This window comes from Zea mays, chromosome 4 (assembly GCF_902167145.1).
Source record: "Zea mays cultivar B73 chromosome 4, Zm-B73-REFERENCE-NAM-5.0, whole genome shotgun sequence".
Classification (NCBI taxonomy): Eukaryota; Viridiplantae; Streptophyta; class Magnoliopsida; order Poales; family Poaceae; genus Zea; species Zea mays.
The window spans coordinates 47019404-47163582 of NC_050099.1; the positions used below are offsets into that span (position 1 = coordinate 47019404).

Sequence of the window (144179 nt, forward strand, 5' to 3'; positions counted from 1 at the left end):
CTCCACAGCGACTCGCGAGCAGGAGCCTAGCTGGGGCGGCTTGCCGGAGGACCAGGGTCGGTGGGGGCACGGCTGGGGAGGCATCCGGCGGAGCGACGCAAGAGCAGGCAGTGGGGGCTGGGCTCAGCCGCGCGAGGGAGCAGGGCCCCGACGCCTGGGCACACGGGCGAGCCGCCGCGCGGCTGCCTGGCTGTCTACCGCGCCCTGCGCAGGAGCCCAGCTACGCCGCAGGGAGGGGCGTATAGGTGGTAGGGGACGAGGGCGCCGTCGGGCCGGCATGGCGTACGCGCGCAGGGAGGAGTGCAGGGGACGGGAGAGACGGAAAGTACTCACCTGAAACCGCCGAGATGAGATGCCTGCTCCCGCGCGATTTGGATCTGGGGATGGAGACGAGGGGTTATGCGACGGCGGGGTGGATATATAGAAAAGAACATGGGAGGTGGTTGCCAAATTCGTCGCAGATCGTGTTCTAGCCGAGCGAGAGAGACTGTTGCGCGATGAATTGTGCGAGACAGTATAAACCAGAGACGAAGTTAGATGCGTGGTAGAAGGATAGATAAAATTAGACGAAAATAGTCGGAGCTGGCCCGTGGGCCCAAGATGACGAGGTGGACGCCGAAGGGGTAGACGGAGATAGATGAGGATCGCCGACGCGAGCAGCATGCCGTTCACGAGAAGACACGGTTCAATGATCTCGCGAACAAAGCATGAGATCTAGAACATGTTTGATGAGAGGAAGAAATATATATATATATATATATATATATATTATCGAGTTTCCAAGATATTGTAGTTTTTGCAAATACTGAATTTTAGGTATTTAATTAATATTAGAAAAACTAAAATTTATATTTTAGTACTCGAAGAAACGTTTCGAAGGTTATCGAAAGCTTCCGGAAACAAGATCAAGATAATTTGATATAGTTTGAAAAAACCTCTACACTCATAAACACTATGCAACGACATGAATGCAATAATCAAAGCTTCTCCCGGATTTTATTTTTACTATGCCCAAAACTCATATATATACATATATATAATAAAGTTAATGTCCATTACTTAGAAACAAAAAAAAGAGAAGAAAAGCAAGTGAAGAAGAGGGTAACACCTGAATTTGGTGGATATTAGAAAAGAAATTTTATACCCCTAAATTCAGGGTGTTACAAATCTAACCCCCTTAACAGAATCTCGCCCTCGAGATTCAAGAAGAGGCTAGCAAGAAAATGAGATTGGTTTATTGGTTCTTTTTCGTAGTTTCTTCTGACTCAACTTTGACTCTGGCAACTTTAACTTGCGGACTGGTTGCTTTGACCTTCAGATGCTTGAGACCGATTGATGCAATTCTTGAGGATCTCTTTGACGTGTGGGTTAGGACCCACACACGCTTTCGCTACACCACTTTGATCTTGTTGGTTGATGTTGGTCGCATTGTCTTCATTGAGGTTAGCGGCTAACCCCCTTAACAGGAGCATTGATATGCACTTGATGAAGACATTGCCAACTCGGATCTTGACTGATTAAGAGAGGTTGGAGGTTGCCAACTGGACAGGTGCAAGAGGAAAGGCTACAGATAGAAAAGGTAAGCATAAATGAATTAAAGAGAGAAAAGGGAGAGCACCCAACTACCTAACTCTATGGCACCCAGCTAGCGAAAAATGCTATTGCGAACCAAGGGCCACAACACATCAACACTCATTCCAAAGTAGCAAATCAGTCACAGCAGAAGGACAAACATCATGAGCACACAACAACAAACATCTCGTTGCTATAGGTTAATGTTAACTAGATGGCGGTCTTTCCTTACAAAGGGGAGACTACTCTAAGGCCATTGAAAGACAAGGGGAGCGATAAAACATGCAGGATAGGGGCATGAGCATAGTAAAGGATGGAGCTAAAGCAAGGATTGGAATCGGCAGGGAGAGAATGCAACCAAGGTCAAGATAGGTAAAACACCATTCTCAAATTGAGATGGAAAAGATGATATTTCAAAAGGTCGGCCTAAGATAACATCATGGAAAGATCTAGAGATTACAAAGGTAAGGGAGGTGAAAGGCAAAAGCACACCAAAAGATAGAGTTAGGACAAGACTTGCAACGCAACAGAGGAAAACGGGAACGAACAAGAGCGGAATGGGTAAGACATCACTATTGAAATGAAATGGGAGAGGAGGCTTTAAAATGCAGGTACAAGATAAGCATCGTGGTAAAGATCGAGGGATGACAAGGGTTAAGGTGATAACGGGCAAACACACAACAAGGAATGTATTTGAGGCAAGACCTACAAGATGTCAAAAAAGGGGAGCAGTCAATTATGAAATAGATGAGGCATTATCCTCGAACAGGGATGGAAAAGAGGAGGCTTTAAAGGGTAAGTTCGAAGTAAGCATGAAGGTAAGGGTATAGATATTACAAGGGTTTTTTAAAGGTATTAACGAACAAGGATGTATGAGAGGAGGTAAATAGGCATAATACGAACGATATAAGTACCCTAAAGGATGGAGTTAAGACAGAACCTACAAATAGAAAAGGAGAGGGTACGTCCAAGAGCCAGATGGGTAAATTGCCACTCTCAAATTGAGGTAGAAGATAGGGAATTTTTGAAGAGTAGGAATAAAGATGAGTATCAAGGCAAGATCGATGGATGACAAGGTGAGGGTGATAGCAAATAAAAACACAGCAAGAGATGGAATTAACACAGATCTTTTAAGGCGACAAGAAGTGAAAAGAAATCAAGAGAGATAGGTAACTCACAACTCTCAAACTAGGTTAAAAGAAAGGAAAGACTTTTAAAGGGTAAGTTCAAAGTAAACATTTAGTTAGAAGGCCTTAATATCGCAAGGGTCAAAGGCGACAACAGACAAGGGTATGAGAGAAAAGATGAAGGCATTGGAGAGCCAGTGGTATGAGTACAACAAAGAATGGAGTTGCGCATAAGATTACATGCGGTAAAGAAGAGAATATAACTGAGGGTGAGGTAAGTAAAACACTGCTCCCAAACTGGGATGGAAGATTGGAGATTGTAGATAACAGACATAATGTAATCGCCAAGGTAAGTTTAAGGGATGAGAAAGGCAAAGGCAATAACAAACAAAAACACGACAAAGGATGGATTTAAAAACTCGAAAGTGACAAAGAAGATGATACGTCCAAGAGAAAATTAGGTATAACATACAACTCTCAGATTGAGATAGGAGAGAGAAGATTTTAAAGGGCAGGTATAAGATAAACATCAAGGTAAGATATAGTGGTGATAAGGATAAAGGTACTAATGATGAAAAACATAATCCATGGACAGAGTTAAGGCAAGACTCGCAAAGTGACGAAGTGGAGAAAACAATCAAGGATAGATAAGTGAGGTTCCGACAGAAGAGTTGAAGTAAGAATTCATTATTGAAGGAAGTTACAAGGAATTAACGAGATCATCAAGGATGTGCAAAATAAAATGACCGCTCCTAGATCATTAAGAAACAAGGGTGGTCAGGGACATGTTAACTTAAATGTCTTAAACAGACTCTGTGATATAAAGGTAAGCATATATAAAAATAAGAATATGCCAGATTCCAATGGTACGAGTGTACCAAGACCAAGAGAATAAAAAGGCCAAAAGATAGCAGCTTCACAACGGAATAGGGAGGGGTCTCCGAAGACAAGGAGTTCATGGACATATAAACTGAAATGTCTAAGTAGGCAGTAGAAATTCAGATGTAAGTATTTAAAACAAGAGTATTAAAGAATTGAGGGATATGAGTATGTCAATAACAAAGGAATAAGGATTGCCAAATGGTAGAAATTTAATGATGGAAGAGGAATAAATCCCAAAAGGCAAGAAGGTTATGGTCAGGGGCATCTACAAGGATGTCGCAAGCACAAGAGCGAGATCAGATCTAGTAGATTGAAAAAAGTATAGACCGTACTGGAATAAAATACTTTTGGCAAGGGGGCATATAGGAGCACAACATATAATTAGTCAAGGTGGGTGACTAATATTTTGAAACATCATCAAGGATGGGGTGAAGTAAAAGTCAATAAGTCCTTAAAACGACCAATGTTACTCTAGGTCAGCGGTCCTACAGTCAGCACGACTTTGATACCACTTATGTCACACCCGGTTTTGGAAGGCAAACCGAATGCGAACTATGTACGTGCCAGGATCAGAATTCACGTACACAGCGATTACATAAATGAACATCATCGCATAGTGCTCGAATAATAACATAAAAGAGTATTAACTTATTACATCACGATGTCATAGACATCCACATAGTCATCAACTCAACGGGTAAATCAAAGTGCTAAGCGAAACGCAGTAAAGATAGGGCCTTCACAGGCAGCTGACTGGGGGTTTGCCGCCAACCCACACCTAGAACTCGTCGTAGTCTTGGAACTCCTGGAAGTCTCCTTCCACGGCTTCATCTTCTCCTGAGCAGTGGTTGCAATGTGGACAACCTGGTGTTTTGTGGTAAAGCAAGGATGAGTACACATCAACGTACTCAGCAAATGCCTCGTTTGGCTGAAGTGGACTAGCTTTTATGTGGGGTTAGGCTCAAGCAGTTGCTTTTAGTTGGTCAGGTATTTATTGTTAATAAAAGCCAGATTTTATCATAAAACCCAAGTTATAATCCCAAAAAGTACCTCCTCAGAGAGGAAATACTAGAATACATAATTAAAGTCACCATCATTAACCATCATCATTAAAGTCATCATCTGAGGTGTATCCGGAGTATCTCTAATCAAAGAGGATCCCAAGGCTGCTCTTAACCGTGAGCACGACTGATATATCAGTTTCATTACACTCTGCAGAGGTCGCACACTTTACCCATGAGTCGTGATTCCCGTTTTGCCCGGGGATCATGACTCCCCATTGATTACTTCCTAGGTGGTCCGGCAGGGTATCACTACGTAGCTTTTACAAAGATTCCCTAGAGGTCATAGCCGCCCGTTAGGTTTCTCCAGTTTGATAAACACAGTACCTCTCCCCGCAGGAGGGTGACTAACAAAAGCAAAACGAAAGAACCTCGGCACCCAGCCTCGGCAGAGCAAGCACTGTGCCTGGACCCCATTGACGGCATGACGACGAAGCAACTACACCTCTAGTTCCTCTAATTAATTAGCTAAGGGCTTTCCATTTCACCCTCATGGTTGCACAGTTATCCGGGTGGTCTCTCAACGAACAGGTCCTTACGGAGAGGCACTTGAGAAACCGCTCGAGCCCCCTTAAAGGCCACAAGTATATCATCATATCCAGAATAAAACCATAGTATCATCATTGTATCTCATCATGTTCATTGATTAAAGTAAAGCGCTAGAATGAAGCTAACCATAGTAACCCAAAAGGTAAATCAAGGACAAGGTAAATAGAAAGCTATTAAATCCTTAGTCGCCGAAGCTTGACCGTCGATTCCTCGAAGCTCGGATATTGGATCGCAGTCTATTCGCGACGCGCAGCGAATACGAACAGGCACAAGAAAACAAACATATACATGCATAAGAACATTACACCATACCAAGAAAAACAATATAAAACACGCAACACGGAATAAAGCTCGCTTCTACAGTCACGCCAGGAAAAAGAAATGTCGAACTCGAAGCTACGGTCGAGAAGATATCGTGTTTACGCCAAACAGGATAATCTATAACATTTAATTCGACACTATCAAATATAAATTATATCTACTATTTAGTTTTGACTAACTTACTATTTTAATAGTAGAGGATTAAAAGAATATTTAATTAAATGACATGAGTGATTATAAGCGGTCGGTTTAATATCGCGCGTGGACAGCACCCGATACACAAAAAAGGCAATGCGTGCGAATGACGCGTGACGACGCGTGACAATACGCGAAATAAGGCGCGGCCAAACATGCGAAACAACGCGCGCGACAACGCGTGCTAACGACGGCGCGCACAAATAGCGCGCACGTGAACGACGCGCACGAATAGCGCGCACGCGAACGGCGCGCCAGGATCACTAACCAATATCGTCTTTATAATAAACAATTATTAATTAAAAAATATTCGAGTAGGCATAATCATATTAACATGTATTTATAAAGTGCAACTAAAATTGTAAATTGGTTCAAGTAGATTGCTACTTTACTAACTATCTGATAAATAAATAAATAATCCATTAATTAACTAAAACATGTATCACAATGAAATAATGTTACTAATACGTAAACAACGAGGTTACGAAATTAACACGACTAAAACAAGTCGAAACGGATTTGAGACTTAAAATATTTTGAATATTTTATATCTTGCAGATTTAATAGATTGTGGCGTAATCTGATTGGTCAAAAGATGGCCACACAGAGGACCATATGAGCATGGACGCCGAGGATCCATGGGATGGTAAAATCGTGCCGCATGCAACAGCTTTGGTCCTATCATGCAGTGCATGCGGTGGGGGCCTAGTTGGTCTTTTTTCCCAAACGAACGGCAAGGAGAAAACGTGGGGCAGTGGAAATCGCATGCAAGGTGCGCCCCAAGGGCTGTTTTCTTTTCCCTGGTTGCACGAACGAACAACTGCATCAGTGCTTTTCTTCTTCCTTGAGAAAAAGCAGAGAACGACATGGGGGGAGAAAGAGAGGGGATCGGCCATGGGGGAGAAGGAGAGGCAGCTAGCCACGCCCAGGCTGCAGGGGATTTTGTTGAGGCATGGGAGGTGAGCGGCTCACGCAGGGAGAACGGAGGACACCTAGGAGCTGCTGCTGGCCGCGGCTCCTCCACAGCGACTCGCGAGCAGGAGCCTAGCTGGGGCGGCTTGCCGGAGGACCAGGGTCGGTGGGGGCAGGGCTGGGGAGGCATCCGGCCGAGCGACGCAGGAGCAGGCGGTGGGGGCTGGGCTCAGCCACGCGAGGGAGCAGGGGCCCCGACGCCTGGGCACACGAGCGAGCCGCCGCACGACTGCCTGGCTGTCTACCGCGCCCTGCGCAGGGGCCCAGCTACGCCGCAGGGAGGGGCGTATAGGTGGTAGGGGACGAGGGCGCCGTCGGGGCCGGCATGGCGTACGCGCGCAGGGAGGAGTGCAGGGGACGGGAGAGACGGAGAGTACTCACCTAAAACCGTCGAGATGAGATGCCTGCTCCCGCGCGATTTGGATCTGGGGAAGGAGACGAGGGGTTATGCGACAGCGGGGTGGATATATAGAAAAGAACATGGGAGGTGGTTGCCAAATTCGCCGCAGATCGTGTTCTAGCCGAGCGAGAGAGAGACTGTTGCACGATGAATTATGCGAGACAGTATAAACCAGAGACGAAGTTAGACACGTGGTAGAAGGTTAGATAAAATTATACGAAAATAGTCGGAGCTGGCCCGTGGGCCCAAGATGACGAGGTGGACGCCGAAGGGGTAGACGGAGATAGATGAGGATCGCCGACGCGAGCAGCATGCCGTTCACGAGAAGACGCGGTTCAATGATCTCGCGAACAAAGGCATGAGATCTAGAACATGTTTGATGAGAGGAAGAAATATATATATATTATCGAGTTTCCAAGATATTGTAGTTTTTGCAAATACTGAATTTTAGGTATTTAATTAATATTAGAAAAAATAAAATTTATATTTTAGTACTCGAAGAAATGTTTTGAAGGTTATCGAAAGCTTCCGGAAACAAGGTCAAGATAATTTGATATAGTTTGAAAAAACCTCTACACTCATAAACACTATGCAACGACATGAATGCAATAATCAAAGCTTCTCCCAGATTTTATTTTTACTATGCCCAAAACTCATATATATACATATATATAATAAAGTTAATGTCCATTACTTAGAAACAAAAAAAAGAGAAGAAAAGCAAGTGAAGAAGAGGGTAACACCTGAATTTGGTGGATATTAGAAAATAAATTTTATACCCCTAAATTCAGGGTGTTACAATAGAGGACACAAAAGAGTAATGTTCACAGAAATGAGCAACTCGAGATCTAGTAGTTACCCCCTTATGAATGTCACCAAGTATGGAGTTGACGGGGTGATCTCGTTGAATTGCTTGGTGGACTCTTGGGTGTGGCGGTCTTTGACCCTGTATTTCTTGATCATCTTCCTTGTCTTTATCATTATCATCTCCCCCTTGATCATTGTCCTCCTCTTGAGGTGACTCATCCTCTTGATCTTCATGCCCATCATCTTGAGCCTATTCCTTATCTTGGGTAGGTGGAGATTCTTGGTTCGAAAATGACGGTTGATCTTGTGCTTGTGGAGGCTCTTCGGATTCCTTAGGACACACATCCCTAATAGACATGTTCCTTAGTGCGACGCATGGAGCCTCTTCATCATCTAGTTCATCAAGATCAACTTGCTCCACTTGGGAGCCCTTAGTCTCATCAAACACAATGTCACAAGAGACCTCAACTAATCTAGTGGATTTGTTGAAGACTCTATATGCCCTTGTGTTTGAGTCATATCCTAGTAAATAACCTTCTACAACCTTAGGAGCAAATTTAGATTTTCTACCTCTTTTAACAAGAATAAACCATTTGCTTTCAAAGACTCTAAAATATGAAACATTAGGCTTTTTACCAGTGAGGAGTTCATATGATGTCTTCTTGAGGATTCGGTGATGGTAGAGCCGGTTGATGGAGTAGTAGGCGGTGTTAATTGCCTCGGCCCAAAACCGGTCCGGTGTCTTGTACTCATCAAGCATGGTCCTAGCCATGTCCAGTAGAGTTCTATTTTTCATCTCCACTACACCATTTTGTTGAGGTGTGTAGGGAGAAGAGAACTCATGCTTGATGCCCTCTTCCTCAAGAAAGCCTTCAATTTGTGAATTCTTGAACTCCGTCCCATTGTCGCTTCGTATCTTTTTGATCCTTAATCCGAACTTGTTTTGAGCGCGTCTTAAGAATCCCTTTAATGTATCTTGGGTTTGTGATTTTTCCTGCAAAAAGAATACCCAAGTGAAGCGAGAATAATCATCCATAATAACTAGATAGTACTTACTGCCGCCGATGCTTATGTAAGCGATCGGGCCGAATAAATCCATGTCGAGTAGCTCGAGCGGCCTGTCAGTTGTCATGATGTTCTTGTGTGGATGTTGGGCACCAACTTGCTTTCCTGCTTGGCATGCGCTACAAACCCTGTCTTTCTCAAAATGAACATTTGTTAGTCCCAAAATGTGCTCTCCGTTTAGAAGTTTGTGAAGATTCTTCATTCCAACATGGGCAAGTCGGCGATGCCAGAACCAACCCATGTTAGTCTTAGCAATTAAGCAAGTGTCTAGTTCAGCTTGATTGAAATCAACTAAGTATAGCTGACCCTCTAGCACTCCCTTAAAAGCTATTGAATCATCACTTCTTCTAAAGAGAACACCTACATCTGTAAATAAACAGTTGTAGCCCATTTTGCATAATTGAGAAATAGAAAGCAAATTGTAATCTAAAGAGTCTACAAGAAAAACATTGGAAATAAAATGGTCAGGAGATATAGCAATTTTACCCAAACCTTTGACCAAACCTTGATTTCCATCCCCGAATGTGATAGCTCGTTGGGGATCTTCATTTTTCTCATAGGAGGAGAACATTCTTTTCTCCCCTGTCATGTGGTTTTTGCACCCGCTATCGATTATCCAACTTGAACCACCGTATGCATAAACCTACAAAACAATTTTAGGCCTTGTTCTTAGGTACCCAAACAGTCTTGGGTCCTTTGACGTTAGAAACAAGCACCTTGGGTACCAAAACACAAGTCTTGGAGCTCTTGTGTTTGCCCCCAACATATTTGGCAACTACTTTGCCTGATTTGTTAGTAAGCACATATGAAGCATCAAAAGTTTTAAATGAAATGCTATACCCTTTCCCTCTCTCAAACGGTCACTTAGACCGAGTGAGCCTTTCCCTTAATCAATCGGGTCACTAAGATCCCACAAGGACCACCACACTCTTAGATATCTCTTGCTTTGATTACAAGTCACTTGAGAACAAGAATGAGAAATAATAAAGGCAATCCAAGAGGCAAGAGCTCAAAAGAACACAAAATCTCTCTCTCACAAGTCACTAAGTGTTTGAGATGAATTTGGGACTTGGAGAGGCTTTGATCTTTTGAATTATGTCTAGGAGTGAATGCTAGAGCTCTTGTGTTGAATGTGATGTTTAGAAATATTGGATGCTTGGAGTTGTGGTGGTTAGGGGGTATTTATAGCCCTCAACCACCAAAGTAGTCGTTGGGGAGGCTGCTGGCGATGGGCGCACCGGACAGTTCGATGCGCCACCGAACAGGTACTGTTTACTGTCCGGTGCGCCGCCATGTCACCCAACCGTTAGGGTTCTGGAGCAGTTGACCATTGGCGCCTTTGTCTGCTTGTGGCACCGGACAGTCTGGTGGTGCACCGGACATTCCGGTGTCCCTCTGACTTGCTGATCTGACTTCTGTCGCGGTACTGCGCTGCACTGTTCACCCGTCAGAGTCGACCGTTGGCGCGAGTTAGCCGTTGCTCCGCTGGCACACCGGACAGTCCGGTGGCACACCGGACAGTCCGATGAATTATAGCGGAGCGCGCCTGCGTTTTCCCGAGAGTGACTGGTTCAACCCTGTATGGGCCTGGTGCACCGGACACTGTCCGGTGGCACACTGGACACTCCGGTGCGCCATCCCATAGCACACTCAAGTCCTTTTTGCTCCTTTTGAATTGGGTCACTAACTTGTATATTTTCTTGGTTTGTGTTGAACCTTTATGCACCTGTAATACATGAATACTTGGCAAACTAGTTAGTCCATGTGTTTGCGTTGGTAATTCAACCACCAAAAATAATTGTGGGAAAAGGTTAACCCTATTTCCCTTTCATAAGCTATCGAGCCGAATAAATCCATGTGGAGTAGCTCGAGTGGCCTATCAGTCGTCGTTATATTCTTGTGTGGATGATGAGCGCCAACTTGCTTTCCTGCTTGACATGCACTACAAATCCTATCTTTCTCAAAATGAACATTTGTTAGTCCTAAAATGTGCTCTCCCTTTAGAAGCTTGTGAAGATTCTTCATCCCAACATGGGCAAGTCGGCGATGCCAGAGCCAACCCATATTAGTCTTAGCAATTAAGCAAGTGTCTAGTTCAGCTTGATTGAAATCAACTAAGTATAGCTGACCCTCTAGCACCCCCTTAAAAGCTATTGAATCATCACTTCTAAATACAGTAACACCTATATCCGTAAAAAGACAGTTGTAGCCCATTTTACATAATTGTAAAACAGAAAGCAAATTGTAGTCTAAAGAATCTATGAGAAAAACATTAGAAATAGAATGGTCAGGGGATATAACAATTTTACCCAAACCTTTGACCAAACCTTGATTTCCATCCCCGAATATGATAGCTCGTTGGGGATCCTCATTTTTCTCATAGGAGGAGAACATAATTTTCTCCCCTGTCATGTGGTTTGTGCACCCGCTATCGATTATCCAACTTGAACCACCGGATGCATAAACCTACAAAACAATTTTAGGCCTTGTTCTTAGGTACCCAAACAGTCTTGGGTCCTTTGACGTTAGAAACAAGCACCTTGGGTACCCAAACACAAGTCTTTGAACTCTTGTGTTTGCCCCCAACATATTTGACAACTATTTTGCCTGATTTGTTAGTAAGAACATATGATGCATCAAAAGTCTTAAATGAAATGTTATGTTCATTTGATGCAGCAGGAGTTTTCTTTTTAGGCAATTTAACATGAGTTGATTGTCTAGAGCTAGAAGCCTCATTTTTATACATAAATGCATGATGAGAAACAGTGAGGTTTTCTAGCATGAATTCTCCTAATTTTGTGCTCAGGATAGTTAGCAGGATATAAAATGTAACCCTCACTATCCTAAACCATGTGAGCTTTACCCTTAATAAAATTAGACAATCTTTTAGGGGCATTAAGCTTGGCATTGCTCCCCTATTGGAAACCAATGCTATCCTTAATGCCAGGGCGTCTCCCATTATAGAGCATGCTTCTAGCAAATTTAAACTTTTCATTTTCAAGTTTATGCTCATTAATTTTAGCAGTCAGTTTAGCTATGTGATCATTTTGTTGTTTAATCATGGAAATGTGATCATCAATAGCTTCCACATTAATATCTCTACATCTAGTGCAAATGGAAACATGCTCAACAGTAGATGTAGATGGTTTGCAATTGTTTAGTTCTTCTATCTTAGCATTTAAAATAACATTCTCATCTCTGAGATAGGAAATAGAATCATTGCAAACATTTAATTCTTTAACCTTGGAAATTAAGCTAGCATTTTTGTTTCTAAGGCTAGAAATTAAATCATGGCAAATGCTAAGCTCCTTAGATAAATTTTCATATTTTTCTACTTCCTGAGCATAAGCATTTTTGAATTGAACATGTTTTTTTGTTTTCTTTAATAAGGAAGTCCTCTTGGCTATCCAAGAGTTCATCCTTCTCATGAATAGCTTCTATTAATTCATTTAAATTTTTTTCTTTTGCTCCATGCTAAGGTTGGTAAAAAGAGTAAGTAAATCATCTTCATTTTCACTAGAGCTACCCTCATCACTAGATGTTGTATATTTGGGGGTGGCTCTAGATTGTACCTTCTTTTTCTTGCCTTCCTTAGCCATGAAACATTTGTGGCCAACATTGGTGTCACACCCGGATTTTAGGGGTCCAAAGCCCGGGCGCGAACATAATCACCAGGTGTGCTAGGACCAAGTCTCACACATATGATGAATCATGGCACAGGATCGAATGTCACATCTTTACTACATAACAGGAGTTCTATACAAAAATAAATAAATAATTACATTATAAGGAGACAACGGTCCAGCAACCCAAAGTTGACTGGGAGACGACGGCCTAGACCTCTCACGAACTCATCACAGCATCCTCCAAGCGCCTCATCCTGTGGTACCTGTTCTTGACCTGTGGGGGGGGGGGGTGTGAGACAGCAAGAGTGAGCTCACATACGTTCATCGCTCAACAAGTTGTGGGGAATAATGTGAATGAACTCGCCAAAGGTGGGAGCTCATGTGAAGTGTAAGGCTTACCAAAGAGGATGGTTGAAGCTGAGCATTGCTTTTAAAGTTGGTCAAAATTTTATTAGCAATTACTAAGTATAAGTAAATACCAACCCAATTGAATAGTAGAACAAAAGTAACAACCTCACCTGCGATGCAATGCATATGACAAATTGAGTTTAAGTTCCATAATTTAATCATGTGAGGGTCCGAGCTGCTCATGACCGTGAGCACGGCTAGTATACCAGTTTTACACTCTGCAGAGGTGGCGCATCTTTACCCACAAGTCATGTTACCCATCTGCCAAGGGATCGCGACTTCCCATACACCTCTACCGAGGAGGCGAGGCAGGGTAACACTACGAGGCCTTTACAAAGTTCCACTAGCTTCAGAAAACCCGCTACAGTTTATAGGAAGCTCCAATGCAGGAATTGCCTTGCAGGACCGCCATCGCAGCAAAATCCTCCCGAGGGTCTCCCTACACTGACCACTCCCCTACTGCCCTTGCCCCTTTCGGGTAAGGTAGTCCTCCACTAGCTTTCCTAATTAATCAGCCAAGGGCGTCCCATTATACCCTTGTGGTAGCACTGTTTTCCCGGGTGGTCGCTCCATGTTCCAATTAACATAATGATCTTATCATGAACGGTGATAATAAACAGATAATAAAAGTATAATCATGAGTAATGTATCTTCATACCCAAAACCACATAAAGCACTAGCAAGTACTACCCAAAAAGTTCAGTGGTAACAAGGTATAAAGATAATCAAACTAGGGTAACCTATTGGGTCCCATCAAAATTAACCTATGCAGATCATTATGATTAATCAGAACATGGCTGGGTAAAAAGAAGTGATCAAGGGCACAACTTGCCTAGGACTTTAGATTCCAGGTACCAGGATGATCTTCAGGTGACACGTGACCTCACGCTAGTCGTAGCAATACAAACAAGCAGTGTATAGGCAAAATTAACATCACACCAAACATGTAAACAAAATACATAATAATAATCTACTCATTAAAATAAGATTCTAGGAACAGAAATCATTAATTTTGGAGTTACGGATTCTAAGTTATGAATTTCTGAAGTTAATAAGCATCTAGAATAGATTAATCCAAACGAATAATTTTAATTTAAGTTTTATGGTTAAACAATGTTACTAGTTGATAGACAATGTTAATACAAAATTATTGCAACTGGAATTACTCAATTTGGAGTTAAAATGAATTAACTATGAATTTCACAAGTTTCTGGCATTTATTTTCACATTAAAAATCATTTTCTATTTATTTTTACTGGGTTTCCTAATTCTCTGGACTGGGCACACAAAACCAGAGGAGCACAGGGTTTAATTTATAAGATTTCCTAGACTCAGAATTCACCCGCGCGGACGGCGGGTTATTTATAATAAAGGGTAGGGGTTCTTTTGCAATTGTCCCTGGCCAAAGGGGTATCACCCAGTATCAGCCGTAGGATATGATATATGTGGCTCGGATTAGATCGTTACCTCATTGAACCGGTATGCAATATTAGGCATCGGATCAATAATCGACGATCGAGGATCCCCCATGCGCGTAGGACATACTAGTCCTTAGATCAAGGATCAACGGTCATGAACGAAGCGTTTCATATGTTCCGATCCTGGCCCTTCATTCCGATCCGACGCCCCCAGGCCATCTTCCCCAACACGCACTGAGCAGAGGCGGCGCGGGGCGGCTTCACGGCGCTGAGGAGGGGCGGCGAGGAATCTGGACGACCCCGCGACACCGCACAGAGCCCCAGCTCCAAATTGAGGCCACGCAGTTCGTATCCCGTGAATCCAGGGTGGCGGCCGTGGCTTACTTCATTCTCTCTCTCTCGATCTCTCTGCAATCCGTCGAACACACGGCGAACCCTCTCCAGCTTCTCTCTCTCTGCATTAGCCATGGCACGGTTCTAGCTCTCCGTTCTAGGGGATGAGGAGGAGCACGCAACGATCCTAGCTTTATACATGAGCGGACGAAGCTTCGGGCGACGAATCCGGGCGTTTAGCGGAGTTCGTTGAGTCGGTTGCGCGAATCGCGCAAGCCCGTTGCAAGGCGCCGGGATGGGAGGTACCAGCGCACAGGGGCGGCGGATGTAGCCTGGAAGCTCGGCGTGGTTTTCGGATCGAGTGGAACCGCCAGGGAGCTCCAGCGGCGCGACCCGATGGGAGCGGAGAAAGAAGAAACTCCTGACAGACGGGGCCCACATTGCAGCCACTAGGGACGCGCGCGTGAATGATCAGGGGTGCCGACGAGAAGGGCCCACCCGCCAGCGACAATCCGAGGGACGCAGACGCGGAAGGTGAGTGGATGACGACGTGGGTCCCCCATGGCGGAGACCACATGCTAGTGCATGGGCCGTGCGGTCCAAGTGGGCCAAATTCAAGGTAGCAGACCCAGCTAGGTTTTTATCTTTTTTTTTCCTTTTATCATTTCTATCTTCTAATTTCATATTCCTACTCAATTCATAATTTGAATTCAAATTTGTTTATAGTTTTCACACAAGGATCAAGTGCTCAAATAAAAGTATTAGCTTTAAAATGGTATATTTATTCCTTATATATATGTATATTTTCTTAGTGTATATTGTTTCCCTTTCTTTCCTCCTTCCATTTTCAAATACTAATTTTCAAACTTAAATTTGTCTCACAAATTTGAATACAAATGCAAAAATACAAGAACTCCAGCATGAAATGCATATTTTCAATGGCATATATTCTTTTATTAATTATTTGCTTTTGAATATGGTGTTCACATGATGACAAATAGGTGCAATTCACATACATAGATAAAGGAAGACACTTTTCTCCTTTTATATGATCTCTTACAATTTAGGTGTTACAAATCCTACCCCCCTTAACAGAAATCTCGTCCTCGAGATTTGTAAGAAAGAGGATACAACAAGTTTAGCTTGTAGTCTAGATTTCAGTTTCTAATTAGTTCTAGTACCAAAGATTTTTTTTCCAGACTATATCAAATTATCAGGTGATTAGGAAGGCATATGTATGGCCACCCCATTATGTAGGATAAAAGATGTCCTAGAGGTGTGAATAGTTGTGGGTAAGAAAGAGTAGGGTAAAGAAAGACTTCATCCCAGATTGCGGATCTTGATTCATCTGATGATTTAGCTTGATCTTTGAAGGCTTGGGTTGATGCTTATCCTTCTTTGACGTGGTTGGTCTTCTTTGGTCTTTCTTCTTGGAGGTGCCATCCGAGTTAAGGACATATAGTTAGGATAGTCGGGGTACACGAGGTAGGTAGGTTTGAACAGAGTTGTATTTTGCTTTTGGAACAAATGGACTAGGCAGCCTGTGATGTAGGTTATATTGTTGTTTACAGACAAGTTGGTCTATGACATTAATTTAGGTTAGGTTATGTTTGTTGAAGCAGCGTCTAACCCATATCACCAGATTAACTAACATGTTAGTAACTCACTTTTGATTGGATCATATTGGATAAGATGGTGATCTAGATTAGATTGGATATAACTAGATTAGACTAGTTAAGATCTACTTAATTTATTTTGGACTAGATCATGGTTGTTACACTAGGATGGGATAAGCAAAAGTGGTTAGGATGAGATAAGATGAATCTATTGAGATAATAGAGAATTCTTTAAGATAAGATGGATCTATAGATATACTTTATTGGAGGATAATCTAGATTATTTAGAATTATATTTAAGCCTATATGTATATGTAGATGTAATTGTGGACATTACTCCAAAACTCATCACACTCAATCAAAGATCCAAATCAAACAAGTATCATAAGAACAAACATTCAAGTTCATAGATATCTATAAAAATAGTTTTTTTTTGTTCCTAAGATTAGGTCTCCTATTCTTAAAAGTCACTTTAGGCACCGGATTTCAAAGTGTGAAATCCACATTTGTCTTTAGAAAGAAAAGGTAAGAATAATCAGAGTAAAGCGGAAATAGATGAGAAGAGATTAAGAAAAGTTTAGAAAAGAATCAGAGTAGCAGAGGTAAGTAAGTATTGGTTGTCCAGTTCTATCTAGGTTTCGTCCTACAGTCAACATTCCTCTGATACCACTTCTGTCACACCCGGATTTTAGGGGTCCAAAGCCCGGGCGCGAACATAATCACCAGGTGTGCTAGGACCAAGTCTCACACATATGATGAATCATGGCACAGGATCGAATGTCACATCTTTACTACATAACAGGAGTTCTATACAAAAATAAATAAATAATTACATTATAAGGAGACAACGGTCCAGCAACCCAAAGTTGACTGGGAGACGACGGCCTAGACCTCTCACGAACTCATCACAGCATCCTCCAAGCGCCTCATCCTGTGGTACCTGTTCTTGACCTGTGGGGGGGGGTGTGAGACAGCAAGAGTGAGCTCACATACGTTCATCGCTCAACAAGTTGTGGGGAATAATGTGAATGAACTCGCCAAAGGTGGGAGCTCATGTGAAGTGTAAGGCTTACCAAAGAGGATGGTTGAAGCTGAGCATTGCTTTTAAAGTTGGTCAAAATTTTATTAGCAATTACTAAGTATAAGTAAATACCAACCCAATTGAATAGTAGAACAAAAGTAACAACCTCACCTGCGATGCAATGCATATGACAAATTGAGTTTAAGTTCCATAATTTAATCATGTGAGGGTCCGAGCTGCTCATGACCGTGAGCACGGCTAGTATACCAGTTTTACACTCTGCAGAGGTGGCGCATCTTTACCCACAAGTCATGTTACCCATCTGCCAAGGGATCGCGACTTCCCATACACCTCTACCGAGGAGGCGAGGCAGGGTAACACTACGAGGCCTTTACAAAGTTCCACTAGCTTCAGAAAACCCGCTACAGTTTATAGGAAGCTCCAATGCAGGAATTGCCTTGCAGGACCGCCATCGCAGCAAAATCCTCCCGAGGGTCTCCCTACACTGACCACTCCCCTACTGCCCTTGCCCCTTTCGGGTAAGGTAGTCCTCCACTAGCTTTCCTAATTAATCAGCCAAGGGCGTCCCATTATACCCTTGTGGTAGCACTGTTTTCCCGGGTGGTCGCTCCATGTTCCAATTAACATAATGATCTTATCATGAACGGTGATAATAAACAGATAATAAAAGTATAATCATGAGTAATGTATCTTCATACCCAAAACCACATAAAGCACTAGCAAGTACTACCCAAAAAGTTCAGTGGTAACAAGGTATAAAGATAATCAAACTAGGGTAACCTATTGGGTCCCATCAAAATTAACCTATGCAGATCATTATGATTAATCAGAACATGGCTGGGTAAAAAGAAGTGATCAAGGGCACAACTTGCCTAGGACTTTAGATTCCAGGTACCAGGATGATCTTCAGGTGACACGTGACCTCACGCTAGTCGTAGCAATACAAACAAGCAGTGTATAGGCAAAATTAACATCACACCAAACATGTAAACAAAATACATAATAATAATCTACTCATTAAAATAAGATTCTAGGAACAGAAATCATTAATTTTGGAGTTACAGATTCTAAGTTATGAATTTCTGAAGTTAATAAGCATCTAGAATAGATTAATCCAAACGAATAATTTTAATTTAAGTTTTATGGTTAAACAATGTTACTAGTTGATAGACAATGTTAATACAAAATTATTGCAACTGGAATTACTCAATTTGGAGTTAAAATGAATTAACTATGAATTTCACAAGTTTCTGGCATTTATTTTCACATTAAAAATCATTTTCTATTTATTTTTACTGGGTTTCCTAATTCTCTGGACTGGGCACACAAAACCAGAGGAGCACAGGGTTTAATTTATAAGATTTCCTAGACTCAGAATTCACCCGCGCGGACGGCGGGTTATTTATAATAAAGGGTAGGGGTTCTTTTGCAATTGTCCCTGGCCAAAGGGGTATCACCCAGTATCAGCCGTAGGATATGATATATGTGGCTCGGATTAGATCGTTACCTCATTGAACCGGTATGCAATATTAGGCATCGGATCAATAATCGACGATCGAGGATCCCCCATGCGCGTAGGACATACTAGTCCTTAGATCAAGGATCAACGGTCATGAACGAAGCGTTTCATATGTTCCGATCCTGGCCCTTCATTCCGATCCGACGCCCCCAGGCCATCTTCCCCAACACGCACTGAGCAGAGGCGGCGCGGGGCGGCTTCACGGCGCTGAGGAGGGGCGGCGAGGAATCTGGACGACCCCGCGACACCGCACAGAGCCCCAGCTCCAAATTGAGGCCACGCAGTTCGTATCCCGTGAATCCAGGGTGGCGGCCGTGGCTTACTTCATTCTCTCTCTCTCGATCTCTCTGCAATCCGTCGAACACACGGCGAACCCTCTCCAGCTTCTCTCTCTCTGCATTAGCCATGGCACGGTTCTAGCTCTCCGTTCTAGGGGATGAGGAGGAGCACGCAACGATCCTAGCTTTATACATGAGCGGACGAAGCTTCGGGCGACGAATCCGGGCGTTTAGCGGAGTTCGTTGAGTCGGTTGCGCGAATCGCGCAAGCCCGTTGCAAGGCGCCGGGATGGGAGGTACCAGCGCACAGGGGCGGCGGATGTAGCCTGGAAGCTCGGCGTGGTTTTCGGATCGAGTGGAACCGCCAGGGAGCTCCAGCGGCGCGACCCGATGGGAGCGGAGAAAGAAGAAACTCCTGACAGACGGGGCCCACATTGCAGCCACTAGGGACGCGCGCGTGAATGATCAGGGGTGCCGACGAGAAGGGCCCACCCGCCAGCGACAATCCGAGGGACGCAGACGCGGAAGGTGAGTGGATGACGACGTGGGTCCCCCATGGCGGAGACCACATGCTGGTGCATGGGCCGTGCGGTCCAAGTGGGCCAAATTCAAGGTAGCAGACCCAGCTAGGTTTTTATCTTTTTTTTTTCCTTTTATCATTTCTATCTTCTAATGTCATATTCCTACTCAATTCATAATTTGAATTCAAATTTGTTTATAGTTTTCACACAAGGATCAAGTGCTCAAATAAAAGTATTAGCTTTAAAATGGTATATTTATTCCTTATATATATGTATATTTTCTTAGTGTATATTGTTTCCCTTTCTTTCCTCCTTCCATTTTCAAATACTAATTTTCAAACTTAAATTTGTCTCACAAATTTGAATACAAATGCAAAAATACAAGAACTCCAGCATGAAATGCATATTTTCAATGGCATATATTCTTTTATTAATTATTTGCTTTTGAATATGGTGTTCACATGATGACAAATAGGTGCAATTCACATACATAGATAAAGGAAGACACTTTTCTCCTTTTATATGATCTCTTACAATTTAGGTGTTACAATTGGGGAAGAGGAGGCCTTTGTTGACGGCGATGTTGGCGGCATCCTCGTCGGAGGAGGAGTCAGTGGAGCTCTCGTTGGAGTCCCATTCCCTACACACGTGGGCATCGCCGCTGTTGTGGGCCTTTGTCTTCCGAAGGTCCTCAAAAACATGACTAACATATTTTCCAGTATAATATATACCGTCACAGGTGGCTTCGGCTTTGAGATGAAGGTGAACATAGTATGAAAGGCACAATCTGGTAGAAGGATGAACTAGTTCTGAAGCTGTGGCTGGAGAAGCTTCGACTCAATGCAAGAACGATGATGAAGGATGAAACCGACTTAAAAGGAAAAGACTGTTCAGTCCTCGATAGATTACCTTTTAGCTAATAGTAAATGTTAGGGATATGAATGTAATTTTACCCAGGCTGCGTCCTGTGCCTATAAATAGATGAACAATAACAACGTACTGTTCACGCTGACTGGTAATCGTTCGCACGTCACTCTCGGAATTTTACCTTCTGTCAAGCCGAAGGTGCAAATGTAATTTAATGTCATTAATGTTTATTCATGATTATATAATGACAATATGAATAGTCTAATGATTTAATATGACTATTCATGCTCTTTCTATGTTTCATATGTCCCTGTTTTTATTCTTTCATATTGAGATGATGAAGGTATGTCCTTCATAACCTTCGTCTGATGATCATTATCCCAAGGGAGATAATGCTTTGAAGGACGAAGGTCTTTAATCATTAACATTTGTGTTCCTTGTTCTTAATCCATAGCATTTGAGAACAAGTGACCAACATTGGCGCCCACCTCCGGTGAACTCACTCGACCACCTTCAGCAACCATCGTCCTTCGTCATGCCACCGAATAAGTCATCAGGGCCAGGGACTGCACTGCAGCTGCTGGATGTTAATCAAGAAACGCTACGCGAAGCTAGGAGCTAGAAAAGGAAGGCTACCAGTCCGACACCCCAGGAGGAGGAGTTGGACCAAGAAATCAGGGACCTTGAAGCCATTCATCAAGAAGTCCAGAAGAAGAAAGAAAAGATGCTTCGTCTCGCTGATCTTCAGAGGAAGATTGATGAGGCCGCTGAGGAAATGCGTTATCTCACCCAAGATGACCAAGACCGAAGGCCTCAATACAGAGAGCTTTGTCAAGACAATTCGTGCAACAATGATGAATGGTATGATGATTTCCATCATGGTAATTTTGCTTTTGACGATGCTTCTCCTCTAGCAGCAGAGTTGCAGGCTACCCCATGGCCCCCATCATACAAGCCACCTCAGCTTCCTATGTATGATGGGCACTCAGACCCGAAGCAGTTCCTAATGAGCTACGAGGCAACCATATCTTCATATGGGGGGTAATACTCAGTCATGGCGAAATCCTTCGTCATGGCAGTCAAAAGTGTAGCTCAAACTTGGTATTCGTCTCTCAGGCTAGGGACAATCACATCATGACAGAAGCTCAAGGATATGCTAATCACTAGCTTCCAAGGCTTTCAGACGAAACCAGTCACTGCTCAGGCTTTGTTTCAGTGCACGCAAGACCATGATGAGTACCTTCAGGCGTATGTCCGAAGGTTCCTGCGTCTAAGAGCACAAGCGCCTACAGTGCCAAATGAAATTGTCATTGAGGCCATGATCAAGGGGCTTTGGCTAGGATCTACGACTTAGTATTTCACTAGGAAACCCCTACAAACCCTGGAGAAGCTTCTTTAGAAGATGGATGAGTATATCTGGGCTGATAATGATTTCCGCCATAGAAGGGAAGAAGCATACAAGTTTTCTGAGATGACCAGGGGCTTCGGAGGAAGAATCCACCCCAGGCACATCAAATCGATCCATAATTCCAACCTAAGTGATGATAGAGGAAGCCAGCCTCAAAGGCCACAACACAACTCTTAATCTTCAGGGCAACAACAAAGCTCTTTCAGGCCACCAGTCCCAAGGGGCAGAGGTGGCAGGAGCTTCGGAGGAAGATATGGGGATCGACGTAGAAGGCTATATTGCTTATTCTGTGGTGAAGATAAGGGCCACACCACAAGAACATGCCAAGTCACAATTCAGAAGCAAAAGGAGATTGCCGAAGCCGAGGCGTGGCATAATCAGCCGAAGCAGGTCTTACATACTGCTTCATGCTACTCTCCCTATGTACTAGAGTACGTAGGCAATCAGCAACCTATGGCTTCTGTCACTTTGGCAAGTCACTCTCAAGCTTCCTGGGCCCAGCTCCCATTACCACCGCCATTACCACCTACTCAGACCCGAAGCCAGCAGCCAGAAGGGCACCAACACGCACAGCAGCAGCGTGATTTTTGGGAGGAATTCGAAGCTTGCACAGTCAACAGCACTGTGCCTGAATCCAAGCACATCTACTAAAAAGAATATCCTACCGTTGATGTATAACTCCGCCTATGTTGATTGGAAAACTTCCTTAAGTCGTTTCAACATAGCCGGTCCCAAGCCCGGTAAAAGAGGAGGGTTGTGTTAGGTCTGGCAAACCAACGTAAAAACCAGCCAAATCTTATGGAGATGAAACCACAAAGAAAATCGTTGGGGCGTAACCCTCTTAGCGACGCGCCATATCGGAACCCGGGTATGGTGTTAAATGAGCAAGGGCCGGACCGTCACCCCTTAAGTGACGTGTCGTCTCTTGATCTGGAGCCGGTGATAAATGAGCAAGGATCGGGTCGTCGCATCCTTAGTGGCGCGCTACATCGGCGCCCGGGTGTAGTGGAAAATGAGCAAGGGTCTTTGCATCTTCCTCGGTGGGTGCGAAGGGTAAGGAAGTTAGTCGAGCCAACTAGGGTCTGTGTAGGTAGTTGGAACGTAGGTTCCTTAACAGGTAAGTTACGAGAAATAGTTGACGTTGCGGTGAGGAGATGAGTAAATATTTTATGCGTTCAAGAGACCAAGTGGAAAGGACAGAAGGCGAAGGAAGTGGAAGGTACAGGCTTCAAGTTGTGGTACACGGGGACTGCAACAAACAAGAATGGAGTAGGCGTCTTGATCGATAAGAGTCTTAAGGATGGAGTAGTAGATGTTAAGAGGGTAGGAGATAGAATCATCCTAGTCAAGCTGGTCATTGGGGACTTAGTTCTCAATGTTATCAGCGCGTATGCTCCTCAAGTAGGCCTTAATGAGAACTCAAAGAGGGAGTTCTGGGAAGGCCTGGAGGACATGGTTAGTAGTGTGCCAGTTGGCGAGAAGCTCTTCATAGGAGGAGATCTCAATGGCCATGTGGGTACATCTAGCACCAGTTTCGAGGGTGTGCATGGAGGCTGTAAACCCTGGAGTCTAGCTTCTAAAACCCTAGTCCTCAAAAAAAATGAGGAACTTATGTTAATTATGTATCCTATTAAAGAGGCATATTTCTTTTAAATAAATGTTTTCTTTCATAGGAGGGTATATAAAAGATCCTTATGTGAGTAAGATATTTATAAACACTTCCTTGAAATATCTAAGTTAACATATGATATATATTAGAAATTACTCTAAAAAAATGATAAATACAATCCGAAATATACAAGTGACATATTCAAAAGCATTTTTATAAATAAAATAATAAATAGATTAATAAAAGTATATTCATGTGTTCGTATTGAAGTTTTGACTGAACGTGTATTTGAGATTTGAAACTTGAATTTTGATTGAATTTAGAATTTAAAATGGAAAACAGAAAAAATATATATAGAAAAGAAAGCAGGAAAACGTCACTTGGGCTGAAATAATTGTCTCTGGCCCAATTCCTTTCACCGCGCTAGCCCTGCCCGTCTGCTTCCCTTCCGTTTCTCCCTTTAAGTGAATGACATGTGGGGACACCAACTCAGCATCTTCTTCTGTCTCTCTTCGTTCACAGCCGCCACTGCCCTGGTTGTTGGGATCGGCCGAGGTCCTCGCTAGTTGTTGTCGATGCTACCACAGATCTCGCCCCTAGCTCAAGCCAAACAAACTCCTCCGCTCGGTGCATCCCCTCCGCTCGGGCAGCTCATTCCCCTACACAGAAATGCGATTCCTTCTCCACGACGCCGCACTTCCGCGCGCGATTATGGCGGGCGGATCTTAACAGACGCCGCGCGTGCAGGAGCCCCTGGCTGCGCGGGAGCACGTCTGCGCTCGGGCGAAATTCGCGGGCCGCGTAACCACCACTCCCTCTGCGCATATAAGCGAGCACCGTCCTTTCCTCCTCCTCCATTTTTTTCCAAGCCGTGCGGACGATTTACACCAGCGAACCCATTAGTTGTAGCTGTGACCCTCTGCTAGATTCGTGCTACAACCAGGATTGGCTGTCGCTCGCATCGTCGGCGCGACAATCCTTAAGCACGCCGACGTCCTGGCGCCCTTACGTACCATCTCCACGGATCCGTGTACCACCTGGAGCTACGTCGCGGCGTCTGGAATTACTGGTGAGCCACCTTCTTGAACCTTCTTCTTGGTCCTCGCGGCATATAGAACGGTTCAGGTTAGAGGAAGGGGGGAATTGGAGAGCCCAGCGCCCCACCATCGCCTCGTCTTGTGGTGCCATCGTAGTTCTGCAAGTGCGCCGTCGCTTGGGCCTTGGTGGATATCCAGGAAGGTTCGCCGTCGTTTGTGGCATCGATGCATCGTTCCAGTGTGTGCTGGCGTCTAGGGTCAGGGGATTACGCACCTGGTTCTCGGTGCCGCCGCACGGCATGGTCTGCACCTAATCGTAGAAATCCCGGGTAAGACATCATGAACTAACTCGCGTTAATCTGTGTCGTGTTGCTGGGGTGCCTTGCGCCGCCACTGTCGTGGGGAGGAAGAAGCTGACCAACCGTTGGATCCGGTACGATTAGATCTGCGGTTGATAGTGTTTCGATCGCCAGATGTAGCTTGTGCGGTTAAGATTAGAACCCCTTACACCTTCGCCTTGATTGAACTTAGACCGTTGGATTAGATCGGATGGGTGAGACCAGTTCAAACCTCATAAAATCGGGGTCGTCTATTTTGATCTGACGGCTCAGATCAAGTGGTTCCCTCGGCCGCGCCCATTTTACTTAGGGACCCTCGTTGTTACACCAAATCAACCCGCAGTACGTCCTATTGTTGCCTGAGTCTTAGTGCAAATTGCGCCAGAGCCCCTGGACTTTTCAGTATTTAGCGCGCAGTCCAGAGAACAATGAAAATGGATAATTAATTACAGAAATTGATTTTTAGTATTAAGATAAATCCAGAAAACTTATTTAATCCTTAGAAAATCCATATTTAGTCCAAATTGACCCATTTCAGTTCCTATAATTTTGTAATATTATTGTTTATCAATTAGTACCACTGTTTTGACAGGAAAGCCACATTAAAATCTAATATCCTAATTAATCTTTTATCCAACATTTAAAACATTATAAATTCATAACTCCTCTGTTTTAACTCTGATTTGATCCATTCCAGTTGCGTTAGCTTCGTATGAATATTTACAATGCAGTAGCAACATTAATTATACATGTCTTATACTTTTATATTAGATATTTATTTATCCTATGATAATTGGATTAATCTATGTCTATTGGATTAACCTCTGATCTTATGATCATAATTTGACTAGATGACCTTTAATCAAATAATGACTTAGATTAAAGTTGAATAACCTCTCATATGAATTGTATTAACCAATTTATAATATAGTTTAACATTTTAATCACATAAATCCTCCATGAAATCATAACTCGGTAACCGTAACTCCGATTTTAGCAGTTCTCGATTCCACGATCTCGTAGCAACGCGTAGATCATTATTTTGCAGTTTGTACTTGTGTTTGGTGTGATGTTAATTTTGTCTATACCATGTTTGTTTGTATTGCTACGACTAGCAGCGAGGTTTCGAGTCACCGGAAGATCACCCTGGTAACTGGAATCTCAAGTGCCAGGCAAGTTGTGCCCTTGATCACTTCTTTTTACCCACTCATGTTCTAATTAATCATAATGATCTGCATAGGTTAATTTTGATGGGACCCAATAGGTTACCCTAGTTTGTTTATCCTGTTTACCTTGTTTACCCTTGAATCAATTGGGTAGTTATGCTATTGCTTTATATGGTTTTCGGGTTAATATTTCATTACATCCATGTTCCAATTATTCTGTTATGTTATTTATGTTCATGATAAGATCATTATGTTAATTGGAACATGGAGCGACCACCCGGGAAAACAGTGCTACCACAAGGGTTTAATGGGACGCCCTTGGCTGATTAACTAGGAAAGCTAGTGGAGGTCTTCCTTACCCGAAAGGGGCAAGGGCAGTAGGGGAGTGGTCAGTGTAGGGAGGCCCTCGGGAGGATTTTGCTGCGATGGCGGTCCTGCAAGGGATTCCTGCATTGGAGCTTCCTATAAACTGTAGCGGGATTTCTGAAGCTAGTGGAACTTTGTAAAGGCCTCGTAGTGTTACCCTGCCTCGCCTCCTCGGTAGAGGTGTATGGGACTCATGACCCCTTGGCAGATGGGTAACACGGCTTGTGGGTAAAGATGCGCAACCTCTGCAGAGTGTAAAACTAGTATACTAGCCGTGCTCACGGTCATGAGCGGCTCGGACCCTCACATGATTAATTTATGGAACCTAAACTCAATTTGTCATATGCATTTGCATGGGATTATTTATTAATTTTGTTCTATTATTATTATGGTTGGTATTTACTTACATCTAGTAATTGCTAATAAAATTTTGACCAACTTTAAAAGCAATGCTCAGCTTTAACCATTCCCTTTGGTAAGCCTTACACTTCATGAGCTCCCACCTTTGGTGAGTTCATGTCACATTATTCCCCACAACTTGTTGAGCGATGAACGTATGTGAGCTCACTCTTGCTGTCTCACACCCCCCCACAGGAGAAGAACAGGTGGTTCAAGTGGAGCCGCTTAATGAGGAGTTCGATTCGATCTAGGTGGCGTCTCCCAGTTGACTTTCTGGCGCCAAGGATATTTTAGATCCTGCTATATTTATCTTTTATTTTGTAAGACTTCCGCTATGTAATAAGTACTCTGATTATTGTGACATTTATCTCTATACACTCTGTGATTATATATGTTGTCTTCTTTGGCGCATGTATGAGATGCACCCGGCTTTGTTCCTTAAAACCGGGTGTTACAGAAGTGGTATCAGAGGAATGTTGACTGTAGGACGAAACCTAGATAGAACTGGACAACCCTTATCTACTTACCTTACTCTAATTCTTTCCATACTTTCCTTGATCTTGTCTCACCTTCTACTGTTCTACTCTGATTAACCTTACCTTTGCTACACTGATTCTTTTGTAAACTTATCTTAATCTTTTCCCATCCATTTCCGCTTTACTCTGATTATTCTTATCTTTTCCTTCTAAAGTCAAATGGGGATTTCACACTTTGAAATCCTGTGCCTAAAGTGACCTTTAGGAATAGGAGACCTACTCTTAGGAACAAAAACAAAACTATTTTTAATAGGTATCTATACGCTTGAGTGTTTGTTCTTATGATACTTGTTTGATTTGGATCTTTGATTGAGTGTGATTAGTTGTGGAGTAATGTCCACAATTACATCTGCATATACGTATAGGCATAAATAGAATTCATAAGATAACTAAACAAATCCTCAACTAAAAGGTATCTATTTCATAGAAGTCCCTCTTATCTTAAAAGACACTCTCTTATCTTAATAGATCCATCTTATCTTACAAGATTCTCTCTTATCTTAACAGATTCATCTTATCTTAAAAGATACTCTCTTGCCTTAATAAATTCATCTTATCTTGAAAAGATTTTGTCGTCCTAATAGATCTAATTTACCTCAAAAGATTCTACCTTATCCATATGGATTCATCTTGCCCGAATTAGTATATTTATTCCACTCTAGAATAACAACTATGAGCTGATCCAAAATTTATTTAGATCTTATCTAGTTTAAGATAGTCATATCAATATATACTAGATCTTATCTAGATTAATCTGGTCATACCTAGACCCCCTTTCGACCTAATCTGATCCAAAATTAATTAGGTCTTATTTAGTCAAATCTAGTTATGCTAAACTAATCTAGTTTCCATCTAATTTGAACTAACCCAATGTGACCCACTCAAACAGGTTAGTTAATACATGTAACATGGATTAGACCCTATCCACCTGTTCTAATGTGATTCACTCGGCACTAAATTAAGAGTAACCGACCAACTAGGCCTTATGCAACTACCTTAACCATCCGAGGGTTACATAACTCCTCTATTTTAATTTAAACGGAAAATTCTGATCTACCTCAAGTATTAACTAAACCATCTTCATACGGATGGATTCTAAACCTAAACTGGTGTCTTAAGACAACTCGTCCGAGAAACCACGACCTCACTTATGTTATAGGTTGCCCAACCCATTTATCTTACAAGCAAAGTAAAACTCTGTTCAATCTACCTACCACATGTACCCACACCTATCTCAACTATGTCCCTAGTTGGTAACACCAATACCCCTTTATCCTTGATGATAACACCAAACTTGACCGATATAACATGTTACATAACTTATCCAACCAATCTAGAAGCAAAACAACAAGACAGACTCTGCTTAAACTTATTTAACTCATAACTACCTATTAATCTATTTTGGTTACCTAAGAATCTTCCTTCACTACATGTCCCAAATTCGGATAACAACTTCAAGAACGAAGATTGAAGATGATCGACCTCATCAAATCAAGGAAGGATAAGATTCAAGCCAGATCTTCAAAGGAATCAAGATCCACAATCTTGGATGGAGTATTTCCTTACCCTATCCTTTCTTGCCCAAACCTATCTATGCTTTAAAGGCATCTTCTATCCTACATAATGAAGTGGACATACATATATACACCCATGCTTTCCTAACCACCAGCTTTACCAAGCTACATAAACATAAATATATATCTACTACTAATTGTAAAGACCTAAATGTTACTTTAGTTACTGGTTGGAATGATACTATTTTAGGAGGAATAATAAGGTCTAATTGACCCCATGTGTTGCTAATAAATTATGCATCATGCTGAGATTTTTGTGTGTGCATATGTGTTGAGACAATATGAGTATGCACCCTTTTCTTACAAATCTCGAGGACGAGATTTCTGTTAAGGGGGGTAGGATTTGTAAACCCTGGAGTCTAGCTTCTAAAACCCTAGTCCTCAAAAAAAATGAGGAACTTATGTTAATTATGTATCCTATTAAAGAGGCATATTTCTTTTAAATAAATGTTTTCTTTCATAGGAGGGTATATAAAAGATCCTTATGTGAGTAAGATATTTATAAACACTTCCTTGAAATATCTAAGTTAACATATGATATATATTAGAAATTACTCTAAAAAAATGATAAATACAATCCGAAATATACAAGTGACATATTCAAAAGCATTTTTATAAATAAAATAATAAATAGATTAATAAAAGTATATTCATGTGTTCGTATTGAAGTTTTGACTGAACGTGTATTTGAGATTTGAAACTTGAATTCTGATTGAATTTAGAATTTAAAATGGAAAACAGAAAAAAATATATATAGAAAAGAAAGCAGGAAAACGTCACTTGGGCTGAAATAATTGTCTCTGGCCCAATTCCTTTCACCGCGCTAGCCCTGCCCGTCTGCTTCCCTTCCGTTTCTCCCTTTAAGTGAATGACATGTGGGGACACCAACTCAGCATCTTCTTCTGTCTCTCTTCGTTCACAGCCGCCACTGCCCTGGTTGTTGGGATCGGCCGAGGTCCTCGCTAGTTGTTGCCGATGCTACCGCAGATCTCGCCCCTAGCTCAAGCCAAACAAACTCCTCCGCTCGGTGCATCCCCTCCGCTCGGGCAGCTCATTCCCCTACACAGAAATGCGATTCCTTCTCCACGACGCCGCACTTCCGCGCGCGATTATGGCGGGCGGATCTTAACAGACGCCGCGCGTGCAGGAGCCCCTGGCTGCGCGGGAGCACGTCTGCGCTCGGGCGAAATTCGCGGGCCGCGTAACCACCACTTCCTCTGCGCATATAAGCGAGCACCGTCCTTTCCTCCTCCTCCATTTTTTTCCAAGCCGTGCGGACGATTTACACCAGCGAACCCATTAGTTGTAGCTGTGACCCTCTGCTAGATTCGTGCTACAACCAGGATTGGTTGTCGCTCGCATCGTCGGCGCGACAATCCTTAAGCACGCCGACGTCCTGGCGCCCTTACGTACCATCTCCACGGATCCGTGTACCACCTGGAGCTACGTCGCGGCGTCTGGAATTACTGGTGAGCCACCTTCTTGAACCTTCTTCTTGGTCCTCGCGGCATATAGAACGGTTCAGGTTAGAGGAAGGGGGGAATTGGAGAGCCCAGCGCCCCACCATCGCCTCGTCTTGTGGTGCCATCGTAGTTCTGCAAGTGCGCCGTCGCTTGGGCCTTGGTGGATATCCAGGAAGGTTCGCCGTCGTTTGTGGCATCGATGCATCGTTCCAGTGTGTGCTGGCGTCTGGGGTCAGGGGATTACGCACCTGGTTCTCGGTGCCGCCGCACGGCATGGTCTGCACCTAATCGTAGAAATCCCGGGTAAGACATCATGAACTAACTCGCGTCAATCTGTGTCGTGTTGCTGGGGTGCCTTGCGCCGCCACTGTCGTGGGGAGGAAGAAGCTGACCAGCCGTTGGATCCGGTACGATTAGATCTGCGGTTGATAGTGTTTCGATCGCCAGATGTAGCTTGTGCGGTTAAGATTAGAACCCCTTACACCTTCGCCTTGATTGAACTTAGACCGTTGGATTAGATCGGATGGGTGAGACCAGTTCAAACCTCATAAAATCGGGGTCGTCTATTTTGATCTGACGGCTCAGATCAAGTGGTTCCCTCGGCCGCGCCCATTTTACTTAGGGACCCTCGTTGTTACACCAAATCAACCCGCAGTACGTCCTATTGTTGCCTGAGTCTTAGTGCAAATTGCGCCAGAGCCCCTGGACTTTTCAGTATTTAGCGCGCAGTCCAGAGAACAATGAAAATGGATAATTAATTACAGAAATTGATTTTTAGTATTAAGATAAATCCAGAAAACTTATTTAATCCTTAGAAAATCCATATTTAGTCCAAATTGACCCATTTTAGTTCCTATAATTTTGTAATATTATTGTTTATCAATTAGTACCACTGTTTTGACAGGAAAGCCACATTAAAAATTAATATCCTAATTAATCTTTTATCCAACATTTAAAACATTATAAATTCATAACTCCTCTGTTTTAACTCTGATTTGATCCATTCCAGTTGCGTTAGCTTCGTATGAATATTTACAATGCAGTAGCAACATTAATTATACATGTCTTATACTTTTATATTAGATATTTATTTATCCTATGATAATTGGATTAATCTATGTCTATTGGATTAACCTCTGATCTTATGATCATAATTTGACTAGATGACCTTTAATCAAATAATGACTTAGATTAAAGTTGAATAACCTCTCATATGAATTGTATTAACCAATTTATAATATAGTTTAACATTTTAATCACATAAATCCTCCATGAAATCATAACTCGGTAACCGTAACTCCGATTTTAGCAGTTCTCGATTCCACGATCTCGTAGCAACGCGTAGATCATTATTTTGCAGTTTGTACTTGTGTTTGGTGTGATGTTAATTTTGTCTATACCATGTTTGTTTGTATTGCTACGACTAGCAGCGAGGTTTCGAGTCACCGGAAGATCACCCTGGTAACTGGAATCTCAAGTGCCAGGCAAGTTGTGCCCTTGATCACTTCTTTTTACCCACTCATGTTCTAATTAATCATAATGATCTGCATAGGTTAATTTTGATGGGACCCAATAGGTTACCCTAGTTTGTTTATCCTGTTTACCTTGTTTACCCCTGAATCAATTGGGTAGTTATGCTATTGCTTTATATGGTTTTCGGGTTAATATTTCATTACATCCATGTTCCAATTATTCTGTTATGTTATTTATGTTCATGATAAGATCATTATGTTAATTGGAACATGGAGCGACCACCCGGGAAAACAGTGCTACCACAAGGGTTTAATGGGACGCCCTTGGCTGATTAACTAGGAAAGCTAGTGGAGGTCTTCCTTACCCGAAAGGGGCAAGGGCAGTAGGGGAGTGGTCAGTGTAGGGAGGCCCTCGGGAGGATTTTGCTGCGATGGCGGTCCTGCAAGGGATTCCTGCATTGGAGCTTCCTATAAACTGTAGCGGGATTTCTGAAGCTAGTGGAACTTTGTAAAGGCCTCGTAGTGTTACCCTGCCTCGCCTCCTCGGTAGAGGTGTATGGGACTCATGACCCCTTGGCAGATGGGTAACACGGCTTGTGGGTAAAGATGCGCAACCTCTGCAGAGTGTAAAACTAGTATACTAGCCGTGCTCACGGTCATGAGCGGCTCGGACCCTCACATGATTAATTTATGGAACCTAAACTCAATTTGTCATATGCATTTGCATGGGATTATTTATTAATTTTGTTCTATTATTATTATGGTTGGTATTTACTTACATCTAGTAATTGCTAATAAAATTTTGACCAACTTTAAAAGCAATGCTCAGCTTTAACCATTCCCTTTGGTAAGCCTTACACTTCATGAGCTCCCACCTTTGGTGAGTTCATGTCACATTATTCCCCACAACTTGTTGAGCGATGAACGTATGTGAGCTCACTCTTGCTGTCTCACACCCCCCACAGGAGAAGAACAGGTGGTTCAAGTGGAGCCGCTTAATGAGGAGTTCGATTCGATCTAGGTGGCGTCTCCCAGTTGACTTTCTGGCGCCAAGGATATTTTAGATCCTGCTATATTTATCTTTTATTTTGTAAGACTTCCGCTATGTAATAAGTACTCTGATTATTGTGACATTTATCTCTATACACTCTGTGATTATATATGTTGTCTTCTTTGGCGCATGTATGAGATGCACCCGGCTTTGTTCCTTAAAACCGGGTGTTACAGAGGCTTCGACTTTGGGACTAGGAATCAAGAAGGAGAGGAAATCCTGAACTTTGCCCTAGCCTATGACATGTTTATAGCAAACACTTTCTTTAGGAAGAGGACATCCCACCTGGTGACCTTCAGTAGTGGCCAACACACTAGCCAGATTGATTTCGTCCTCTTGAGAAAAGAGGACAGACATGCCTGCTTAGATTGCAAGGTTATACCTGGAGAGTGTGTGGTAACCCAACATAAGCTTGTCGCAGCTGACTTCCGTTTTAAGATTCGTTTACAACGGAATAGGCATAACAAGGTCACTAGAACAAAGTGGTGGAAGCTTAAAGATAATGTGGCCCAAACTTTCAAGGAGAGAGTTATCGAGGAGGGCCCTTGGGCAGAAGAGGGAGACTCAAATATCATGTGGAGGAAGATGGCGAGGTGCATCCGAAAGATAGCTTCAGAAGAGTTTGGGTTGAGTCAAGGAAACAGAAGGGAAGTTAAAGACACTTGGTGGTGGAACGAAGATGTCCAAAAGGCTATCAAGGAGAAGAAAGATTGCTACAAACGCTTACATCATGACAAGTGTGCAGAAAACATAGAGAAGTATAGGATAGCGAAGAAGTCTACAAAGCGAGCGGTTAGTAGAGCCCGGGATCAAGCCTTTGACAACCTTTATCAACGGTTGGACACAAAGCAGAGAGAAAAGGATATCTATAGGATGGCCAAGATTCGTGAAAGGAAGACAAGGGATGTCAACCAAGTCAAATGCATCAAGGATGAAGCAAACCAACTATTAGTGAAGAATGAAGAGATCAAGAATAGATGGAAGGAGTACTTCAACAAATTGTTCAATGGAGGGAATGAGAGTTCTACAATAGAATTGGACGAACCATTCAATGACAACAACAGGGGTTTTGTGCGAAGGATACAAGAATATGAAGTTAAGGAGGCGCTAAAAAGGATGAAGGTAGGAAAGGCGATGGGCCCTGATGGTATCCCTATCGAGGTATGGAGATGCCTTGGAGACATAGCAATAGTATGGCTGACTAAGCTTTTCAACACCATCTTTCGGACAAACAGAATGCCCGACGAGTGGCGGCGGAGTACATTAGTACCAATCTTCAAGAACAAAGGAGATGTTCAAAGTTGTACTAATTACCGTGGAATTAAGCTCATGAGCCATACAATGAAGCTATGGGAGAGAGTCATTGAACACCGCCTGCGAAAGCTGACGAGCGTGACCCAAAATCAGTTTGGTTTCATGCCCGGGAGATCAACTATGGAGGCCATTTTCTTACTAAGACAACTTATGGAGAGATTCAGAGAACAAAAGAAAGACATGCATATGGTCTTCATAGACTTGGAGAAGGCTTATGACAAAGTACCCAGGAGTGTAATGTGGTGGGCCTTGGAAAAACACAAAGTAGCAACAAAGTACATTAATCTTATTAAAGATATGTACACTAATGTTGTGACAAGTGTCCGAACAAGTGATGGGGACACCGATGACTTTCCAATTAACATAGGACTACGTCAAGGGTCGGCTTTGAGCCCTTATCTTTTCGCTTTGGTGACAGATGAGGTCACAAGGGACATACAAGGAGATATACCGTGGTGTATGCTTTTTGCCGATGATGTGGTACTTATTGAGGAGAGTAGGAGTGGTGTTTCGCAAAAGTTGGAATTGTGGAGGCAGACACTGGAAGCAAAAGGTTTTAGGCTTAGTAGGTTTAAAACGGAGTATATGAAGTGTGATTTCAGTGCCATGGGGTATGAAGATGGCGATGTTAGTCTTGATGGGCAAGTGGTACCCAAGAAAGACACTTTTCGTTACTTAGGATCAATGCTTTAGAAGGATGGAGACATCGATGAGGATGTCAGTCATAGAATTAAAGCTGGATGGTTGAAGTGGCGGCAAGCGGCGGGTGTCTTATGCGACCCCCGGGTGCCACACAAACTAAAAGGCAAATTCTACAGGACAGCAATCCGGCCGGCTATGTTGTATGGAGCAGAATGTTGGCCCACTAAAAGACGACATGTCCAACAACTATGTGTGGCAGAGATGCGTATGTTGCGCTGGATATGTGGCCACACAAGGAGAGACCGAGTCCGGAATGATGACATACGAGAGAGAGTAGGAGTGGCGCCAATTGAGGAGAAGCTTATGCAGCATCGTTTGAGATGGTTTGGACATATCCAACGAAGACCTGAAGAGGCACCAGTGCATATCGGAATAATTAGGCGTCCCGAGAATGTGAAGAGAGGTAGAGGTCGACCAACCTTGACGTGGACAGAGGCAGCGAAGAGGGACCTGAAGGAGTGGAATATTGATAAAGAGCTCGCCGTGGATAGGAAGGGGTGGAAGTGTGCAATTCACGTGCCAGAACCTTGATTTATAGTTTCGCTTTTCCTCCTTAATCGTTTGACCTTTTCTTGTGCCCATTTAGACCTTGTTGGTTCTTGTGGGTTTTATCTCTTTTATGTGTTCCCCCGTTTCGTCATTTTCGGTTCTCCTTTGCCTTTGTTTCCCCTTTTTTCTTTGGGGGTTGAGCTCTGAGGTTTTCATACGGGGTTTCATCTCTAGCCTACCCCAACGTGCTTGGGACAAAAGGCTTTGTTGTTGTTGTACCGTTGATGTATCTTTTTCTTTTCTGTCATCTTATTTTTCTTGTACGAAAAACAAGTCGCGAAGGACTAAATTTTGACCTCATGTAATAATTGTGCCCGTATCATTAAGTAAAATGATTCTTCATAATAGACTTCCGAAGCTACAAAAGTCATTACTAAGGGAGCGCAGAGTAAGTTCCGAAGCTCAAAAGTCGTTCCTAAGGGAGAGCAGAGTAAGTTTTGAAGCTACAAAAGTCGTTCCTAAGGGAGCGCAGAGTAAGTTCCGAAGCTCAAAAGTTGTTCCTAAGGGAATGAAGAGCCAAAATACCACTGAAGTTGTTGGGGACTTGTTCTCAACCGCTTCGTAATTAAGAACAAGGCAACACGAATGTTAATGATTAAAGACCTTCGTCCTTCGTAGCATTATTTCCCTCAGGATATAATGATTTTCAAACGAAGGTCATGAAGGACGTACCTTCATCGAAGTTATTAAAACCGACTCCTTTTGGACGCCTCTCCGTGATTCATGGGCCATTTGCTATCGCGAGCCGACGCGCGTCAGAGTCCTTGCCCCAGCCTCGCACGTCATCAACCGCGCGCCGCATCTGACTCGCTGCTCTGCCTCACGTGGTGGGACCCAACGACATGGGTGAACCGCTCATGGCTTCTCGTTTTTTGCACTCTTTCTCACGCGGCCACTGTCATCTCCATTCTCCTCCTTCCGCACCCCCAGCCCCCTTTCTAAAAAATCTCAAACCATAAACAACAGTGATTCCTCCACCCCCGCGGTGGCGACTTGGGCCGAAGGTGCCGTCCGGTTCTTGTGGACGCCCTGGCATCGTCTCGCACCCGACGGATGGCGCGGGCGACAGGATCACAGCACCACCGCGACCTCCTACATAGGCACCTTTTACACCAACTTCGTCGAGGATGTCGGCGCGTGCATCATCCTGCTTATCTACGATGAGCCCCAAGACCGCCTCCTCGAGGTGCACGTCCTTCGCACGCTCACATCCACTGGTTTCTATCTTCTCCTCTTTTCCCGGGTCACATCTTGGACTCCTGGATAGGCAATGCGTCATCGAGTTCTTGCAGGAGGGACATTAGCTTCTTCAATGTGTTCGCAGGTACGACGTACATATTCATACGTATTTCATGCTTCCATATGCATTCACGATTTTGTGAATTGGGTTCTGGGCAGACAGCTCTTGTCCACCATAGTGTTGGTCCATTCTCACTGTTATCGCAGCCCTGATGGTGCTCTTGGCCCACAATATAGGATCTGGGAAAGTTTGTTTTCATTCCTGAGAAGCTCATTATTATGTAATCTTTTCACGGTGGGCACAACTATAACAGGTAGATAGAAATATAGAGTGCTATCTTTTCAGATAAAAGGCAATTGTATTCATCATGTAAACTGTTAGTTGAGCTTTTGGTTTATGTTTTAACTGAACCAATTCTATTTTTAGGAATGGACTGAAGATTTACTGCCCATCGGGGTTGCCTCCCTTTTCTGGAGACCAGGATGAACAGATAGAGACATTCAGTAATTTCAGAAATTGAAGTGCAGAGTGGCAACGACTAAAGGTGATGCAAGCAAAGCAAGCAACAAGTCCAGGCAACATGAAGATAAGACAAACCCCCACGTAGATGTGTTGTGAGAGAGCGTTAGGTGGAGGTAATTGGATGTACATGTGCCCCTGTTGCAAGATTCATTCTATTCATAGGTATACACTGTTTTTTGGAACCATACTGATACTTTTTTGTTGTCCTATGGGAAATGGTCAGAAGAAGCTATAGTTCATGAACTATATTTTTATAGACCATTAGGAAAATGCTACATTTTTTATTTTGTGTTTTCAGTAGGAAGGTGAATGAAAAAATAGGGTTTGATTCTGTTAGATATCAGATGAGAATAACATGGTCTAGCAAATCCTAAAACCAGATTACAAAGGAGGCCACATTTGGCATCCCGGTTTGACACCCTGGTTCTCCACACTACTACATCTATGCTGACATGTGGTAGCTAGCAGGAGATAACTAAGACCAATTAACACAAGATTCAACAGACAATATTTATAGAAAACCTCGGTAGAAGCAAAAGCTACAACACTGCTTGAACCCACAAATATACAACCTACAGGTGTCACTACAAACTATGCTTCTATTAGTTTAGATAAAGCCAAGAAAATAGAGTATTTTACATTAACTCCAGCTGCAAGAATGCGACTAGGGCTAGGTCAGTGGCACTCTCATCCAATTTAGCCTGATTTGTTTTGTAGATTTTGTTAATGGTACTCTATACTTCCATTAGTTCAGTGCCTAAAATGGGTGGGCATTATGTAGAGATGCGCCAATACATAAAATAAAATTTTAAGCTCAAACATCCCATTTGATTGATGTGCCAATGCTGATTCAATAGTGTTATTGTGCCAGATGGATACATGAGGATTAGGATGCTAATCTAAAGCAAGTGCACCCCATGATTCAGCTCCTAGGTCCAGATTTGTATATTACATGTCGACAAATCTTGACATCCAGGTTTCAACTCCTCCCGCTGCTCGCTGATGTAATAACTGATATAGCTTTTAGGCCCAACAACATCTACCACTGCTTATCATGCCATTAAATTGTTTTATGAAATGCTAATATAATATAGTAATGTGTCATATATCAGTTTAGTTTGAGTTGTAGCAATAACTTGAGATTTGAAAACATATATTTTGTTTATAATAAGTGATGCTTTTTTGTTGTTGTTCTTCCCTTCTGCAAAAATTCAGATCTGCTACCTTTGTGATTCTAAACAGAAGATTTAAGTCCAATTTGCCATAGTGGATCTGTTTTCACTGTTGCTATTGCATTTGTTTTTTTTTCTAGCAAAAAAACTTAACAAATGCTTATAGGAATAATGAGTTATCTTGGAAGGTGATTACTTAGATAGGTGCATGTTTGTTTCAGAGCTTATTTCATCCATTTAACAGTGTGTCCAACTATGTAGAGAGAATACCGTTGAAAGGAACTTGAAACTCTGCAAGCGAAAGGATCTCTAAAAACGACTAACTGAATTCTCCTAGGTAACAACAAGCTTCCAAGTTCCTCACTAGTTTCGTATTTTTTACCCATTCTGCCTCATGCAAATATTTATATCTTTGATTGCTGATATTTTTAGAAAAAAAAACTATATAGATTTATGTTTTTAGATCCCAAAATACTTTAATAATATATAGTTTATATGTTGTGGAACTAAGGATTCTTAAAATGGTTGGTCAAATATAGTAATGTTTGACTTAGGATAAAGCTAATGTGATATGTAAAAAAGAATAGAGGGGACAGTATTAGAGTTTTTTTGTTATAGTTCAAAGGCTATACTTGGTATTGCACTCTGTACCTAGCAAAATGTACATATGTTCTCTTTTTGTGGAGCTGTGTTTGCTACATTATAAAACATCATTTGAAAAAAAAGAAAGGAATAACATCGTTGAAAGTCAGCTAAGTTGAGTTGTAGCTCAGCCAAACTCACAGAAGGTTCGAGCTTTACACATGGTATCTGAAATGTTTACTGGACAGTAGCAAATAGGACTCATAAACTTGCATACAGATGAGAAGATACTGATCGTATTCAGCTTTTTAGAACTTTGCTCGATTATATACACATAGGATTCCATTTTCTTGTCTACGGGGCTGAACCAGCTAAAACGGGGTCCCCTTGCTCAGGTTTTGTGCCTCCATGTGCTCAAGTCAACTCTGATGGTACATGCGCATAAACAGCTTCTATTACAGAAGGTACCTACGGTATTACAATAGATGTGGTCATGTCCTTAGAGTATGGGGGCACATGAATGTAATTGGATTTGGAGTCCCATGAATAGAGTGACATTTCTGGGACAATTAATTAGTTCCACATTGGGTTGCCTTTTGTGATAGCCTCATAAGTGCCCTTGAACATGTCAAGCATCACACTAGATTGGACGACCTGCTGGGTATTAACAATTATAGCTACAAGATAGTCGAGACATGAACACCTGCAATATGAGTGAATGGTAAAATGGCAACTAAAAGACAACAAAGTTTCAGTTTCTTGTTTTCCCCTTTTTCTGTTTTAGCATTGCAGTATCTTTGCAAGAACTTTTCATGTCCTCTCATATTTGCCAGTACCATAACCATACATGCTCTGATGCATAGCTTGATGAAAATCATTCAAGGGTATCTCTCATTCATTATCCATCACTTAAAGGTACATTTAGCTTTGGATTTGTGCCTATTGTTTATTCCTATCCAAGTCTATATGACAAATGGTTAATTAAATTTCTCTAGAACACCAAGTGTTTCTCTATATGTGCAGTTGAATCCCTATATTTCTATGTGCTATGAACCCTTGAAACTGTTGTCTTTCAATGACCATGAGAGCAAGTGGCCGCTAGCATCCCCACTCAGAAGCTGCTTCCAGTCTGGTGGTATACAAAGGGCAGTGAGAGGGTGTTTATGTTTATGTGACTTGAGCACCTTCTGTAGAAGTAGCTTATATTCTGGTGCTTGGTCGTTCAGGCTAAGCCCACCAGAAGATACCTCATGCGATTTGCTCTTGCTACTTACTGCTTCATTAGACGAGCAGTGCAACGTCTTCTATACCTTAATCGTGTCGCTTTAGCATTTTACCACATTGTCTAAATTCCCCGTGCGCTAAATGAGATTGTTTTCTTAGTAGCGTATTTTCTTATCTGAATAATATATAGCCATTAGCTTCATTCTAAATTCATTTCCAGTCAGAGGGATGGTTTGTTTCACATACTTTATTTAGTTTTGTCGTGCAGGTTTGATTTCCTCTTCTTTTGTCATAATACAACATACTATATTGTAGAAATGTTCCTCTCATGTTATCTTATATCCCCTTTTAGCTAGGCTTAGAATACTATGTTGTTAGTGTGTAACAAATGATTTATAGAAGGATCATCTTTGTATTTCATAAAGTTTAGCAACCTAAAGTTGTCATGCTTCTCAGTCTTAGACTAGCTTAGTTACCTTGTTAAGTTCTTGTTTTATATGTCTATTTAACCACTCGGCATAATAATATGAACATCAAGCTAACTAGGTAAGCCATATTTTGTTATCTTTTAACCTTTTATTTTATATGTTAACAAACAGAATTTGCACCTTGAATTTGGTTGTGGTAACAATGACGATTTCTTACATTATCTCGGAATTGGTGAAATATTTGAGCTTGTTGATGAAGAGATGAAGATTAATTTGTCTTGAAGATTTTGATTCATGTTGTTGGGCTATTCATTAGGTAAGAAGAAATGGAAAAAGAAATAGCAATCAACTCACTATTCACTAGGTTTCTGGATCCAGTGTCTTTCTTTGTCTTACTAGAAGTCTTCAGAGCTTACCTATGCTCTTAGAATATAGTACTGCTCTCGAAATAATAAAATCTAAGTCAGTACAAAACCTTGCTATTTACTCAATCTTGGGTCACCCTAGAAGCATATTGGGAGAAGATCGTTGGACGAACATATGTTTTTAAAATGACATTAGATGACTTCCAGGTTATAAGATTCATTCGTCTAGCATCATGTTTGTTCTAGGCTATTGTAGTATTGCAGTAGTGCGATATTTATTGCATTTCATGCGCAACAGATCTTGATGACATGTTTGTGGAAAACACACTACGATGATGCAATATTACTGTCATCTATCATGATTCTATTATTTTCCATATATGTGAATGGTTGTAGAGCGCCCGATAGGGCACTGTTTTTTCTAGTCATCTCAATATACGATGGAAAGCAGGATCATATGACACATAATAATCATATGATATCATTCAGACATTTTTATTATATAATAATGAATAAATATGGATAATATTGAATTACATTTGTACCTTCAGTTTGACAGAAGGTGAGAATCCGAGCGTGACGTGCGAGTAAATAGCAGCCAGCGTGAACAGTACCGGGGTACTGTTCATCTATTTATAGGCATGGGACGCAGCCCGGACAAAATTACATTTGTGTCCTTGATAACTAATCATAACCAAAACACAAACTATCAAGGATTAAATGGTCTTTTACTCTTTAAGTCGGTGCTGCCCTTCGTCTCAAGGCGTTGTCATGCCGAAGCTCCCCGGAGTATAGCTTTGGCTTGTACCTTCGTGTTATGTCAGTTCGCATATCACACTGCCGAAGGTGTTTTTGCTTGGAGGACCTTCGGCGAAGAAGAAGGCCCCCAACAATAGCCCCTTCGCGGTGCTAGATCGTTTTTCGTAACGAGCTTGATCCGTAAAAAAATCTCAAAGGCTTCAGAATGCCGAAGGTCCGAAAAACACCTTCCCTGAGCTCGTTGCCAGGAAACGATTAAAATATTCTAAGCGTCGGGTCGTCCACCGCTCAACGGATACGAGCGATCTGGCAATTCACCTTCCAGGCGCCGAGTGGTCCACCGTTCAGCGGGTGCGGGCGATTTGGCAGTTCACCTTCCTACCTGCAGCACTATATAAACAGACTGGTTGGTGTGGAGTTACCACAACATTCATTGCCATTGCATTGTTGTGCTATTAAAAAAATTAACCATAGTCGATTTTTTTTCACTACGCTCTCAAGCGAACACCATCATTTAGAGTTAACTTCGTCAAAAAAGAGAGCTTCGTCAAAACTGCAAAAAAAGAAAAATCAACTTCGTAAAATCCACAAAAAAATCCATCAGATGGCCAGAGTACGTTCGATTGCAAGAGTGACTCGTGAAGGAGAGGAGACCGAGGTCACCGAGACAACTCCAATTTCCAAAGTCATGAGACAATGGGTTTAGTTGTGACAGAGGGAACTACTGACGAAGGTGCCCCTATTGCTAAAGCTGAACAGGCCATTGGTGAAGAAGAAGATGTTGAAGAGGACGAAGAAGATTACAATATTTTGTCCCCATCAAAGCTGAGCCATCTAGATTTTGAAAAGTCTACTGTGTCTGAAGCTGACATGCCGATGATGATGAAACTTGGCTACTTTGGCGAAGCTGAAAGGGAACTTGTTCGATTTGCCAGAGAAGAAACCACCCCAGTGCCGAAGGATGATGAAGTGGTAGTCTTCAAGAGTTTTTTTAGAGCAGGACTTCGACTTCCTCTTAATGAGATGATAGGGGAAGTATTGAAAAATGCAAAATATATGTCCATCAGCTAACCCCTAACACCATTGTTAGGCTTAGTGTCTTCATCTGGACCCTCCAAAGTCAAGGGATGAGCCTGGATGCCAAAGCATTTTGCCGAGTGCACGAGTTGCACTACCAGACCAAGGCTAGGGCAGACGCTCTGCATGAAAATTTTGGCTGCTACAATTTTGCGTATCGCAAGGATACGAAGGCTCTGGTTCTCAACTACCGCACCAAATGGCCAACCGGCTGGAAGGGTGAATGGTTTTATATCAAGGTCGATGAGAAGAAGAGGGGGAACTGATGACGATGGTCATGAGCCTACTGACTTTAGGCTTCGGAATGACTAGACCCTGTGCAACATGCAGATAGGGTCAGCATGTGTCACACCCGGTTTTGAAGGTAAACCGAATGCGAACCATGTACGTGCCAGGATCAGTAATTCACGTACACAACGATTACATAAATGACTCATCATAGCACAATGCTTCGAATTACAATAAAGAGTAAGTAATAATATTACAGACTAGAGTCATTTACATAATATAAATCGAAGTACACATAATATAAATCAACGTAAACAACCCACCACAGGCAGCTGACTGGGGGAGGTCACTAGCCTAATCCTCGAACTCGTCGACGTCCTGGAACTCCTGGAGATTCGCCTCGACGCCTTCTTTACCTGAGCATAGATTGCACCAAAGGCAACCTGGTGTTTTGTGAAAGCAAGGGTGAGTACACATCAACGTACTCAGCAAATGTCCCGTTTGGCTATAGTGGACTAGCTTTATGTGGGGGTAAGTCAAGCAGTCGCTTTTAGTTGGTCAGATTATTATTACTAGTAGAGAAAGCCAAGTTTTAGAATTAACCCACGTTATTAACCCAAACGTACTCCTTTCCAAACGGAAAGAGTACCACTTACCATTACCAGAATCAATACCCAGAACCATCAATCTCATTGCCACCTGCAAATCCGAACATCTCTGATCAAGTAACACTAATCACTGGAGCTCCCTTGGCCGCTCATAACCGCGAGCACGGCTGATATATCAGTTTTCATACACTCTGCAGAGGTTGCGCACTTTACCCACAAGTCGTGATTCCCTCTTGCCTCGGGCCAATCAAACCCTTAAACACTACCAAGGTGAATAGGCAGGGTTTCACTACGTAGCCTTTACAAAGATTCCCCGAGGCTGTAGCCGCCCGTTAGGTTTCCTAAATGCACCGTACTCCTCCCCAAGGGGCGAACCAAACTTGGCAGAGTGAGTCGCATACACCGAGCCCCATTAACGGCACGACGGCTAAGCGAACTACACCCCGGTTCCTCTAATTATTCAGCTAAGGGCATCCTATTCCACCCTCATGGTTGCACTGTTTTCCCGGGCGGTCATCCAACGAACAGGTCCTTACGGAGAGGCACTCGAGAAACCGCTCGAGCCCCCTTGAATGACACAAGTATAACATCATAATAAAGAAGGGAAACCGCGTATCATTGATAAATCTCATCATGTTCATTGATTAGAGTTAAGCAATAGCATAAAGCTAAACAATAATAACCCAAAAGGTAATCAAGGACAAGGTAAATACAAAGCTAGTAAATCCTTAGGTTGATCATGGTATGCGGGTTGATGAATTATAAAATAAATGGGACATAATAGGTCAGAGGACACTTGCCTTCACCAAACAGATGCTCAGAATCTTCAGCCTTGTAGAACTTGAAGAGCTGGGTCATTTGGTCGCCGAAGCTTGACCGTCGATTCCTCGAAGCTCAGAAACAAACTGCGATCTAATCGCAACGCGACGCGAAGACGAACAGGCACAAGAAAACAAACATATACATATGCATAAGAACATTACACCATACAAGATAAAATGTTATAAAAGCGAGCAATATAAAATAGAGAGCGCATCTGCGGTTACGCGAGGAAAAGAACCACGATAGTCGAAGCTACGGTCGAGGGGTTAACGCGTTTACGTTAAACAAGTACTAATCAGAACATCCAATTCAACATAATTATATTAATTGATATTAATCAAATGTAAATTAATACTACTACTTAGTTTTGACTAACTTACTATTTTAATAGTTGACAGTTAAGCAAGTAACTTAATGAATATGAGCGATTCTAAGCGAGACAAATTAACGACGCACGACGTGCAAACACGATGTGCGCAACACGGGGACACAAACGACTTAACGCGCGATACGCGCGAACGGCACGCGGCAAGGCGCGCGACACACGCGAACGGCACACGACAATGCTTGCGAACAACACACGCGACACGCGACGACGTGCGCGAAACAGCACCGCGGCACGCGCGGCCCGACATGCGAAACTAATAAATAAACAACGTGATTAAACTAAATAATTATTAATAAATAACATTTCAGTTAAGGTTAATCATATTGGTGACTAATTATAAATGTGGAAATCGAATTCCTAAAATAGGTTTTTAAATTGAAACGTCGTTCTAGTAGCCACTGGTTAAACAAATGTTTAACTAAATTAAATAAAATGTGCAAAAATTGGGATAAATATTTCTAAATTAAGATAATTTTAATACAAATCTAACACAACTTGAATGGATCGAATCGGGTTTAAAACGTAAAAGTTATGAATGTTTTAAACCATCCTGTAATTCGCACGGACTAAATTTACGAGACTGTCATCGTTTTCTTCCTTTCATCTTCTTCCTCCCATCCATGGAAGAGAGAGGAGGGGAAGAGGAGGTGGCTGCGCAGGGGAGGACGAGACCGGGCCGGCCGGGGGCGGGCGCGGCCACACCTGGCACGCGGGGCACGGCCGCATCGGGCGCGCGGGGCACGACCACAGCCGCCGGGGAGGGGCGCGCGGGCGCGGGAGCAGGGGAACGCGGGCACCACCGCCGGCCGCCGCCGCCGCCGGGGAGGGGGAAAGGGGCACCGCCGGGGAGGGGAAACGGAGGGGGGAGGGGTGCCGCCACCGGGGAAGGTGAGAGGAGAGTGAGGGAGACCCTGCGCGGACGGGAAAACGAAGAACACGAAGAAACCCTAGGTACAACAATGGAGGTTCTCACCGAGGAAGAAGACCCTCGCCGGAGCCGAGGAGAAATCCGTCGATTGCCGGAGATTCGGGGATCCAATCGATGAACCGAACACGCTGCGACGAAGTCCTCGACGAGACGAACGCAGCGGTACCCTCGGATTCGGCAGACGATGCACAGATTGAGAGTAATTGCTCGCTGGAGTTGGAACCGCCCCGAACTTCGCGAGCAATACCAGGAGCTAGGGATTGGATTTGGAAAAAACGTTTCGTGTTCTGGAACGGGCTCGACGAGATGATGCCGGACATGTATATATATCTATGGTTTGGATGAGATGAAAATTCGGTTAAAATTCGGATTTTACAATTTTTGAAATTCGAAAAAGCCTAGAAATCCATATTTTGTGCTCAAAATATTATATATGCTTTCAAAAATTCAAGAAAAATTTCTATAAATGTTTTGGCACCTAATGAACTCAAAAAACATAGTTAGAATTTCTAAAAACATTTTTAAGTTCCTCAAATAAATATATTTTGGTTTTCGGAAAATAGAAAAATATTCTGAAAAATATGAAAAATTACCAAGCGCTTCTATAAGATATGTTAACATGTTTCAAACATATTTTGCACTTAGAAACACCATGCAACGGCATGAATGCAACAACCAATGTGCCTTTAGGGCTCATTCCACTAGGTTTACGCTATTATAAAATAAAATAATTCTCCATTTTTAGGAAAAAGAGAAAGGAAAGTGAAGAACTGAGAGAGTAACACCTGAATTTGGTGGATATTAGAAAATAAATTTTATACCCCCAAATTCAGGGTGTTACAAATCTAACCCGCTTAACAGAATCTCGTCCTCGAGATTGGTTCATTAGTCTTTCATAGCTTCTTCTGACCCAACTCTGACTCTGGCAACTTTGACCTGCGGACTAGTTGCTTCGACCTTCAGATGCTTGAGAGCGATTGATGCAATTCTTGAGGATCCCTTGGACTTGTGGGTTAGGACCCACACACGCTTTCGCTGCGCCACTCTGATCTTGTTGGTTGATGTTGACCGCATTGTCTTCATCGGGGTTAGCGGCTAACCCCCTTAACAGGAGCGTTGATATGCACTTGGTGAAGATGCTGCCGACTCTGATCTTGACTTATTTGGAGGAGTTGGAGGTTGCCAAATGGACAGGTGTAAGAGGAAAGAATAGCGAGAAAAGGTAAGTATAGACGGATTAGAGTGAGCAGGGGGAGAACCCAACTACTTAACTCTATGGCACACACCTAGTAAACAAATTCCATTGCGGACCAAGGGTCACAACACATCAACACTCATTCCAAAGAAGCAAATCAGTCATAGCAGAAGGACAAACATCATGAGCACACAACAACAAACATCTCGTTGCTATACGTTCCTTTTAATTAAATGGTGGTCTTTCCTAAAAAAGGGAAACTACTCCAAGGTCAACAAAAGGCAAGGGGAATAATAAGACATGGAGGGTAGGGCATGAGCATAATAAAGGATGGAGCTAAAGTTATGATTGTAACCGACAAGGGAGAGAATGCAACCAAGGTCAGGATAGGTAAAACACCATTCTCAAATCGAGATGGAAAAGATGATATTTCAAAAGGTAGGCATAAGATAACATCATGGAAAGATCTAGAGATTACAAAGGTAAGGGAGGTGAAAGGCAAAAACACACCAAAAGATAGAGTTAGGACAAGACTTGCAACGCGACAGAGGAAAAAGGGAATGAACAAGAGCGGGATAGGCAAGACATCACTCTTGAAATGAAATGGGAGAGGAGGCTTTAAAATGCAGGTGCAAGATAAGCATCATGGTAAAGATCAAGGGATGACAAGGGTTAAGTTGATAACAGACAAACATAACCAAGGATGTATTTTAGACAAAACTTGTGAGGCATCAAAGAAGGAGAAGCAATCAATGGTGAAGTAGGTGAGGCATTATCCTCAAACAGCGATGAAAAAGAGCAGGCTTTAAAGGGTAGGTTCAAGATAAGCATGTGGGAAAGGGCATAGGTATCACGAGGGTTTAAAGGTAATAATGGACAAGGATGTAGAAGAGGAGGTAAATGGGTATAAGAACCAAGGATATAAATACCACAGAGGGTGTAGTTAAGACAGGACGTGCAAGTGAAAAAAGAGGGTACGTCCAAGGGCCAGATAGGTAAACTACCACTCTCAATTTGAGGTGGAAGAGCGGAGATTTTTTTTGAGTATGAATAAAGATGAGTATCAAGGCAAGATCGATGGATGACAAGGTGATGGTGATAGAAAATCAAAACACAGCAAAGGATGGAGTTAAGACAACACTTGTAAGGCGAAAAGAAGTGAAGAGAAATCAAGGGAGAGGTAGGTAACTCACAACTCTTAAAATGGGTTGAAAGAAAGGGGAGGATTTAAAGGATAAGTTTAAGGTAAGCATTTAGGTAGAAGACATAAATATCGCAAGGGCCAAAGGCGATAACGGACAAGGGTGTAAGAGAAAAGATAAAGGCATAGAAGAGCAAGTGGTACAAATACAATAACGAATGGAGTTAAGTCTAGGCCTACACGCGGTAAAGAAGAGGATATAGTCAAGGGTGAGATAAGTAAAACATATCTCTCGAATTGAGATAGAAAAGAGGGGATTTCAACAAGCAGACCTAAGATAAGTATCAAGGCAAGATCTACATATTACAAAGGTAAGGATGATATCAAACAAAAGCTCAACAAAGGATGAAATTAAGGTAAGACAAGACTTGCAAAGCGACAAATGGAAAGGAAACGAACAAGAGCAGGATAGGGAAAATAACACTCTCGGATTGAAATGGAATAAGTGAGGCTAAGAAATAGGTAAATGTCATGGTAAATATGGAGAGAGGTCAAGGGTCAAAGGTGATAATAGGCAAGGATATAAAGGAAGAGGTAAATGTGCATAAAAACCAGGAATCTAGGTACAATCAAGAATAGAAATAAGATAAGTCTTGCAAGAGGTAAGGTATAGGATATAACCACGGGTGAGATAAGTAAGAGACCACGCTTGAACTAAGGTGGGAGATTGGAGGTTTTAGATAACGAACATAGCGTAATCACCAAGGTAAGATTGAGAGATGAGAAGGGTAAAGGCAATAAGAAGCAAAAGCACAACAAAGGATGAGGTTACAAACTCGCGAGCCAAAGAAGAGGATACGACCAAGAGAAAGAAGGTATGAGACGGAAGAGGGGCGATTTTAAAGGGCAGGTATGAGACAAACATCAATGTAGGATATAGAGGTGTCAAGGGTGCATATGATAATAATTAAAAAGCATAACAAAGGATATAGTTAAGACAAGACTCGCGAAACGACAAAGTGGAGAAAACAATCAAGGGTCAGATAGGTAAGGTTCCAACAGAAGGGTTGAAGTAAAGATTCATTACCAAGTGGAGTTACAAGGAAACAACGAGATTACTACAGGTGTGCAAAATAAAATGATCACTCATGGATCATTAGGAAACAAGGGTGGTGTTGGGACCATGCTTCGTCGCCGAAGGTCCTGCAGAAAGAGACAGCTTCGGCTGAAGCTGCTCGTACGTGACGCCGAAGGTACCATTCATGAAGCTTCGGTATTACAACATATCCAAAGATGAAGGGTCGAACCGACTTAAAGATAGAATGACCTTTTAGTCCATAAAGGTCTGAGTCAATGTTGTAAACTTTTATGAGGGGCATGATTGTAATTCCTCACAGGCTGTGTCCTGTGCCTATAAATAGTGAACAATATTCCTTTACTGTTCACGCATTCCTGTAATTGCAATTGCATCACTCGGAAATTATTCTTTGCCAAGGCAAAGGTATAAATGTATCTAATATTTGAATATATTAAGTTTATTTAATACGTAACTGATGTTCTTTGCTTATAATTTACTTGTCTTTAAGGCTTTATATCTCACATTATTTTATATAATCTCTGAGAGTTCAATTACGAAGATTCGACCTTCGTAATTGTATCATTTTAACCTTCGTCCGAAGTTCACTAAACTCTTGAGGGAATAGTGCTTCAACGGGCGAAGGGCATTAACATTTAACATTTTATGTTGCCTTGTTCTTAATTCATAGCATTTGAGAACAAGTCCCCAACATTGGCGCCCACATCCGGTGAACTCACTTCCACTTTTCTGAGCTAATGGCTTCGTTCAACATCCAAGACGGAGCTGCTTCGGCTCCGAAGCTGGTACTCTCGATAACAGGCGGTTCATGTTCAGAGCCAGCCAACAAGAAGCAGAAGAAGGAGGCACAGAGAAGGGTACAACATGTCGGGGTGCAAGGACCCTTCATCAAGTCAAGATGGTCTCATATTCCTATTACCTTCTCCCAAGAGGATCTTCAACTCAAGGATTACCCACACAATGATGCTATGGTTATCTCTTGTGTTATCAAAGGATTTCTGGTCCACAATGTTTTGGTTGATACAGGCAGTGCAGTTGATATCATATTTGCTAAAGCCTTCAGACAGATGCAAGAGCCCGAAGATAAAATTCTTGATGCCACACATCCCCTTTGCGGCTTCGGAGGAAGGCAGATTGTAGCACTCGGCAAAATCTCAATGTCAGTGGCCTTCGGATTTATCAACAACACAAGGACTGAACAAGTTGTGTTTGATATTGTTGACATGGAATACCCTTACAATGCAATCATTGGTCGTGGTACTCTCAATGCCTTCGAAGCAATTCTGCATCCAGCTTATCTTTGCATGAAGATACCTTCGGACCAAGGGCCCATTGCTATTCATGGAAGTCAAGAAGCTGCCAGAAGGGCCGAAGGAAATTGGACAGACTCAAAAGCAATCCATAATATAGATGGAACTGAAGCTTGTGAGCAATACAAGTTCAGAAGGGAAAAAGCTGCTTCGGCTGACCAGCCGAAACCCATGCTCTTATGTGAGGATATAGCAGAGCAGAAGGTGCTATTGGGATCTCAATTGTCCGAAGAGCAGGAGAAAACCTTGATAAGGTTTTTGTTCAACAATAAAGATGTTTTTGCTTGGTCAGCTAATGATCTTTGTGGAGTTAACAGGGATGTTATTGAGCACTCGCTCAATGTTGATCCATCCTTCAGACCCAGGAAGCAGAGGCTTCGGAAGATGTCTGATGACAAGGCCGAAGGTGCTCGGAATGAAGTGAAAAGACTCCTCAGTGCCGGAGTTATTAGAGAGGTAAAATACCCAGAATGGTTGGCTAACACTGTTATGGTGAAGAAGGCCAATGGTAAATGGAGAATGTGTATCGATTTTACTGACCTCAATAAGGCTTGTCCGAAGGACGAGTTTCCATTACCAAGGATAGATTCTTTAGTCGATGCAGCAGCTTCATCAGAGCTTATGAGTTTGCTGGATTGCTATTCAGGCTATCATCAAATCTGGATGAAGAAGGAGGATGAACCGAAAACCAGCTTCATAACCCCTAGTGGGACATATTGCTACCTTCGGATGCCCGAGGGGCTTAAAAATGCTGGAGGAAGCTTTAGCAGAATGACAGCAAAGGTTCTCCATTCTCAGATAGGCAGGAATGTACTAACTTATGTTGATGATATCATTGTAAAAAGCACGAAGCAAGATAACCACATTGCTGATTTACAGGAGACCTTCGCTAATTTTAGACAGGCTGGTCTAAAGCTGAATCCAGAAAAATGTGTCTTCGGAGTAAAGATGGGGAAATTTCTTGGTTGCCTAGTTTCAACAAAGGGAATTGAGGCCAACCCAAGTAAAATCGAAGCTATACTTCGAATGGAACCACCAAGTACAAAAAAGGGGGCTCAAAGATTGACAGGAAGGCTGGCATCTCTCAATAGATTCATTTCCAGATCGGCAGAGAGAAACTTACCATTCTTCGAAGTGCTGAAGTCAGCCGAAGTCTTTCAATGGGGACCAATCCAGCAGAAAGCCTTCGAAGAGCTGAAGCAATATTTGATAGATCTAACAACATTAAGTCCACCAACGCCAGGGGCTCCTTTGTTATTATATGTGGCAGCTTCGCACTCAGCGGTAAGTGCAGCACTTGTCCAGGAGAAGCTTGAAGGCCAAGTCAAGAAACAGGCTCCAATATATTTCGTATCCGAAGTTCTTAGTTTATCAAAGAAAAATTATACAGAATTGGAGAAAGTACTGCATGCTGTTTTGATGGCCTCCAGGAAGCTTCGGCATTATTTTCAAGCTTACAACATAATTGTTCCTTCTTCACAATCTCTGAAGGATATTATGAGAAACCGAGAAGCTACTGGAAGGATTGGAAAATGGGCTGCAGAGCTCAATGAATTTTGCATTGATTATGTTCATAGATCTTCGATTCAGTCCCAGGCGTTAGCAGACTTCATTGCTGACTGGACGCCAGGGGCTCAGGAGGAAGAAACAAATAAAGATGTCGAAGCATGGACAGTGTTTTGCGATGGGTCTTGGGGAACCTTCGGAGCAGGAGTGACTGCTGTGTTGGTTTCACCTTCCAAAGTTAAAACTTGTTATGCGGCAAGACTTGATTTTAGTTGCACAAATAACATCGCTGAGTATGAAGCTCTGCTCTTGGGTCTTTGGAAATTAAAGGCAATGGGAATCAGAAGGGCCATTCTTAAAACTGATTCTCAAGTTATCTCTGGTCATATTGACAAGAGCTACAAAGCAAGAGACCCGAAGCTTGAAAAGTATCTAGATACAGTCCGAAGGATTGAGGCTTCCTTCGAAGGTTTCTCTGTCAAAAATATTCCTCGTGGAGAAAATGAATACGCTGATCTATTGGCTAAGTCAGCAGCCCAGGGGCTGCCTATACCTTCGGAAGTATTTTTTGAAACAATAAAGGCACCTTCGGTCGAGCTTCTTGAAAGAGCAATCCTTAACATATCCCCTGTTTATAGTGAAGATTGGAGAACTGAGATCATCTCTTTCCTTCAGGGTAATTTTCTTTCAGACGACGAAGCTTATAACAGGAGAATAGAAGCAAGAGCTCGACCATATGTCATAATAGAAGGGGAGTTATACAAGCGTGGGGTCTGCTCCCCATTGCTCAAGTGTTTATCCAGATCCGAAGGTATAGAATTAATGAAGGACATACATGCAGGTCTGTGTGGATCTCACATTGGATCTAGGCCCTTGCTTGGGAAAGTTTTTCGCCAAGGATTTTATTGGCCAAAGGCAACTTCGGATGCAGCGGATTTAGTTCAAAAGTGCGAAGGTTGTCAGAAATGTGCAAGAGATCAAAAACAACCTTCGTCTTTAACTCAATTAATACAACCCACTTGGTCGTTGCAAAGGTGGGGTCTTGATTTGCTAGGTCCATTACCACCATTACAGGGGAACTTAAGATATGTGGTGGTGGCAGTGGAATATTTTTCCAAATGGATTGAGGCAAAGCTCTTAGCCACAATAACTTCATTTACTATTCAAAAGTTTTTCTGGCAAAACATTGTTTGTCGCTTCGGAGTGCCGAAGGCTATTACTGTGGATAATGAGACACAGTTTGATTCTGAAGCCTTCAGAGAATTTTGTGATCAAATCAGCACGAAGATCCATTTTGCATCAGTCCGACACCCAGAGTCAAATGGACTTGTCGAAAGAGCCAATGGGATCATAATGACAGGAATAATGAAGTCAATCTTCAATCAGCCCAGGGGAAAGTGGCCAGACGAGTTAATCAAAGTGGTGTGGAGTCATAACACAACCATGTCAAGATCAACAGGCTTTACACCCTTTAAACTATTGTTCGGTGACGAAGCAATAACCCCAGAAGAGGCCAAAACAGGATCAATAAGGACAGTAGCTTCGGCAGAAGGCGAAAACGAAGTTGATTGCTCTGTAGAAAAAGATGCTATTGAAGGGATCAGACTTCAAGCTGTGGAAAACATCAATAAATATCAAGCTGAAACAATAAAATGGCGTGACAGAAAGGTCAAGCTGAAGAACATTGAACCAGGACACTTGGTACTTCGAAGAGTAGCCAATCCTCAGACAGTAGGCAAACTACAGCTGAAGTGGGAAGGCCCCTTTTTAGTAGTATCTTCGTCAAGACCCGGTTCCTACAAATTGAAGGATATGGACGGCAACGACATTCCTAAATCGTGGAATGCGGATGAGCTTCGGCGATATTATGTTTAGTTTGATGTAATTTTTTATATTCTTTTTTGTGGTACCCTTTTCCTTTCCAAAGGGGGAGAAAGGTTTTTAATGGGGCCACAACATGTAATTTTCCTTATTTAAATTCTATGAGAATGACATCCCCCAAAAATGTAAATGTAAACGCAAAGGAAAAAAGAAAAGGAAACAGGGAGAAGCTCAAAAGTCGTTCCTAAGGGAATGCAGAGCCTACAGCGAAAAATAAACGCTGATTCCGCTGAAAGTAAAAGGCGAAGAAGCTCCTAAGGGAGGCTTACAGTGAAAAATAAACGTTGATTCCGCTGAAAGTAAAAGGCGAAGAAGCTCCCAAGGGAGGCTTACAGCGAAAAGTCAACGCTGATACACCGAAAAGTAAACGGTGAAGCCGAAAAGTAAACGGCAAAAAGATTTGTATCATTCTTGAGGGGATGAAGGGTTGTGCTTATGGTTTTTGAACGTGTCCCAATATTCATTTGCACAGTACATTTCATCATGTCATTTGCATTCATAAACATTCATTTAGACATATATAGAATCATCATCATGCTACACAAAGAAGACAGGTGCTTCAGAAATGAGGAAAAACTTCAAAGGAATTTTTTTTATGCTTCGTTGTGTACGGAAAGAAGGGAAGTTGTTTTTCGCCTTCGGCTCAAAAGAGAAGTTTCGTCCACAGCAAAGCAGACTGTATGCGAATAAGGGAGACAAAATATATTACAAGGTATGTACAAATTTACATAAGTTGTTCCATAGCTATATCACAAGAGTTTCTCTAGAATTTTTGCAGGAAAGCATATTGTAAGCAACTTTAAGCTTCAGCCTAGGTTTCATCTTCAGCTTCGTCAAACTTCAGCTTCATCATTCTTCAGCTTCGTCATCCTGTGTATACCAAACAGCAGAATAAGAAAGGTGCAAATTTCAAACGAGAAGGTAAAAGTAACAAACATAAGTTTCTCACCGGCTTAAGATGGCTTCGAGCTTCGTCACCTGCCATTTTTCGCCCGCCACTTACCCAGATCTGGGTCATGAATCTATTTCCAATGCTTCGGGCTAGGCTTGGGATATCTATCAGATCTGATGCTGACAAGCTAAAGTTTGGTCTGTTCACAATGTTTCCATGCGTGCAGCCAGCCTTCAAAAAAGCAGTAGCTGTGCCCCGAGAAGCTACCAGGGCGCAGAAGTCAGCGTGCCCACCAATAACTTCGTCAAGGGCATCAGCTTCGCCTTCAATATATTCTAATGTTCTAGGCAGATTTTCAGCTGAAGGTGTAAATTTCGCAGAGCTGGCTCCAACAGAGTGAAACACATCCTTCAGCCGCTGCACGCATCGGCTGCCGAAGCTTAAGCATTTCTCTTGAAGTTCTTTAAAGGATTTCTGCAAATTTGAATTTTTATCCACTTTAGTTTTCAGGCTTGCTTCAAGATATTTCTTTTCTTGCTCGAATTTTTCTGACTATCGGAGCAATTCATTCTTTAACTTGTTATTCTCAGTTTGGACTTCAGCCAAAGAACCCTCCATGGTCTGAATAACAAAATCTTTCTTTTCTAATGCACCTTCGTGCTCTTTAACCATGATTTCAAGGTCCTGGATTGTGAAGTCTTTCTTTTTCAGATTAGCTTCGTAATTTTCAACTTTTTCAGCCAAATCTTGAATGACGGCTTTGTTTTTTTCTTCTTCCAGATCTTGTTGCATTTTTAGAACCTTGCTTAATAATATGCTCTGTCGAAACGATCTTCGTTAGAACACGACCTAAAAGATAATAATAATAGTAATAAAATAACAAAAATATTTGTTACCTTGAAGTTAGCATAAAGCAAGCTTCCGGCGATATGGTGTCGTTGATAACGGCAGAGGTCCGCTTCTAGCTTCGGCAAGCCAATGTTTTTGCAGAGAGTTCTAACAATTTTAGCTTCGCTGTGGTTTCGAAGGCACCTCAATTTTCCTTCGTTAACACCGCCGAACAGTGTAGCCTCTGGCTTATATCCGCAGGCTATAGCATATTTTTTAAGCTCTGCTTTTTCAGCGTCTGTCAGTCCTTGCCCAAGTAAATCTTGAAATTCAAAATCTTCTTCCTCCAAAATGTCCTCAGCTTGTTCTTTCCCCTTTTCAGTAGCTGTGCTTGCCGCAGCCACAACAGATTCTTCCTCAGTCATTTTTAGGAGTATGTTATCGATACTTCAAGTGTCTCTTCTAGGTTCGGATCTTCTGTGGCCCCGATTTCAGCCTCGGCAGCTTCGGCTGCGCCAGTATCAGCTTCGAAAATTTCCGCTCTGGTGGCTTCGGCTGCGGCGCCTTTAGTTTCGGCAGTTTGATCAATGGCAATTTTTGATGCCGGTGTTGGTGACGGTGTCCCATGAATTACATCTGCTATTTGAATAATCCTTCGTTTTTTCGGCAGTGCAGGGCCTTCGTCTGTCGAAGCTGCCTTGTCCTTCTGAAAAAACTTCGTCAGTTCCAGTGCCAGCGGACTTAGCCTGATAGGCAAGGGTTCAGTCATTACCTTCATAATCTCTTCTACTTCAACAGCAGAAGGAGTAGCAGGAGTATCTTCTTCTCGAACAAGCGTTTCCGGCTCTGGAGATGCACTTTTTCTCTTTCTTGTAGTGGCCACCTTCGGCTCAGGGTTTAACTTTTCAGGGCTAAGTTTTTCAGAATCTTTCTTTTTCTTTTTGGCTACCTTGGCGACCTCTTCGTCAGTAGCGCTGGCAATTCTTTTTCGCTTCGGGCCTCCAGCATCCCCGCCCAGTCGACCATAATCAGCATATTCAAATCCTATAGCGTCAAGCACCCTGTTCAGCCTTCGCTTCGGCCGAGTGCCGAAGACTGCTGTCATCAGCTGGTCCTCTTTTTTGGAGTAATTTCCAAGATTTTCATTACTCATTATTTCAATTGTATCGAGCCATTCTTGGCAAGGTGCTTTAAAATATTTCTTAAACTTATAATAATAGGGTAGTCGGACAAGTTCCCCCTCTTTCTTTTCCCCTTTAAGCTTCGACATAGTCCACTCTTTCATAGTTGGAAATACCCTGAAGGCCAGAAATTCCTGTACTAAATCTCTAGTGCCAATATGTTCTGCAATAATTTTGAATTCAGCCAGTGCAGTCCAAGTTGGACCTTCTACTACCATTTTGCATCGGGGTCTTGTTTCTCCGAAGATCAGTTCAAGAGGGCTCTGTACCAGCTTCTCTTTGTCTTCGTCAACTTTGACATAAAACCATTCTGACTTCCAGCCTGCCGGCCATTTGCTTCGGTAGCTGATCACAGGAAACTTTGTGGTTTTCCGATAGGCAAAATTATAGCAACCAAAATTTTCATGCAATCCATCTTTTCTGGCCTTAGTCTGGTAATGCAGCTCATGAACTCGACAGAAGCTGTCGGCAAACGGCTCCACCGCCTGGCTTCAGAGAGCCCAGATATAAACGCTAAGCCTAACAATGGCGTTAGGAGTCAGCTGATGAAAATAGATCCCAAACCTTTGCAGCACATCAGAAATCATTCTATTCAAAGGAAATCTCAACCCAGCTTTCAGAAAACTCTTGAAAATAACTATTTCATCCTTTTCTGGCTTCGGGGTAGTTTCCTCCCCCCCGAAGCGGAGCAGCTTCTTCTCATTTTCACTGAAATAGCCCGATTTCACCATTTTGGAGAAATCAGCCTTGGAGACAGTCGACTTTCCGAAGTCCAAATGGTTGGGCTTGCTCGGTACGGCGATATGGTAATCATCATCGGAATTAGCTTCCTCAATATCTCCTTCCTCCGCTTCGGCAGCAACTTGTTCTGTATCGGCAACAGTCTGTTCTGTCTCGGCAGTGGGGATTCCTTCCGAGGTCACCAATCCGGATCGTCGCATTGCTTCGGAGATAGGAACAGTCTCCGCTCCTTCGGCTTCGCCTCCCTCACGCTCAACTCTAGCGGTAGAGCGCACTCTGGCCATTTAATTCTGAATTTCTTGAAAGATTTTTTGGGAACTAAATAACTTCCACTCCTGAAGCTTTTCTTCTGACGAAGTAGACACTAAACTGGAGCTTCGTCTGATTGCGAGAGTCAAGCTTCGGCTATGGTTAAAAATTTTGGCAGCAAAACAGTGCAATAGCAATGAATGCTGTGGTAACTTCACACCTACCCGTCTGTTTATATAGTACTGCAGGTAAGAAGGTGAATCGTCAGGATTTTTACACCAGGCAAACAGCTGCTCACACCCGCTGCGCGGTGGGCCGCAGAGACCAAATAGTAAACCTGTAGGGTGGGACCGCTACGCGCTCGGAAACTGTATCGTTTCTCGACAACGAGCTCAGGGAAGGTGTTTTTCGGAACTTCGGCTTCCTGAAGCCTAAGAGACTTTTTTCACGGATCAAGCTCGTTACGAAAAACGATCTAGCACCGCAAAGGGGCTACTGTTGGGACCATGCTTCGTCGCCAAAGGTCCTGCAGAAAGAGACAGCTTCGGCTGAAGCTGCTCGTACGTGACGCCGAAGGTACCATTCATGAAGCTTCGGTATTACAACATATCCGAAGATGAAGGGTCGAACCGACTTAAAGATAGAATGACCTTTTAGTCCATAAAGGTCTGAGTCAATGTTGTAAACTTTTATGAGGGGCATGATTGTAATTCCTCACAGGCTGTGTCCTGTGCCTATAAATAGTGAACAGTATTCCTTTACTGTTCACGCATTCCTGTAATTGCAATTGCATCACTCGGAAATTATTCTTTGCCAAGGCAAAGGTATAAATGTATCTAATATTTGAATACATTAAGTTTATTTAATACGTAACTGATGTTCTTTGCTTATAATTTACTTGTCTTTAAGGCTTTATATCTCGCATTATTTTATATAATCTCTGAGAGTTCAATTACGAAGATTCGACCTTCATAATTGTATCATTTTAACCTTCGTCCGAAGTTCACTAAACTCTTGAGGGAATAGTGCTTCAACGGGCGAAGGGCATTAACATTTAACATTTTATGTTGCCTTGTTCTTAATTCATAGCATTTGAGAACAAGTCCCCAACAGGTGGTCAAGGGCATGTTAACTGAAATATTTCAAACAGATATTGGGACATAAAGGTAAGCATATATAAAAATAAGAGTATGCAAGATTCCAATGGTACGAGCATACCAAGACCAAGAAAGTACAAATTGCCAAAAAGATAGCGACTTATCAATAGAATAGGAAAGGGTCTCAAAAGACAGTAAGATCATGGACATATAAACTGAAATGTTTAAATAGGTAGTAGAGGTACAAGGGTAAGTGCTTTAGATTAAGGGATAAGGGTATTAAAAATGCAAGGATACGAGCATGTCAATAACAAAATGGAATAAAGACGGTCAAATAGTAGCAATTTAATAATGGATGAGGAAAGAGTCCCAAAAGACTAAAGGCTATGGTCAGGGGGCATCTACAAAGATGTCGCAAGCACAAGATAAGATCAGATCTAATAGATTGAGAGAAGTATAGACCATACTAGAATAAAATACTTTTTGGCAAGGGGGCATATAGGAGCACAACATAGAATTAGTCGAGGTGACTAATATTTTGAAGCAGAATCAAGGATGAGATGAAGTAATAATCAATAAGTCCTTAAAACGGCCAATGCTACTCTAGGTCAGCGGTCCTACAGTCAACCTGGCTTTGATACCACTTATGTCACACTCGATTTTGAAGGTAAACCGAATGCGAACCATGTACGTGCCAGGATCAGTAATTCACGTACACAGCGATTACATAAATGACTCATCATAGCACAATGCTTCGAATTACAATAAAGAGTAAGTAATAATATTATAGACTAGAGCCATTTACATAATATAAATCAAAGTACACAGAATCGAAACGTAGCCAACGTAAACAACCCACCACACGCAGCTGACTGGGGGAGGTCGCTAGCCTAATCCTCGAACTCGTCGACGTCCTGGAACTCCTGGAGATCCGCCTCGACGCCTTCTTTACCTGAGCATAGATTGCACCAAAGGCAACCTGGTGTTTTGTGAAAGCAAGGGTGAGTACACATCAACGTACTCAGCAAATGTCTCGTTTGGCTGTAGTGGACTAGCTTTATGTGGGGGTAAGTCAAGCAGTCGCTTTTAGTTGGTCAGATTATTATTACTAGTAGAGAAAGCCAAGTTTTAGAATTAACCCACGTTATTAACCCAAACGTACTCCTTTCCAAACGGAAAGAGTACCACTTACCATTACCAGAATCAATACCCAGAACCATCAATCTCATTGCCACCTGCAAATCCGAACATCTCTGATCAAGTAACACTAATCACTGGAGCTCCCTTGGCCGCTCATAACCGCGAGCACGGCTGATATATCAGTTTTCATACACTCTGCAGAGGTTGCGCACTTTACCCACAAGTCGTGATTCCCTCTTGCCTCGGGCCAATCAAACCCTTAAACACTACCAAGGTGAATAGGCAGGGTTTCACTACGTAGCCTTTACAAAGATTCCCCGAGGTTGTAGCCGCCCGTTAGGTTTCCTAAATGCACCGCACTCCTCCCCAAGGGGCGAACCAAACTTGGCAGAGCGAGCCGCATACACCGAGCCCCATTAACGGCACGACGGCTAAGCGAACTACACCCCGGTTCCTCTAATTATTCAGCTAAGGGCATCCTATTCCACCCTCACGGTTGCATTGTTTTCCCGGGCGGTCATCCAACGAACAGGTCCTTACGGAGAGGCACTCGAGAAACCGCTCGAGCCCCCTTGAATGACACAAGTATAACATCATAATAAAGAAGGGAAACTGCGTATCATTGATAAATCTCATCATGTTCATTGATTAGAGTTAAGCAATAGCATAAAGCTAAACAATAATAACCCAAAAGGTAATCAAGGACAAGGTAAATACAAAGCTAGTAAATCCTTAGGTTGATCATGGTATGCGGGTTGATGAATTATAAAATAAATGGGACATAATAGGTCAGAGAACACTTGCCTTCACCAAACAGATGCTCAGAATCTTCAGCCTTGTAGAACTCGAAGAGCTGGGTCATTTGGTCGCCGAAGCTTGACCGTCGATTCCTCGAAGCTCAGAAACGAACCGCGATCTAATCACAACGCGACGCGAATACGAACAGGCACAAGAAAACAAACATATACATATGCATAAGAACATTACACCATACAAGATAAAATGTTATAAAAGCGAGCAATATAAAATAGAGAGTGCATCTACGGTTACGCGAGGAAAAGAACCACGATAGTCGAAGCTACGGTCGAGGGGTTAACGCGTTTACGTTAAACAAGTACTAATCAGAACATCCAATTCAACATAATTATATTAATTGATATTAATCACATACAAATTAATACTACTAATTAGTTTTGACTAACTTACTATTTTAATAGTTGACAGTTAAGCAAGTAGCTTAATGAATATGAGCGATTCTAAGCGAGACGAATTAACGACGCACGACGTGCAAACACGATGTGCGCAACACGGGGACACAAACGACTTAACGCACGGACAACGCGCGATATGCGCGAACGGCACGCGGCAAGGCGCACGACACACGCGAACGACACACGACAACGCGTGTGAACAACACGCGCGACACTCGCGAACGACACGCGACGACGTGCGCGAAACAGCACCGAGGCACGCACAGACCGACATGCGAAACTAATAAATAAACAACATGATTAAACTAAATAATTATTAATAAATAACATTTCAGTTAAGGTTAATCATATTGGTGACTAATTATAAATGCGGAAATCGAATTCCTAAATTAGGTTTTTAAATTGAAACGTCGTTATAGTAGTCACTGGTTAAACAAACGTTTAACTAAATTAAATAAAATGTGCAAAAATTGGGATAAATATTTATAAATTAATATAATTTTAATACAAATCTAACGCAACTTGAATAGATCGAATCGGGTTTAAAACGTAAAAGTTATGAATGTTTTAAACCATACTGTAATTTGCGCTGACTAAATTTACGAGACTGCCATCGTCTTCTTCCTTTCATCTTCTTCCTCCCATCCATGGAAGAGAGAGGAGAGGAAGAGGAGGAGGCTGCGCAGGGGAGGACGAGACCGGGCCGGCCGGGGGCGGGCGCACCGGGCGCGCGGGGCACGGCCACAGCCGCCAGGGAGGGGCGCGCGGGCGCGGGAGCACGGGAACGCGGGCACCACCGCCGGCCACCGCCGCCGCCGCCGGGGAGGGGGAAAGGGGCACCACCGGGAGGGGAAACGGAAGGAGAGGGGTGCCGCCGCCGGGGAAGGTGAGGGGAGAGAGAGGGAGGCCCTGCGCAGACGGGAAAACGAAGAACACGAAGAAACCCTAGGTACAACAATGGAGGTTGTCACCGAGGAAGAAGACCCTCGCCGGAGCCGAGGAGAAATCCGTCGATTGCCGGAGATTCGGGGATCCAATCGACGAACCGAACACGCTGCGACGAAGTCCTCGACGAGACAAACGCAGCGGTACCCTCGGATTCGGCAGACGATGCACGGATTGGGAGTAATTGCTCGCTGGAGTTGTCGCTGGAGTTGGAACCGCACCGAACTTCGGCGAGCAATACCGGGAGTTAGGGATTGGATTTGGAGAAAACGTTTCGTGTTCTGGAACGGACTCGACGAGATGATGCCGGACATGTATATATATCTAGGGATTGGATGAGATGAAAATTCGGTTAAAATTCGGATTTTACCATTTTTGAAATTCGGAAAAGCCTAGAAATCCATATTTTGTGCTCAAAATATTATATATGCTTTCAAAAATTCAAGAAAAATTTCTATAAATGTTTTGGCACCTAATGAACTCAAAAAACATAGTTAGAATTTCTAAAAACATTTTTAAGTTCCTCAAATAAATAAATTTTGGTTTCCGGAAAATAGAAAAATATTCCGAAAAATATGAAAATTTACCGAGCGCTTCTATAAGATATGTTAACATGTTTCAAACATATTTTGCACTTAGAAACACCATGCAACGGCATGAATGCAACAACCAATGTGCCTTTAGGGCTCATTCCACTAGGTTTACGCTATTATAAAACAAAATAATTCTCCATTTTTAGGAAAAAGAGAAAGGAAAGTGAAGAACTGAGAGAGTAACACCTGAATTTGGTGGATATTAGAAAAGAAATTTTATACCCCCAAATTCAGGGTGTTAGAGCATGCCAGTTGGCCAAGGTAGAATTTAGGGTAGTGGCTGAACAAATCAGCACTAGGGACTTGGTACAGGAATACCTGGCCAATCGAACATACCCAACGTCCAGTGATTGGGTGATGCCGAAGATGAAGGGAACAAAGAAAAAATTTGAACTTGTTCAACTGCCTTATAAGTTCAAATTTGAAAAATAGTTCAAACAACTTTGCCAAGAATGGCTGGAAATGATTGAAACTATGTGTAATGAGATTTTGGGGAACTACACCAAAAAAGAAGACCAATTAATGACAGCAGCCTTCGGCACCCGGCCAAAATGAAGGTTAAATCGGGTAATGGACGCTCTAAAATTTGAATATCCTGATTACGAGCAACTCAACAATGGTGCCGAAGGGACGAAAAGGAAAAGGATTGTTAGTGTTCTGGGCAGACAAGCTGCCAGAATGGTGAAGGAAGATGAAAAAAATTTAAAGAAGAGAAAATCCAGTCATGAGCCGAAGGTGGCGGCTTTGAAGAAAAGAAAAGCTGCAACTCCAGAGCCGAAGGTGACTGAGATGGAAGAGGAAACTCCTTCAACACCTCCTGCTGCCGAAGTAGAAGAGATTTTAAAGGTAATGACTGAATCTTTACCTATCAAGCTGCTAAGTCCTCTGGGACCGGAACTGACGAAGCTTTTACAGAAAAAGGTGGATGGGCAAAAAAACGAAGGATTGGCATCGTAATGGAAGCCATTGAATGGACACCGCCATCGAACCCGGCCACTGCCGAAGCAAACATTTCTGCCGTAGCTGCCGAAGCTGCAGCTGCCACCGAAGTTACCAACTTGGAGGCCACCCAATCTGGAATTGATAAATTGATATTAGGTATGCCTACAGAAGAAACAGCTGCGGCTGCAGAACAGGTCATGGCCCTAGTGCCTGATAAAGGAAAGAAAATTGACGATGCTGCTTCGGAAGAAAAGGATTTCGAGCTTCGGAACCTGATCGGATAATAACTGACTGAGGCCGAAAACAAAGAGTTACAAGAATATGGTATTTCCTATGGCTACCAGCCAGGAGCCATGCTCTTTGGCGGAGTCGATGAAGAGGCCTTGGGATGCGTTCGCGATCGTACCAGGGCGAAGGTGATCGGCACTCTATCGAACAGTATCAGCTTTCCAAAGCTTGAAGCCGATATTAGTAGCTACCGACGACAACATATCATCGGTAGTTTGTTTTATTCCAACTTTAAGGTAAAATTCTTGTGATGAAGCAAAATTTTACTTATTTTTGCAACGAAGCAAGTTTGCTGATAAAGGTCTATTTGTACAGAGTATGCTGCTGAGCAAAGCACTGCAAATGCAACAAGACCTCGAGGATAAAAAGAACGAAATTATAATCGAGGGTCTAGAGAACAAGATTAAAGAATACGAAGCTTCTCTTGAAAAGAAAGATTTCCTACTCCAAGCAATGGAAGGTTCCCTGACAGAAGCGCAAACTGGAAATGCTAGATTAAACAGGGAGCTTCTCCAAAAATCAGAGAGATTCGAACAAGAAATAAAAAATCTGCAGACAAAATACGAAGCTGACGCTGTCGAAAATACGAAGCTGAAACAATCTTTGAAAGATCTTCAGAACGTGTGTCTGGATTTTGGCAGTCGCTGCGTACAGCGACTAAAGAAGGTTTTCAACTCAGTTGGAGCCAGTGCTGAAAAGTTTACTCCTTCGGCCGAAAACATATCGAGCACCTTCGAACACATTGAAGGTAAAGTGGAGGCGCTTGACGAAGTAATAGCCGGACACGGTGATTTCTGTGCCCTACTAGCTTCTCGTGGCATAGTTGCAATATTATAAAGGTTGGTTGTACGCACGCAAAAATTGTAAATAGGCCAAACTTCAGCCTATCTCCATCAGATTTGGTTGACATCCCCAGTAAAGCCTAGAGCATAGGGAGCAGATTTATAACACAGATTTGGGCGAAGGGTGGTCGAGAATTGGCTAGTGACGAGGCCCAAAGCTTGCTAAATCTGGTACGATACTTATACATGTTGCTTGCTCTCTTGTAATTACTTTTTACCTTATACTGCTTTATTGTGTACAGGATGACGATGCCGAAGGTCAATAGTCCGAAGCATATTTCAAAGATTGTTGAAGCTGCTGCATAAAGCTTAGAAACCTTTGAATTATCTTTGTAAAAGACATTGTAATTGGGGATCGAAAATTACTTTGTATATTTGTCCATACCTTGTAATATATTTTTACCTTTTCATCCATGTATGAATTGCTTTGCTGTGGACGAAACTTGTATCTTTTGAGTCGAAGGCGAAAAACACCTTCCCTTCTTTTCGTACACAACGAAGTGTATCCTTGCTTCTTCATGCTCATCGAAGCATTGTTATCAAAGCTGAAGTATTTTTGTTTGTGCTTAATGTTATGATGATGATGAACCTATGAATGTCTACATGAATGTTTATGAATGCAATGAATGATGTAATGTAACGTGCAAATGAATGTCCCGAACACACACACACGAAGCCACACCCAGACTCTACATCCCCTTAGGAACGACTTTTGAGTCTTTTAAGCTCTGCGTCCCCTTAGGAACGAGTTTTGAGCTTCTTTACCTTCTATTTTGGTGGCATATAGTTCGGCATCCCCTTAGGAACGACTCTTGAACTTCTTCACCTTATATTTCGGTGGTATTTGGCTCCGCATTCCCTTTGGAACGACTTTTGAGCAGAAAACTTACGTTGCGCTCCCTTGGGAACGACTTTTTTGCAGCTTCATCATGCTTTTGGCTCTGCATTCCCTTATGAACGACTTTTGAGCAGAAAACTTATGTTGCGCTCCCTTAGGAACGACTTTTTGCAGCTTCGTCATGCTCTGCATCCCCTTGGGGATGTCTTTTGAGCTTCTCCCTGTTTTTCCTTTTTTGCACTCGATGGTTCATGCTCAGATTTTACATATTACATCTTTGGGGGATTTGGCCCTCATAGGGCTAAATAAGAATGAAAAATTACAAGTTATGGCCCCATTAAAAACCTTTCTCCCCTCTTGAAAGGAAAAGGGTGCCATAGGAAAAAATGAAGAAGGATTACATCGAATTACACGTAGTAACGCCAAAGCTCATCCGCATTCGAAGATCTGGGTATGTCGTTGCCGTCCATATCCTTCAGTCTATAAGAACTGGGTCTTGATGAAGATGCTACCAGAAAAGGACCTTCCCACTTCAGTTGCAACTTGTCCATTGTGTCCGGGTTGGCCACTCTCCGAAGCACCAGATGCCCTGGCTTGATGTTTTTCAATCAAACTTTTCTATCACGCCACTTTATTGTTTCAGCCTGATATTTATTTATGTGCTCTATAGCCTGAAGTCTGGTCCCTTCTATAGTATATTTTGTTACTTAATAATCAGCTTCGTCTTCTGCCGAAGCTATTGTTCTTATTGACCCTGCCTTTGCCTCTTCTGGAGTTATTGCTTCGTCACCAAATAAGAGTTTGAAGGGTGTAAATCCTGTTGACCTTGACGCAGTTGTGTTGTGGCTCCACACCACTTTAATCAGCTCGTCTGGCCACTTTCCTTTGGGCTGGTTGAGATTAGCTTCATTATTCCTGTCATTATAATACCATTTGCTCCTTCTACCAGCCCATTTGATTCTAGATGTCTAACTGATGCAAAATGAATTTTTGTACCAATTCAGTCACAAAAATCTTTGAATTCTTCGGAATCAAATTGTGTACTGTTGTCCACAGTTATTGCCTTCGGCACACCGAAGCGACAAACAATATTTTGCCGGAATAATTTTTGGACCGTGACCGAAGTTATTATAGCTAAGGGCTTCGCCTCAATCCACTTGGAAAAATATTCTACTGCCACTACAACATACTTCAAGTTGCCTTGTGCTGGTGGGAGTGGACCCAACAAATCCAGGCCCCATCTTTGCAATGGCCAGGTTGGTTGTATTAACTGAGTTAAAGATGGAGGTTGTTTCTGGTCTCTTGCACATTTTTGACAATTTTCGCACTTTTGAACTAGATCTGCTGCATCCGAAGCTGCCTTCGGCCAATAAAATCCTTGTCTAAAAACCTTTCCCAGCAAGGGTCTAGATCCAATGTGAGATCCACACAAACCTGCATGTATTTCTTTCATTAGCTCTATACCTTCGGTTCTGGATAGACATTTGAGAAGTGGAGAGCAGACTCCATGTTTGTATAACTCTCCTTCTATTATGGCATATGGTCTTGTCCTTGCTTCCATTCTTTTATTATAAACTTCGTCATCCGAGAGGCAGTTACCCTGGAGGAAAGATATGATTTCAGTCCTCCAATCTTCACTATGCACAGATGAAATTGCCAGCACTACTCTTTCAAGAAGTTTGACCGAAGGTGCTTTTATTGTCTCAAAGAATACTTCCAAAGGTAGAGGGAGCCCCTGTGCTGCTGATAGCAAATTTGCATGCTCATTTTCCCCTCTTGGAATATTTTTTACAGAAAAACCTTCGAAAGAAACCTCCAACCTCCAGACTGTGTCCAAATATTTTTCAAGCTTCGGATCCCTTGCCTTGCTGCTTTTGTCTACATGGTTAGAGATGACTTGGGAGTCAGTTTTAAGGATCGCCCTTCTTATTCCCATTGCTTTTAGCTTCCGAAGCCCCAATAGAAGGGCTTCGTATTCAGCAATGTTATTTGTATAACTAAAATCTAGCCTTGCTGCATAGCATGTTCTGACTTTGGAAGGCGCTACTAGAATAGCAGCCGCTCCTGCGCCGAAGGTTCCCCAAGAACCATCACAAAAGATTGTCCAGGCTTCGGCGTCTTTTGTTGCTTCTTCTTTCTGAGCCCCTGGCGTCCAATCAGCAATGAAGTCTGCTAAGGCCTGAGACTGAATTGAGGATCTGTGAACATAATCAATAGAGAATTCATTGAGCTCAGCAGCCCATTTTCCGATCCTTCCAGTAGCTTCTCTATTCCTCATTATGTCCTTCAGAGGTTGTGATGAAGGGACAATTATATGATATGCTTGAAAATAATGCCGAAGCTTTCTAGAGGCCATCAACACAGCGGAGACGAAATATACTGGTGCTTGTTTTTTAACTTGGCCATCTTGCTTCTCTTGTACAAGTGCTACACAGACTGCAGAGTGAGAGGCTGCTACATATAAGAGTAATGGAGCCCCTGGCGAAGGTGGAGTTAGAGTTGTCAAGTCTATCAAGTACTGCTTTAACGCTTCGAAAGCCTTTTACTGAGCCGGACCCCATTGAAAAACTTTGGCTGACTTCAGTATTTCAAAGAATGGCATATTTCTTTCTGCTGATCTGGATATAAATCTATTTAATGATGCCAGCCTTCCTGCCAACCGTTGGGTCCCCTTCTTTGTATTTGGCGGCTCCATCTGAAGGATAGCTTCGATTCCCTTTGTTGATACTAGACAGCCAAGGAACTTGCCCTTCTTTACTCCAAAAACACACTTTTCTGGATTTAATTTAAGACCAGCTTGCCTGAAATTGGCAAATATTTCTTGCAAGTTAGCAATGTGATTCTCTGGCTTCGTGCTTTTTACTATAATGTCATCAACATAAGTTAGCACATTCCTGCTTATTTGAGAATGAAGGACCTTGGCTGTCATCCTGCTGAAGCTTCCTCCAGCATTTTTAAGCCCCTCAGGCATCCAAAGGTAACAATAAGTACCACTGGGAGTTATGAAACTAGTCTTTGGCTCATCTTCCTTCTTCATCCAAATTTGATGGTAGCCTGAGTAGCAGTCCAATAAACTCATGAGCTCCGAAGAAGTTGTTGTATCTACAAGAGAGTCTATTCTTGGTAATGAGAACTCGTCCTTTGGACATGCTTTGTTGAGGTCTATGAAGTCAATACACATTCTCCATTTGCCATTAGCCTTCTTCACCATAACAGTGTTGGCTAGCCATTCTGGATATGTTACTTCTCTGATAACACCAACACTGAGAAGTCTCTTTACTTCGTTCCGAGCACCTTCAGCTTTATCATCAGACATCTTTCGAAGTCTTTGCTTCCTTGGCCTGAAAGATGGATCCACATTAAGTGAATGTTCGATGACATCTCTGTTGACACCACAAAGATCGTTGGATGTCCAAGCGAAGACATCTTTGTTGTTGAACAAAAACCTTATCAGAGTTTTTTTCCTGTTCATCAGATAGCTGAGACCCCAGCAGTACCCTTTGATCTGCTATATCTTCACATAGAAGCATAGGCTTCGGCTGATCTGCCGAAGCAGCCTTCTCTCTTTTGTGTTTATATTGTTGACAAGCTTCGGCTCCATCTATGTTGTGTATTGCTTTTGAATCTGTCCAACTTCCTTTAGCCCTTCTAGTAGCTTCTTGACTTCCATGGACAGCAATGGGCCCTTGTTCTGAAGGTATCTTCATGCATAAGTATGTTGGATGAAGTATTGCTTCGAAGGCATTGAGTGTCCCTCGACCAATAATTGTGTTGTACGGGTACTCCATGTCGATAATATCAAAAACAACTTGCTCAGTTCTTGTGTTGTGGACATAACCGAAGGTAACTGACATTGTGATTTTGCCAAGGGCCACAATATGTCTTCCTCCAAAGCCACAAAGAGGGTGTGTAGCATCATGAATCTTGTCCTCTGGTTTTTTTCATCTGTCTAAAAGCTTTTGCAAATATGATGTCGGCTGCGCTGCCTGTGTCAACGAGAACATTGTGAACCAGAAATCCCTTGACGACACAAGATATAACCATAGCATCGTTGTGGGGATAGTCTTTGAGCTGAAGATCCTCCTGGGAGAAGGTGATTGGGATGTGGGACCACTTGGACCTGACGAAGGGTCCTTGTACACCAACATGATGCACTCTTCTCTGTGCTTCCTTCTTCTGCTTCTTATTGGCTGGCTATGCACTTGAACCGCCCGTGATTGGGAGCACTAGTTACGTGACCGAAGGTGCTACAGCTTGGTTGTTGAACGAAGCCATCATCTCAACAGTGGAAGTGACTTCACCGGAGGTGGGCGCCAATGTTGGGGACTTGTTCTCAACTGCTTTGTAATTAAGAACAAGGCAACACGAATGTTAATGATTAAAGACCTTCGTCCTTCGTAGCATTATTTCCCTCAGGATATAATGATTTTCAGACGAAGGCCATGAAGGGCATACCTTCATCATCTCAATATACGATGGAAAGCAGGATCATATGACACATAAGAAACATGAATAATCATATGATATCATTCAGACATTTTTATTATATAATCATGAATAAACATGGATAATATTGAATTACATTTATACCTTCAGTTTGACAGAAGGTGAGAATCCGAGCGTGACGTGCGAGTAAATACCAGCCAGCGTGAACAGTACCGGGGTACTGTTCATCTATTTATAGGTACGGGACACAGCCCGGACAAAATTACATTTGTGTCCTTGATAACTAATCATAACCAAAACACAAACTATCAAGGATTAAATGGTCTTTTACTCTTTAAGTCAGTGCTGCCCTTCGTCTCAAGGCGTTGTCATGCCGAAGCTCCCCGGAGTATAGCTTCGGCTTATACCTTCGTGTTATGTCAGTTCACATATCACACTACCGAAGGTGTTTTTGCTTGGAGGACCTTCGATGAAGAAGTCCCCCAACAGAAATATAAGGTGAAGAAGCTCCAAAGTCGTTCATAAGGGGATGCAGAGCTTAAATACCACCGAAATATAAGGTGAAGAAGCTCCAAAGTCGTTCCTAAGGGGATGCAGAGCTTAAATACCACCGAAATATAAGGTGAAGAAGCTACAAAGTTGTTCCTAAGGGAGCGTAGAGTAAGTTTTGAAGCTACAAAAGTCATTCCTAAGGGAGCACAAAGTAAATTCCGAAGCTCAAAAGTCATTCCTAAGGGAATGCAGAGCCAAAATACCACCAAAATATAAGGTGAAGAAGCTCCAAAGTCATTCTTAAGGGGATGCAGAACTTAAATACCACCGAAATAGAAGGTGAAGAAGCTCTAAAGTCATTCCTAAGGGGATGCAGAGCTTAAATACCACCGAAATATAAGGTGAAGAAGCTCCAAAGTCGTTCCTAAGGGGATGTAGAGCTTAAAGACTCCAAAGATGTCCCTAAGGGGATGTAGAGTCTTATGTGTTCCAGTGTGGGCGCATGTGTGTGTGTTTGGCATCACCATCATATTGCATCATATCATCGCATCATTCCGCATAATATTACATCATACATCATATCGCATCAACAACAAAAAGGTTGGGTACGAAGCAGATCTTCGGCGAAAATTTGTTGAATAAAAACGTGCCGAAGCATGAAACAAACCTTCGGCCAATGCAATTTTATCACAACAGATTCGCCATTAAAAATGCTTCTTTCTTTACGAAGCATGAAAAGAAGGGAAGGTGTTTTTTCGCCGAAGGCTCAAAAACGGTATGTGCGTAAATTTCATGCATCGCAAAGAAATATATTACAATAATTTACATGTCTAATTAATTGTTCCATACACCAAATGTTACATCGTATCATTACAATAAAATTCTAATCTTCCTTAAGGATTTTCTCGGTGGCTTCGTTTAGCAGCCTATCGACGACTTGATCGACGGTGGAGTTGGCAACGCTCATTACATCCAGCGCCTCTTTCATTACGAGATCGGCTAGGGGGTTGTACGGCTTGGGCAGCGGTGAGAGTTCAGCTGTAATAGACAAACTGTTAGTTCGAAGCCAGAAAATAAACACTGAAGCTAAAATTCAAAAACAATACCTATGCGCCTTACGCGCTCGACAGCCTCTTCGGCTCGCCTAGCTTCTTCTCGGGCATCATGGGTTTCTTTTTCATTTTTATTTATGATTTTGTTGGCCAATTCTCGGCCACCGTTCACCCAGACACCAGAATAAAACTTTCCACCCACCAAAGTAGCTTCGGTCGAAGGGTCTCTCGTGTCGTCTGTGGAGAAGGCGGCTTCAGCCTGGGCCATAGCTTTAACGTGGTCGCAACAAGCATTCTCCAGATTTGCCGCAATCACTCGAGCACCAGTGAAAGCACAGATGTCCCCGCGATCGGTCAGGATCTCTTCAAAAGCTTCGGCTTCCCCGCTTATCCAATCAATAACACCTTTGGGGTCACCTCGAATGAAGTTCTCTTCAGAGGAATAAGCACCCACCCTGGCAAAGCTGGTCTTCAATTTTCTTACGCAATCCAAGGATTTCTCGAAGCACCTCTCCTTGGATTCATGAAGCTCCTAAACATTTTTCTCCATCCTAGTGTTCGACCATTCACTTATTTCTCGACTAGCTTTTGCAACTTCAAAATTTTCATTTGCTTCGGCAAGCTTTTTCCAAAGGTCTTCAACTTCGGCTTTATGAGCTTCGGATTGAGCGTTAAATTTCGCTTCACCTTCCTTCACTTTATCCACCAATGAAAGTAGAATTTTATCCTTCTCCAAGACTTCATTTCTCAGCTTGATAACTTCTGATTGAAGGTTTCCGAGGGCTATCACGCAGCTTTCATCTTCAGCATTCTTCTGCGCCCTTAAAGCGTTGCTAAGAATTAAGCCCTGCAGAAAGATAGGATCAGCACGAGAATACAAGACAAGATAATCTATTTTTAAATTCATCACTTCCGTACCTTCAGACTGTTGTATGCAAGGCTGTTTGCAAGGTCATTCTTTGACATGGCAGAGAGGCCAGCTTCAAGCTTAGGAAATCCCATATTCTTAGCCATCTCCCAGCAGACGGATACTTCCTTATTGTCTGGGAGACAATATAGGAAGTCATCTTCATCTGTGCCATTGTACACTAAGGCCCCCTTCAGGTATTTTAGTTCCTGGGTGTAGTGTCTAGCTTCTGCAATTTCTTCTTTAGATAGTCTTTTCTCGAAGTATGTCGAATAATAAAGTCAAAATCTTCGGACGGTGCTTCGGGAATAAGAGTTTTAGCCTTTTTGGGCGCATCCTTCTCCAAAGCCATACCAGTATTTGGAGATCCTTGCTCAACTCATTGCTCAATTGCGGCAGGCTCTGCCTCCACAGGCACTGAGGGCCTAGCTTCGGTTTTAGCACAAACTTTAACAGTTTCAGCAACCTTCTTCACAGCGGTAGGAGTTAATGCCTTCGTTGACTTCATGACAGCGTCTAGCACGCTAGCCATTCTCCTCCTCTTGGGAGTTGTTGCGTGAGCCTTTGCAATCTTCGGCGATTCTGCTTCTACCGGTGGGCTCAAGATTTCTGGCAGCACTATTGTTTTTTCTAGCTCTGGCTTTTTGGCTGCCTCTTCTTTGGCTTCGGCTGGCTCGGCCATTGGCATCTTCGACAATTCAATATGTCTTGCCTTGGCAGTGGAAGACGTCCCTTCACCAAGCTTCGGCACTGTGGCCGTCTCAATGTATCTTGGCTGATGGGTTAGGACCTTAATCTTTTTGCCCTTCGGCACAACAGAGATGGCTGAGGCATCATCTTTCCTTTCTTCCCTTGCTTTCGTGAGGGGTAAATGTAGTCTGGATATACGAAGTCGATAACGTCAAAAACTCTGTTCAACCTTTTCTTGCCTTGCCCTCCAAAGGCTAAGGTCAAGGCATCATCTTCGGCTCTTGTGTATGCTCCAAGTAACTCATCGCTAGTCGCCTCAACACATTTCAACCAGTCTTCATTTGGTTCGTCAAATCGGTCTCTGTATCTGAAGGTGTATTTCAAGTAAACCAATCCACCTTGATCGGACCCAGCAGCAGTCTCCTTCGGCATCTCCCAATTATCCACAAGTGGCCATACCTTGTAGGCTATGTGCTCTTGAACCAGGTCTCTCGCGCCAATGAAGGCACAAACATTGTTGAAAGCCTTCTGTCAAGCTTCGGTATCATTTTCAAGTGCAATAGTCGGCCTTTGAAGGCTGAAGCGAGACCAGATGGGGCATTGAATAATCCCCTTTATGTCTTCCCTTTCAATCAGATTATTCTTAACATAAAACCATTCCTCCATCCAGGCTCCGGGCCACCTTTTTCGAAAGGTTGGAACGGGATAACTCACATCGGAGCGAGGAATGAAGCCATAACAACCAAAGTTGTTATGATATTGCTCTTTACCAGTGGACTTCGTCTCGTACAGTAGTTCGTGCATATTACAGAAGCACTTCGCGCCATAGTTATTAAAGCGATAAAACGTTATGAACCAACTTTTTAACATTTAAACGTTTAAATGAACGTTGAAACGTCTTTTCAGACTTGACATAGAAGTTCAAATATAAAATAAGTTCATACATAAGTTGAGTACTTGAGTTCACAAACCAAATTGAAATTCACTGTGAGCAATATGGTTACACAATCAGTAGTTCAGTACTCACCAATATGGTTGAGCAAATAGAGATTGATTGATTCACTATGAGCAAAATCAGTACTCACCAAATGATCAAATGGAGAGCAGTGGAGGTGGAGGATGGTTGGCTGCTAGTGCTGGTCTTGGGCGCTGGTAGAGTGGAGCCGCAGAGGATGGCTGGCTGGCTGCTGGTTTTAGGTGCAGATCTGCTGTGGGGTAGGCAGCCAGTGGTGGCGCAGGTCTGCTGTGCCTCCATGGCCGGCGGTCGGTTGTGCCTCCACGGCTGAGGAGAGGACATAGGAGAGACGCGCTGGTTGTGCCTCCACGGTCGGCGGTCGGCTTTGCCTCCGCGACTGAGGAGAGGAGAGACGCATCGGAGATGTTGGAGGATAGGAGGGAGGAGGACGATGGCGCTGGCTGAGCCGTTGGAGGAGAGGAGAGACCGAGAGAGGAGGGTGGCGGCCGGCTGAGCCGTTGGAGGAGAGGAGAGAGGAGGGTGGCGTGCGTCCAACACATACGCAGAAAACCCTAAAGGCCCAGGAAAGGCCCATAATGGGTAGAACGTCCCCAACACGCATAAAACGTCCTAAAACACGATTAGGACGCTTAAGCGACGCTTAAACGCTCGAAACAGACGTTCTACGCGGCTTACCTAAAACGGTCGGACGTTCCAACTGCTAATCACGTTGTAACGCTTAAATGACGCTTAAACGACGTTTAAGCAACATTTTAATAACAATGCTTCGCGCTCGGCTCCAGCCCTTGGCTCCTTACGACCCAAACAAAAATACCCATTCTGATTATAGCTTCGGGGGTGATTTGATGAAGGAAGATTTCAAATGTCTTCAAAACTTCAAACAAAAATCTGCTCAAGGGGAATCGAAGACCTGCCTTCATAAAGCTTCTGTAAACGATAACTTCATCTTCTTCGGGTGCGGGGGCGCCGCTGTCTCCCCCAACCCTCACAATAGACATGTCACGAAAGTATCTCCCCTTCATGGCATCAATCTGACTCTGTTTAATGGTCGACTTTCCAAAGATGGTATGACTTGGCCTCCAGGGTCGGTCTTCGACATCTTCATCCCCACTTTCCACGTCAAAGTCATCACTAACGTCTGAATCTTCAGATAAATCAGCTAGTATTTCGTTTGTAATATTCTCTGTGTTTGTTTTTTCTATGGCCTCGTAAAAACCAGCCAGGGTAGGATCAACAATCTTCTTCTCGTCATCTATTTGGTGGAAAATCGAACAAATGCCGAAGCTCGCAAAACAAGTGAAATCTGACAGCAAGAAATTTAAAACTTGAGAAAACAGCACAAACAATTGAAATGGCGCAACAGATGTTGTCGATGTGGGTTTATATTTATATGCCTAGTGCATTGCAACTTGGCGGGCCCCGTTTGTCATTGACTTTCGCTATTCTAGCGAAGGGAAGATGTTTTTTTGGACCTTCGGCTAAAGGCCTTCGTTCACGTCGTAGTCTGAATTTGTTAGATATAAGAACAAATTAATACTACGAGGGGCTACTGTTGGGGGCCTTCGTCTTCCGAAGGTCCTCAAAAACACGACTAACATATTTTCCAGTATAATATACCGTCACAGGTGGCTTCGGCTTTGAGATGAAGGTGAACATAGTATGAAAGGCACAATCTAGAAGAAGGATGAACTAGTTCCGAAGCTGTGGCTGGAGAAGCTTCGGCTCAATGCAAGAACGATGATGAAGGATGAAACCGACTTAAAAGAAAAAGACTGTCCAGTCCTCGACAGATTACCTTTTAGCTAATAGTAAATGTCACGAACATGAATGTAATTTTACCCAGGCTGCGTCCTGTGCCTATAAATAGATGAACAATAACACTGTACTGTTCATGCTGACTGGTAATCGCTCGCACGTCACTCTCAGAATTTTACCTTCTATCAAGCCGAAGGTGCAAATGTAATTTAATGTCATTAATGTTTATTCATGATTATATAATGACAATATGAATAGTCTAATGATTTAATATGACTATTCATGCTCTTTCTATGTTTCATATGTCCCTGTTTTTATTATTTCATATTGAGATGATGAAGGTATGTCCTTCATAACCTTCGTCTGAAGATCATTATCCCAAGGGAGATAATGCTTCGAAGGACGAAGGTCTTTAATCATTAACATTTGTGTTGCCTTGTTCTTAACCCATAGCATTTGAGAACAAGTGACCAACAGCCGCCCTTCTTTTTGTAGTACCTCTTTTTCTCCTTCTTCTTCCTCTTCTTGTCGTCGTCCCTGTCACTTTCACATGACATTGGACATTTTACAATAAAATGACCAGGCTTACAAAATTTGTAGCACACCCTTTTGGAGCGGGGTTTATAGTCCTTCCCCCTCCTTTGCTTGAGGATTTGGCGGAAACTCTTGATGATGAGCGCCATCTCCTCGTTGTCGAGCTTGGAGGCGTCGATTGGAAGCCTACTTGGTGTAGACTCCCTCTTTTATTCTTTCGTCGCTTTTAATGCGACGGGTTGAACCTCGGGTGTGGAGGTGGCGCCTTACTCAAAGTTGACAATGTGTTTGTAGTCTTTGATCATAAGTTCAAAGCTCACAAACTTGCCTATCACTTCCTTGGGAGACATTAATTTGTATCTAGGATCCCCATGAATTAATTGCGCTTGAGTAGGATTGCGAAAAACAAGGGATAACCTTGACCATCTCATGGTCATCCCACTTCGTGCTCTCGAGGTTGCGCACTTGGTTCACCATGGTTTTTAGCCGGTTGTACATTGCTTGCAGCTCTTCTCCTTTGTTGAGGACAAAACGACCGAGCTCCCCCTTGATCGTCTCCCGCTTGGTGATCTTGGTCACCTCATCCCCTTCGTGCGCCATTTTGAGGACGTCCCAAATTTCCTTAGCGGTCTTTAATCCTTGCACCTTATTATACTCCTCCTGACATAAAGAGGCGAGGAGTATAGAAGTTGCTTGGGAGTTAAAGTGTCGTATTTGGGCGGCCTCGTCCGAGTCATAGTCCTTGTTCCCCACTTGTGGCACCTGCGCTCCAAATTCAACTATGTCCCATATGCTTTCGTGGAGTGAGGTTAGGTGATGCCTCATTTTATCACTCCACATACAATAATCTTCACCATCAAAATATGGTGGTTTGCCTAAGAGAACAGCGCACTTAGAAATATGGGGATAGCGTAGGGGCATCTTAATATACTTCTTGCGCTCATGGCGATTAGAAGCGACGGACGAGTCGGAGCTTGATGACGTGGAGGGTGACGAAGAGTCGGTCTCGTAGTAGACCACCTTCTTCATCTTCTTCTTCTTGTCACCCTTCTGATGCGTCTTGTTGGAGGAAGAGGATTCCTCCTTATGCTTGTGGCCGGACTCCCTTGAAAGGATTCTCCCCGAGCTTGCGGGCTTGTCGCTGGTCACGATCTCCCTCTTGGCGTGATCTCCCGACATCACTTCGAGTTGTTAGACTCTAATGAAGCACCGAGCTCTGATACCAATTGAAAGTCGCATAGAGGGGGGTGAATAGGCGTAATCTGAAATTTACAACTTAAAACACACACTACAAGACGGGGTTAGCGTTAGAACTAAAATCAAGTCCAGGAGAGAGGGGGAAACAAATCAAATGAAAATCAAGCGAATGAACACGGTGATTTGTTTTACCGAGGTTCGGTTCCAAAGAACCTAGTCCCCGTTGAGGAGGTCACAAAGACCGGGTCTATTCCAACCCTTTCCCTTTCTTAAATGGTCACTTATACCGAGTGAGCCTTTCCCTTAATCAATCGGGTCACCAAGACCCCGCAAGGACCACCACACTCTTAGGTGTCTCTTGCTTTGATTACCATTCACTTGAGAACAAGAATGAGAAAGAAGAAAGGCAATCCAAGAGACAAGAGCTCAAAAGAACACGAAATCACTCTCTCGCAAGTCACTAAGTATTTGAGATGAATTTGGGACTTGGAGAGTGTAACGCCCCGAATTTTGCAGTTGAATTTTTTCTTTTCTTTACTCGCCAAAATTCGGGCGTTACCTTTCCCTTTTCTTTTTCCCCTCGCTAAACCTTGACCTTTTTCAAAGTTTAACGGGATTCGGTTTGGAATTCCCGTATGTATAAAAAACCCTAAATACTTTATGTTGTTTGATGCACCATGCCGCCCTTGCATTTTTGGTTGTTTGAAAGCGCAATTGCATTCATGTAGAAAGATCGGATTTCAAAAATGTGGAGAAGATCTTTTCTTTCTTTTTTCTCCCTCTCTTTCTCTCTCCTCTTTTTCTCTCTCTCCCGCGCCGTGGGCCGACCCCGGCCGGCCCAGCCGCCCCTGGCGCCCCCCCTTGGGCCCAATAGGCCCATGCCGCCCCCACCTCCCCTTTTTCCCCAAACCCTCTCCCTCTCCCTCTCATTTTTTCCCTCTCTCATTCTCTCCCTAGCCGCCGCCCCTACCCGCCCCCTGCCCTAGCGCCGCCCCTACCCTAGGCCGCCGCGCCGCCCCCTGCCGCCGGCCGCCCCTCGCCGTCGATCCCCGCCGGTGAGCCCCCTCCCCCTCCTCCCTCTCCTCCCTCCCCTCTTCTCTCCCCACCCCCGCGCGCCCCCTGGCCGCGCCGGCAGCCGCCCCAGCCCCGCCGTGGCCCCTGGCCGCCGCTGGCCGGCCCTCGGCCGCGCCCAGCCGCGCCCCGCCCGGCCGCCGCTGGCCCGCCCCGGCCGCTCCCCTGGCCGCCCTGGCCCGGCCGCTGGCCGCCCCCAGCCGCGCCCCGCCCGGCCGCCAGCCGCCCCTAGCCCGCGCCCCGGCCGCCTGGCCCCCTGGCCGCGCCCCCCTGTCCCGGGCCGGTTCAGCCGGCCTCGGCCCCGGCTCAACCGCCCCGGCCCTAGCTCGGCCGCCCCCCGCGCTCGGCCGCCCCAGCTCGGCCGCCTGCCCCCGGGCCGGTTCAACCGCCCCTAGGGCCGGTTCAACCGCCCCCCCCCTCTGTTTTTTTTTTATTTTTTTTTATTTTATTTACTTTCTGTGATCATAATTACTGTATTTTAAGTAGGCTAATCACTGTTCATGCTATGGGAAAATAGGAAGTTTAATTTAAAATTCCGTTATGTTATTGATTCACGTAGTTAATTGTTTACCCTGTGCAATGTTGATCAACTAAAAGTGATTAGGTTTCCATTAGTATATATAAATATATATAACAGAATTATTTTGTTAAAAACCAATTGTGTCATTAGTGCATAAGATTTAACCCCCTGCGAGACCTTTCCCGTTTCTTTCTAACCATAACAAATGCGTTATCGAATGTCATACTTGGTGCATATTCACTTTATTTGTTATCTTGTATGGTGTACTGTTCTTTTGTATTAAAAATGTGGATGGATGTATGTATGTTTGCGCTCGCATAGAGAACGATCCGGTCGAAGAGCCCGAGGAATTCGCAGGAGAAGCCCCTGAGCAGCAGTCGGTTGGTGGAGGCAAGTGTCCTTTGACCTATCTCTGTCCTATTCATTCTTTAATTCACCTCCCGCATTACACATTTATACCTAAGGATTGACTAGCTTTTGTTATCCATGTCCTTGTTTACCTATTTGGGTCGGATTATTACTACTTAGTCTGATGCTATTGCTCAACTCTAATCAATGAACATGATGTGATTATCTATGATATGCTGTTTTCCCGTTCTTCTTTATGATTATACTTGTGGTTTTCAAGGGGACTCGAGCGGTTTCTCGAGTGCCTCTCCGTAAGGACCTGTTCTATGGATGACCGCCCGGGAAAACAGTGCAACCATGAGGGTGGAATGGGGTGCCCTTAGCTGAATAATTAGAGGATCCGAGATGTAGTTCACTTAGCCGTCGTGCCGTCAATGGGGCTCGGTGTATGCGGCTCGCTCTGCCAAGTTTGGGTTCGCCCCTTGGGGAGGAGTGCGGTGCATTTAGGAAACCTAACGGGTGGCTACAGCCCCGGGGAATCTTTGTAAAGGCTACGTAGTGAAACCCTGCCTATTCACCTTGGTAGTGTTTAAGGGTTTGATCGGCCCGAGGCAAGAGGGAATCACGGCTTGTGGGTAAAGTGCACAACCTCTGCAGAGTGTTATGAAACTGATATATCAGCCGTGCTCACGGTTATGAGCGGCCAAGGGAGCTCCAGAGATTAGTGATACTTGATCAGAGATATTTTGGTACAGGTGGCAATGAGATTGATGGTTCTGGTTATGATTATGGTATTGGTAAGTGGTATTCTTTCCGTTTGGAAAGGATACATTGGGTTAATAACTTGGGTTAATGTTAAAACCTGGCTTTCTACTAGTAAGTAATAACCTGACCAACTAAAAGCAACTGCTTGACTGATCCCCACATAAAGCTAGTCCACTACAGCCAAACAGGATACTTGCTGAGTATGTTGATGTGTACTCACCCTTGCTCTACACACCAAACCCCCCCCCCCCCAGGTTGTCAGCATTGCAACCACTGCTCAGGAGAAGATGAAGCTGTGGAAGGAGACTTCCAGGAGTTCCAAGACTACGACGAGTTCTAGGTGTGGGTTAGCGGCAACCCCCAGTCGGCTGCCTGTGAAGGCCGTGTTATCTACGTTTCGTTTTCGCACTTTGATTTATTGTAAGAACTATATGGACGTCTCAGACGTATGATGTAATCAACTATTATTCCCTTTTAATACTATTTTGAGCACTGTGTGATGATGTCCATATTATGTAACTGCTGTGTACGTGAATAACTGATCCTGGCACGTACATGGTTCGCATTCGGTTTACCTTCTAAAAACCGGGTGTGACATAAGTGGTATCAAAGCCGTGCTGACTGTAGGACCGCTAACCTAGAGTAGAATGGTCGTTCTAAGGATTATAGACCTCTGTCCCTGCCTTGACTTTGGTATCCCTTCAAAAGTTGGTCATACCGACCAAACCTATGTTCTACTATATATAATACCTTGCTGAAAATCATGTTTTATTCTAATCCTTCATTTACTTGTGGTTCATTACTTGCTGGTCATATTAATTCTGTTCTCACCCTTTTGCTTGCGATGTCTTTTGTAGATGGCTCGACTTAGACACACTGCACGAAAGTCCGTCATCCCCTTCTTACCCTCCCGCCTTGCTGAGCGTCCGCTTCGCCGTCCTGTGGCCGGACAGTCCAGCCACTTGGAGAGACTACACCACCGCCTGCGTGAGGAGCAGGAACGTCGACGACAGGAGCAGTAGAGCTCTTCCTTCTCGCTCCACCAGGAGATAGAGTCTGTGAGGAGCTGCTCTCCTGTGCTTCCCCTGGAGGCGCCCCCTGCACCACCACTGGGCGTCCCAGCTTCTGGAGTAGCTGCTGGAGGAGACCCAGACGACGGAGATGGCGACGACAGCTCGAGCCACGACACCGACTTCTCTGCTAACCTTGAGCCGGAAGGATGGGTTGCTCGACCCATCACTCGCGACGCCGCTCGCGGGTGTCACTTCCACGATGCGCTCGACACCCTGCTACGTCGGGCATTTGACCGGCATACTTGGTCCGTCGAGTATCGCTGTGTGGTCTACCAGCACAGTCGTGGGGTCTACCCGGATCGCTGGGAGGCAACTTGCTTGGTGCGCTGCCCGGAGAACAGTCTCCAGGGAGCGGAGGCTTGCTCAGAGCACTATTCTATCTCTGAGCGGGACTCAGCTGAGGCAGCCATGCAAGATGCTGCACGGCGTGCGCTTTCGCACTACTGCTCGGTTTTCGGTGGGGCAGCTGACGGCCTTGACCTGAAGTATTACCCCCGCCGTTCATCTGGCAGCACAGGAGGCGTGATTGTCTCACCTGTCGGTGAGGGCAATCCTAGGTTGAGCAGCACAGTCAACCTAGCCGCCGTGCTAAACACGGAGCTGGACCATGCATTAGACGAGCTGAGTAGGGCTCGTGCTGAGATCGCCCTGCTGCGGGCTGAGCGCGCGGAACGTCGTCACCTGGACGGTGGTTCCCCCGCTCCCGTTGGGACTCAGCACCCGTACCGCTCACCTCAGCGTGGACACCAGTCTTATGGCAATCCCGCCTGCAAGACCAAGATCAACCTAGAACCATAGATCGTTAGAGTTGGATCTTGTAATTAATACGAAATAAATATATACATGGAAGCTTCAGTCTTAGCGTTAGTCTCGGTCTTAGTTAGTTTTAGTTAGACAGGGTAGTTTGCTATATCCTGTGCATTTATGTTTGTCATGATGAACTATGTTTGGTTTGGATCTTTGTAATGATTGTCACCAGAGTGTGGGTATCCCCTGCATTTTGGTTTACATATTATGTCAATAAAGTTAGTTATATAGTTGGGAAACCTTTTATTCCACTTTCCTCTTTATCTGAGAAGCTGTGTGGTCTATGTTGGAGATCAGTGAAGATGCTCATCTGTTCAGTGCTGTTGGAGAATTCTATACTCTTTTCTTATGCTGCAAGATTTGCCAGATCAGTTCTGATGTGTGGTTGCGTTCTGCAGATGTCAGAGAACAGGCGCAGAGGAGGAAGGCGTGCTCAGCAGGAGCAAGCCGGTCAGCAAGATGAGGCGCCCCAGCAGCAGCAGCTGCCGCCCCCGCCCCCGATGTCGATTGAGCAGATGTTTCTGATGCAGACTCAGGCAGTTCAAGCCATCGGTCAGACTCTGGCCGCCATTCAGCAGCAGCAGCAGCAGGCTCCACCCCAGCCTCAGATGCCTCAGATGCCTAGAGATAAGCGTGCTGAATTCATGAGAGGTCATCCACCAACGTTCGCTCACTCTTCTGACCCCATGGATGCTGAAGATTGGCTGCGCACTGTGGAGCGAGAGTTGCATACCGCTCAATGTGATGACAGGGAGAAAGTTCTGTATGGTCCCCGTCTGTTGAGAGGAGCAGCCCAATCGTGGTGGGAGTCTTACCTCGCCACCCATGCCAACCCCGACACCATCACCTGGGAAGAGTTCAGAGGTAGCTTTCGTCAGTACCATGTGCCTGCAGGTCTGATGACAGTGAAGAAGGAGGAGTTCCTGGCCCTTAAGCAAGGGTCATCGTCTGTCAGTGAGTATCGGGACAGGTTTCCGCAGTTGTCTCGCTACGCTCCCGAAGATGTCAACACCGACGCCAAGCGACAATACCGTTTTCTGAGAGGCTTGGTTGACCCTCTGCAGTATCAGCTGATGAATCACACCTTCCCGACATTCCAGCACCTGATTGACAGAGCAATCATGACAGAAAGGAAGCGTAAGGAGATGGAAGATCGTAAGCGCAAGATCAGTGGACCCCAGCCTGGAAGCAGCAGCCGCCCTCGTTTCTCAGGCAATCAACCCCAGCAGTTCAGGCAGAACCAGCGTCCACCTCAGCAGCATCAGCAGTTCCAAAGGCAGTATCCTCAGCATCAGTACCAGAATCGTCAGAGCAATCAGTCAGGAGGAGGTCAGTTTCAGAGGCAGAATCAGCAGACACCTCGTCTTCCTGCCCCAGCAAATCAGCAGAACAGTCAGGCAGCACCAGTTCAGGTTGGAAACAGAGCATGTTTCCACTGTGGAGAGCAAGGCCACTGGGTGATGCAATGTCCGAAGAAGGCAGCCCAGCAGCAGTCAGGCCCCAATGCCCCAGCAAAGCAGAATGTGTCTCAGCCTGGAGCAGGCAATCGCCCTCAGCCGCGCTATAATCATGGAAGGCTGAACCACTTGGAGGCTGAAGCAGTTCAGGAGACCCCCGGCATGATAGTAGGTATGTTCCCAGTCGACTCCCATATTGCAGAAGTGTTATTTGATACTGGAGCAACACATTCTTTCATTACTGCATCATGGGTAGAAGCACATAATCTTCCAATTACTACCATGTCAACCCCTATTCAAATTGACTCAGCCGGTGGTAGAATTCGAGCTGATAGCATTTGTTTAAATGTAAGTGTGGAAATAAGGGGGATAGCGTTTCCCGCCAACCTTATAGTAATGGGTACTCAGGGAATAGATGTCATCCTAGGGATGAATTGGTTAGATAAGTATCAGGCAGTTATCAGTTGTGATAAAAGGACCATCAAGTTGGTGTCCCCACTAGGAGAGGAAGTGGTGACCGAGTTAGTCCCGCCTGAGCCAAAGAAAGGAAGTTGTTATCAGATGGCTGTCGATAGCAGTGAAGCAGACCCAATTGAGAGTATCAAGGTTGTGTCTGAATTCCCAGATGTGTTTCCAAAGGATTTACCGGGTATGCCACCAGAGCGGAAAGTTGAATTTGCTATAGAGCTTCTTCCTGGAACCGCCCCCATCTCTAAGAGAGCTTACAGAATATCTGGACCAGAGTTGGTTGAGCTTAAGAAGCAGATTGATGAGCTGTCAGAGAAAGGTTACATCCGGCCAAGCACCTCGCCTTGGGCCGCCCCTGTCCTGTTTGTGGAGAAGAAAGATGGCACCAAGAGGATGTGTATCGATTATCGAGCTTTGAATGAAGTCACGATCAAGAACAAGTATCCTTTGCCCAGAATAGAAGATCTGTTCGACCAGTTGAGAGGAGCCAGTGTGTTCTCCAAGATCGATCTGAGGTCAGGTTATCATCAGCTCAGGATCCGACCTTCGGACATTCCGAAAACGGCATTCATTACCAAGTATGGTTTATATGAGTTCACAGTGATGTCTTTTGGTTTGACCAATGCGCCAGCGTTCTTTATGAACTTGATGAACAGTGTATTCATGGATTATCTTGATAAGTTTGTGGTGGTATTCATTGATGACATTCTGGTTTATTCTCAAAGTGAAGAAGAGCATGCAGATCATTTGAGGATGGTATTGCAGAGATTGCGAGAGCACCAGTTGTATGCAAAGTTGAGCAAATGTGAGTTCTGGATCAGTGAAGTCCTGTTCTTGGGTCACATAATCAACAAAGAAGGATTGGCTGTGGATCCGAAGAAAGTGGCAGACATTTTGAACTGGAAAGCGCCAACGGATGCTCGAGGAATCAAGAGCTTCATTGGAATGGCCGGATATTATCGGCGATTCATTGAAGGGTTTTCGAAGATTGCGAAACTAATGACAGCGTTGCTAGGCAACAAGGTTGAGTTCAAGTGGACCCAGAAATGCCAAGAGGCCTTTGAAGCGCTGAAAGAGAAGTTGACAACAGCGCCTGTCCTAGTCTTGCCTGATGTGCACAAGCCCTTCTCGGTGTATTGCGATGCTTGTTACACAGGTTTGGGATGTGTGTTGATGCAAGAGGGAAGAGTTGTGGCTTACTCGTCCCGACAGCTGAAGGTTCATGAGAAGAACTACCCAATCCATGATCTAGAGTTGGCAGCAGTGGTTCACGCACTGAAGACATGGAGGCACTATCTGTATGGACAGAAATGCGATGTTTACACAGACCACAAGAGTCTGAAGTACATATTCACTCAGTCAGAATTGAACATGAGGCAACGAAGATGGTTAGAATTGATCAAAGACTATGAGTTGGAGATTCATTACCATCCAGGAAAAGCGAACGTAGTGGCAGATGCTTTGAGCAGAAAGAGTCAAGTCAATCTGATGGTCGCTCGTCCGATGCCTTATGAGTTGGCCAAAGAGTTTGACAGGTTGAGTCTCGGGTTTCTGAACAATTCGCGAGGAGTCACAGTTGAATTGGAACCTACCTTGGAGCGCGAAATCAAAGAAGCGCAGAAAAATGATGAGAAGATCAGTGAGATTCGGCGATTGATTCTAGATGGCAGAGGCAAAGACTTTCGAGAAGATGCAGAAGGTGTGGTATGGTTCAAAGACCGCTTGTGTGTTCCCAATGTCCAGTCTATTCGGGAGTTGATTCTCAAGGAAGCTCATGAGACAGCTTATTCGATTCACCCTGGCAGTGAGAAGATGTATCAGGATCTGAAGAAGAAATTCTGGTGGTACGGAATGAAAAGAGAAATCGCAGAGCATGTGGCTATGTGCGATAGTTGTCGAAGAATTAAGGCAGAACACCAGAGACCAGCTGGATTGTTGCAACCGTTGCAGATCCCTCAGTGGAAATGGGATGAAATTGGTATGGATTTCATAGTCGGATTGCCTCGCACTCGAGCCGGCTACGATTCCATTTGGGTAGTAGTGGACCGTTTGACCAAGTCAGCCCACTTCATACCTGTCAAGACCAACTACAACAGTGCAGTATTGGCAGAATTGTATATGTCTCGGATCGTTTGTCTTCATGGTGTGCCAAAGAAGATAGTGTCAGACAGAGGAACGCAGTTCACCTCTCATTTCTGGCAGCAGTTGCATGAAGCCTTGGGCACGCATCTGAATTTCAGTTCAGCTTATCACCCGCAGACAGATGGCCAGACCGAAAGAACCAATCAAATTCTTGAAGATATGTTGAGAGCCTGTGCGTTGCAAGATCAGTCCGGATGGGACAAGCGATTGCCTTATGCGGAGTTTTCCTATAACAACAGTTACCAGGCCAGTTTGAAGATGTCACCGTTTCAAGCGCTGTATGGAAGGAGTTGCAGAACTCCGTTGCAATGGGATCAGCCTGGAGAGAAGCAGGTGTTTGGGCCAGATATTTTGCTTGAAGCCGAAGAGAACATCAAGATGGTCCGAGAGAATCTGAAGATAGCGCAATCAGGGCAGCGAAGCTATGCAGACACAAGAAGAAGAGAGCTGAGTTTCGAAGTCGGAGACTTTGTCTATCTGAAAGTGTCACCGATCAGAGGAGTCAGAAGATTCGGAGTCAAAGGCAAGCTAGCACCCCGCTACATTGGTCCGTATCAAATTCTCTCAAAGCGTGGAGAAGTGGCTTATCAGCTCAGCCTGCCAGAGAATTTGTCTGCTGTGCATGATGTCTTTCATGTGTCTCAATTGAAGAAGTGTTTGCGTGTGCCAGAAGAGCAGTTGCCAGTGGAAGGTCTTGAAGTCCAGGAGGACTTGACCTATATTGAGAAGCCAGCTCAGATCCTTGAGGTTGCAAATAGAGTCACCCGAAGGAAGACCGTCAGAATGTGCAAAGTCAGATGGAGTCACCACTCTGAGGAAGAAGCAACCTGGGAGCGTGAAGATGATCTGATGGCCAAGTACCCGGAGCTCTTTGCTAGCCAGCCCTGAATCTCGAGGGCGAGATTCTTTTAAGGGGGATAGGTTTGTAACGCCCCGAATTTTGCAGTTGAATTTTTTCTTTTCTTTACTCGCCAAAATTCGGGCGTTACCTTTCCCTTTTCTTTTTCCCCTCGCTAAACCTTGACCTTTTTCAAAGTTTAACGGGATTCGGTTTGGAATTCCCGTATGTATAAAAAACCCTAAATACTTTATGTTGTTTGATGCACCATGCCGCCCTTGCATTTTTGGTTGTTTGAAAGCGCAATTGCATTCATGTAGAAAGATCGGATTTCGAAAATGTGGAGAAGATCTTTTCTTTCTTTTTTCTCCCTCTCTTTTTCTCTCCTCTTTTTCTCTCTCTCCCGCGCCGTGGGCCGACCCCGGCCGGCCCAGCCGCCCCTGGCGCCCCCCCTTGGGCCCAATAGGCCCATGCCGCCCCCACCTCCCCTTTTTCCCCAAACCCTCTCCCTCTCCCTCTCATTTTTTCCCTCTCTCATTCTCTCCCTAGCCGCCGCCCCTACCCGCCCCCTGCCCTAGCGCCGCCCCTACCCTAGGCCGCCGCGCCGCCCCCTGCCGCCGGCCGCCCCTCGCCGTCGATCCCCGCCGGTGAGCCCCCTCCCCCTCCTCCCTCTCCTCCCTCCCCTCTTCTCTCCCCACCCCCGCGCGCCCCCTGGCCGCGCCGGCAGCCGCCCCAGCCCCGCCGTGGCCCCTGGCCGTCGCTGGCCGGCCCTCGGCCGCGCCCAGCCGCGCCCCGCCCGGCCGGCCCTCGGCCGCGCCCAGCCGCGCCCCGCCCGGCCGCCGCTGGCCCGCCCCGGCCGCTCCCCTGGCCGCCCTGGCCCGGCCGCTGGCCGCCCCCAGCCGCGCCCCGCCCGGCCGCCAGCCGCCCCTAGCCCGCGCCCCGGCCGCCTGGCCCCCTGGCCGCGCCCCCCTGTCCCGGGCCGGTTCAGCCGGCCTCGGCCCCGGCTCAACCGCCCCCGGCCCCAGCTCGGCCGCCCCCCGCGCTCGGCCGCCCCAGCTCGGCCGCCTGCCCCCGGGCCGGTTCAACCGCCCCTAGGGCCGGTTCAACCGCCCCCCCCCCTCTGTTTTTTTTTTATTTTTTTTATTTTATTTTATTTACTTTCTGTGATCATAATTACTGTATTTTAAGTAGGCTAATCACTGTTCATGCTATGGGAAAATAGGAAGTTTAATTTAAAATTCCGTTATGTTATTGATTCACGTAGTTAATTGTTTACCCTGTGCAATGTTGATCAACTAAAAGTGATTAGGTTTCCATTAGTATATATAAATATATATAACAGAATTATTTTGTTAAAAACCAATTGTGTCATTAGTGCATAAGATTTAACCCCCTGCGAGACCTTTCCCGTTTCTTTCTAACCATAACAAATGCGTTATCGAATGTCATACTTGGTGCATATTCACTTTATTTGTTATCTTGTATGGTGTACTGTTCTTTTGTATTAAAAATGTGGATGGATGTATGTATGTTTGCGCTCGCATAGAGAACGATCCGGTCGAAGAGCCCGAGGAATTCGCAGGAGAAGCCCCTGAGCAGCAGTCGGTTGGTGGAGGCAAGTGTCCTTTGACCTATCTCTGTCCTATTCATTCTTTAATTCACCTCCCGCATTACACATTTATACCTAAGGATTGACTAGCTTTTGTTATCCATGTCCTTGTTTACCTATTTGGGTCGGATTATTACTACTTAGTCTGATGCTATCGCTCAACTCTAATCAATGAACATGATGTGATTATCTATGATATGCTGTTTTCCCGTTCTTCTTTATGATTATACTTGTGGTTTTCAAGGGGACTCGAGCGGTTTCTCGAGTGCCTCTCCGTAAGGACCTGTTCTATGGATGACCGCCCGGGAAAACAGTGCAACCATGAGGGTGGAATGGGGTGCCCTTAGCTGAATAATTAGAGGATCCGGGATGTAGTTCACTTAGCCGTCGTGCCGTCAATGGGGCTCGGTGTATGCGGCTCGCTCTGCCAAGTTTGGGTTCGCCCCTTGGGGAGGAGTGCGGTGCATTTAGGAAACCTAACGGGTGGCTACAGCCCCGGGGAATCTTTGTAAAGGCTACGTAGTGAAACCCTGCCTATTCACCTTGGTAGTGTTTAAGGGTTTGATCGGCCCGAGGCAAGAGGGAATCACGGCTTGTGGGTAAAGTGCACAACCTCTGCAGAGTGTTATGAAACTGATATATCAGCCGTGCTCACGGTTATGAGCGGCCAAGGGAGCTCCAGAGATTAGTGATACTTGATCAGAGATATTTTGGTACAGGTGGCAATGAGATTGATGGTTCTGGTTATGATTATGGTATTGGTAAGTGGTATTCTTTCCGTTTGGAAAGGATACATTGGGTTAATAACTTGGGTTAATGTTAAAACCTGGCTTTCTACTAGTAAGTAATAACCTGACCAACTAAAAGCAACTGCTTGACTGATCCCCACATAAAGCTAGTCCACTACAGCCAAACAGGATACTTGCTGAGTATGTTGATGTGTACTCACCCTTGCTCTACACACCAAACCCCCCCAGGTTGTCAGCATTGCAACCACTGCTCAGGAGAAGATGAAGCTGTGGAAGGAGACTTCCAGGAGTTCCAAGACTACGACGAGTTCTAGGTGTGGGTTAGCGGCAACCCCCAGTCGGCTGCCTGTGAAGGCCGTGTTATCTACGTTTCGTTTTCGCACTTTGATTTATTGTAAGAACTATATGGACGTCTCAGACGTATGATGTAATCAACTATTATTCCCTTTTAATACTATTTTGAGCACTGTGTGATGATGTCCATATTATGTAACTGCTGTGTACGTGAATAACTGATCCTGGCACGTACATGGTTCGCATTCGGTTTACCTTCTAAAAACCGGGTGTGACAGAGAGGCTTTCATCTTTTGAATTGTATCTAGGAGTGAATGCTAGAGCTCTTGTAATGAATGTGATACTCAGAAATCTTGGATGCTTGGAGTTGTGGTGGTTGGGGGGTATTTATAGCCCTCAACCACCAAAGTAGCCGTTGGAGAGGCTGCTGGCGATGGGCGCACCGGACAGTGCGGTGCGCCACTGGACAAGCACTGTAGACTGTCCGGTGCGCCGCCACGGTACCGGACACTGTCCGGTGCGCCTCTGACTCTGCGGCTCTGACTCTGCGCGCACTGTTCTTCATTGTTCCTCTGTCAGCGGCTTTTGCAGTCGACCGTTGGAGTGAGTAGCCGTTGCTCTACTGGCACACCGGACAGTCCGATGAATTATAGCGGAGCGCGGCTCAGTTTTCCCGAGAGTGATTGGTTCATCTTCGTACGTACATGGTGCACCGGACACACACTCAAGTCTTTGCTCCGGTTCATTTTAGTCTCTAACTTGAATCTTTTATTGGTTTGTATTGAACCTTATGCACCTGTAATACACGAGTTCTAGAGCAGACTAGTTAGTCCATGTGTTTGTGTTGGACATTCAACCACCAGAATTAATTGTAGGAAAATGTTAACCCTATTTCCCTTTTAATAGGACAACCATTAATCTTGCTAACTTGGAGTAGCCCATTATTAAGGAAGAAGTATGATCCACCATCAAGGCCATGCCTTCTGATAAAGTGTTGGGTCCTGATGGTTCTATGGGCGGATTTTATAAGGTCGCTTGGGATGTGATCAAGGTTGACAATATGGCAGAGGACAGATTAATGCAAGGGAACGTTTTTGGGGGCATTCTTTGCCGAAGGTCCTCAAAATGTTAAGTTATCAATTATCTCTACGTCTGTTTTCGATTACCAATTATCTCTAAGGTCTACGCTTGCAGGCGAAGGCCTCACGTTGGCTCCCGGCGAAGGGCCACATGTTTTCGATGCCTCTGTTGCAGAAATGGCGTCCATGAAGACAAAATCCACGACCCGACTAAGAGGAGAGCCCGCTCCTAACCAAGCAACGTCGAATCCACCTATCAACCTGTAGTGAGGGTAAGAAGCCGAGTGTAATTAGAATAACGGGTTATCGTCCTATAATTACCTTGCTGTACAACATATTTAGGAAATATAGTAAGCAACAGAGGGCACGAACATATTTTGTGACGCTGGTCCTTGGTTGCACTATAAGTACCCACGTCCTATAGCTAGACGGGACATGCTTGACAGGAATTTGAGCTCCCGGTCTTATCATGCCACCTATCATTCCTGCTTACGAGTGCTTGGGCCCACAGTTTTCAATCCCAACACCCACTACTAAAATTAATAAGTAAAAAAAATACACAAATAATTATGACAAAAAATAGCATTAGTATCAATGGCCATATATTCCATATAAACATCATTTTTATATAATCGTGTGATATAATATTTTATTATGTATTGTCCTATGATTTTCTAGAATGGTGATTGAGAGTGATTTGAACAGTTTTGAAAATGCTCTAGGCTAGTGAGTGAGCACCGGCAACCAACCGACTGCGATATATACTGACTACTGTAATAGCACAAAGCGGTCCATTCCCTTCGTGCTTGTTTGCTCTAGGGTTTTTGCCACGCCGCCGCCGCTCTGCCCCTTCCACCCCACCGATATACCAAGATGACGGCGCAGGCTGCGGAGGAGCTCGCCGCCCAGATCGAGCAGCAGAAGCTCGAGGAGCAGAAGACCGAGGTGAGGTTTCTCACAGAGAAGTACTGTACAAATCTCTTTCACGAACATAATTCGGATCGAAACCAGCGTCGCCCCCAGCGACGGATCGGGTGGAACAAGTTCTGGCGCCACTACACTCCCTCCATCCCTCTCAGCCTCGCCGCCTCCGGAAGTCCGCGCGGCCTTAAGGACGGCGGCGGCGGGTGCTTTTCTTCACCTGGGTTTTCTCCCCCGAGGTCCACCATCCATGGTGGTCACCTCTACGGAGACGGACCGCGACCGTGCTTTCCCAGACTCAGGGTGCCGGCGACGGCCAGATCCGGTGCCAGCACAGTTGGATCGGGTGTCCCTTTAGGTTGGGAGGTTGGTTTAGCGCGGGTTCACGCGGGGGGGGGGGGGGGGGGGGGGGGGGGGGTGGACGGATCACCGCGGCCTCTGTCGGCAGTATGCGGCATAGACGACGCGGCAGGTCGAAGGCATGCAAGCTTCGTAGCACTTGTGCCGTTGCGCGCGCGGTGACGCACTACTTGGAGGACCTTGCTGCTGCGTCGGCTGCACGTTGCGGACATTGGCGTGCTGCGCGGCGACGATGATTCTTAGTGGCTTCTTCTATGTTGTAGTATTATTTTTCATGTAGGTGTGTGTAGTGCCTTTGTGGTTTAGGCCAACGTCTGGTGTAGGAAGTTGGAGCTGCTTGGCCATGTCGACGAGCTCGGAAATGATTACTTGTGGTGGGCTCGGAAATGATTATTTTTCAGACACTGTGTGTATTTCCTGGTTTTCCATTATTAACCTTGCCATCCTGAGGTTTTTGTTGGGCCCAGTTTTTCTCATAAACTGGGTCATTCATTTATACACAAATAAAACCTGACACGTACGCCGGATACTATGATCCAATAGAACTTAATGTTTTCTAGCTAGCTGCAGATCCATGAACCTGAAGTTTCTCGATTTCGTTGATGGATCTAGTTGAATCATGTAAACTTTAATCTTTTTGTATTATTATTGTTATTAAGTCTGGTGGAAAATTGATGGTGCTGCTAGTAGTTGTTATGCGGGCTGTGTGGTTTGTTATTCATTTTACACAACATGCCATTATCTTTCTAATCATGTTTGCTGTTTTTCTGTTTGTTCTCTTGATAATGGCGTCCAACTATTCTTATCTTGATGCTGGCATACTTATCTGTTGAATGCCATGAACAGGCAGAAGAGGTTGTGGTGGAGGAGGATGACGAGGATGATGAGGATGACGATGATGATGACAAGGATGATGATGAACTGGATGGTAAGTTATTATGATCTTGTACTTTCTGTTTAGTATTATTCCGGTTGGTGATAAGAACATAATTCTGTGGAAGTCAATAGCGATGAGATAAATGTCTTATAATATCTTGACGCTTGTAATGCTTATATTTTTGTATAATAGTTTTTTATGTTTTAAGTGTCACTCTTCAGCCCTCTGCCTCATTTCACATCTGTGAAATGATTTGGCACCTCAGTGATGCTACTGTATGTCCATTTGTCTGGATGTATAATTGTTAATGCTGTACATGTTGGAGCAAGGGGCATGCATAGTTTTGTTTTTGGCACACTAAAGTGATATGTGGATGTAATTTAGAGTGTTAACTTTATCATGAAGGCCTGGAGTATATTATGTAAAGTTTTGAGGTTATGCTTTAGAGCTTACCAATTTACCATGTATAGCTTGCCTTGAACACTTGTAGGGAGTTGATGCTTTTGTTGTTATTGTTTTACATGTTTGCTCTATACTGCATAAGTACAGGGTTTTATATATCAGGTTCATAGTCAAATACCGTTTATAGACAAGTAAACTGTATGGTTTAATTAGGTAATCTCATTTGGTGACCAAGAAGCCTGTGGGGCAAACAAATGTTATACCATGAGTTGTTGTTCCCCCCTGACTGACTGTCTGGTTCTCTGATATGTGGAACAATTACAATACCTGTGCTCTGACAAGTATTGGTCACATTTTCGTCTTCAGGACAAGAAGGGGATGGGAGTGGCAAGTCGAAGCAAAGCAGGAGTGAGAAGAAGAGCCGCAAGGCCATGCTGAAGCTTGGCATGAAGCCCATCACTGGTGTCAGCCGGGTCACTGTGAAGAAAAGCAAGAATGTAATCAATCATTCACTCAGATTCAGATCTCACAAACTGACATGTTATGTGTTGTTTGGCTAACAGACTATTTTTTCCAGATGCTTTTTGTCATCTCGAAGCCAGATGTGTTCAAGAGCCCAAACTCGGACACCTATGTCATATTCGGCGAGGCGAAGATCGAGGACCTCAGCTCCCAGCTGCAGACCCAAGCTGCAGAGCAGTTCAAGGCTCCTGACCTGAGCCAAATGATCCCGAAGCCTGAGACATCTGGCCTGGGCCTGGAGGACAACGAGGAGGAGGAGGTTGACGAAACTGGTGTCGAGGCCAAGGATGTCGAGCTGGTGATGACTCAGGCATCTGTTTCGAGGCCCAGGGCGGTCAAGGCCCTCAAAGCTTCTAATGGAGACATCGTCACCGCCATTATGGAGCTGACTACTTAGTGTTATTTTTGTCAACCACCCCTTTCTTTTAAGCATGTATCGTATGCCATGCAGCTTGAGCGGATATCTGTGGACAACATGCTTGCTTAGATAATTTTATCATGCTTGCTTTTTCTGTCAAGGCTATTTGAACATTGTTTCGTTTTTGCTGGCTTGCTGCATAGCAACAGTTTATGTCCTATGTTTGTCCGGACATTTCCTATACCTCTATTGCTGTTACATCATTGGCGACCTGAGGACCGAGCGGGGGCTTGGTACCTGAATGGAGACGAGCTGCCCACTCGCTCCAGTGCTTTCCGAACTAAAACGTATTGTTCGCCTGCGCGGTTGTTTAATCATCATTTAGTTTGTGCGCTGTATAAGCCTGTGTCTGTTTGATAACCATTTTATCTTGTCTAATCATTAGTGTCCATTTAAACAATCGTTTAGTTCAAATAAACAGCTAAACTATAGATAACTTAGGTATGTTTAAATGTATAGGCTATCACTTCTAATAGGTAAACTAATTTTTTAGCGATATAGATGAAAAAAACATATAAAAACATTAAATTAACAAGCATATAGATCCCGGCTAATTAGTTGGTCATTCATATCTATATAAATGTCACATAAAACTTAGATAAAAATGTTAGAAAACATTCAAGTACCAAGTATGTAGCTCCCTACTCAAGTTTCTATGGATAAGTTTCTTTATCTATATCCACATCCACTATACTCTGAACGGTGGTGGTTCGTTGTAATGGAATCCCAATCGTCGGTAGGGGTGGTAATGAACGATCTAAATGTTAGAATCCTTAATAAATTTTAGTTTAAAAATAAATAAAAAACAGTGACCGTGATTTGATTTTTAAATTTTATAGCGTAAAATTTAGACCTTATTATCATCTAGTGCTCATACAAGATAGATGACGCGTATGTCATGACATCGGCCCGACCAACGAGACGTCTGCGAAAATGACAGGAAGCATGCACGGCAGCAGGGTAAAGGACGCCGCAGAAGACGCAGATGGCACAAACAGCCATTCTCCGGCGTCAAGTGGACTACCGACTGAGACCGGCGTTGGAACTTTCCCCTAGGCTCACCGTGGCTCCGGCGCCAAAGCGGCAGCTGACACCAAACGCATCGGCTTGGTGTCTCTCCCCCGGCGGGCAACACGTACGTCTCGGCGCATCCGCGTCGGCGTCGCCAATCGCGCGAGCCACTAGCTACTGCCGCGGCCGCGCACGGGGGCTGTGCCGTGCATGGCGAGTGTCGACACCCCATGGGTGAAGGCGTGCGTGAAGCCCGCACGTCGCACCAGAGGTAAAGGCTTGGCTTTGCGTGTCAACGCCCGTGTTTGTCGCCTCCTCGTCTCGCGGCGGTCTAGCCGAGTCGCCATCCCTCCACAGAGACCACATCACCACAGGGGTGTGTGGCGGGCCTACCCGCACACCCTAGCCGCCCGATCCCGACCCGACCGCCCAAACCGCGACAGCGACAGCGGAGACGAGCTCGAATCCCACGGATTTCGGCCGGTCCCCTCCGTCATTTTTGTACCCGCCACGCTGGGCCTGGGCTGCCGGCTGAGACCCACGCACGCACGCTTATCGGCATTCGGCAACCCACGAAAGAGCACAGCGACCGCCGACCGGTGCCGGAGCCTGCCGCACAACGATCCGGTCGCGCCCGTCCGTGGCCCAGAGAAGATCCCAACCCCGCCCGTCCGCCGCGGACTCCCGGGCCCGCCGCCTCGTCCGTTTTCCGAATCGGCCGCGCGGGGTACCGCGGCGCCGGGGGCCGCCCGGAGCTCCGTCCGAGTCCGTTGCCGGGAGCCAGCCAGGGCGCAACGCGAGCGCAATGGCGGAGGTGGGGAGCCGGGTGCGCGGGTTCCTGCGGAACCGGTGGCTGGTGTTCGTGGCGGCGATGTGGATGCAGTCGTGCGCCGGGGTCGGCTACCTCTTCGGCAGCCTCTCGCCGGTTATCAAGGCCTCGCTCGGCTACAACCAGCGCCAGGTCGCCGGGCTCGGCGTCGCCAAGGACCTCGGCGACAGCGTCGGCTTCCTCGCCGGCACGCTCTGCGCCGTGCTCCCGCTCTGGGCCGCGCTCCTCGTCGGCGCCGCGCAGAACCTCGTCGGCTACGGCTGGGTCTGGCTCGCCGTCACGCGCCGCGTCCCCGTGCCCCCGCTCTGGGCGGTGAGATCCCCACGCCACGTCTCCTCATTTTCTCATTGCTGTATTAATTATTATTTTTAACCGTTTCTATTTTACTACACGTTCCATGCTCATGCTGCCATCCCATTCTTTTTTTATGGGTTTTCCCCCCGTTACCCTGCTGGCCGCGGTGCGCGGTTGCGCATTGGTTGCATGTCGCGATCGCGTGTGCTCGCTCTACCAACGCTTAGACTTCCTTACATATTCTTTGATGGGGTGAATTTTTCTTGCCCGCGACTGTTGTTGATTGAATCGTGCACGATGCTTCTGTGGAATATATGTCGGAATTTTAGGTTTCCAAATGCAGTCGTCGTTGAAATTCCAAGCTTTCGGGTTTTGTATCGTAGCAGTGTCATACCATTATGTTCGGTTCGACGACACAGACATACAGTTATACAGATTTCGCTGCGGTTCAAGTTTCAGGGGTCAGGATCATACCCACGTCAAATATTCTTGCTCACATGGTTTCAGAACATATGGTGTTACCAGCGCTCGAATCATTTTTCAAACCATGCAAAAAACTGCATGCCCTCGGGCCTCGGGGTCGGGGATGCAGATTAGCACTTGGACTCCACTTGGAAAATGACAGATGGGCTAATTTCGTTTGTTTTAGTATACTGCTGTAGCTAATCTTCGACGTTTACTAATATGTGTCATATTAAAAGCACAACTGTACAGTTATTTTGGAAATGGATACTCTTATAATGCTGAACTTCTCGAAGTTGCATTGGACCTATCGTATATGGTTAGTTGTTGTGTAAGACTAAGACCGTACTTTTCTTGTCAATGTGGTCGCTATCTTGCTTTCCATGTGCCTCCAGGCTCCAGCTGTACCTTATTATCTAAAATTTCCTGTAAATCCTATGACGTCAGGGTAAATCATACAGTGATTTAACTGTGGTATCTTATTCTATTTTTCGAGAAAAAAAGATTTTATTTCACCCCAAAATCAGCGCATCTAGTTGATACACAGCCTTTGAATAATATCCCAGTCTCCGCCTAAGTGATAGGCACACAAGTTAACATTAAACATATTCTGAGCATACTCTAGTGACATTCAATCCTTATATTATATTGTCACCCATATGCCTGGGTAAATATATCTTTCACCACCTGTTCCAATCGTCGTGATACTGCTACAACCGTATCCTTGAATTCTGGATTCTAAAGGATAGCTCATGAATGGATAACCTGCAAGGGGGAGTTGTTTTTTTTCTGTTAAAAAACAATATCATTCCTGTGCAACCATACAGACCAACATGTCACTGCAGCCACAAGAGGTGGTATCTTATTCTGTTCCCTTAATTTGCATTTTGCAATCTAGAACATCAGCACTGATTACTCTGTTTATATCAAATATAGTTGATTTGTTTTAGGGGTACAAAATGTTAAATGACATCACATGATTACGTCTTTGTTAAGAAAGTACTAGAGATGTATAGCTATTATCTTATATTTTCTACAGAATGAATGTTATTCCTTAGAGCTCCAAAAGGTGTTCTTGTTCATGTTGCCACTATAACTCGTGCTATTGAAGTATTTAAGATCAAGATAAGGTTCCAGAAAAAAAAATGGTTCAGGCCAGGAACTGATATTTGCCATGCCAAATCTCCTTTTGTTTCACAAGGTTCCCTTCTGTAAAAGCTCTGGTTTAGTTAATATTATTTCAAGAAACATTATAGTCCATACCTCATGGATAGAGAGTTGATTTATTTTGCTTTTTTATTTAAGAAACCAAACTATTTCTTTTCTTGGATTAGATATGTTGTCAGGTAGATGCTAGAGATCAATACTGTTTATAACAAAACACCTCTAGTTGATTCCTACCTGTAAAGAAACATTGTGCTGTCTTGGTTGTCCTTGAGTAAAAGCAGAATAGCATATAGTTTGATTAATTTCAGTCATTTCTGCTCTTGTAAAACCTTCATCTAAAATTATGGGAGTTCGAAGCTCACTTTTTTGGGTTCATGCTCTCAAGAAAGATCCTGAGAGTCCTGCTTAGAAACAATTTCTTTCAACTGTAAGACATAAATGATAACATGCAACTTTTTTATTAGCGTGCATCCCTGTTGTTGCCTCTTGATATTTGTCATTTCCTTCATGTGTTTCACAATGCACCTTCAATATGAATTTTGCTGGTAAGCCAAAATAGCCACATGGAGTTACCTAAATTTGTTCAACTAAATAAGGAAAAGGTAATGTCTAGACTGCAAATAATTTGTCAGTAGTAAGTAGCATGCGTGTGCTACACATCTACATAACTAGTTTGTAGCAAACTGATGGCTAGTTTACTTGCCATTGGTTTTCCAGGCCGGTGTCTAATCCACCAGTATGGTAACTTGTGGCTGGCTCTCATGGTTTTGAGTCTCACTAACTGAATGATCTGCTTTTAATTTTCTGGGTTTTTTCCTGTTCTATCCCACAAGTCACAAGACAAAGATAAGGGAAAAACATATGAACTCAAGTGTGCTTTTTACCTGACGCTACGTTGTATTAACATGACATCCAACTGTGACAGTACTTTCTGGTGCAGGACCCCAAGTTCTTATTAAGGGTGGTAATGGAGCGCGATCCAAATGTTTATTCACAATTTGTTTGAGCCCTTAATTAATTTTAGTTCAAAATTGAATAGAAATAGAGTCTGATTTTAATCCGATCCAATCCTTAAATTTTATAGTTTAAAGTTTAGAGCCCATTACCATCCCTAGTTCTTATTCAGCTTTTGGCCTCCAAAACCCGGCGTTTTGCTATCACTACGTGAAGAAAATGAAATTGTTATTGACCTTTTATATTTCTTGACTTGAGTTGCCTTTATGTCGGTTGGGTACTAAGAGTTTATCATCCTTCCCCAGATGTGCATTCTAATCTTCATTGGTAACAATGGGGAGACATACTTCAACACTGCCGCACTTGTCTCGTGTGTTCAAAACTTCCCCAAGAGCCGTGGACCAATTGTTGGCATCCTCAAAGGATTCGCTGGATTAAGTGGTGCAATTCTAACGCAGATTTATGCAATTGTACACTCTCCTGATGATGCTGCACTGATTTTCATGGTTGCAGTTGGCCCAACAATGGTTGTTATAGCTTTAATGTTCATTGTAAGACCTGTTGGAGGCCACAGACAAGTGCGACCTTCTGATGGCACAAGTTTCACATTTGTATACAGTGTCTGCTTGCTGTTAGCCTCTTATCTTATGGGCGTCATGTTATTGGAAGACCTTGTTGACTTAAGCCAGTCAGTGACTGTCGTGTTGACCGTGATTCTAATCATGTTTCTATTAGTTCCAATAGTCATTCCAGTTCTACTCAGCTTCTTTTCGGATGATGACGAGACTTTGTATGCACTATTGTTGCCATCACCTCGGAAAGAAGAAGCAAGTGCATCAACATCTTCTGAGGAGCAACATGAGGTTATACTCAGCGAGGTGGAGGATGAAAAGCCAAAGGATGTTGATTTACTTCCAGCCTCAGAGAGGCAAAGAAGGATAGCAGAATTGCAGACAAGGTTATTTCAGGCAGCTGCTGTTGGTGCTGTCAGGGTTAAGAGGAGGAAAGGTCCACGGAGAGGAGAGGATTTCACACTGATGCAAGCGCTCATCAAGGCTGATTTCTGGCTTCTATTTTTCTCCCTTCTGCTGGGCTCTGGATCTGGTCTCACTGTGATTGATAATCTTGGGCAAATGAGCCAGTCATTGGGTTACGAGGAAACCCACATATTTGTGTCAATGATTAGCATCTGGAACTTTCTTGGACGTATTGGTGGAGGGTATTTCTCAGAGATTATTGTCAAGTAAGATTGCTATGCTTCTTTGATTAATAGAATGTACTTTGCATGCCATCTTATAAATATTTTGTTTTCAAATGCTTTTTTTGGCAGCATAGTCATCTTCCATCTTGACCTCTATTATTTAGTTTGCAAACTAAACTTGCAATACTAATGCTATTCAGTTTCCAATCACGAATTAATCAAAAGTATAACACCGCACTGCTCAGCTCTTAGTTTCCAAAATTTAGGGTGTTGCTTATTCACGTCAGCTCTTTTCTTCTCTTACACTTTCGCATCCTTACACCTTTTTTCAGAGATTACGCATATCCAAGGGCGATCGCATTAGCGATAGCTCAAGTCCTGATGGCGATCGGGCACTTCAACTTCGCGATGGCTTGGCCCGGGACAATGTACATCGGCACGCTGCTCGTCGGAGTAGGCTACGGCGCGCACTGGGCCATCGTGCCAGCCGCAGCCTCGGAGCTGTTCGGGGTGAAGAACTTCGGAGCGCTGTACAACTTCCTCACGGTCGCGAACCCAGCAGGCTCCCTGGTCTTCTCGGGGGTCATCGCGAGTGGCATCTACGACAGTGAAGCAGCGAAGCAGGCTCAGCAGCGCCACAACTCCACGTCGCTGGCGATGAGTGGCAGAGTGGCTGGCATGGTCTCTGGAGCCGCTCCGTCGTTGAAGTGCGAGGGCGCCGTCTGCTTCTTCCTCTCATCGCTGATCATGTCCGGGTTCTGCATCATCGCTTTTGGCTTGAGCTTGATCCTGGTCTACCGCACAAAGATCGTGTACACAAGTCTATACGGGAAACCGCGTACTTGAAGGATCAACCCTAAAGGGACACAGGGTTATCAAAGCATACTTCAATTTTTAATTTATTAGTCTGGTACCCCATGCCTGTACAGGTACAGTGTCGGTCTTCCCGTTGTTGTGCACAGGTTCTCAAGCAGCATTTCAACTTTTCAAGTATGTGGCTGCAAATGGGAGCTTCAGTATAGCGAAGCATGTGAGAGTAGAAAGTCCGTCTGTGGCTGGACTGGGACGCTGTCCTTGGCTCAAGTTTTGCTGTATTTGGTTGTGAAAAATTTGTGTACACATGTAATAAGCTAGAGACGTTTCGACGCATGTCAGAGTGGAGAACATATTCTTTTATGATTTGTTGAAACTTGCGTATTTGTATCTATCACAAAGAAAACAGTCCAACTTGTCAACCGGCATGTTTGTTCGCTCCTCACTAATTTGTTTTGATAATCTGTTTAGAGCGATGCAAAGTGGATTGTCTATGAATCCATGAATAGACTTAGGGGGCGTTTGGCAGAGTTCCGCTCCCAGCGAGAATCACTTTTGCCGAGCCAAACGATAAAACACTGAACTGCTTCATGTTAGGAGTAGAGATGGCAATGGGGACTCAATCCTCGATTCCTCGAGGGGAATTCCTCATTAGGGGATGAGAATGGGGATGGGTAAGAAACTTCTCCCGCGGGGATATAAACGGAAAAAATTTATCCCCCAACGAGAAAACAGGGATGGGGACGGGGAAGCACTCCTCGTGTCCCCGTTTCCCACCGGGACCCGTTAAAGTGCATGTGACTGTTTTTGTGTACCAGTTAACAACAAAAATAAATAATTACCTTGTCAAGAGACCACTAATTATACAAATATGTCCATTTTGATGTATGCATAATGATTTCTTACATCTGACAATATGTATAAGTGACAATAATTAACATTAATAATAAAGAACATATGTCTTAATTATAATTTAAACGGGGATGAAGATCCGCGTTGGGATTTATCCCGCGGGGAACGGGAATGGGAAAGAAATGTTCTCCGCAAGCGTTCGTGGGGATCCCCGTGGGAAATTTTTTCATCGCGGGGACGGGGATGTGGAGCTATTCCCCGACAGGGAATTCCCCATTGTCATCCCTAGTTGGGAGTTGAGTGAATCTAGTCTTTACTTTGTACTAGAAAGTGTGAGCCAAAACCCTGCTTCCCACCACTTTCAACATGCTCCCCACTTTTTAACCTATCAGGAATCACTTCATATCTTATTTGCCAAACAATTTTCGTCAAATAGATTCACTTCCAGTAGAGAATCATTTAGAACCACTCTATTAGAAAATCAGCTCTCATAGTTAGAGAATCATGGAGCAAAGCTCTAACAAACGAGCCCTTAGGCTTGTTCGGATCCTCTTGGCCAATTGTTTGTCGGTGTATAATAATTAGTCGGTAAATATTTAGCATGCAAACAATTAACCAGTGTATGTTTAGACTATTTGTCATTGTCTAATTATTAGTCGGTAAATAACAATTAACCCGTGTATGTTTAGACGTATAAAGCATAGTAATTAGACTATTTTAGTACTTCATGACAACAATTAGCCAGAGGATAAGGGAAAGAAACCGAAGAGGATGGATTATTTTTTCTTTTTTTATGATCTATTAGCACGTATTAGCAAAATTAAATGGCTAATGGACAAAACCGTTCTTTGACTAACAATTAATCAATTTATTAGCTGCTTGGAGTTCAAGGTGCTAAAATTAGCCGACATACTATTTATCATATGATCCAAATATACCCTTAGTTTTTACGGGTAGCCCGTGAAAATTAAAGATGTGAACAGGTTCGTTTAGAATTTAATTATGATGTAAGGATAAAGTTGCGTGTGGCTTTTCATGTCATATTGGACTTTGGTGTTTTCTCTCGACATATCTAGATGTATGACCATTTTCAGCAGTTCACTCATATGATCACCTAAAACATTGTTTTTGCACTATTGACTACACTGTTCGCGAAGTGGAGTTTGAATATGAGGATACAGATGTGTAAGCGGTTGGAGATAGCCTAACAACCTGCTTGTTAGCCTGTGTCTAGTAGTTCACCCATATGGTCACTTAAGACACTGTTTTGCACTATAGACATTGTTCGTAAAGTGGAGTTTGATATGAGTATGAGAATGAATAAACTGCTGGTTAACCTTAGACGAGAGGTGGAGGAGAAAAGCAAGTATACGCGTCGTTTGACGCACGGCACAAACTCGTGCTTTTCAAGGAGTAGAGACAAATATAGAGATAGAGATCTCTTGCGTCTAAATCTAATACTCTCTAATTCATTTGACTTTTTGATCACAAGTTTGATTAACTCATCTTTTTTTTTAAAAAATTCTATAATTATTAGCACATAAGACTATCTGTAGCTTTACTCGTTCTCATACCCATATTCAAACTTCACTCTGCGAGCAGTACAGTCTATAGTACATAACAGTGCAAAATAATATTTTTAGGTAAACTATGAATAGACTGCTGCAGATGGTCTAATATACTTTAAGTATAACTTTATTTTTTTTCCTTTTTCTAGAAATTTTGATAAGATATCCTGTTGGTACGAAAAAGCCAAACCAATAATAAATTATAAATTAGGACATATGAAGTAACTATTTTATACTTAATTTCTTTCACCTAAAATAACAATTATTATTAGATTTTTATTGGACGTATAATGTGAGTTGATTGAATTAAGACTATCTCTAGTAGCTTACTTGTCCCCATACCTTTATCTCTATCTCTACTATAAAGCACAAGTTTCGACGGTTATCCCGCGTCATATTTTTACAAACAATCCATTCTATTGTTTGAAATGGCCCACAACACACATTCTCTTCACATCGATCACATCTAATCCAATTCGTATATCCACTCCCCGTTCTCAGCGAATCCACACGCCCCGCACGTCGCGCGAGCGTCTCAGTTACCCACACAATGACACGATCCCACACACGCCATGTCTTCTGTTTATAGCAATGGCCGATACGAAAAGTGGGCCTATGCCAAATGCACCACATCAAGAGTCCAACAACCCATGCACGTCGCCCCGTAGGGAACGGGGAAAGCGGTTTTCGCAGACCCACACACGTCGCGTCCTTCATGCATAGAAACATGGGGAAAGCGGTTTCAACAGCTGCGAGGTGGAGCCGTTTTACTCATTCTAATCCGCCCATCAACCTGGCTACAAAAGTCATATCGAGACCCCTCAAGCGATAGCGGTGGTGGATCTGCTCGCCGCCAGTGGCCTGACGCTCTCCAGCTACCCCGACTTTCCTACGTCCTCCAAGGTATGCACGTAGGTACGTCTGATTTTCTAGCTCACTGACTCCACGGGCATCTTCACAGGCCTATCCACCGAGTTTGTGTCACATTCGTGGGACCTAATGGAGACCGAGGCTACCAGGATGGAGGACATTAACGGTTAGTCACGGGACACATGGAGGGCATCGGTGGCAAGTCACCAACCTTAGACACGACGACGGACATTGGCGGCAAGGTGCCAACATTCGTCATGACGGCGGGCATTGGTGGCAGTGTCACTTTTGGGATGACAGCGAGTACTGCGGCCGGCATAGGGGGCAGCGCGGCGGTGTTCAGCACCACATGGATCTGTGTCACGACGCCCGCCGCGGGAACCGTCGGTATGGCGAGCATCAGTGGAAGGGTGGCCACGAGCACAATCGGCGGCTTCAGCACGATAGGAATGCCCGGGACGGCGATAGGAGCGATAGGGGGCGAGGCATGAGCAAGATGCCATACGACATGACACGTAGTGCTGCCATCACCGATGAGCATGATGAGCACCATCATCACGAGCGCCGTGGCAGAGAAGAGAGAGAAAGCGTCACAAGTCATTGCTAGTGGCTAGGATAAGTGCTTCCTCAGGAGTGAGGAGCTACAAGGCCATCGCGCGCTTGTGACAGGTCCTTGGCGCGTATTTTATTGTAGCTCCATTAGAAGTTGAGCATGTACTGTTTCGCTAGAGCTAGGCCAGTTGGGAACGAGATAGAGATGGTTGGTGGCCTTTTGATGCAAAGCATGGACGACAGATACGTAGTGGATGACTGTTGTTCGAGGCATTTGGTTCATTAGCTCATCTGTTTCTTGTAGATGGATCGGAATTAACCACCCTCGTGCATAACGAAATACGATACTGAACACCTCTCAACTCATGCATGTTCATGCATGCTGCATCATGGATCCCTGCATGGCCTCTATTTGATAATTGTTGAGGCATGTTTTATTCTATATTAGATTATTGTGCAATAGCCAAAACCATCATTATGGTTCTATCTGTCCATGAATTGTGTGTTTAATGCGTGTGTCTAAGAGAAAATAAAAGGGCATAGGTTCAATGGAAGATGTTGTGGGTCTTTAAAACCGGCAGTCATATCGTATGTTTATATGGAGTCAATGTCTTGAGTTATAAGTCATTAAAGCTATTACACCATATATAGACCGTGAGAAGCCACCAAGCCAATACGACAGGAAGCCGTACATATATAGTAACACCCCGTTAGCTGAAGGAGGACGAGCTACAGAGAGCTATATAAAATTAGAGATTGAGTTCTTTTTGAACTCATATCTTTCTTGGTCTTTTGGCTAAAATAAAATAAAATATTTATTCTTATCAATTTAATGTATGGTCTATAGACAATATGCTCACTTTGATATTAAATTTATTTATTATTGATATTTTTTTGGGGAGAGTCCATATGATTGGTTTACTTCGCTTAACCATTGATTGTATTGCGGGTATAGCCTCGTCCTTCCCAACCAATAAATATAATTATGTACCGTCGCAACACACAGATATTATACTAGCTTACTAGTTGGGTGCCCGTGCGTTGCTACGAAATCTTGGACATATTAGTTCCATTGTCATAAACAAAGTGCTGGATGTCCTCGTAGTTAGCCATTTGCTACAGATTCTAGAACAAAAACAAGAAGAGGAGACAAAAGGTAAAATCAGTAACAAAATATTTATCTCAAAAGGAAACAACATAATGCTTGGTATTAACAAGATAACTACATTTTTAGCAAAGGAAACATGACAAAACACTCTCGACGACTATCAACCGAGACACATAGGACCTTGGATCACCTCTATTTTCAGATTTAGCAAAGGATTTAGGTCAATCTTGTCTATCTTGACACTCATTTAGATCTACAGAACCAATACCACACTTTGTAGGGACCAACCAACGACACTCCATTACCCAAGAATCGAATAACAACTAATCTGTCCTTAAATATGCATTTTATCAAACACCTAAACTACGAGAAGTGGTAAGCTAGTAGCTCATAGCAATTGATAAGCACTTCTCACCTACAAAACAACGATAAACACATCCTCAATCTCATTTTTGCCTCTTCTCCATCCCAAATCAGCAAACTCCTCATCATAGATCCTAGTGGTTTTCACACTCTTCATGCATATAGACAATTTAAATAATAGACAAGTCATGTCACACCCGGTTTTAGAAGTCAAACCGAATGCGAACCATGTACGTGTCAGGATCAGAAACTCACGTACACGGCAATTACATAATTGGACATCATCACACATTGCTCAAAATAAATAGCGGAATAGGTACTTTATTACATCGATATGTCCAAGACATCCACAGAGTCATTAACATTGTAACACCCTAGGTGTTACTCAGGGTTTCTCCTCAGTACCCACATTGTGACCTATTATCACATGTGCTTTAGTTGGAGCAAAAGGCACCAATCTTGAGGAGCTAAAACTTAATCAAGTCTTTTTTACCTTAAGAATCATACCCTGACCATATGAAGCTTAAGGAAGAAAGGAAATGCCAAAACCCTAAAAACCCTTTCTATAGGGCAATGGAACACTGAAAAGAAACTCAATAAAAGACCAAGAAAATCACATTGTAATGACTTGGGCCAATTATAAAAATTGTAATACACTAAATAAGCTACAAAAATAGTAATAGAGTTTGCCCAAAAGAATTTTTCAAATTCGCCAAACAAGCCATTCAAGTGCAGACCTTCTATAGAAATCAGAAAATTTAGATTTCTAGAATTCAGCCCCTCACCCAAACTCGAGCGCATTCACCATGATCCTTAACTCAAAACCACTCGGCCTAATTGACAAATAGCACCAAATTACCATTAGAACGTCCTGGAGAAACTTGGAGTCAAATCAAATTCGTTTGACACGAAATGGCGCGCCTTTACTCTCGGATTTGGGCTGTCAGACAGACCAATCTTTGGGACATAACTACTCACTGCACAGTCCAAGAAACGCCTCGGCCTCCACACACAAACGACAGAGCTTAGTCGGGGGAACATATCTTACAATGGGATCTTGCCCAAATTCGTGAAGATTTGGAGCCACTAGACGCTTCAAAGCGACTACACTGAGCTCTGCCACGTGCTTGACGCCGTGCCCATGGGGCTGAGCACACTCTGGCGCTCTTCCACGCACGCCCCGAGCACTTGTCAGACTGCCCCTTGGCTACGCCCGCTCGCACCTATAAAGCCATCCTGGGCGTGCGACACTTCATTCCGCACTTCCCCTCACTGTCCCGACCAAGTTCTTAGCTCCAGCGAGCGCTGCGCCGCCCGCCGAGCCACCCGAACGCCGGCCACCGCGACCAACTCGCCTCAGCCACCCCGCGTCCACGCCAGCTGCTTGGTTAGCTTCAATAGAGCCCCGTGAAGCTTCCCAAACCCTCAGACCGGGTGCAACCCCACCGGAGGCGCCGAATCACCCTCTCCGGACTTCCTCCGCCCACCGGAGAGTGTGGACCAGGTAAGCCACTGCACCATTTTCAAATTTCTCGTGCGCACTACTTCCGCGTCACCTGGTAAAGCTTCCTGAACCGACCAATTGAACTCTACCGCCGTGTTTAGGCCAGACTCCTCGCCGCCGACGAGTTCTTCCGCCCCGCGCACGGCCAGAGCGACTCCGACCACCTCCGACCGCCATCAGCCCATCGATGTGTTCGTCAGGACCTCCCTGACCTTCGTGGACACTTCGCTGGAGCTAGATCACCGCCGGTAAGTCCCACCTCCCTTTCTTCCGCCGCGGTTACTATTCCGGTGAGGTTAGGAGCGCGGGTTAGATAGCTCACAAGCTTAGGGAGTTTTCTGCAATGTCAGTGACTCAACTGAATAGTAGCCCGGGAACCTGTCTGTAAGGAACGCAGGGAAAATACGCCAGGGACCCAAGCACAAAGTGGATTTCCTTTTCCATTTTAAAATTCAAATCCTTTTTAATCAACAGCAGACTTAGAAAAAGCACAACTTGAGTATTATTCATCCAAAATTTGTCAAACCAATTTTGCTAGGCTCTGCATAATATAATCTACCAAGTAAAAATAGTAGAACCCATATTTTCTATATTACTTTTTAGAGTTCTGATTTAAATAGAAAAACCACTTAAACCTTGGAAATAAGTAAAAGGGTAGAAAAACTTTTAGACTAGGCTTGAGAAAATTTATGGAGATACTGGACCAGTAGTTACACTATTTAAAAATGTTAAGTACCCCAATACCCAAGATTAAACAAATTTTATCCCCTAGGATATGTTTTTACCCAAACCTTGGAAAAATAGAAAAGGGCACTAAGAATGGAAACCAGAGAGCAATATTATTTTCCTAGCACGATTAGGTGGTAAAGTTCATGGGAAAAATATATGAAACCCTAGTCCAGTATTGATCTGGAATTTATGATTTTATTTAGGTATTGAGTATTTAAGAAAGATAATGATTTAAAATAATAGAACATATGCAATAGTGATAAGAAAAATTTAGTAGACCCTTGACCACTATTGTATCACTGTAAAAATAGTAACTACCCCAGAATATCACAGTAAGTGGGTTAAACAAATAAAACTAGGAAATTGTCAATACTTGAACAAATTAAAAAGAAAGACTAAAAGTGGAAAATAGTAAGCAAACCTATTTTCCCTAAGTAATTATGATGTGTACTGTGAGGGAAAAAAATATAAAACTAAGATAGTTGTACAGTGGAATACACCCCACCCCTTGCCCCATGAGAAAGATTATATATTCTAAGAAATCGTACAACCCATCCCCTATAAGTAAAAATAACCAACCTTAGTAATGATTATTCTTGCGCAAAGAAGAGACTAGAAAAATTGGGAAATCTGTTGTTTGACATTTTTTAAATAGAGTGGTAGTAGAAAGCACCCACTGAGCCCCCAAACTTTAGAAAATCACCATTAATTAACCATTAGATATCTTTGGGTAAAATTTGGCATAGAAGCATATTATCACCCACAAACACCAGCAAAAATAAGTATTAGGGCAGAAGCCATTTCTACTCAAGGGTTGTAGTTCAAAGTACACCCTCTGTCCTAGATTTTAATATTTTTGTACAGATATAACCACTCCCATTGCAGGCCTCAATTTTTGAGACATACTTGTGTAATCTAATAGGAAGCCACTGTAATTGTTTTAGGATTTTTGGAAATTTCTAAAACAGAGGCGTAGTTCAACCTACCCTATAAAAGACCTTAAAAGTTAAAAAGAGGAAGAAATCCTTGAAACCTAGTATGCACTTTAGACATGTACAAATGGATAATTATGTTGCATTCATACTCATACATTTGCATTCATTAGATTGCAATCTCACGGACGAAGAGTACGTCTTGATTCAAGAGCCAAATGCACAGCAAGAGGAAGCTCGGGAACCAGCTCCCGAACTTGTCGCCGAAGAATCTCCCGCTGCACCCGCAATTGAAGGCAAGCCCCGGTTTTATGCATAAACCATATATATATATATATGCTATTTTACTACACTTAATGTTTGTAGGTTTGTAATGTGCACTTAAGTGTAGGAGTTGGTTGAAACCCTAGTTGCATGAACTCAGGATTCTTTTTTGAGATGGATACTAGTATGCTAGGTCGAGTAGCTGCTTTGCTAATTAGGGATCTCGATAGAAGTTGAGTGATTTTTCTAGCACTCGCTCGAGGTTAGAAATTGATTGTATTCATCTTGATAACGGGATCTATGATGGTCTATTGACTTGGATCCAGGGTGGATGCCTTGTCTATGAGACGTGAATGGAATTAAGGATTAATGTGCGAATACCTGAGTCAAGCGTTTGAAAGTACTAAACACATGTCGGGAAATATGGTAATCGGTAAGCCTAGTACCTGAATGAAGCCGAGCGCGGACTTTCCCCCTCACTTGTCCTAAGACGTGGTCTCCCATGCTAGCTATGGTGTGTGCAAGTGCAGCCACTGCACGGCGGCAGCCGGGGTCAGTGGGGCATTGCATGCCAAGGCGGTGAGCCCTGGCCGTGAACGGGGGATCGATGGGGACGATTGACGTGTGTGGAGACGGAGTGCCCCTACATGTGACGGAACCTCCCAAGTCATTAGGCCCACCTACAGTTGTCCTTGTCCAATGGGCCTTATACAAACCTGTAGATGCACATAATCACTTGACAAGTTCGATATCTGTATTCTTTTCCTTACCCAAGAGCGTTTCACCCGTCACACATATATTACAACACATCGGAGGAACGGATAAGCGGAAGCGAATTACAATAACATAATTTACATTCATTAAAATATAGAAAGAGTGTTATTATTACATCACCAGGATATAAGAGTGCATAAGTATTATTATTACAAACTTGGGAGGCAAATAGGGATGGAAACGAGCCGACCCGAGCTCGGCTCGGTGCAGCTCGGTGCCTGACCGAGCTCGGCTCGGCTCGGTGCTTTCACGAGCTGAGGAACTAGGCTCGGCTCGGCTCGAAGGCGGCTCACGAGCCGGCTCGGCTCGGCTCGCGAGCCACACCCTGATATTATATAATTGCATTATATAGTGAATTATTAGTATATAAATATGAAATATATAGATATCATTCATTATTATGAGGAATCTAAATTATTAATTGTCATATATCTATCATGAAACGCTAAGGAACAAACTGACAATATATAAAATTAGCCAATATCCATCATTATTCTACATATTAAGAAATTTGACATAGCTCGCGAGCCGGAACGATCCGGCTCGGCTCGGCTCGCTACGGGAACGAGCCCAAAAGACAGGCTCGGCTCGGCTCGCTCGAGGCTCGTGAGCCGCTCCGAGCCGAGCCGAGCCGCTCCAAGCTCGAGCCGGCTCGCGAGCCTCGAGCTTATTTTCCAGCCCTAGAGGCAAAAACCCCTCCCGCATAAAAGTATACTGTTTTTCAAAAGGAAGGACCACGTCCTTCCGCAACCACGTTACTGCTGAGGTTCGTCCTTGGGCACCACATCCTTGGGCACCACCTTAGTGCAAAAACAACAAAAGTCTGTTGTTTCATCACCTACAACAACATGGGTTCAAAAACCCTGAGTACGAAGTGTACTTTCGCAAGTCTTACCCATCAAAATAAAAGACTCTCAAGGATATGCTGGCTTAAGGGTGTCAAGGTGAGGCTAATCAAGTAGCAAAGACTCTGTTTGCAAAAATGCTTACTAAAAGTGGATCCTTAAAAATCCAGTTTTTATTAGCAAGTTAAATCATTACTTGTCACTAGAGTTCTTTCTACCCTAGTTCAAGCACTTGACCTGCACTAGCTGTCTTTTATCCACCCTTTTTGTTCACTGGAATGCTACATGTAAGTCAGTGACCAAGTCTTCATGTCCGAGAAGTAACGGCGATCCGAATCGAATAATACTCAGCTGAGGATCTCCAATCACATGACATATGTAGCACTTAACCCTTGCATATGTCAACTTGCCACCGGGGTTCTTAAGACCAGACCGGGTTCACGCTAACCGAGACTATAGATACACCACCGTCCAACCTCTTGCCACGGAGGGTACACGCTACTCTCGCCATCTCTCCACTCCCATTGCGTGTTGGCCTTTCTGGTATTAGTCTGCCCGAGGCAAAGCTTACCCATGACGAGGCATGTGACCAGTTAAAGGGTCCTCGGTCAGCAAGCCTACATCGACAAGGTCCTTAATCGAGTAAGACGGAGACACTACACTGAGACTCTCTTCTCGTGCAAGTCACCCGTCCGGTCTCAACTTTATCATTTTAAACCCAAAGTTTGGTACCTGCCAGAAGTACATCTTTTCTGATGTTGAACCCATCATGGCCATGATGGATCCACCATCAAGCTTTATTTTTGAAAACACCCCATCCACTGTGAAGCATCACCTTTGTTTTAAAACAAAACATTTGTTTTTTCTAAAGCAGGACTAAGCATCGGAAAACATTTTAATAAAACAGGTAATCAAGGAATGGTAAACAGATCCAAGGAAGGAAATGCAGCAATTTGTTTAACACCCAACTCCTGTCACCTAATGCATCATTCAAGTGATAAAGAGTTTAAAATAGCAAGGAGGTGGCAAATGCACCGGGGCTTGCCCTGTGTTGTAGGAGAGTCGGGCTCTGTTCCACAAATATCAAAATAGAAACAGTTCCCGACAGGTGGATTTTCTGTCGATGGAGTAGTCTCTTCCTCTTCAACAGTTATTTCTTCCTCGTTGTCTATACATAACCATATATATCCATGAATGCTCATGAAATGCCTATGAAAGTGCAATGATAGAAGAAATACATCAAGTTGTATCTTGAATACAACTTTCCTTCACGGTACTCTGGGAAACTAGGGTTTTTGGAGTCAGTACTTCATTTCATAGGGCAAACACTACTTAGAAGACTAGGGTTTTGGGTTTGGGGATCAAACATTGTCCAAATCATGTCTAACTTCACCCATGGTTTATAGGTACTAAAATAAGTTCACCCACAAATTTTTATGATTTTTGAAGCTATTTAGTACTTTCTAAAATTCTAAAGGTCTTGATCTTGGCCTTCTTAAATACTACATAATTCCTGGTTTGGACTCAAAATCCTAAAATTATTTTTAATAAATACTACAGAAATTTATGAGTCCAACAAAACTGGTCTCATATTTTTAGCATTTTTCTAGAATTTTCTATGGATTTTCAAACTTTCTGAGAAAAAAGAAAAGGAAAAAGCTTTCAATAGTATTGGGCCGTCATCAGCCCATTCAGCCCAGACCTCTACAGAATACAGGCGCGCCCACGACCGCACCATTATATTTGCGCAAAGGCCCTCGCCGGTTTGAATATATGAAAGGAAGTCCTCATCTGACCTTAACGTGTCACTGACACATTACATCTTGCCCCTTCCAAGTTCTTTGTCTTTTAAAATTAGGTCCCTGACCCCGGCCGGCGGTGCGGATGAATCCCCCGTCGAACCACGGCGGCGGAGAGCCTAAGCGTCCAATAAACCATCGCCAGACTTACTTCTAGCCTAAATCAAGCAGTTATGGGCATGGATTTAGCTCACAAACCCACAGAGCGACTTGACCGCGCCCACGACGGGGTCCCGATTCCGCGGCGCTTGCCTAGCTGATTTAAGTACCAGATGATTCAAATTAAGGGCACGGGGAGCACGAGCAAGACATGGGCAACGCGATGCTTACAAGAATTGACATCAGACCAACTGAGTTTCGGGTGGGTCGACACCAGGGCAGTTCATGCGGCGTCAAACTCATGTTCCGACCAAACTAGGACCGTAAAGATCAAACGAACTTCTTGGTGAGCTTGACCAATCTATAGAGACGCTAGAACATAAATTCTTAGGAGTTGAGCCATACCATAACCGTCTAGCCACGTGAGGTTGATGTGTTGGTGAGGTGGTCACCAGACACACTCGGTAGCTTGATCAATGGAACTGGGCACGTCTAGGGTATGGTTTGGGGAAAGGAGAGCAATACTGCTAACTGAAGCAACACACTGTGGTTGATGATCGAGGCAAGGATAACTGGTTTGCTCCTGCTTTCCCTTCCCCCCGGGTTGCTCTTTAAATAGGTAGTGAAAAGATCAGAGATGGCTGGATTTTTGAGTTTACAGGGGGGATAACTATGAGCATGGGGTGTAGTCGTGGCTCACCCAAGAAGGCCCACGCCGGTTCACAGAGTACAGTCATGCAAGGTGAAGTTTATCCATGGCAAAGAGAGAGGGTAAGGATAGGAGGGCACTGTAGTAGATATTTCTACTGGTGATATTTCAGTGATGTGCATGATTCTGAATATCTCTGCCCTCATCTTATCTCTACCATCTCCCATACCAAAGTAGGACACAACAAGGGAAGAAAAGATCAAAGGTAGATATTTCTATATTTTTGAACCTACAGCTCTTTACTAATCCACCCGACTTCAATTAGCCTTTTCTCTTAATTTTGATTAAGAATAGATCAGTCACTATTAATAGAACTTGCTCATTAGTCCAGGGTCTACTAAGTTTCTACAGGTTGCTTAGACTCAAATCTCCTAGATTACAAATTACAGTACCCAAAAATCAGCTGCAAACTCTGGTTACCAATTCTTCTACCTGAACCCTGACTCTTCCCTTTTCATAGAGACCTTTTTGGGCGCCCATATCTTCTAAGTTTATATAATGTCAAGTTAGGGTCACTTAATAAACTTTGCTCATGAATACTAACTCTTCAACTTTGCTATAAACATTCTGGCACAAAGTTACATAGGATAGCTTTTACAAGTCCTCAAAGTGGAGCATACAGGCAGAAATTCAGAACTAGGTGGCCTGATCGTCAGTCCAAAACCACCAGCCTGACAGCCCAACTTTGAGCAACATTTACCTCAATACTTGTACAGGATCAAGCCTACTTGTCTTAGGAACACTTAATCACCTTCTAATGGTCTCTAATTTATCTACACAACTCACAACCTTTAACCCTCTAGATTGGTCACAAAAGACTCTAGACCTAGCTCGATACACTGAATTATAGGTTTCAGATTACTGTGTTCGATCTAAAAATTTAGAGTTCTGTTAACTCTGTTTTGGGGTATGTTTTCATTAGATTTCATAGGGTTTTAGGGTTGGATCTCTCAATTGAACTTATACCCCTATAGTAGCTCTACCATTTTGATGTACTAATCCAGGACAGAATCCTCATGAATGAAGAGATATACAACTCCAAAGATGGTCCCAAATTACTGGAATTCAGACTTGGTCATATGGTGTTCATGGGTCTTTTTACAAAAAGGTCCAAATCCCACTATTCAATTTGCAAATCCTCCAATATGAAATATAGTGGGTTTGAGGTGCTCTTTTACTTTGATATTTGCACTTTGGTCCAAAAGTGCACCAAATTTACACTTAACCCCCTAGGGTTCTAGTTTAGGGTTTTCCAGGGGTCTTTTCAGGGTTTTTAGCACCTTAGGGTTTTGGTGTCACTAAAGTCCTTCAAATTTGATATCTTATGATCATGTCTCATGTCTTTTGAGATTTTCACATATTTGGGCTTCACTTATATCAATAAGCCTTGATCTGAGGTTAAGCACTTTACCCTAGAGTTAACCACACATCAAGTCATATCGTACAACTTATTTGAATTTTTTACCTAGTGAATGCACTCTAGGTGTAACAAACACATGATATGCCAATGATCATGATGTGATTCTCAAGTTTTAGTGACAGTAACACCAGAGGTGTTACACTACATGTCGTATGTTTAGGTTTACCTTGCAAGGTTAAAACTTGATTCGAATCGTCTGCTTCTCGCAGCTAATGAGACTGCTTGACCCCTTGTACTGCATCGAGTAAAAAGTGAAATGAGGTTCTTGAGATAACATATTGATTGCACTAAATGATTGTTCCCATGTATGCTTAGAGAGGAGCAAACCTAGCATACTTAAATAGACTAGAACGGGAAAAGCTAAAACTGTTTTTAGACTCAGCTAGTGCTTTTGGCAAACCAAACCCCCTCAGCCAAACAACTTCATGGTCTCGAGGTAGAGGAGTTGACTCCTCACACCAGGTAAGTCTAGCTGAGTATTAGTATACTCAGCCTTGCTTGTGGCATTTTTTTCAGGTACACTGCAGGACATGGTTGATGGTGTGACTTGGCCTTCCACCCTGCCACCGGGTTGGACGGTCGAGTGGGATGCCGCCTCGGCAGGAGAGGACCAGGAAATTGTGGTTTCATGTTTATTGTATTCCCTCTAAGTCTCACCATCGTGTGAGCTAATGGTACTCGATCCTTGGTAAGTGGCTCTATCGGATGAGATTCGAAGAACTAAACGGTTTATTCCGGTTTAAGTGTGTTGCTGTCTTTAAGGTGCGACTTGGGCACTTAAGCTGGGATAATCTGGGCGGTTCTGCCACAAACATAACATCATAATTAACATTATCAAAGTGCGGAAAGCGAATGTAGCAGATAAGGCCTTCACAGGCAGCTGACTGGGGGTTTGCCACTAACATCACTAAAACTTGTCGTAGTCTTGGAATTCCTCAAAGTCCCGCATGTTGCCTGTATCTCCTCCTGAGCACTGAATACAGTGGGGACAACCTGGTGTGGGGTGGTTTTTAAAGCAAGGGTGAGTACACATCAACGTACTCAGCAAATGTCCCGTTTGGCTAAAGTGGACTAGCTGTATGTGGAGTTAAGGTTAAGCAGTTGGTTTTAGTTGGTCAAGTATTTATTGCTAAAAGTATAGCCAAGGTTTAGTAATAAACCCAGTTATTACCCAAAAGTACACCCTCCAAGAGGAAATACAAGAGACCAGAATTATAACCATCAATATTAATCATCATCATAAAGGTATCCAAAGTTCTTCTAATAAAAAAGGATTCCAAGGCTGCTCTTAACCGTGAGCACGACTGATATACCAGTTTCTAACACTCTGTAGAGGTTGCACACTTTACCCACGAGTCGTGATTCCCATTCTGCCCAGAGATCATGACTCCCCATTTATCACTACCAAGGTGACCTGGCAGGGTCTCACTACGTAGCCTTTACCAAGACTCCCTTGGTGCATAGCTGATCGTTAGGTTTCGCCAGTCGTACAAACACAGTACCCCTCCCTAAGGTGGGTGACTAATAAAACCAATCGAATGAACCTCAGCACCCACCCTTAGCAGAGCGAGCACTATGCCCTGGCCCCCATTAACGGTCCTCCGACAAAGCAAACTACACCCCTAGGTTCATCTAATTATTGAGCTAAGGGCGTCCGATTCCACCCTCATGGTTGGACTGTTATCCCGGGTGGTCACTCAACGAATAGGTCCTTACGGAGAGGTACTCAAGAAAGCAGCCTGAATCCCCTAAGGTATCACAAGATCATCATCAGGATAACATCATCGTATCATAAATATTCACATCATGTTCATTGATTAAAGTAAAGAAATAGCATAAAGCTAACCATAATAACCCAAAAGGCAAGCAAGGACAAGATAAATACAGACTAGTAAATCCTTAGGTTTCAATAAAGTAATGCTGGACGGGAATTATAAAGTAACTAGGACATAATAGGTCAGAGGACACTTCACCAGGTTGTTGCTCAGGAAGATCTTCGGCAACACACTCAGGAACCACGGGCTGCTTGTGGTCTAAATAAAGCGATCATGCATTCAATACATTTGGATAAAGGCAAATGAACAATACACCAAACATGTACAAAACAAGTGAACACATCTCAAAAGAACAATATAAACTCAAGAGTTAACTTGGGTTCTAGGGTGAACTAGCACACTTAGAAGTTTGTGATTCTCTAAGTATTATCTATCTCCATAGATTACATAATTTAATTCCACTTATTTTATGAGGCACAAAGATTATACCAGGGATATATTCATACATTACATATTATTAATCTCACAAAGTTAAACATCTAATTACCATTGGGGTTTCCTTTTTATTTTTCCTATTTAATAAATAAACCATTACCTAAACTAATCTATAGTCTTGGCATAAAATTAGAATGTGGAGACAGTGAATGATCATAATTTTAACAGATAGAGAATAATCTCATGAATATTTAGCAATTTGAATCACTCAATTTGGAGTTCATATGCAAAAGATATGAAATAAACAAGTTTTGGAATTTAAAACCCTAAATTAGGCTTAATTCTGTGATTAATAAAAGTCTAGGGTTCTATATGCAAGAATACAGGGGCCTGCGCGCGAAAACCAGGGACAACGGGTTGATTCTTACAAAGCCGAGGGTTTCTTTAGCAAATTTACCACGCGAAGGGGTACAGGGTTGTGCCAGCCATCCGATCTCCGATCAACGACCCGAATTAGATCTGAGTGCGAGCGCTTACAGGTGGGCCAGGGGGCTCAATGGCTGACAGGCGGGCGAGGGAGGTTGGCTGACTGGTCTGGCCCAGCGCTAGGGGGTGTTGGCGACCGATAGATGGGGCCTAGGGGCAGGGCGCGCTTGCGCGAAGCGATACCCGGTGATCCAAGCCATTGGATAGGTATCAGACGGTCGAAATCAAACACCTCAGGGTTAACGGCTGCGGGCGGCACTGCTCCTGCCCACAGCGGTGAGTTCACCGGAGCTAGGGCGGGTGCAGGCTATAGGGGCTCCGAGGCCACCGGAGTTGGCCAGGACCGACGAGAAGGACCCGACAAACTCGGTGGTGGGGTTCCGGCCACGAGACCGAGACCAGGGGCGAGAGAACGACAGAGGGAAAGCTCCAGACGGATCAGGGTAACTCCGGTGAGGAATCCCAACCATGGGGAGGGGGAATCGAGCATGCTAAGGTTCGGACTGTCTTCAGTGAGGGAAGGGGAATGCTATGGACCAATGCAGGGGCACAGTGCGAGGCTGAATTGGCCAGTCACCGCGCGGGGCGTGGCGAACCGGCGCAGATGAACTCCTGCAAGACCAAATTGGCTAAGATCAGGCGCGAATAAAGAAAAACAAGCACAGAAACGAGTTCCTCACCTCGGGACGGAGCTCGGGGTGGCTTAGCGCAGCTTCTGGCGGGCTGGACGATCGGCACAGCGGACGCGGGTCTCCGACAAGCGTGAGCGGCGAGGGCAAAGCACGCGAGAGAGAGTGAGCTTGCGCGAAATGAAGCCGAGGAGAGAGAGCGGGTGCGGGCGGTGCTCAAAAGGGAGCTGGGGCGCGTGGGAAGGCGACGTGGCCAGGGTTCTCGGCGTGCGTGCGCGCTGGTCCACGATGGTTCGCAGGGAAGGCGGATCTGACAGGGAGGCCCCACGTCACAGCGAGAGGAAACGAGCGCGCGGAGGGAACGACTCGACGCGCTGACAGGTTGGGCCCGCGAGACAGAGAGGGAACGTGGGCACGCGGGCGAAGGCAACCGGCACCGACAGACCGGCCCCACTAGGCAGAGGGAGGGAGAGAGAGAGTGCGCGGGCGTGAGCGCGGCGCCGATAGGCGGAGGCCACCTGTCAACGAGGCCGGACGCGCGCGCGGCGGGTTTGGGCCGGCTGGACTGAAATGCGGTTTTCCATTTTCTCCGAATTTCCAATTGTTTTTCTTTTTATTTTATCTAGTGAACTCAATTCAAATCAAACACAAATTCAAATTCAAATAATTCAAACATGTGCATCAAATCAAAGAATAATTTAGGCTCAGCATGATGCAACAATTCATGACTCACTTAGTTTTGACAAAATAAATAATTAACCCCTAACCTTATTAACTTAACTCTAAACAAAAGGAAGAGAGAGGAGGTCTAGAAAGAGAGAGAAAGGGTAACACCTGAATTTGGTAGGCATTTAGAGAAGAAATTTTATACCCCCAAATTCAGGGTGTTACAAACCTATCCCCCTTAAAATGAATCTCGCCCTCGAGATTCTGGGTTGGCTAGCAAAGAGTTCAGGGTACTTGGCTTTCAAATCATCTTCTCTTTCACAGGTTGCTTCCTGCACTGAGCGATGGCCCCACTTAACTTCTCCAGAATCTGAGTTGACTTCTCAATATAAGTCAGATCTTCTTGAACCTCAAGATCCTCGGTTGGCAATTGCTCCTCTGACACTCGCAAGCATTTCTTCAGCTGAGAAACATGGAACAAGTCATGCACAACTGACATACTTTCTGGTAGACTGAGTTGATATGCCACTTCTCCTCATCTTGCTTGAATCTGGTATTGTCCGATGTATCGAGGTGCTAGCTTGCCCTTGACTCTGAACCTTTTGATTCCTCTGATGGGTGACACCTTCAAGTAGACATAGTCTCCCACTTCAAAACTTAGATCTCTTCTTCTAGTGTCAGCATTGCTTCACTACCTGGACTACGCTGTCTTTAGATTCTCTCGAACCATTCTAATATTCTCTTTGGCTTCAAGCAGAATATCTGGACCGAACACCTGCCTTTCGCTGGGTTGGTCCCAATGCAACAGAGTTTTGTAGTTCCTCCCATAGAGGGCTTGGAATGGTGACATCTTCAGACTGGCCTGATAACTATTGTTGTAGGAGAATTCTACATATGGTAGCCTTTTGTCCCAACCTAACTTGTCTTGCAATGCACAAGCTCTCAACATATCTTCAAGAATCTGGTTGATTCTCTCAGTTTGACCATCTGTCTGCGGGTGATAAGCTGAACTAAACTTTAAATGTGTGCCCAAAGCTTCATGTAACTACTGCAAAAAAATGAGAAGTGAATTCGGTACCTCTGTCTGATACTATCTTCTTTGAAACACCGTGCAAGCATACAATCCGAGACATATATAGTTCTGCCAACACTGCACTGTTATAGGTGGTCTTGACTAGTATGAAATGGGCTACCTTCGTTAAGCGGTCCACTACTACCCAGATGGAGTCATAACCAACACGAGTGAGAGGCAGACCGACTATAAAGTCCATCCCAATCACATCCCATTTCCAATGAGGAATCTGTAACGGTTGCAACAAACCTGCGGGCCTCTAATGCTCTACCTTGATCCTCTGACAACTGTTGCATATAGTCGCATATTATGCTATCTCCCTTTTCATACCATACCACCAAAATCTTTTCTTCAGGTCTTGGTACATCTTTTCACTTCTAGGGTGTACAAAATAAGCCGTCTCATGAGCTTCCTTGAAAATCAGTTCCTGGAATGATTTGATGTCGGGAACACACAGTCTAGCCTTGAACCGTACCACTCCTTCTGTGTCTTCACAGAAATCTTTGCCTTTCCCATCTATGATCAGCTGTCGAATCTCGTTGATCTTCTCATCATCTTTCTGACCCTTCCTGATATCTTGCTCTAGAGTGGGTTCCAGCTCAACTGTCACTCCTTGAGTGTTGTTCAGAAATCCGAGACTCATCCTGTCGAATTCCTTTGCTAGCTCATACAGCATCGGATGCGTGACCATCATGTTGACTTGGCTCTTTCTACTCAAAGCATCTGCAACCACATTAGCTTTGCCAGGGTGATAATGTATCTCTAGCTCATAGTCTTTGATTAGCTCCAGCCATCTTTGCTGCCTCATGTTTAGCTCTGACTGGGTGAATATGTATTTGAGACTCGTGTGGTTTGTGTAGATATCACACTTCTGCCCATACAAATAGTGCATCTAGGTCTTCAGTGCATGAACCACTGCTGCTAACTCCAGATCATGCGTGGGGTAATTCTTCTCATAAATCTTCAACTATCGGGACGAGTACGCCACTACTCTCCCTTTCTTCATTAACACGCATCCCAGTCCGGTGTACGAAGAATCACAATACACTGAGAATGGCTTGTGAACATCTGGCAGAATCAATACAGGTGATGTAGTCAACTTTTTCTTCAACATCTCAAAGGACTCTTGGCAATCTAGGGTCCACTTGAATTCAACCTTCTTTGCCAGCAAGGCTGTCATTGGCCTGGCAATCTTGGAGAAACCTTCAATGAAACATCGATATTAGCCGGCCATTCCAATGAAACTCTTGACTACCCGGACATCTTTCGGTGCTTTCCAATCCAAAATAGCTACTACCTTCTTCGGATCCACAGCTAATCCATCTCGGTTTACAATATGACCCAAGAACAGGACTCCACTGATCCAGAACTCGCACTTACTCAACTTGGCATACAACTGACAATCTCGTAGCCTTTGTAATACTTTCCTCAAATGCTCTTCATGCTCTTGCTCATTCTGGGAATATATGAGGATATCATCAATGAACACCACTACAAACTTGTCAAGATAGTCCATGAACACATTGTTTATCAAGTACATGAAGAAAGCTGGCGCATTCGTTAGACCGAATGACATGACCGTGAACTCATATAGTCCGTACTTGGTGATAAATGCGGTCTTCGGTATGTCTGAACACCGGATCCTGAGCTGATGGTAACCTGACCTCAGATCTATCTTCGAGAACACACTATCTCCTCTCATTCGATCGAACAAATCTTCAATTCTGGGTAGGGGGTACTTATTCTTGATAGTGACTTCATTCAAAGCACGGTAGTCTATGCACATCCTCTTCGTACCATCCTTCTCCACAAATAACACTGGGGCGGCCCAAGGCGAGGTGCTAGGTCTGATGTAGCCTTTCTGTAACAACTCATCAATCTGCTTCTTGAGTTCCACCAATTCTGGTCCCGACACTCGATAGGCTCTCTTGGAAATAGGGGTGGTGCCAGGTATAAGCTCTATGGCAAATTCCACTTTCCTTTCAGGTGGTGTTGGAAACTTGTTCTCAAATGATGTGAGTCAAGAACAAGGTAACACAATTGTTAAGTATAAAGGATCTTCGTCCTTTGAAGCATTGTCTCCTCTCGGATATAATGATCATCGAACGAAGGTCATGAAGGACATGCCTTCATCATTTCATGGATAAATAAGAATACATGAAGATGAAGAATATAATTCATTGGTTCATTCACATTTATATTTCATAATATACACATGAATATTAACAAAGTTTATATTACATTGATACCTTTGGCTTGCTCGAAGGTGTCAACGCGAGAGTGATTACAATCCAGCGTGAATAGTATGATGCTACTATTCATCAATTTATAGGCACGTGACGTAGCCCGGGTAAAAGTACATTCGTGTCCCTGACATTTACTTATGACCATGATTTAAATCATTAAGGACTAGCTAGTCCTTTTCCCGTCCGGTCAGCATCATGTTTGGCCTTCATCACTATTTTAAGTCGAAGCTATTATCCTTCGGCTATAGCTTCGGCGTTCATCCTTATCATCTTCCAATTATATCTTCACCTCGTATGCTTTCGTCATGGGAGAAAACTTCCATCCTGAAGTCGAAGCTCCCTGTAATAATCCATATCATACTGAAAACATATGGTTAGTCATGTTTTTGTGGACCTTCGAAAGAGGAAGGCCCCCAACAGTAGCCCCTCGTAGTATTAATTTGTTTCTTTGTAACAAATTCAAACTGCGACGTGAACAAAGGCCTTTAGCCGAAGGTCCAAAAAACACCTTCCCTTCGCTAGAATAGTGTGGCGGAACCGCCCGAATTATTCCAGCTTAAGTGCCCAAGTCTCGCCTTAGAGGCAATGACACACTTAAATCGGAATAAATCGTCAATTCTTCGGATCTAGTCCGATAAAGCCACTTACCAAGGATGGAATACCACTAGCTCACTCGAAGGTGAGGCACAGAGAAAATATAATAAACATGAAACCACAAATTAAGGTGCTATAGTTATTACATAAATCAGAGTTTTAACAAAAGGTAAAAAGTTCGTAATTAAAATGCAGCGGATAATCGATAACATCGATACTGAGGAATAGGGCAAGGCCTAGCCCACTCCTCCTCCTGGTCCTCTCCTATCGAGGTAGTATCTCACTCGACCGTCCAACCCGGTGGCAGGGTGGAAGGCCAAGTCACACAGTCAACCATATCCTGTAGCGTACTTAAAAAAATATGCCACAAGCAAGGCTGAGTACACTAATACTCAGCTAGACTTACCCGGTGTGAGGAGTCTAATTCTCTACCTCTAGACCATGCAGTTGTTTGGCTGAGGGGTTTGGTTTGCCAAAAGCACTAGCTGAGTCTAAAAATAGTTTTAGCTTTTCCGGTTCTATCGTATTTAATTAAGCTATGTTTGCTCCTCTTTAAGCAGACATGGTAACAATCATTTAGTACAATCAACATGTTATCTCACGTAGAACCTCATTTCGCTTTTTACTCAATGCAGTACATGGGGTCAAGCAGTCTCATTAGCTAAGAGAAGCAGACGATTCGAATTGAGTTTTAACCTTGCAAGGTAAACCTAAACACACGACATGTAGGGGCACTCCGTCCCCACACATATCAATCGTCCCCATCGATTCCTCGTTCGCGGCCAGGACTCACCGCCTTGGCATGCAATGCCCCACTGACCCCGGCTGCCGCCGTGTAGTGGCTGCACTTGCACCCACCATAGCGAGCATGGGAGACCCTATCTCAGGACAAGTGAGGGGAAAGTCCACGCCCGGCTTCACTCAGGTACTAGGCTTACCGGTTACCATATTTCCCAACATGTGTTTAGTACTTTCAAACGCTTGACTCAGGTATCCACACATTAATCCTTAATTCCATTTTCGTCTCATAGACAAGACATCCACCCTGGATCCAAGTCCATGGACCATCATAGATCCCGTTATCAAGATGAATAGAATCAATTCCTGACCTCGCGCGAGTGCTAGAAAAATCACTCGACTTATACCGAGATTCTGATTAGCAAGGCAGCTACTTGACCTAACATACTAGTATCCATCTCAAAAAGGAATCCTGAGTTTATGCAACTAGGGTTTCAACCAACTCCTACACTTAAGTGCACGTTACAAACCTACAAACATTAAGTGTAGTAAAGTAGCATATATAAACGATTATGCATAAAACCGGGGCTTGCCTTCAAAAGCTGAGGATGCGGGAAGATCCTCGGCGGCAGGCTCTAGAGCTGGCTCCTGGACTTCTTCTGGGACAACTCCTTACTCGGGAATGAGCACGTACTCTCCATCAGCGAGGTTGTAATCTAAATGAATGCAATGAATGAGAGATATGTATGCTATGGTATGTAAACTAATAATTGAAATGCGAGGTGAAATACTCAAGTTAGCAGGACAGGTCTTAGTTCCATTAATTTAGATTTTGGGGGTATTCTTGGTAATTAGAAGTGGGTATGGTCAGTTTAGGAAGTTGGATTAAGTTTGTACTCAATAATCCTTCAATGTCTTAGTGCAGATTGAATAAGGTTCCTAGCTGAAATTATCTATGACTTATCTTAGTGTTTCGTTAATCCTTTCTTTTCCTTTTGCTACTTGGACTTTTGTTTTGAATAGGTTTGAACTACAACACTGTCCTAAAAATTTATAAAAATTATGTAAAAATTACAGTGGCTTCTCACTGGTGTATGTAACCAAATATCAAAGTTTGAGACTTAAAATGAGGATGGTTTTCTTTACACAAAAATATTAAAATTTAGGGCAGAGGGGGTGCTTTGAACTACATCTCTCCTCTAGCAGTGGATTTTTTCTCTAAGTTTTATTTTTGCTAGCATTTAGTGGTAATAATATGACTTTGTACAAATTTTTAGCCAATGATACCTACTGGTCATTTTATGGTGTTTTTTCTAAAGTTTTAGGGCTTAGTGGTGCTTTCTACTACTACTATATTTGAAAAATGTCAAACAACAGATTTCCTAATTTTCCTATCTCCTTCTTTGTGCAATAGCAATCATTCCTTAAGTTGGTTAACTTTTCTCAAAGGGAAGGGGTGGTAAAATTTCTTGGAATATATGGCCTTTTTCATGGGATAGGGAGTGAGGTGTATTTTATCACATCTTTACCTTAGTCTTATATTTTTCTCTGGTAGTATACATCATAAGTACTTAGATAAGAATTGGGTTGCTCACTGTTTCACATTTTTAATCTTTCTTTTAATTTATTTGAAGTATTGGCCAATTTCAAGTTCTATTTGTTTAACTCACTTACTGTGATGGTCTGGAGTGTTTACCATTTTTGCAGTGGTATACTAGTGGTTAGAGGTCTACTGAAATTTTCTTGCTATTATTGCATGTGCCCAAATATTTTTAACTGTGGCCTTTGTTGACTTCTTAATGCCTAATTAAAATTATAATCTTAGATTACACTAGACCAGGGTTCCATATATTTTCATATGATCTATATCACTTAGTCATTCTAGGAAAAATATGGTCACTCTCTGGTTTCTATTTTCTATCCTTTTTTTATTTTTCTAAACTTTGGGCAGAAATAGTCTTTAAAGGATAATTCTGGCTTATTCTTGTATACTGGGGTGTTCATTATTTTTAAACAGTGTATATACTAGGTGAGTGTCTCCACAATTTTTCTTAAGTCCAGTATAGAAGTATTTCTATTTTTCTCTGTATTAATACGGTTTGGACAGTTTTCTAATTTAATTCAAAACTTTAAAAATTAGTATAGAAACATGGGGTTCAATATTTTTGTTTGACAGTTCATAATTTTCAGAACCTAGCAAAATTGGTTTGACCACTTTATGATGTATCAAACTCAAGTTATGCATTTTTGAAGTTGACTGCTGTTATTTATTGAAAGTTTAATTCAAAATCGAAAGGAAAAACTGATTTGCGCTGAGAACCCCAGTTTCTTTCACTGTTTCTATTACATATAGGTCCTCAGGGCACTATTCACTAGTGTGACTAACAGCGCGAAAACCCCTAGGATCTACCCTAATCTAACCCGCGATCCTTGGGTTCTTGGAACAGTACCCGCGACAAAGATTACGGTGGCGAGACTCACCAGAGGCGAAAAAGCTCCGATGAAGTGGTCGACGACGTGGGGGAGGTCGCGGTGGTCACGTCGGTGTGGGGGTCGTCGTCGGGGATGGCCGGAGTTGGTCGGACCTCGTGCGCAGGCGGGGAAGCTCGTCGACGGCGAGGATTCCGGCCTAACCACGACGGCATAGTTCAATCCTATGAGCTGGGGAGCTTCACGAGAAGCCAGGGAGGTCGTAGGCGCAAGTAATTGGAAAATGGTTTACCTGGTAGCCTGGTCTACGCGCGGCGGCGGGCGGCCGAAGTCCGGCGAGGGCGATCCCGCTACTCCGGTGTGGCAGGGTCTCGGTTCTCGCTTGGAAAAGCTTCACCGCTCCACGGGGAAACTGTCCAGGGGCTCGGGCGAGGTTAGGTGTCTACAGGAATGGCTGGCCGCGGTGGTCGACGCTTGGGTGGCTCGGGCGGGCAGCGCAGAGCTCGCCGGAACTAAGAGCTAGGTCTGGGAAGTTAGGCGAGGTGCGGAGGGAATACGGCCGAGACCGCACTGCTCTTATAGACGCGGTGCACGGTCGGGCGTGGACCGGTGCGGGCGCACGGGCGCGCACGGCTCGGCGTGGGCGTGCGGGCTAGCGTGCACCGGCGCGTCAGCCGCGGTCGAGCACGTGGCACATCGCTTCTGCTCCTGTTCTAACGCCGATAGGCTTCATATCTTCGCGAATTTGGGCAAGATCGTCGTGTAAGATATGTTCCCTGATGTAAGCTTTGTCGTTTATGTGTGTGAGCCGAGGGGTTTTCGGCCGTGTGCAATGAGTTGTCGTGTCATCAAGTTGCTAGTGTCTAACTGCTGTGTCCCAAGGCAAAACCATGCCAAAACATGTCAAACGGCTGAGATTTGCCTCCAAATTTTTCTAGGACATGCCTAAGGTAATTTGGCGCCAATTTGATATTTGGACCTTGCAGGTTTGAGCCTTGGAAGTAGGTGAACACGGTTGATTAAGAAGAGAGGGTCAATTTTCAGATTTCTGAATTTCTGAATTTCCAATTGAGTCTTCACTTAAGTGAATGTTTTGGGCATTTTTCAAAACCCTTTTGATTAAACTTCCTTACTATATTTTGTAGCTTATTTAGTGTACTACAACTTTGTTAATTGGTCCACATTATGATTTTATATTTTTCATAGTCTTTTCACTAAATTTCGCTTTTGTGTTCAAATGACTTAATTAGGGTAGTGTTAGGGTTTTGAACATTTTTCTCCCTTGAGGTGCATGATGTGTTCATGGTATGTTTCTTGGGATGAAAAATACATGTTTTAAGTTTTTGCTTTTCAATTTGGTGCCTTTTGCTCAATTATATTTATATGTGATAATGGTCACCAGTTGGGTACTGAGGGAACAACCCTGAGTAACACTGGGGTGTTACAAATAGCGAATCATTCTGAACCGTGGGACCCACCGAGCTATAGGGTTCTGAGTATATATATAGAAGGCTGTGTCGTGAATATTTTCCATGCCATCTAGCTGTTTGTGCTATGATTGCCGTCTTAGCCTTCTCTTTTGCAAGATTGATTGACTTTTGAGCTTCGATATCTGCCGCAACCATCATCCGAATGGCTGAGGAGAAGAAGATCACAAAATTCGCAATGTCTAGGTTTTACGAAGCTATGGAGAAGACCAACACAGAAAAGATCACCAACGAGATGTTGGCTGGATTGTCTGAAGATTCTAGCGATAACGACATTTTTGACGTGGAGAGTGGGAATGAAGATATCGAAGATGGGCCGTGGAGGCTGAGCCATGTTGTTTTTAGGAAGTCGACTGTCAAGCAAGGGCAAGTCGAAGCGATGAAGGGCAAATATTTTCATGATGTTTCTATAGTGAGGGTCGGGGAGCACTGTTCCCCTTCCCGAAGCTGATGAGGTAGTAGTTTTTAAGAGCTTTATGAAAGTTGGGCTTCACTTTCCACTCCACAAGATGTTGGTTGAGGTTCTAAAGACATTCGAAATATACCTTCATCAACTTACCCCCGAAGCTCTTATCAAAGTGGGGGTTTTATATGGGCCATGAGGAGTCAGGGACTGGAGCCAGATGCTAGGTGCTTCTGCAATATTCACGAGCTATCTTACCAGACAATGGCAACAGGGAAAGAGCAATATCATAACAACTTCGGCTATTACAACTTCGTGCCCCACTCTAAGGCAAATTACCCTATGCCTACATTTCAGAAGAAGTGGCTGGGCTCCTAGATGAAGCAATGGTTTTACGTAAAGAATGATCTGGATCAAAGGGAGGATGTGAGGGGCATCATTCAATGTCCTATATGGCCGTGCTTCAGCATCAAGAGGCCTCTTGCAAATGAATGGGAAATGCCAAAGGAAGCTGCCGCTGGCTCCAGCCAAGGTGGCTTGGTTATCTTAAGTACACCTTCCAGTATAGAAGCAAATTTGATGAGCCAAATGATGACTGGCTAGACGCTATAGAGGCAACAAGTGATGAGCTACTTGGAGCCTACTCCAGGACAGAAAACGAAGCCATGACAGTTGCCTTCGGTGCTCGTGGGAAAAAGAGGCTGAACAGGGTCTTTGATGTTATTGGGTTTGTTTACCCAGATTACTGTTTTCCTGTCCGAAGGCAAGGGGGAAAAGGAAAATTGCTACTTCAACATCTTCTAGCGCGCCACAGCCGAAGAGAGCCAAGGTCTTGACACGTAGGCCGAAGCCTATTAGGACGGTCGATGTGCTAAAGCTTATTGAAAGTGCAGAGGCTGCCCCCTTACCCATAGAAGCAGCACCTGCGATGCCGATCGAAGCTAGTACAGGCCCAGTTAAAGAGTAGGAATCAGAAAAGGCAGCAGAACAACCAAAGATACTGAGCCCACCAGCTGTAACAGGGCTGCCTAAGCCATCGAGCACTACAACAGTGACTCCAAGGAAAAGAAGAATGACTAGCGTTTTAGATGTTGTATTGGAATCTGTGAAAGCGCCAGTTTCTGCTTCTGCCAGAGCATCTGGTGAGAAATCTAAAGATGCAAGAGAAAAGATTACTGCAAGCACGACTACTGCTCTTGGCGAAGCCGAACCTTCGAAAGTTGTGCCAATAGGGCTGGTGGAAGAGAGTGTTCCTGAAAAATCTAAATCTCCTGCTCCCGAAGCACCTCCCTATGGTGACTTGGAATACATTGTTCGACACGCTTCGGGAAAGCAGTTATCATTGGAACAAATTGTTGAAGTAGAACACTATGCCAAGGACTTGAAATACCCCCGAGGGTCCTTGGTGTACGGAGGGGATGATGAAGACAACTTCCTCTACTGTTTGCCTGATAGTAAGGAGGTTAATGTTTGCCGCGAGATGATGAGCAACATGGGATTTCCGGAGCTCGAGCTTGATTTGTCCGCCATGTCAAAGGACTAGCTTGCGGATAGCCTCGCGTACAATAATTTAAAGGTTTGCACATTTTAGCTTCGTATTTAGTACTTTTTGAGCTATTTTTCGGTAATTCTTACTTTTATTGTTTGTTCGCTCTTTTGTTTGACAGGGTCTAATCCTCAGTAAAGCTCCAAAGGCTCAAAAGGATGCAAAAGACGAGAGCTGTCTTATAGCACTTGGAAACCTTGAGAAATGAAGCTCTCGCAAAAGACAAGATTTTGCTATCTTTGGTCGAGAGACTGAAATCCAGTGAAGCTAAGCTATATTCTCAAGTAGAAGCCCACAAAGACGAAGTGCAAGAGCTAGAGAAGAAAGTTGTCGAAGCAACTGAAATTTTTTAATGTGGAGCTGACGAAACATGAAATATGTGAAATCGAATGATCAAGAGGACAGAGAAATGTTGACGAGCTTCGTGCAACTAAAGAACAACTTTTCAAAAGTTTGTGCATTTCCTTAAGAGCAAAAATTCATCTATGGTGACCGCGATGGAGTTATCCAATGGATTAATGGTGAGGCCGAAGCCTTTGAGGAGAATCTTAGCGACAGAGGGGATTTTTGTGCTTTTGCCGGTGCCCGCGGGGCCATGTCTATTTTGGAAAAAGTTGGCTGTGATCGTGCCAAGGCTGTGGTTCAGCCAGATTTTGTCTTCTCAGCCAACGATGTTAGAAACCCTTCGGTCGAAGCTACTACACTAGGTGGGAAATTTTATTCTGAAGTATGGCTGAAGGGTGGCCGAGAAATAGCTAATGAAGCCATTAGAAAAAATGAGAAAGAGTCTCATGACGCCTTAGAAGAGGCTAAAAAAGTTGAAGAAGCTGATGAGCGGGCCAGACTTATAGGTATATTCTTTATAACTTAGCTTCATAATTTTTTGTAGCTTTGGCACTAACAGATATTTGTATTTTAATGCAACTGAGCTTTTTCCCCCTCCAGAGCCATATGATCCTAAAAATGATCCGTCTGTGAAGGGGGCGCTCGATATGGTTAGGATTCCTAACGAGGCCATTGACGAAGCTGTCGACATGCTGTTGAACGAAGGTGCCGACGAAGTACTAAAAGAAGACTGAAGCTGTGTATATTTTAGAGTTTAGTGTCCTTATACGTAGCTTTTGTTTTTGTAAGAAACAATTATCAACTATTTGCATGTATATTAATGTAATATATTTCTTTGTGATGCGTGAAACTTTCGTACATACCATTTTTTGAGCCGCTAGAGAAAAACACCTTCCCTTCTTTTCATGCTTCACGAAAAAAGAAATTCCCCTTCTTTGCCAAGACAATACTAAATATCAAGTCCTGGCTGTTGTAGCAATACTGTTGATGTAGGTACCATCCCTGTTTAAAAATGTGTCTGCCGAAGGCATATCTTGTGTTATTGCTACACTCTTTCATGAGTTGGCAAGTATATTTGAAGGAGCAATTTTCCTTCTTCTCCACTGCTTTTGTCGATGCAAAATGATGTATGATGTGATGCTATGCAATATGATATGATGGTATGATGCAAATGATGTTTATGCTTAAATCATCAAAGAAAACCCAAGACTCTGCATTCCCTTAGGAACGACTTTGGAGTCTCTTCACCTTTTACTTAGGTGGCATTTTAGCTCTACATTCCCTTAGGAACGACTTTAGAGCTAAGCTCTGCATCCCCTTAGAGATGACTTTGGAGCTTCTTCACCTTTTACTTAGGTGGTATTTTACCTCTGCATCCCCTTAGGAACGACTTTGGAGCTTCTTCACCTTTCACTTATTTGGTATTTTAGCTCTACATCCCCTTAGGAAAGACTTTGGAGCTTCTTCACCTTTCACTTAGGTGGTATTTTAGCTCTGCATCCCCTTAGGAACGACTTTGGAGCTTTATCACCCTTCTTGTTACACTCGATGGTGTAACCACAGATTTATTACAACAGGCCGAAGGTTAAACCTCCTTATATTGTCTTTTGGAAGAGAAATATAAAGACAACAAAGTAAAAATACATTGAAGTTGGGAACTTTCTGGTCGAGCCCCTGTGCTGCTTTAGTAAATATGTCTCGATTCGGGCACAATGTTGTTGACTGTGCGAGCTTCGGACTCCTCCCGAGTGTCGCGCTGTTGTTGCGCCTGGCGATGTCCTTCTGGCTGCTGATTATGAACCAAGGTAGGTGCCAGTGGTGATGGTTGTGGTAACTGGTCCCAAGCAGCTTGAGAATGACTCGCCGAAGCAACTGATGTCGTGGGTTGCTGGTTGCCCACATACTTAGGGATATATGGCGAATAGCATGAGGTAGTATGCAAGACCTGCTTCAGTTGATTTTGTCGTGCTTCGGCTTTAGCTATCTCCTTCTGCTTTTGGATCGTGACTTGGCACGTCCTTGTTGTGTGTCCCTTGTCCTCCCCGTAGAATAAGCAGAACAATCTCCTGGGTTGAGTGTTGAACCTTCCTCCAAAGCTTCTTCCCCCTCTGCCTCTTGGAACTAGTGGTCTGTAAGAGGTTTGTTGTATTCTTGAAGATTGTGAGCTTTGTTGGCTGCCTTGAGTGTGGCTTGCCCTGTCATCATTTGTGCTAGGATTGTGGATTGTTCTGACATGCCTGGGGTGGAATCTTCCTCCGAAGCCCCTAGTCATCTCAGAATACCTATAAGCCTCCTCTTTTCTCTCGCGAAAATCATTGTCAGCTCAGATATATTCATCCATCTTCTGGAGAAGCTTTTCCAGAGTTTGCGGTGGCTTCCTAGCAAAATATTACGTTGTTGGTCCTGGCCGGAGCTCCTTGATCATAGCTTCGATGACAATCTCATTTGACACCATTGACGCTTGGGCTCTGAGTCACAGGAATCTTCGGACATGTGCCTGCAAGTACTCTTCATGGTCTTGCGTACACTGGAACAATGCTTGGACAGTTATTGGCTTCGTCTGGAAACCCTGGAAGCTAGTTACCAACATGTCCTTCAGCTTTTGCCACAACGTGATCGTTCCTGGGCGAAGGGAAGAGTACCACGTCTGAGCTACACTCCTGACCGCCATGACGAAGAATTTCGCCATGATAGCTGTGTTGCCCCCATATGAAGATATGGTTGCTTCATAACTTATGAGAAACTGCTTCGGATCCGAGTGCCCATCGTACATGGGAAGCTGCGGTGGCTTGTAAGATGGTGGCCATGGGGTAGCTTGCAACTCTGCTGCTAGAGGAGAAGCATCATCAAAAGCGAAGTTACCATGAAAAAAGTCATCATACCATTCATCATCATTGATTGGACTTTCTTGATGAAGCTCTCTGTGTTGAGGCCTTCGTCCTTGGTCATCTTGGGTGATGTGACACATTTCTTCAGCAGCTTCGTCGATCTTCCAATGAAGGCCGGCTAGCCGAAGCATCTTCTCTCTTTTCCTCTGCACTTGTTGATTTACGGCTTCCAGGTCTCTGATTTTCTGGTCCAACTTCTCTTCCTGTGGTGTTGGGCTGGTAGCCTTTCTTTTCTGGCTCCAAGTTTCTCTCAGCGAGAATGTCTTTTGGTTGGTGTCCAGTGGCTACAGGGCAGCCACTGGCACTATTGCCTTCTTCGACGGCATGGCGAAGGTGAATGCTTTCCAAAGGCGTGGAAGTGAGTTCACCGGTGGTGGGTGCCAATGTTGGTCACTTGTTCTCAAATGTTGTGAGTCAAGAACAAGGCAACACAATTGTTAAGCATAAAGGATCTTCATCCTCCGAAGCATTGTCTCCTCTCTGATATAATGATCATGGGACGAAGGTTATGAAGGACATGCCTTCATCATTTCATGGATAAGTAAGAATACATGAAGATGAAGAATATAATTCATTGGTTCATTCACATTTATATTTCATAATATACACATGAATATTAACAAAGTTTATATTACATTGATACCTTCGGCTTGCTCGAAGGTGCCGACGCGAGAGTGATTACAATCCAGCGTGAACAGTACGGTGCTACTGTTCATCTATTTATAGGCATGGGATGCAGCTCGGGTAAAAGTACATTCGTGTCCCTGACATTTACTTATGACCATGATATAAATAATTAAGGACTAGCTAGTCTTTTTCCCTTCCGGTCAGCATCATGTTTGGCCTTCATCACCATTTTAAGCCGAAGCTATTATCCTTTGGCTATAGCTTCGGCGTTCATCCTTACCATCTTCGAATTATATCTTTGATTTTGCTGCGATGGCTTTTTAGACGGGGGATTCCTATGCTGCGCTCCCTAGAAACTATAGCGAGTTTTCTGAAGATAGTGGAACTTTGTAAAGGCCTCGTAGTGTTACCCTGTCTCGCTTCCTTGGTAGAGGTGTATGGAATTCATGACCCCTTCGTAGATGGGTAACATGACTTGTGGGTAAAGATGCGCAACCTCTACAGAGTGTAAAACTGGTATATCAGCCGTGCTCACGGTCATGAGCTGCTCGGACCCTCACATGAGTAACTTATGGAATTAAATTTAACTGGTCATTTGAATAGCATTGTGGTTTATTATTAATTTTGATCTACTATTACTCTGGTTTGGTATATACTTACATTTAGTAACTGCTAATAAAATTTGACCAACTTATTAAAAGGAATGCTCAGCTTTAACCCTTATTTGTTGATCAGCCTTACACTTCACATGAGCTCCCACCTTTGGTGAGTTCATGCACATTATTCCCCACAACTTGTTGAGCTATGATCTTTTGTGAGCTCACCCTTGCGATATATAACCCCCCACAGGAGAAGAACAGGTGGTCTAGGAGGAGGCCTACAATGAGGAGTATGAGCTTATCTAGGTGGTGTCTCCCAGTCAGCTTATGGCGCCAAGGAATAATACTAGTTCGCTTTATTGTTCTCATTTATTTTTGTAAGATACTTCCGCTATGTAATATTGTTACTTGTGACATTTATCTCTATACACTTTGTCATTATATGTGATGCTCCTTTTTGGTGCACATATGAGACGCACCCGGCTTTACCCCTTAAATCCGGGTGTGACAGCGAGGTGTTATGTCTGATGTAGCCTTTCTCTAACAACTCATCAATCTGCTTCTTGAGTTCCACCAATTCTGGTCCGGACACTTGATAGGCTCTCTTGGAAATAGGGGTGGAAAATTCACAGTCTAGGTATAAGCTCTATGGAAAATTCAACTTTACTTTCAGGTGGCATGCATGGTAAATCCTCGGGAAACACATTCGGGAATTCTGATACTACTTTGATAGCTTATGATGGCTCGATTTCCTCAATATGGGTGGTGACCTGGTGACAGCTTCCTTTCCTTGGTCCAAACAAGACCAACTCCACTAACACTTCCTCTCCTGATAAGGACACTAATTTCACAGTCCTCTTATCACAGCTAAGGCTTGCTTGATATTTGGTTAGCCAATTCATCCCTACGATGACATCTATGGTTACATCTCGGGTACCCATTACTATCAAATCAGCGGGGAACTCTACCCCCCTTATTTGAACTCTTGCACTGGGGCAAAATCTATCTGTTTGATTTCTTCCACCAATTGAACTAACCCTCATAGGTGGATACATGGGTGCTACTGGTATGTTGTGTCTTTCTACCCATGATGCAGTCACGAAAGAAAGCATTGCTTCAGTATCAAATAACACATTGGTAGGATGAGATTCGACTGAGGACGTACCTAGTGCCACTCCTAGGTCTCCTGAACTATGTCAGCCTCCAGGTGGTTCACCTTTCCGTACTGAGCACAAGGCTGCCCACAATTGTTGCCACCTTGTTGTGATGCATTCTGTCTAGCAGGGGCATTAGAAGCTGATTGTTGCTGAGCTGCTTTCTTTAGGCATATGATTCGCCCAGTGGCCTTGTTCCCCATAGTGGAAACACCCACGGCCTCCTCCTTGCGCTGGAGCTACTTGGTTGTTCTGGTTGATTGTTGGGGCAGGAAGGCAAGGTGCCTGGTAGTTCTAACGGTACTGCTGCTGCTAAAGTAACTGCCTCTGGTACTGCTACTGGTGCTGACGCTGATGCTGAGGCTGATACTGGTGACCTTTCTTGAACTACTGGGGTGGGTTGCTTGAGTAATGGGGACGACTGCTACTCCTGGCCTGAGATCCACCAATCTTGCGTTTCATGTCCTCCATCTCCCGGCGCTTCCTTTCGGTCACGATTGCTCTGTTGATCAAATGCAAGAATGTAGGGATGGTGTGGTTCATCAGCTGGTATTGAAGGGGGTCAACCAAACCTATCAGGAAATAGTACTGCCTCTTGGCATCTGTATTGACATCCTCGAGTGCATAGTGTGACAGCTACAGAAATTTGTCCCTATACTCACTGATAGACAGGGGCCCTTGCTTCAATGCTAGAAATTCCTCCTTCCTTACTATCATCAGGCCTTCAGGTACATGGTAACGATGAAAATTGTCCCTGATCTCCTCCCAGGTGATGGCTTCATGGTCTGTATGGGTGGCGAGGTAGGACTCCCACCAAGACTGTGCTGCTCCCCTTAGCAGGCAGGGACCATACAACACCTTCTCACGATTGTTGCACCGAGCAGTGTGCAACTCACACTCCACAGTACGTAGCCAATCCTCGGCGTCCATGGGGTCAGTAGAATGGGCAAATACAAGGGGATGACCCTCATGAACTCCATCTGCTTGTCCCTGGGCATCTGAGGCATCTACACTTGCATCTGAGGTTGGGGTGGGGGTTGTTGCTGCTGCACCCGCTGCTAAGATTTGGCCAATTGCTTGGACTGCTTGGGTTTGCATCAGGAACAACTATTCAATGGTCATCGGGGGTGGCGGTGGTAACTGCTGCTGAGGTGCCTCCTTCTGGGGTGCCTGCTGCTCCTACTGAGCACGTCTTCCACCTCTGCGCCTGTTTTCAGACATCTGTAGAAAGCATACACAAATCAGATCTGACTTTGCAGTCTTTCAGCATAAGAAAAGGTATATGGAAATCTTCATAACACTGAACAATTGATCATCTTCACTGACTCTCAACATAGCCAACACAACTTCTCAGATAAAGATGAATGTGGAAATAAAAGGTTACCCAACTAAATAACTGACTTTATTAATAACTACACCAAGTTGTAGGGGATGCCCACACCTTGGTGACAATCATTACAAAGATCCAACTTCATCACGAGTTCATCACGACAAACATAGAAAAACATGACAAACAAGCTAATACTAACTAAGACTGACTAAGACTAAGACACTGAATTAATCATTATTACAGACTCCGACTCTGTCGATCTATGGCTCCAAATCTATCTGGGTCCTGCAGTCAGAGGTATCATAAGCAAAACGACCACAGGGCGGCGAGCGGTAAGAGAGCTGAATCCCAATGGGAGTAGGGGAACCACCATCCTCCTTGCGCTGGAGCTAGGGATGTAATCGGATCGAATAAGGATGGATATCACTGAAACCATATTTGTTTTTATATTTTTATTCGGATTCAAATTCGAATACGGATAGCTTCGGGTACGAATACGAATACAAATGTTCTCGGATACAAATACGGATAGCTGTGTGTCGAATACGAAACTAGTCGGATACGGATATTGTTGGTAACGAATTTTTTGTCGGATATCGTGCAAGACATCATTCCACACATATCATGGTTGTAATCATGTATCCACTCCTTAAGTCCAAACATTTTAGTATTATATGTGTACATATGTCATGTTTTTTGTAAAATATCACGAATCTTTAGGCTAGCGTATTATTAATTTATTTTGCATAAATCATCAAAATGCAAATAAGTTACCAAGACTAATAAACATTCTATAAGACTATAACCTCAAGTCTCCACATGAAAATGATAAAGTGAACTTGGATACTTAGAGTGATTTCACGTGTAATTCACACAAGTGAAAGTGAAATGAAAGAAACACTATCATATTGTGGATTTTATGGTCCAAATATTTTGGAGGATTATATGTGCACATATGGTATGCCTCCATAAATTTTCATGAATTTCTCAGGCTATTTGTGTATTATTAATTTCTTTCTACAAAAAATCAACAAAATGCACACAGCTATCCGGATAAGATATCCGGATAGCCGAGAAGATTTATCCGAGAAAATATCCGGATATTCGATATCTGACGGATATCAGACATATTGTATTCGAATTCGATATCCGAACAAAATATCCGTATTCGTATCCGTTATCGAAAAAAGTCCGGATATCCGAAAATTCCATCCGAACCAGTGTTCACCATCTTCGAATCCGGATCCGGACGGATATTTTCCGAACCATATTACATCCCCAGCTGGAGCTGCTTGGTTCTTCTTGTTGATTGCTGGGGTAGAAAGGCAAGGTGCCTGGTGGTTATGACGGTACTGCTGCTGCTGCTAAGGTAACTGCCTTTGGTACTCCTGCTGGTGTTGACGCTGATGATGAGGCTGATGCTGGTGACCTTGCTTGAACTGCTGGGGTGGGTTGCATGAGTAAAAGGGACGGCTGCTACTCCTGGCATGATCCACCAATCTTGCGTTTCATGTCCTCCATCTCCTGGTGCTTCCTTCCGGTCATGATTGCTCTATCGATCAACTTTTGGGTAGTACCAGCTATTGCTTTATGTGGTTTTGGGTGTTAAGATACACATTATTCATGATCATGCTTTTATTATAAATAATTTATTCGTTGTTCATGATAAGATCATTATGTTAATTGGAACATTGTAGCACCCAAAATCAGCTTTTGGGACTTAGGGAAGAAATTCTACAAAATACTAGAATTGAGGTATTTTTTTTAAAAAAGAAGATTTTTCTTGAAAACATTCTTCTTAGAATAAATAAAAGGTGAGATTAAATTTTGATGGTTTAAACCTAGATTTGATTTTGAAGTTGAAATTTGATTTTATAATAAAATTTATTTTGGTGATTATTCATTTCATGAATTTTATCTATAAACACATATAAATATAACAATAAATATTGCATACATGTTGGATCTTTGTTTGTGCAGTTAGATTGGCTTACAGCTTGAACTCTATTTGAAAATAATTTGAAATTTGAATATGAATGTGATTAAAATAGGAAATTGAAAACCCAAAATGGGGAAATTGAAAAAAAAGAACGAAAAGCCCTCCCTCAGATCTCTGGGCCGAAGCAGTCTGCCCAACCGAGCCAGCGCCCCACTGGTAGCCCATACACCACCTCTCCACGTGCTCCTCACTGTCATTTGGGCCCCGCTCGCAGCCTCCTCTCTAATGCCTGGGTGGCTCATAGACTGATGGGTCCGGCCTGTAAGGACTTTCTCCTTCGATCGACCGCAACAGCCGCGATAGTATCGTAACAGATCGCGGGTGCCAGCTTGGTTGTTGCGGGATCATCGGGGTCGTTATGATTCCCTGTCCGGGGTATAAAACCTAAACCCGCCGCCTCTCGTGCCGCATCCATCACCGAGCACACCACCCTCGGCGGTGGACGTCAGACAGAGATCGAGGGCAGACGCGGGTCACCATTGTTCGGCGTCTGCTACGCCGTTGTGAGGACATACGATAGCCTCTGGTCTTCGCGAGTTCACATCGATGATCCTCGTCGACATCTCGTGCAAGAACGATGGTTGGGTTCACCGGAATCGCTCGCCGCAGCTCCATGGCCGCCGCGGGTCGCGCGTCTCCGTGGGCAGGGATCACTGTGGCACAATCGTTGGTAACGACACCTTTGTGCCACTCGCCCTTTCCTCTGCATCATGTAGCACCTCTCTGGGGTCCGATTAGTGCACTGGGGTGCGGATTCAGTTCGCCGGCGATGTCACCACCGTGCGTGCGCTTGCGTCGCCAGGCTCGGACGGCATGAGATAGGATATCAGCGTCGGCCGTTGGATCGAAACCAACAGTCACGATTAAGACAGTATGTGTACCGCTTCGAGTAAGTGAATCTGGACCATAGGTTGGATCGGGCGGCCAGGATTGACCCCGTGGCGTAATTGAATCTTGTCCGTCCGTGCGGATCGAACGCTTGGATGGAGTCTCTGGCGGGGGGGGTACATCGCGGGCCATTGATCTTCAATCGTGCGGTGTGCACAGGTTATGGGCTCGGGATCGATCTAGGCCATCCAAATCTAATCTTGTGGCTCACAAACAGCCATACCCCTTCACGACCGATCAATTGCATAAGGGCCCCTGTACTTTTGATTATTCAACCCGCCGTCCATTCTGCAGTATAAAGAAAAAAAGATTAAATGAAGACTTTGCGTTTTAACCCATGGAGTTTGTTTTTAGGCACAAAATTAATACAAAAACGCACAAAAGCTAGGAAAATTCATATCTTACTCATGTTAACTCCTTTTTAATCCATTTCAATTGTATTAGTTCCATAATAACATTGTTTAGCTCCTGGTAATTTTATTTTGTAATAAAATTTGAATTGAAATCATATTTTGAAATTCTTTTGTGCACCACTCCTAAATCTTTGGAAAAGCATAACTTCATAACCGTAACTCCGTTTAGATCCATTCAAGTTGCATTAGTCCTACAATAATATTTATTATCATCTGGTAACTTTGTTTTGTCATGAAATATAGGTTAAAATGTTGCACTTAGTCTATTCTATATTTAATCACGTGGATATTCAGAAAATCATAACTCGGTAGCCGTAGCTCCGAATTTAGTGGTTCTTGTTCCCACGATCTCGTTACGCAGCATAGAATATTATTACACAGTTTATTCTTATGTTTGGTGTGATGTTAATTTTGCATATACATGTTTGTCTGTATTGCTACGTTTAGCAGTGAGGACACGTGTCACCTGAAGAGCAAGCTGGTACCTAGAATCTCAAGTGCCAGCCAAGTTGTGCCCTTGATCACTTCTTTTTACCCAGTCATGTTCTGATTAATCATAATGATCTGCATAGGTTAATTTTGATGGGACCCAACAGGTTACCCTAGTTTGATTATCTTTATACCTTGACTCCACTAAACTTTTTGGGTAGTACCTGCTATTGCTTTATGTGGTTTTGGGTATGAAGATTACACTATTCATGATTATACTTTTGTTATCAGTTGTTATTTATTGTTCATGTTAAGATCATTATGTTAATTGGAACATGGAGAACCACCCGGGAAAACAGTGCTACCACAAGGGTTTATGGACGCCCTTGGCTGATTAACTAGGAAAGCTAGTGGATGATTACCTTACCCGAAAGGGGCAAGGGCAGTAGGGGAGTGGTCAGTGTAGGGAGGTCCTTGGTTGATTTTGCTGTGATGGCGGTCAGTCGAGGGACTCCTGCACTGGAGCTTCCTATAAACTGTAGCGGGTTTTCTGAAGCTAGTGGAACTTTGTAAAGGCCTCGTAATGTTACCTTGCCTCGCCTCCTCGGTAGAGGTGTATGGGATTGGCCGTCTCTTGGCAGATGGGTAACATGACTTGTGGGTAAAGATGGGCAACCTCTGCAGAGTGTAAAACTGGTATACTAGCCGTTCTCACGGTCATGAGCAGCTCGGACACTCACATGATTAAATTATGGAACTTAAACTCAATTTGTCATATGCATTGCATCGCAGGTGAGGTTGTTACTTTTGTTCTACTACTTAATTGGGTTGGTATTTACTTATACTTAGTAACTGCTAATAAAATTTTGACCAACTTTAAAAGCAATGCTTAGCTCTAACCATCCTCTTTGGTAAGCCTTACACTTCACGTGAGCTCCCACCTTTGGCGAGTTCATGCACATTATTCCCCACAACTTGTTGAGCGATGAACGTATGTGAGCTCACTCTTGCTATCTCACACCCCCACAGGTCAAGAACAGGTACCGCAAGATGAGGCGCATGGAGGATGCTGCGATGTGTTCGTGAGAGGTCTAGGTTGTCGTCTCCCAGTCAACTTTGGGTTGCTGGACCGTTGTCTCCTTATAATGTAATTATTTATTTTGTATAGAACTCTTATTATATAGTAAAGATGTGACATTCGATCCTGTGCCATGATTCATCATATGTGTGAGACTTGGTCCCAGCACACTTGGTGATTATGTTCGCGCCCGGGTCTTGGTGCCCCGAAATCCAGGTGTGACATAAGTGGTATCAGAGGAATGTTGACTGTAGGACGAAACCTAGATAGAACTGGACAACCAATACTTACTTACCTTTGCTACTCTGATTCTTTTCTAAACTTTTCTTAATCTTTTCTCATCTAATTTCGCTTTACTCTGATTATTCTTACCTTTTTCCTTCTAAAGACAAATGTGGATTTCACACTTTGAAATCCTGTGCCTAAAGCGACCTTTAGGAATAGGAGACCTATTCGTAGGAACAAAATCAAAACTATTTTTGTATATATTTGTATGCTTGAATGTTTGTTCTTGTGATACATGCCTGATTTGGATCTTTGATTGAGTGTGATGAGTTGTGGAGTAATGTCCACAATTACATCTGCATATACATATAGGCATAAATAGAATTCATAAGATAACTAAACAACTTAGATTACCCTCCATTAAAGTGTACCAATTTCATATAGACCCATCTTATCTTAAAAGACTCTCCCTTATCTTATCGGATTCTCCCTTATCTTAAAGATTCTTTCTTATCTTAATAAACCTATCTTATCTTGAAAAGATTTTATCTTATCCTAATAGAACTAACTGACCTCAAAAGATTTTGCCTTATCCTTATGGATTCATCTTGCCCTAATAAGCATATTTATCCCACAATAGTGTAACAACCATGATCTAATCCAAAATAATGAGATCTTATCTAGTCTAATATAGTTATATTCAATCTAATCTAGACCCTACCTAATCTAATATGATCCAATCTAAAGGGAGTTACTTAAACAAGTTAGTTAATACTGGTAACATAGATTATAAATGGGTGTTAAACCTAAATTGGTGTCTTAGACCAACTCGTCCGTAAAACCACGACCTAAGCTATAGGTTGCCCAACCCATTTATCCCAAAAGCAAAGTAAAACATGTTTAACCTAAATTGGATCCTTACACAAACTCATCCATGAGCAAACGACTTAACCAACATGTTCATGATGACCATCCATTACAACCTAACAACAAACCATATCTTGACCTACTTAATGTAGTTTATCCTACTCACAACTATCTTAAGTCATATGTCCCTAGCGCAGATGGCTACTCCCAGATTAAAGACTGAAGATGACCAACTTCATCAAGGAAGAATAAGCACCAACTCAAGTATTCAAAGAGCCAAGCTAGATCACTAGATGAGTCAAGATCCACCATCCGTGATGGTGTCTTTCCTTGCCCTAATCTTTCACACCCCAACTTTCATTACTTCTACCGAATTGGTAAAACATAAGTAGGATGCACACATGCTATCCTAATAACCTATTAGTAAAAAAACCTTTGCTTCTTGAACTGATAGGAAACTAAAGGCTAAACTGCAAATTAAAACTTGTTGCATCCCTTTTCTACTAATCTCGAGGATGAGATTAATTTTAAGGGGGGTAGAATTTGTAGCACCCAAAATCAGCTTTTGGGACTTAGGGAAGAAATTATACAAAATACTAGAATTGAGGTATTTTTTTAAAAAAAGAAGATTTTTCTTGAAAACATTCTTCTTAGAATAAATAAAAGGTGAGATTAAATTTTGATGGTTTAAACCTAGATTTGATTTTGAAGTTGAAATTTTATTTTATATTAAAATTTATTTTGGTGATTATTCATTTCATGAATTTTATCTATAAACACATATAAATATAACAATAAATATTGCATACATGTTGGATCTTTGTTGGTGCAGTTAGATTGGCTTACAACTTGAACTCTATTTGAAAATAATTTGAAATTTGAATATGAATGTGATTAAAATAGGAAATTGAAAACCCAAAATGGGGAAATTGAAAAAAAAGAACGAAAAGCCCTCCCTCAGATCTCTGGGCCGAAACAGTCGGCCCAACCGAGCCAGCGCCCCACTGGTAGCCCATACACCACCTCTCCACGTGCTCCTCACTGTCATTTGGGCCCCGCTCGCGGCCTCCTCTCTAATGCCTGGGTGGCTCACAGACTGATGGGTCCGGCCTGTAAGGAC

At 43.8% G+C, this 144179-nt stretch overlaps 2 protein-coding genes and 1 pseudogene across 3 annotated transcripts; all 3 read left to right on the forward strand.

Moving 5' to 3' along the window:
* Positions 1-22744: 22744 nt before the first annotated feature.
* LOC109945715 (uncharacterized) lies at positions 22745-74326 on the forward strand (annotated as a pseudogene).
* Positions 74327-91892: 17566 nt separating this feature from the next.
* Positions 91893-94768, forward strand: LOC100217069 (uncharacterized). The gene is given in 4 exon segments (NM_001143439.1): positions 91893-92036; positions 93219-93300; positions 94018-94148; positions 94229-94768. Coding segments are annotated over 4 exon segments (627 nt in total). The 5' UTR covers positions 91893-91964; the 3' UTR covers positions 94571-94768.
* Positions 94769-96293: 1525 nt separating this feature from the next.
* Positions 96294-101749, forward strand: LOC100279749 (uncharacterized). Of its 2 annotated transcripts, none has more exon segments than NM_001152707.1 (3): positions 96294-96743; positions 99614-100551; positions 100842-101749. In NM_001152707.1, coding segments are annotated over 3 exon segments (1788 nt in total). In that variant the 5' UTR covers positions 96294-96407; the 3' UTR covers positions 101356-101749.
* Positions 101750-144179: the final 42430 nt, after the last annotated feature.

What these genes read in the sequence shown, in the direction of transcription:
- LOC100279749 (XM_020551498.1), top strand. Translation starts at nt 98,021, where the DNA reads ATGTCACTGCAGCCACAAGAG. An exon ending in TGTCACTGCAGCCACAAGAG is followed by an intron (nt 98,042 to 99,613) that starts GTGGTATCTTAT and finishes ATCCTTCCCCAG; the next exon opens with ATGTGCATTCTAATCTTCAT. An exon ending in TTCTCAGAGATTATTGTCAA is followed by an intron (nt 100,552 to 100,841) that starts GTAAGATTGCTA and finishes ACCTTTTTTCAG; the next exon opens with AGATTACGCATATCCAAGGG.